The following is a 142,694-nucleotide window of genomic DNA, read 5'->3' as shown; positions in this document are numbered from 1 at the left end:
TTGAGTAGATACTTTGGCCTTTGGCTCAGGGTGTGATCCCGATCCAGGGATCGAGTCCCGCATCGGGCTCCCGGCAGGGAGCCTGCTTCTCCCTCTGCCTGTGTCTCTGCCTCTCTCTCTCTGTGTCTCTCATGAATAAATAAATAAAATCTTCTTAAAAAGTTTTCTCTGTTCTGGACATTTTGTGTGAATTACACGGGTAATGTGTGGTCTTTGGTGACTGGCTTCTTTCACTCAGCCTGAAGCTTTTAAAGTCCATCCTTGTGGTGGCAGGTGTCACTGCTTTAGTCCTTTGTATGGCTCAGTCATATTCCATCAAGTGAATAGACCGCATTTGTGCGTCTCTTCATCGACTAATGGACGTTTGGATTGCTTCTCCCTCATTTACTTTAACATCACTTATTATTTGTGGCTTACTGAAACCCACACTTACAGTCACAGCAGCTGATGAGGCCACTTCATCCTGTGTTTTGGCAGTGGATTAAAACATAAAAGTGAGCTTAAAGTCATCACTCAACAGTCTACCTGGTGAGAGCTAGAATTCTAGATCCCTTTAAAATCATCCAAATTCAAGGTACCCTTTGCAGTTTGATGTCATCTCCAAACAAGACTCATTATTAGTAATAAAATGAACAGAAGGGGTCCAAGGACAATGGTTTGAAACAATGTTTTCCCAAAACAAGTTCCCTGGATAGCTAATTCCGTGAGATGTTAATAGATTTCATGAGAAAGGGGTTCACTCACCAAGAAGCCATGGAGCACTTCAGACCCTTAGTCTGTTTCCATCCAGGTATCCAACATGCTGTGTTTCTGAGACACTGGAGTCCTCCGGGTCCAAGGAGACTGGGACAGGGGAATGCGGCCAGTGCCTTGCCCTAGGTCAGGTTTAGAGACTGATCCCCAGTCTCCCTCTCCCAGGGGCACCCTTGCGGGAAAGTCTTGGGTAGATAGTAGCTTTCTGGAAAGAGGTTCCTCATCCCTTCTCTCTCTGCTTCTCGGGACACATCATCCATCATTCTGCAGGAGCCAGTGCCAGGGCCTGAGATGACTTCGGCCTGCTGAATACTAGAATCGGTTCCCACCCAAATTTCACATCGAAGAATTCTTGGCTAGTAGATGAAGGGCGGGTGTGTGTGTCTGTGCGAGTCGATTCTTCCGGCCCCTACAACACATTTGCCCACCTCACTTTTCTTTGCTTTGACAGAAAAGAAAATTCGCCCACGTATCAGAGAAGCCAAGCTGGCGATGGTATTCTCCAGGAGGTCTTTGTTTTATTTAAGGTTTAAATCAGAAGGGATCACGCAGGCTCTAAGACCCCCTGGCTGTCTTTAAAAAAATTTTTTTAAGTAAAAGATCAAAGATTCAGGACCTCAGGGGAAAAGGATCGGAGGGAAGAGAAATGGCAGAGCACGGAGAGAAATGTTGGGATGGCTTAGAAGGCAGGCCAGCTTAATACCTTCTTTTATTGTTATTGTGTTTTTTTCCCATTATAGACCTCAAATGTCTCCTCATCATTATCTCATAATTGCAACATTTGGAAAGTACATTGTAACAGTTTGTAAATTGCTTGCACATATCTTTTTTCCCCTCCTCCTCCTCCTCCTCCCCCCCCCCCCCAATCTCTCCACCTCTCTCTTTCTATCCCTCTGTCTCTTACTCTGCATTTAGATCCTGGCAATAACCTTTCAAAGGACATGAGAAACTTTTTACAGATGAGGAAGCTGAGCCTTGGCAAAAGAAACCGCTGTGGCCTCCAGCTAGAGGAGGGACAGAGCTGGGCTTTGCTGGTTTGTACACTGGTGTTTTCTCTCTGCGCCACCAAATCAGGTCTTTAGGACAGAATTCTAGAGCCTCTGGGCAGCGGGTAAGGGATCAGCTAGTTCTTGAGAAAAAGATACTCTGGGAAGGCCGAGAATCTCCCAGGTGTAGTTAATTCTTAACTAGATGCATCGTCCCAGCCTCATCCCAAACCAGGCCCCTAGAGACATGGATATGATTTGATTTTGTTGTCTCTGTATGTTTGCCTGACCTGCTTATCTCTCCTCTGCTTTAGAGTGGGCTTCTAAATGTGCGTATTCAAGGTGATTAGAAGACTTGGGGACACTCTCTGTCATTACTCAAGGCTTTAGAGAGGGTCTCGCTCCAGTTCGCGGGGCACCGATCCTTTGCACCATACATCACTGACTGCCAACAGGCCTGACCCGGCCCTCTACTCCCCTCGCCTGCGGCTGCCCCCGAAACAGGCTGCAGATCGGAGGGGCTGGAGACGGCTTTAATTTAAAGACGAGCCCCCCTTGCACTGCCAAAGGAAATGGCATGTCAGCCACGTCAAAAATAGATACTGTTGTGCAGATATATGGGCGGAGAGGTGGACGCCGCCTCTGCCATTCATTACCTGGATTGCCTTTAAACGTCAAAACAAATCCTTCTCCGGTCCTTCTCCAAAACTTAAATCATCAAGAGAGACAGGGTCGGCCTCTGCAGTTTGGAATGTTGGAAGAGAGGGGGTGGGTGACGGTGGGGCAGTGGTTGGTGAGGACTGCCTGTGCATCTGGGGGTCTGGGCATGCACACCCCCGGCAAAAGAAGTTCTCTGTTCGCTTCTGAAAAGGGGCAGATTGGAGTCTGCCGCTGCTGCCCTGAGATTGACTCCACAACTCCGGGTGAGTGCGTCTCGATGCATAAATAGAGATGTGGGATCTGTGTATAAAAGCAGCCACCCATGCTGTGTATTGAAACTAACAGCCGATGCAAGCAGGTATGGCAAGTAGAAGCACAGCACAAACGTAACAAAAATCAAACCAGTTTGCTCCAGTCAGTGCTGGTTTTGCATGAGGCATTGGATGTTCACCTCATTTGATACTAGAACGACCCCACGAGGTGGGTTCCCCAGCTACAGACAAGGAGGCTGAAGCTTGACAGGTCCAGGGACCCCCCTCAAGGATGCACAAGGCTCCTAAGCCAGCCAGCTTCACCTCCACTTTGGGTGGAGGTCCATAGATGGTAGCACATTAGGAGGGAGCTGCAATTAGCTTATATTAGCACAGATGCTTTAATTTTTTTAAGATTTTATCTATTTATTTATTTGATAGTGAAGGTGAGTGCATGCGAGAGAGCACAAGCAGGGAGGGGCAGAGGCAAAGGGAGAAGCAGGCTCCCCACGGAGCAGGGAGCTGATGTGGAGCTCGATCCAATCCGGGGACTCCAGGATCATGACCTGAGCCAAAGGCAGACGCTTAACCACTGAGCCACCCAGGCGTCCAGCACTGATGCTTTAAGGTCCAGGACTAAACAGATTGTAATAAGTAGTTTATGCCAATTGAAAAACCTCAGTGCGTGCATAGTTGGTTTGGAGGCCAGACCACGTGCCCTTGGGCACATCGTTAATCTGTTTGCTCCTCAGTTTTCTGATCTGTAAAATAAGGGTAATAACATTAGCTTCCTCATCGGGTGGTCCAGAGACTAAAAGAAGCTACTCCTCATCCAGCGCTTTAATCCTGTTGACCCTTGAACAACTCCAGTTTGAACAGTGCAGGTCCATTTATGCATGGATTTTTTTCCAGCAAATACATACAGTCCAGCGCCGTCGAAGTGTTTTATTTTCCTTGTGATTTTCTTTCTAATTTTTAAAAAAGGTTTTATTTATTCATTCATGAGAGACACAGAGAGAGAGACAGAGACACAGGCAGAGGGAGAAGCAGGCTCCATGCAGGGAGCCCGATGTGGGACTCGATCACAGGACTCCAGGATCACGCCCTGAGCCGAAGGCAGACGCTCAACCACTGAGCCACTCAGGTGCCCCTCTTTTCTATTTCTTTTTAAGATTTTATTTATTTATTCATGAGAGACACACAGAGAGAGGCAGAGACACAGGCGGAGGGAGAAGCGGGGGATCATGACCTGAGCCAAAGGCAGATGCTCAACCACTGAGCCACTCAGATGCCCCTCTTTATGAATTTCTTAATAAAATTTTCTTTTCTCTAGTTTACTTTGTTGTAAGAATACGGTACATTATGCGTATAAACACAGTATATGCTAATCAATTGTTTACAGTATCCGTAAGGCTTCAAGTCAACAGTAGGCTATTAGTAGTTAAGTTTTGGGAGGAATCGAAATTTGGGGGGGAATCAAAATTATGCACAAATTTTCCACTGCACAGGGTGGAGAGGAAGGTCCACACTCTTAAGGGTCAATTGTAGTTTCGGAGTATAACAAACGTTTAATAAATATTAGCTACTATTACTAAGCACATATGTATCCAACTTATTCCAGTTTTTATCCTTTTAACTAAAATCACTTTATGGTTTTCATGTTAAAGAATTTTAAACTGTTATGAATTTCCTGAGAATGTGGGAACATCAAATAGATACGTAAGTAGAGAATATGCTTTGTGGCATTCACCTATCTAAAGGAATTGCTGGGGCACCTGGGTGGCTCAGTCAGTTAAGCATCTGCCTTGGGCTCAGGTCATGATCCGGGGGTCCTGGGATCGAGTCCCCACATTGGGATCCCTCCTCAGCGGGTGTCTGCTTCTCCCTCTCCTTCTGTTGTGTTTGTACTCTCTTTCTCTCTTAAGTAAATAAATAATAATAAATCTTTCTTTTAAAAAAAGAAGCCAGGGATCCCTGGGTGGCGCAGCGGTTTAGCGCCTGCCTTTGGCTCAGGGCGCGATCCTGGAGACCCGGGATCGAATCCCACGTCGGGCTACCGGTGCATGGAGCCTGCTTCTCCCTCTGCCTGTGTCCCTGCCTCTCTCTCTCTCTCTGTGACTATAGTAAATAAAAAAAAAAAAAAAAGATTCCTCTAAAAATAAAAAAATAAAAAAAGAAGCCAATAGAAAACTCCACAATGTATGCTTCCATCCATATACAACATCTAGAGAAGGCAAATCCATAAGAGAAGAAAGCAAATTACTATTTGCCTGAGTCGAGGGCCAGAATGGGGAGGGGCTGTAAATGGGCTCAGTGTCCTAAAATTGGGTTGTAGTAAAGGCTGCCTGATTCTGCAAATTTCCTGAGATATTTTTTAACTATGGATTTAAAATGCAGAAATTTTACGGGTTATAAATTTTTAAAAAACTAATAAAAGCTCAACTACTGCCTGTTATGCCTTTGTGATTGGTACTTACATGTTCATAACAATTATATATGTTTATATATACTTATTCTATTAGATATTTTTAATTATTATTTAAGCATTATAACACATACACATGGTTGCTATTAAAAAAAAATCCCAGACGATGCAGAAATAAAAAGTAAAAAAGGGAAATGCATTTTTCTCTGTATTTTTTCTCCTTAACTACTTTACTCATAGGTTAGTGTATATACTTCCAGACTTTTTTTCTAGAAATATATGATATACATTATACATATACACAATATATGGTGTGTATGTGTGTATATAACATATATGTGTATACACACAGCTACACACATGCATATGTACATGAGTGAGAAAAGAGATTTTTATTTTTTATTTGTATATTTTTTTTTAAGATTTCACTTATTTAGGGATGCCTGGGTGGCTCAGCAGTTGAGCATCTGCCTTTGGCTCAGGGCGTGATCCCAGGATCTGGGATCAAGTCTCACACTGGGATCCCTGCAAAGTGCCTGCCTTTCCCTCTTTTTTCCTTAAAAAGAATATTTTATTTATTTATTCATGAGAGACACACACAGAGAAAGGCAGAGACACAGGCAGAGGGAAAAGCAGGCTCCTCGCAGGGAGCCTGCTTTGGGACTCCATCCCAGGACCCCAGGATCATGCCCTGAGCCGAAGGCAGATGCTCAACCACTGAGCCACCCAGGTGCCCCAAAAAAGAGATTTTTATTTCCGTAACTTTCACAGAAGGGTGCTCATTGGTATATATCTCTCTGCCACTGGAGGTCTGCTTTTATCCAAAAAAGCTATCTTGGCACAGATACTCTTGCCCATGAACCCACCACATGCCCTGTCTTGGATACCTGCCCTGTTTGGAGTCCGGTCTAGCTCCCTAAATCCACGCATTGCTCATTTCTCTGTTTCAAAGTTCAGGATGACCAGGATCTGCATATTTTGACATGGGACAGGCTTTCAGTCAACCCTGAAGGCACCAAGCTGGGTTCCTATAGAGCATGTCACCTGTGCTTCCCTAGCCTGTCAGACATTTGGGACCAGGGAGGGTTTTATAGGCAGCCTCTTAGCCAATGTTCCTCAACCTCAGCACTGTTGACATTTGGGGCTGGATAATTCTTTGTTGGGGAGTGGGGGGCTGTCCTGTGCATTACAGGGTACTTAGTAACATCCCTGGCCTCTATGCCCCAGATGCCAGTAGCACCCCCCTCACCACACACACACACACACACTCCCCCAACCCTCTGGTTAGTGACAACCAAAAATATCTCCAGACGTGGCTCAGTATTCCTGGGGGGGGGGGAGGATAAAATCACCCCCGTTTGAGATTTACTGTTCTGGAGAAATCATTCCTTGTTTGTGTTTTCCCATCCCTCATCCGGACGTTTTCAGGGAAGTTGTTCACATCACATGGTCAGTGGAATCTGGTTACCAGAGGGAAAAGTCCTCCTAAGGAAATATTTGTATTTTCACTCAGGACAAAGTCACTTCCTGTTGGCAGATCCATTAGTGGCCAGAGTGTATCATAAAGTGAGCATTTTTAAAAAAGATTTTATTTATTTATTTGACAGAGAGAGAGAGAGCGCGTGCGAACACAAGCAGGGTAACCTGCAGACAGTGAAAGAGGGAGAAGCAGACCCCTGCTAAGCAAGGAGTCCAACTCGGGGCTTGATCCCTGGACCCTGGGCTCAGGATCTGAGCTAACAGCAGACGTTTAACTGACTGAGCCACCCAGGCGCCTCTAAACTGTGTATTATAAAGACACCAAAGTGTCTTATAAAGAAAACCAATCTTTATAGTGTGATTACAAAGCATTATCTGTTTTTTGGTTTTAAAAATGGAACATTGCAACTATGTATGATTTATAGAGTGAACGTTTCTGGAATTCCCATCCCCTTAGAAAGCCCCCATTAACATCTAATCTGTAGACTTCCATGCACATGAGCACATGAGCACACATACGTGCAACCATATGCATCTCTATTTAAACAAGAGCTTACTATGCACATTCCTTTTTTTTTTTTCTTTTTTGTAAGTAAGCTCTATGCCCAGTGTGGGGCTTGGACTCATGACCCTGAGACTAAGTCACATGTTCCACCGACTGAGCCAGCCAGGCACCCCTAGTACACAGTCAGGGCATCTCGGCGTATCAGTCAGCTCTTGCCACAATAACAGTGCATAGCAAAACCACCCCACCACTCAGTGGCTTAAACAACCATCACCCATCCTCGGGTTCATGGGTCTGAGCGTCAGCTGCGACTCAGCGGAGGGAAGCAGGACTTCGGGCTCCAGGTGGAGTCCAGGTTTAGCTCCCCTGGACCATAGAGGCGTGTGATCTTCCCCGTGTCTCATCTCCTCCAGGAGCCCAGGCTGAAAGTGGCAACCTTGAACATGTTCCTCGCCAGGTGAGTTGCCAGCGTGCAAGGGAACCAGGGCAGTGTGCAAGCTCACGTCTGGCCCCCAGCCGCACCCCATCTCCTAGCATCCCAGGGCCAAGCCCAGTGTCGAGCCCGCCCTCCATCAACGCAGCACCCTATTCCCACATGGTTTCCTGGCCAATACAGCTACCCACGGAATCTCTCCTCAGAGACAAGTCACATGCGCCTGGGATCCTTATGCCTTAATTTCTTCTTTTTAACAAAGGGATAGTAACAGTATCTACCCTGCAGGGCAGTTGGGAGAAATATAGGAGGTGCCTAATCGCAGTCACCAGCTCACGGTGCAGACTCAAAAATTGTAGGGTTATAGTGATTTGAGAGTAATGTTTGGGCAGCCCGGGTGGCTCAGCGGTTTAGCGCCACCTTCAGCCCAGGGCGTAATCCTGGAGACCCGGGATCCAGTCCCACGTCGGGTTCCCTGCATGGAGCCTGCTTCTCCCTCTCTCTCTCTCTCTCTCTCTCTCTCATGAATAAATAAATAAAATTTAAAAAAGAGAGAGAGTAATGTTTAAAAAACAAAAACAAAAACAAAACTCTGGCCCAGGATTCCCAGAAGCAAGTGTTGTCATTAAGCAGCTTTGTTCTTAAAGATGGTCACATCGGCTTCCTTATCTGTAAAATAGACATAGCATTCTCCACCTTGCCTCTCTCCTGAAATAATTCAAGGCACTAAGTGTGATGCTGAAAACAAAGTTGTTTTGTCGCTACTCCACATGTGCATTGAATGAGTGTGTGTGTTGTTCTTCACTCGCAGGGTCGGACAAGTGAAATCCTAGCCAGAATGAGCTTCGTGAGCCGGGTGGCTTGATAATGAGGCATGCACAGTCTGGAAAGGGAGACACTCCTTTTGCCTTTTCTGTAAAAGTATTAGAGAAGCAAGGTGGGAAATAAAGACCCATAGTAAACTGTGCTGGCCACTTGTATCAACTCATTAACACGGATTCATTTATTTCATTCTCGAAAACGTGCCAAGGGTCAGACAGCCCCACCGTGCACACCAGGAAACCAAGGCACACACAGTTTATCAGAGAAGGAACACACCCTGTCAGCTGCTCCCTGAAACCACCTCTCACTTGAGATGGTCCATACCAGTTGGAGTCGAATCTGAGAAGCAGAACTGCTCTGAGGTGAGGGGTAAGGGGTTTGTTGATGAATAAGCGTTAGAAAAGGCTGGGAAACAGAAGATCCAGGAAGAATTCAGAAGGTTCTAGAAGGAATACCAATCAGACAATCTGAGAAACCACACACATCAAGCTGCCACAATGGGGGTGTCCAAAGGAAGCTGGAGGGGTGGCGTGGGGTGGAGATTATGGAAGGGAGAGAGCTCAGTGGGAAGCTTTGCTTCTGTGGGGCTGTAGTTTCTGAGAGTCCAGCTCCAAAATCCGCAGGGGAGAGACTGGGAAGCAGAGCTAAAAGCATAACAGAAGGAAGTGCTGATACCTCTGTGCGTGTCACCGCGTCTAACCAAGATGACTCTCCAAGAAAACAGGCTATGCTTCATTCTGTTCTTCTGATATGACCCGAATCCTGCCTTTAACCAATTATAATCTGGACCCAAACACTAAGGGGACTCTTGGAAACATAGCTCCACCTTACCCAGGTTGGTCCTCTCTAACCAATGCATCATCCAAATGTGAATCTGTCGATTCTGTAGGGAAAATGCACCCGGGAACCCCCGTGTGATGCTAAGCTTATGAAGAAGACATAAAACACCATTGTGTCTCTGGTCTGCAACCTTGCAGGAAAGGCAAGACACAGACACAGGAACCATTAAGAGACCTCCCCTAGATGCAGCACAACTGAGTGCATGCAGCCCTGCATGCAATATGAAGTGGAGGGACTTCCGATCTCTCCTAACTTTTATGATCTTTGACAAAGACAGAATAAAGTGAAAGTTGGTAGTTGGCGGACACAGGCCTTCCTACATGGGATAGACTGGGTTGCTTGCTCATTGTACCTCCCTTGACCACATCCACACGTTTGCCAAGTGACTTTGCAAGACTCCCCACTGGGGAAGAGGGAGTAGATTTCTCTGACCGGCAGGTATTAGTCTTGTCACGTGACTTGCTTCGGACATTGAAACGCTGCTAGTGGATGTAATATGGGTAGAAGCATAAATGCTTAACTTTAAAAAAAAAAGATTTATTTGCTTATTTTAGAGAGAGTGAGAGAGTGCAAGCAGGAGGAGGGTAGAGGGAGGGAGAGAATCCCAAGCAGAATCCACGTTGAGCATGGAGCCTGACATGGGGCTCAGTCCCACAGTCCTGAGATCACAACCCCAGCAGAAATCAAGAGTTGGATACTCAACAACTGAGTCACCCAGGCCCCCCATAAATACTTAGCTTTATGGGTCTTCCACTCACCACGTTAGGGACATGTTTTGAGTAATCACTGGTCTCTGAAGGATGAGAGAGATAATAAATCAGGCCTGAGCCCAACTTACAGCTTTCAGTGGACCCTACCCAGTTGAAACCAATTTGGATCACCAGAACTGTAGTCAACTCACAGATCCTTGAGCAAGAAATAAATGCTTTGTTTAAGCCATTGAGTCTTGGGAGGATTTGTTATGCAGCATTCTTATAATAGTAGCTCACAGAAAGCCTGCCACATAACTCAGAGATTAACTTGGAAAAACTTGAGGTCTACCACAATGTCATGATCTCCATGTAAGGGAATTCAGACACGGAATGTGATGGCTCAGTGTAGCACCTATAAATAGACGTGTGTGGATAACTACCATCCATTTGTTATGAGGATGATTGTGTGAGTTATAGGTAGGGGATTTAAAACAAATCACCCTGGGAGTCCTGGGTGGCTCGGTTGGTCAAGTGTCCGACTCTTAGTTTCAACTCAGGTCCTGATCTCAGCGTCATGAGATCGAGCCCCATGTCATGCTCGGTGCTCAGCAGAGAGTTTACTTGAGATTCTCTCTCTCTCTGTATCCCTCTCTCTCTGCCCCTCCTGCTCATGCTCTCTGTCTCTCTAAAATAAATAAACAAAACAAGTCACCCTGCTGTATAGAAGCTCCTTCTATGCAGGATGTACATATAAATGCCCCCTTCCCTCAAGATGTGATAACTCCTGGCCCAAAGCTTCTTCATGACTTTTGTTGTTAATTGAGTTATGTTTATCATCAAAAACTTGCAAATAAAATGAAACAATGAAAACAATTTAAACAATTTGACTGTACCACCCAGAGACAGCCTCTGTAATATGTAATATGTAATATGTAAGCATATTAGCTTACAGCTAAGTTCATGTGGTACAGTATATCCTATTTTATAACCCACCCGTCATCTTCTTGCACACTGAATATGTATATTCACTCGCTGTGATGGCTTTCTAAAATATTAAATGTCGTGACATAATCTAGTGGATTTTTTGTTGCCGAATGCCTGGGTTATTCCCAATTCCTTCTATCACAAATAACACTGCAATGAACATCTTGTACCTAAGTGTCACTTAACAGAGTTCTGACTGTTTCTTTAGGATGTTTCTGAGCCATGTTTTAAATATTCCCTGCTGGAGTGCCTGGCTGGCTCAGTCCATAGAGCAAGCAATTCTTGATCTTGGGGTCATGAGTTCAAGCCTCACATTGGGTGTGGAGAGTACTTAAAAACAAAATCTTTATATAAGTAAACAAATTTCCCTCCAGAGAGGTGGAGCAATTTGTATTCCTGTCCTTAATCTTTAGGAATTACTACCCAGGTTTTACAAAATTGAAGAATCTCAGAGTTGGTCCATATTTTCAGTAGCGGTAAAATCCATCCAAACCTAAAATCCATGGTTTGTTGATTCAAGAGCTATTTATTGAGTGCACGCTATGTGTCAGGTACTGTGGACATGGGTGTGAACAGAGCATGTAGGAATCTTCCTTCGGGGTGTGTAGAACCCACGAGAAAGCCAGCATTGACAGAGTGCCTCCCCTCGAGGCTGACTTGGACTCCGCTCACCAAAATCACAGAGCAGCCACTCTGTTCTCCCAAGAAGACCCACTTTCCTGTACTCGCAAAACTCTTGTTCTCCTCCCAGAAACCCCAGAAGAAAGGGAGTCAAGGAGATAGGTAAACTCTCAAGTGAAAAGGAACAGTCACCCCAACTCCCCACCCCTAGAGTGAAAGGGAAAGCCCTCAATAAAGTAGGAAAACCCTCCATAAAGATAAACATGGAGGTTTGCACCCCGCCCGCCCCGCAGAAGTCTCCTGGTGATGGAACTTCATGAGCCACAATGCGCTGCGCAGAGTCGGGGATGATGTCACCTGAACACTGGGATGTATTTATGGCTTCGTGCCCGCAGCTACCTTTCACTTCTTCTCTTTGGCTGCATACATCAAGAGGCCATCACAGTGCAGCCGGCGAGTGCTGGCTGAGTGGTTTACGGTCGTGCCTGAGCTGGGAGGTGTGTTTGCAGGCCTGCTTGGCAGATCCCTAGGTGTGAGCTTCTAAGATGCTGGGCCCTGGATCCCCAAACCAGGATCTCAAGGAGCCTGCTTTTGTCTCTTTCAGGATGTTTGCTTTCCCTTTGCTTCCAGCCGCTGTCCTCCACGTCAGCACAGCAACCTCCCCTCCTCCTGACACATCTTTTCTTTCTTGAGTAGTAGCCAAAGAAAGAAGCAAACCTCTTCATTGCCCCCCCTCCCCGGACCAAATTCAAAAGCTCCTCAGCTCACACGTCAACTATACTGACCTTTTGACTTTTGATTTGGAGGGAACTGAAGGTAAAGGAGGCATGAGTCTCTGGCAACTGAATTTGACCTCTTAGACAGTTTGGGGGCAGAGGGGAGGGGTCCTTGGGAGATGGCAGGGAGATGGCCGGGAGGGGCACAGCAGGGGGAGATCTCAGGGAGGAGTATGTCCTTTGGGAAGACTTGGTGCCTCCCACCCCAAGCTGCGGGAGGTCCCTCCTCCTCTGTGCTTACCTCTCTGTCAGAGCATCTGTCACACCGCAAAATGTCACACCATGAGGTGCTTGATGATGGGGACCTATGGGCCTGGCACGTAACAGCTACTCAGTAAATGTTTTTCAAAGAAGTGAATGCATGAATAAATGAGCACAGAGTTCTCTCTCTTAGCGTTGGAGTTACTTGAGCTTCTATTTAGTTTGGCTGTTTTGCCCATTCATTCATTCAACTAGGTTACAGTGTGGAGCATTCATTCAGTTACTCATTCAATAAAAATTCATTGAGTACCCACCATGCACCAGCCACTGGCTTTTGCTCCAGTGCCAAAATAGGAACAGCAGTTCACAATTTCATGATGTGAAAGTCAGGGGAAAAATGAACAATTTCCATTTTGCCATGAATACGTATACCGTGGGCGGAGAGAACCACGCTCAGTAGGATCGTGGGGAGAGGGGCTCTTGCTTCAGATGTTGAGGGGTTGCAGAGGGTTCTCCAGAAGAGAAGAAAAGATTGGGGCTTCTTGTAGTCTTGCTTTTGAGGAAATACTTCGAATCACCTGCCCGGCTCAATTGTCAACACACAGAACTCCTTGGCCACCAAAGAGATCACGTGGGACTCCTCATGATCATGTTTCTCAACTGGAATTGGTGCCATATGACAACCCAAAGGTTGGCAAGGATATAGAGCACTGGGACCACCTGGCCACTGTTTATGGCAGGATAAGATGGTATAATTGTGTTGGACAGCAAGTGAGCCATAGTCGGCTCCAAGATGCACAGACCTTTCAACCCAGCACCCCAACACCTGCTATGGTCTCCAGAGAAACTCTTGCGCACATGCACAGAAAGCCACGCACAAGGATAGTCACCGTGGCATCGTTCATGATATGAAAAACCTATAAACTACCAAGGTGTCCACCCACGGGAAAAATGAATGAATAAACTTAGGTGGCTTCTGTCAATGGGACGGTAACCCGCTAGAAATACACAGGTCAATGTGCATCAATCTCAAAAACGCGATGTTGTGCAAAATTTGCACAATGGTATGAATGGCATGACACTATTCATATCAACTTTTAAAGTGTGTGAAGCAATACCAGATGCTACATGATGTCATATATTGTGTAAGGATATATACATACATTAATGGTAAAAGCATAAAGACCTGCCCGTGAGTGATCACCTTCAAAATCAGGAAGCTGGTTCCCAGTGAGGAGGGTGGGGGCAGGATGCAGTGCAGGAGGATTACTTAGGAGACACAGTAACCTGCAAGTTTTTATTTCCTAAGCGGGGTGTGGAGGATATAGGTGTTGATAATGTTATTCTCTAGTCTTTTGTGTGCCTGAGATATTTCCAGAGGCAAATAAAAAATGCTACAGTCCCTTCCCACAACACACACACACACACACACACACACACACACAATGCCCTTTGCTTCTCATGAAACCCTGTGGCAGGAAGCACTATGTTCCTCTCTCAGCCTTTCCAATTCCCTCAGCAATTTTGGATCTGAGGCAAGAGGTTCCCCACATTTAGGCGAAATAACACGGCTGACGTTAAGTCCTCCTTATCTTTGTGTGGATCATCTCAGAATCATCACAGTGGCGCTCTCAGGTGGCCGAGATTACAGTTCTCATTTTACAGATGCAGCAACTGAGGCTTTGAGGGCGGGCAGCCTGCAGAAGTCACTCAGTTGTGGAGCCGGGGGCGGAGGGGGGCTTGAACTCATGACTCAGAGCTTCCCTGCCAGGGAGGCACAGAGTGTAGGGGCCAACAGGGTCGCCTCCGGAGCTGTACTCCACGGTTGAACTCCCAGCTCTATGGGCGTATACAAGATCCCCTCGCTGTGCCTCAGTTTATTCATCTGTAAAATGGGGCTACTTAGAGTAACTTGCTCATGAGGTTGTCATGAGGATTCAGACTTTCTAAGGAACTCAGAATGGTGCCTGGCACACAGTAAGTGCTACAAATGTGCCCATGACTCCTGTCTCTAATTATGTCTGAACACGAGACTTCTCAGACCTCTGGAAGGCAGACCCAGGCGACCTGCACTCCGAGCTATGATCAGGGCTGGGTGGTGGTCGAGGGGCTGGCTGCCCCGCTTTAGGGGATGAGGAGACACATTTCAAAGGGGCACAAATTTGGCCAGCACATGAGAAAGGCTTGGTGATGGATTGGTGGACCTGCACTCCCCCACCTCCTTTTGCTTTTCTGGGTTTCCCTCACCATCACTCACTGGCTCTATAAACAGATTTCCTGGTAATCGGTTCCCTTCCCTTTGATGTCTCCCCATCCATTCTCCGCCTAACTCTCGTCTGCTCCCCTTCCTCTCTGAAGAGGACCCTGCGATGACAACAGTCTCCAACCGGACTGGGTGGAGACACAGTGCAGAACGTGCTCTAGAAGGACGGTTCCTTTCAACCTAACACGGCTTTCTTGAACACCTACTGGGTGCTTTTGAAGAACTTTGCTGGAGAGGGAAGGCCAGGAGGGATAGAAGGAAAAAGTCTGCCCAGCTGAACTGGAAATTAGGTTTCGTCAGCGTGTATGTGGGAAGCTCTGTCGTCTTTCGGAGCCTGCTGTCCTTACCCGCACAATGGGAGTGATAGTAACGCTGACCCCACAGGCCTGTGGGAGAGCAAGTGACACTCTATATGCAAAGTAAAAAGCAGGTGCTCAGCTAATGGCAGTTTCGTGCTTCTGTTTTTGTTACTGGTGTGATGGAGCAAAAGGGACTTGAATGAAGTCCAGCTTCTTGTCTGGAAGATTCGGGGGATGTAGCGGCCATCTGTAGAGATGAAGAGCCTGGGAGAAATCCAGATTTGAAGAGAAGAAAACCAGTTCCGGTTTGAGGGAGCTGAGTGTGGACCACATGGAGATAGCCAGGAAGCATCTGGCAAGACAGGTCTGGAGTCTTGGGGCTCAGATCGTGGTACGGTCATAATTCCTGGGACCTCAACTCCCACCTTTTACAGTGACATGCGAACCTACTCAGGAGCTTGCAACCCTTGGGATTCACGGGGGGTGGTGGGGCAGCCTTCTCCCTAGCCTCCTACAACTGCATACACACAAATACACACACATCTCTGAGCCGGGTTCCAGGGCTATGTCGCTCAAAGGAAAGAAACTGGTTCAGTCAAGGCATTTGGGTGGCTCAGTGGTTGAGCGTCTGCCTTTGGCTCAGGTTGTGATCCTGGGGTCCTGGATCGAGTCCCCCATCAGGCTCCCCACAGGGAGCCTGCTTCTCCCTCTGCTTGTGTCTCTGCCTCTCTCTGTGTCTCTCAGGAATAAATAAATGAAATTAAAAAAAAGAAAAGATGGGCAGCCCGGGTGGCTCAGGGGTTTAATGCCGTGTTCAGCCCAGGGCCTGATCCTGGGGACCTGGGATCGAGTCCCACATCAGGCTCCCTGCATGGAGCCTGCTTCTCCCTCTGCCTGTGTCTCTGCCTCTTTCTCTCTCTCCTCTCTGCTGAGTTGCTCATAAATAAATAAAATCTTTAAAAAAAAAAAAAAAAAAGAAAAGAAACTGATTCAGAAAATGGTCCACTGTAATCCCCTCCTCACCGGGAAACAAAATCCAGTCCCATCCCCAGAGTAGAGAAGGAGCAGAGCTGGTGTTTCACAGAGAGTTTATTTTGAAGATCTTACTGAGCTGTGTATCTCACCCAGTGACACATGGCCAGCAGAGTAGGTGCATCTACACAGCGGTCAGGAAGTGTGAACTTCAGAAGAGGGGAGTGGTCTCTGCGTGAGGGCTAGTCCCTTAGCCCCCAGGGGTCGCCTCCACCCCTAAGAAGGGTGTGGCTGGAAGAGGGAGTGGACCAGGCCCCTCTCACCCAAGCCTACGGATGCAACCACACATCCGGATTTGTACATGCTGCCTCCACCGCCTCCACCGGCTAAAAGCCACCAGGAAGCTCAGAGCACAGAGTTTAGAGACACACCACCTAATGTCCATCTGCCTTCTGATTGCACGTGAAGCACCGTGCCTGCGTGGGGACCAGGGAGCAGAGCAACTGAAATAGTTGATCCGTCATCGTGGAGCATGGCTGGCCCGCTTTCTCTTTAATGCTCAACAGCACCCTCCAAAACATTTTTCTTCTCTTTCATTTCCTAGGACGACTTTATTAATTTCATAAAACTCTTGAGGGGTCATTAGAAAAATAATCTCTCTGGATGGAAAAAAATCAAAAGGAGACCCATTAGCAAAATGTTATCAGTCTAAGGATCTAAGAAACTACAAGTTGACACCCCCCCCCCCGCCCTGCTTCTCCTTCCATTTGGGGACACAACTTTCTCACCCCTTCTCCGTGCACCGCACATAGGAAAGCTTAAGTGAATAAATACAGAAGGTCTATATATATATATATATTGCTGCGGGTTCCCCAGTTGTGAGCAGGGAGAGACCGTTACCCATAACATGTGTACTTGGAAAATTCGCAAATGAGCATTGGTACTTTGATGCACTGTTTCAGAATTTATGGAGCGTCTGCTCCACACCAGGCAACATGGGTATTCACTGGTGTGCAAAAGAGCAAGCAGGGCTGACGGGGACCGCATTCCCTGCCGGTGTCCACTCACTTACGAGCGCCCTGCCTGTGAAGTGTGCACGTCGGTTTTTTATCTCAATTGATTCCTTGCCCCGGGTCGGCTGGTAGCTGCGGAGCCGCTGCACGTGGTGCACCGGTGTGCCCAAGCCCCCGGCCTTTGTGGGACTCCTTGCTCTTTTCTCCCCCTCCCCGCCCCACTCTTTGGAGATTTTATTTATTATCTGTGGGGAAGCGTATTGTTTGGAGATTCTGGTTTTTATTTCTCTGCTGGCTTTGACAGACACTCAGGGAAGGGGGTGGGCGGAGAAAGCATTTGGTTTTGTTTTATGATATGCCGGGGAGGCTCTGTGAAATTCTCCGGGGCCTTCGGGCCTGGACGTCGGGGCATGGGGAATGGCTGGGCCGAGTTGTGGTGGGAGCCGGGAGGACAAATCCCAGGAAGGGGGTTCGGGAGGGCAGTCCTCTGAGCGGAGCTGATGACTGGCAAGCAAGCGGGGTGAGCTCAGGCCGAGTCCCCGGGCGCCGCTCTGCAGCCCTGCCTCTGAGCCAGAGGCCGCCTGCCTGCCTTCGGTTCTGGCCGGACATGCCACCCATTTCCTCCGGACACTACTTCATCTTTCTGAGCCTCAGCTTCATCATCTGCAAAATGGGTGTGGCGCAACCAGCCGCGGTGGGGATTATCTCAAAGCCGCAACGTTGTGTCCCCATGGCAAGGACTGTCCTGGTTGCCTGTGGCTTGCCAGCCCCAGGGATCCCCTTGGTAACTCCCCTGTGAGGGAGGCACTTCATCTCTTCTCATGGATTAGCCGACTTTTATTAAACTACACTCTGACTCCTTGGCGGGAATCAAGTTCTTGTTATCATGAACCCAATATGTCCCAAATCGAAACCATTTCTCGGGACGCCTAGGTGGCTTGTGGTGGAGCGTCTGCCTTCAGCTCAGGTTGTGACCCCAGGGTCCAGAATCGAGTCCTGCATCAGGCTCCCTGCAGGGAGCCTGCTTCTCCCTCTGCCTGTGTCTCTGCCTCTCTCTCTCTGTGTCTCTCATGAATAAATAAATAACATCTTTAAAACAAACAAACAAACAAACAAACAAACAAACAAACAAACAAACACATTTCTCTTCTTCCTTGCTAGGCCCAAACCAGCGTCCTCAGAGTTTTCTAAAGGGTTTTGGAAATGCATCATGGATTCTAGCAGTCTCCAACCTCACTTGCACTTGAGAACCTACTGGGGAGTTTTTAAAAAACCCCAAAGACTCGCTGCCCAATCCAAAGGTATTGGCTGGGCTGACTTGCTATGGAGATCAAACAGTTCTATCTGGGAAAAGCTCCCCCCGGCCATGACTCATGGGCACAGCCAGGGTTGAGGACCAATGAGGTTCCCAGCTGCCCAGGGGAGGAACATACTCCTGACCTTGAGTTCCTCCCCGCCCTTGGGAGCCTCACTGAACTCACTCCCCAGACCTCTTCACTGTGGCCCCATCCTCCTCAACCTTGGCCCTAGAGTACGTGCTCACCACTTTTCACTTGGATTTCTGCATAAGCTTCTCTACTGCTTCAGGGCTTTCGGTGTATCCTTTCGTCAGCCTTCAATCCATCCACCACCCTAAACCCCCAAACATTCCTTCCAGAGCACAGGCCTGGTCACAGCACTTAATCCCCCCAGTGGTTTCCCATTAACCATGTGATCAAGCCAAACTGCCCAGCCTTCATTTAGAACCTCACCCTCAACCTCCTCTCCTGCCTGAACACCCACTGTTTGCACATGCTCTGCTTTCTAATGCTCTCTCTGTGCTCACCTAACTGGTAAACTCCTGCACATCCCCCAGAGCCCAAGCCCCCACCTGCCTCCCAGGCAATATGGATTGTTTCCTGGGCATTTGATGGCCTAAAGTGATACATGCTGTAAAGGTCTGTACAGTATGGTTTTTATTTATTTATCCATCCTCCCCATTTGCCTTGGGAATTCCTCAAATTCAAGGACTGGGTCTTATTCATTTGCATGCTTATCCATCACCCCTCAGAAGTATTTGTTGAGCAGAACAAGCTGTATCACTACCAGGTTTTACTCTGTGGCAGATTCTATTTTCCAAAGACTGCCACAACAATTTCTTCCTTCCTCTATCTTCTCTGGGGTGACCGTGCACTCACTGTCAGGAGACTGGTTTCCCTTCTCTTAAATTTAAGCAGGCTTGTGACTACTTCTGCCAATGAGACATGTGGGCAGAGATGATGCTCTGGGCCTTCCAAGGCTGGGATATAAAAGTTGATGCTGCCTCAACTCTGTGTCTGGGACACTTTTGCTTGGATCCCTGAGGCCACTATGTTGGGAGGAAGTCAGGCTACATGAGGAGGCCACGTGTAGGTGCTCTCTTGACAGCTACATCCAGCCTCCAAGTGGTCCCAATCCTGGCCCAGACATATGAGTAAAGAAGCTTCCAGAAGATCAAAACCCTAGCCATTGAGTCACCTCAAGCCATTTGAATCTTTCCAGCTCAGACTACAGTGTGGAGCAGCCATGAACCATCTTGATTCTATCCAATCTTAATGCTAGACTCTTGTAATCTGTGAACATAGTGAAAGAGTTGCTATTTAAAGCTATGAAATCTTGGGATGGTTTGTTTTGCACCAATAGTACCTGAAGGACTCTTTTTTTTTTTTTCCCTTTGTAAAATACACAGCCCTGCATCTAACCCCTATCATCCCCTTTCTTCCCATCCTCTCTCATTGTGATGTACCTGCACTGGCCTTAGTTTCATGTAATAATGGCCAACAATCTCCTAAAAAAGATGCTCAACATTGACAGTCATCGGGGAAATGCTATATGCACACTGAAACAGCTAAAAGTGAAGAGGATGATGATACCAAGTATTGACAAGGATGTGGAAAAACTGGAGTGCTCATATATTGCTGGTGGATATATGGAATGGTAGAGGCACCTTGCAAAGCAGCTTGGCAGCTTCTTATAAAGTTATACAGAGAGTTAGCATATGAGCCAGCAATTATACTCCTAAGTATTCAACCGAGAGAAATGAAAACATATGTCCACACAAAGACATGTGCAAAAATGTTTGTAGGAGTTGTATTCACAATAGCCAAAAACTGGAAACAGCTCATGTGTCCATCAACTGTGAGAGGGACACACACTGCAGTATATCTATGACATGGAATACTACTCAGCAATCAAAAGGAGCAGAGACCTATGGTACTTGCACAAAGCGGATGAATCTCAAGAGCACCACAAACTATCTCAAGACTGCATACTATACAATTCCACTCATATGACATTCTGGATAAAGCACAACCACAGGGCAGAAATGTCACCAGTGGTTGCCAGGCGGTGGGGTGGCGGGGGTGTTGGGGTGGCGGGCAGGGGGCGGAGGCCAGGACCAGAGAAGACTGCCTGTAATTAAGATCCAAAGGAACTCTTGGGTGTGAGGGAATGTTCCACACCTTGATTCTGGCAGTAGCTACACAGCTGTGCACATTTGTCAGAACTCGTGGAGCTGGCGATTATCAAGGGTGAATCTCAATGCATGTAAATTATAACTCCATAAAACTGTCTTTTTTTAAAAAAAAAATCGCTTCTCTGGAGAGGAGCTGTCTGGTCACGTTTTATGCAACAGACATCCTCATCCACTATAATTCTCTCTCACATGATTTTATTTTCTGCACAGTACTTAACAGTTTCTAAAATTATAGGTATATAAAACATAGGTATAGGTATATAGTGTTAGGCTATATTATATACTAATTATATATCTGTAAAAAGGGTACTCTACCAATTAAAGACACATAAAATAACATAGTACTATATAATATACTAACTATATATATAAAGCATACTCTACCAATAGGGAACTACACTAGATATATATAAGCAGCATGCAACTTAATGTTTCTAAAATTATATATAAATGCATATGTAAATATTATACATATATTCAATGTTTCTAAAATATGTATTTATATATTATTACATTAATAATAATTAATATTAATATTAAATATATTATATATATTTTGTATAAATTTTAAAATTTAGAAATATTAAGTACTGTGCAGAAAATCAAATTATGTGAGAGAATTGTATTGGTGGGGGAAGGATGTATATGTGTATATATTTTTTTGTGTAAAATATATAACTATACATAACTTTTTTTTTAAGATTTATTTATTTATTCATAAGAGACACAGAGAGAGAGAGAGAGAGAGAGGCAGAGACACAGACAGCGAGAAGCAGGCCCCAGGGAGCCCAATGTGGGACTCGATCCAGGGACTCCAGGATCAGGCCCTGGGCCAAAGGCAGGGCTAAACCACTGAGCCACCCGGGGATCCCTATACATAACATTTTAGAAATCATTATATACTATGTATGGTACAGAAAACTATATATATTAATATATGTATTATCTATCTATATATATATAAAAAATGTATTATTTCTTTATTTGCTTTCTATCCATCCCTTCCTCTAGAATGGCTACCTTCCCAAGATGGAGAGATTATACCCATTACGTTCACTGTTTTCTCCCTAGCTCTAGCACACTGAGTGCACATGATAGTTGCTCAAAATAAATATTTCTTGAATTAATCAACAGAAAAACAAAGGAGCCCGGGGGAAGAGATGCTGTAAGAAAACCCACTTTTGAATCATGAACTGAATTACTTCTGGCCTCAGCCACTTCTCAGCCAGAGCTCCCACTCCTTCAGAACAACCCGCAGCCCTTGCAGAAAGACCACATCGGGCCAATGGGGATTCTGGAGCAGCCTGGGGTCAGGGGACAAGAAGAGAGCTTTCCTGGGATGGCTCTGGTGGGAGAAGAAAGATCCCCCCCACCCCAGTGTGGCCACCCCCCTACCCACCCCTCCCCTGTGTGGCTGCGACATGTGTTCTGATCAGGTAATAAAAACTTGGTCAGGCGGCCTGCACTCTTTGGGTTTCATTTCATTTTATTTTATTATTAAAAACTAAACATGTGGAACACAGATAATTTGGTTCTGCATGAGGCTTCCTTTGGCTCCTGCATCTGAGGAATTTAACGAGGGGAGAAAACAGAGGGAAATATATACATAGCTATTTGGTATATTTGGGAAGGTTGAAAGCAAAGTTTCACTTCAAAGGATTATTAGGGTAACCTCTCTGAGCAAGTTATAATCAGTAATGCTGCCCGGATCGTCATATTGTGGGCTTTTTAAAGGATTCGGAGGCGGGTAGGGGACTGTAAGATTTTTGTTTTTGTTTTTTTTAATTACTTTTAAAAGGAAGAGTAGAGTGACGGGTAGAGCCAAACTTTTAAATATCCTTCTTGGAATGGTCAGAATTGAGTTTCAAACCTTAATGTGCTCCAAGGGACCATAACACAGGCTGGAAAATAATTATTTTTCGAATTCCAGAGCTCCTCTGCCCCCTCCCGGCACGGTCCCGGACTCAGTGGGTCCCCACACGGGGCACACTGTCCCATTGCACTGTTCTCGGCCCCTGTCTCTGTCCCCATTATGAAGGGGGCAGGTCCCCCATGGTAAACTCCTGGGGATCCTTCCAGGACCACTGCTCGCTGGCTGGTTTAAAGAGTTCAGCCCTCAGGAGTCAGAAAGAGTGGGACAAACTGTGGTTCAAGTTCAGCCGGGGTCCTCGGGTGTAGATGAGGCAGCGGTAGGAGCCCGGGCTCCGGGGGTTCATTTGTGTCCGCGTCTTTCACATGGTGTGATCTTGAGAGAGTCCGCCAACTTTTTTTAAAAGATTTTATTTATTTATTTGAGAGAGAGTGAGAGATCACAGAGGCAGAGGAAGAGTGAGAGGGAGAAGCAAACTCGCCACTGAGCAGAGAGCCCGATGCGGGGCTCGATCCCAGGACCCCAGGATCATGCCCTGAGTCAAAGGCAGATGCTTCACCGATAGAGCTACCCAGGTGCCCCTCTGCCAACATTTTTTGGGGGAGGTCACAGTTTATTCATTTTCACTATAGAAGAATATCCCTTTTTTGGTGAATTTATCACAATGTAAAAAGCTGTTCCGCGCTTGATGGCTATTTGGATTTTCCAGCAGCAGGGCTGTTAGCGACTGTATCACAATGGAGGTTCTCATACATTTTGGGGTCGTGGACATCTGGGGTGATCTGATGATGCTGAGCCCCTTACCCAGGTACACACACGCATACACAGAAGAAGAGACAGACACAGACACACACAGATACCGAGAGGCAGAAGTACACACCTACACAGCATCGCATTCGATGTGCAGACGAGTATTGCACCGACTGCGTATGATGTGCATGCTATTCGCCTGTGAGAGCGCGCAGGGACCACCTCAAGCACCCCACCTGCACCCCGATCTGGGTAGGCAGGCAGAGGCCTTCTCAGCAGGACTGCGCAAGCCCTCCAAAGGAGAAAACCAGAGAAGGGAAGGCAAGTTTCCCTCCAATTCTGCTCCTGAATGCTTTTGGTTTTTCCTCCTTGGTGCTGGGAAGGTTCCAGCCCCGGAGAGGCTGGAGGTCAGTTTCCCCGACATAGCCCCAAGCCCCACGGCACTCCTGCAAAGTCGGCTCCGCTCTGTGTGGATGTCTGTGTTTGCTCCGAGGGCGAGAGCGAGGCCGGAGCCAAAAACAACCCATAATTCTGCACACAGCAGATTGAGTTTCTTGCAGAATTTGCTCCCAGAGGAAACACCAGTGATGGCAGGAGCTGAGTGTGGCTGGGGCTCAGAGATCGGATAAGCTGTGTGTGTCCGAAAGTACCCACGGCAGGGCTTGCAGACAGTGAGGGGTCTGGGGACACTCACAGTGGGGTCCAGCTATGCCAGGGCCACGCTATGCTTGGCCCTAAACAAAGTGTCTCTGTGCTTGAGCGGGCTGTGTTCTGCCTCTTTTCTGACTATGCGCCTCTCCTAGGGGCAGGGGGTTTGCAGGACAGAGGCCACATCCTTCCATCGCTGGCTCTTAGCTCTGCAGGGTACCCAGAAACTGAGGCTTCTGCCCAAATAGGCCCCAGCCTGCAGCCAGACCCTGCTTGCTTCTAGTCCCTGAACCCATCATCACTGGAGGGCAAATCTCCCCACCCTTGTGCTCACCCCTTGGCCTCAGGGATGGCCAGCAGGTGGTTGTTTGCCAGAGGGGATGTGGACAGGGCTTGGGCCTGCAGGCTGGGATGTCCTGTATCACCGGATTCTGGGACAGAACTCTAAGAAACTAAGAGTTCTCGAGTCCACTTTGGCCTTTTAGGTTATTAGAGAGGTATGCTCATCGACTTATTGGATGATAGGACACATTTCATTGAGCACTTTGCCAGTTTGATTTACAACTCTGAAGGTCTCAGATGTACTATGGGGACCTCAATTTGTACCCTTGTGCTGGGGTTCTACAATGTTAGGGGAGGGGCCGCCAAGTGGGTTCTTTTTTCTCTCACCTGGGAGTTTCAGCTCAGAAACAGAGCTGGATATTTGGGGTTAAGAGGTAGAAGGCAAACACACATCCTACAGAGCAGCCCCCAGGGAACAAGTGGCCTTCCTGTTCCCACCCTATGGAACTTGCTTCCTGTAACCCTCCTAGGGAGAACTAACCCTCCCATCTCCAAAGACCTGGAAGGGACAGGGAAGGTGTCTGCCCAAGAGGCCCAATTCTAGCTCCAGCTTGGCCATTCTCTTAGGTCCGGGGCCCGAGAAGCAGAGCCTGAGACAAGGATTCATGGACATGTGTTTACTGAGGTGTGCTCTCTGGAGAAACTTACACAGGAAGGAGTGAAGCAGGATAGAGAGAGGAGGGGCTGAGAAAAGCTGCAAAGGTGGGTCTCAGGCAAAGATTTGTTTTGGTCTCCTCTACTAGAAGGCTCTGATATGTATAACATATCACAGAGTTGTCCTGCTTGGGGCAAGGACCACCTTGTCTCTATATTAGTCAGTCATTTGGAGGGGCTGCAAGCAAGGAGGTGGCTAAACCTCCTGGGGAGACAGCTCTTGGCCAAAAATAACTCACTGGAGAGAGGGGTATCTGGGCAAGGTGAGGGATCAACTTGCTGCTGTATGGGGATTATGGGGGATGGGTGCACCAGTCCAGGGAAGGGGACCTGGTGGGGGGGGGGCGCCAAAAGAGCATCCATCCCAATTGTGAACCCTCAGAGGGCCCTGGGGCAAGAAGTCTGTTAGAGTCCTCACCCCCTTGGCATCTCCCTAGATTAGGTCAGAACCTCTGTTAGAGCTTCTCATCAGTTTCCCCTATTTCCTTTGCAAACTTTCCAGCTTATAACTGTGTGCTTTAGTGTGGTTCATTTAACTTCTGTACTCATCCTACCCCCTCCCTTGATAATAAGTCCGAAAGAGCAGGAACCACTGCTAGGAAGTGCCTAGTAATGAGCAAGGAGGAGTTCATAGATATTTGTTGAGTGAATGAGTTTTCTCTTGTGAAAAATGGAGGTGGCGCTCATAGGAGCACTTCTTCCCAAGGAGCACCTCTGAGAAGCTTTACCCTTTCTCCACTGGACCTCGGCATCTCATTCTGGAAGAGTATGAGTGTCCAGGGACACTTCTTCCGGAAGTTATTCTGCTTTTAGGGGCTACCAGTCTGGTTTGGAGGCTGTAGGGGTACTGGCAAAGCTCTGCAATCTAATAGACAGGTAAGCAGATCTCAGCTTTGTCTTTGAGCTGATAACCTTGTATAAGTTCCTGACTTCCTTCAACCTCAGTTTCTTCATCTAAGTGGAGATAATAATACCTTGCAGGGCAGGGAGCCTGGGTGGCTCAGTCAGTTGAGCACCAGACTCTTAGTTTTGGCTCACGTCATGATCTCAGGGTCCTGAGATGGAGCCCCATGTCAAGCTCCACAATCAGCAGGGAGTCTGCTTGAGGATTTCTCTCTCTTCATTTGCCTCTGGCTCTCTCTCTTGAGAATAAATAAATCTTTTTAAAAATATCTTGTAGGGCCAATGTGTGGATTGATATAATTTTAAACCTAGTAAGGGCTCATTAAATAGTACCTCTGATTAGTTTTGTGTTAAGAATCTGAGCTCAGAAAGGAATGGCGTGGGAAAACCAGGAAAGTTGAGAATGTACCAGAACCCAAGCCTGGACTCCTGCGGCCTGCCCAGAAAGCCAAAGTCAGGGTAGAGGAGTCTGTCGATGGCTCCAAGCCTGGCCTCCTCTCCACTGGGAATGTGCACAGAGAACAACATTTCCAACAGGAGTACAGAGTAACAATCCAGTGACTTCAGGCACAGACTTGCCCTCTGTGTGATGCACGTGGCAAGGGTGACCTTGGAGAGGGTGGCCAATCTCTTGACATCAATCCATCATTCTTCCATAGCACTTTCTTGGCAGGTGTGCAGGTGTCCCACGTGTTTAGCAGTTTCTTTTCAGGTCGGAGCAGCCACACAGCTGCCAGAGAGCCACCAAGAGTGCCCAAAGCCCTCATGTACTCAGATCCCGGGAGCCCAGAAACCACTGAGTCTTGGTCAGCTCTCCCAGGTCCCAACTGGGCTCATTGGGGCGTCCTTGTATGAGGCAAGGACCCAGGAGCTGGATGGGCTGGCACCATATGGCAGCTCAGGGCCCCCCAGGATCACGCGGGGGCTGTGGGTGGTGCTGGGCTCACTAGCTATGCTTCTGCATTCCTCTGTGTGTCTCTCATTGTACCCCCCCCTTCATTAGCTTCTGGTTCACTATGGACTGTGTCTTTGTTTCCATGCACCTCTTTCTCTCTCTGGCTCTTTCCTTGCTGTTGGTCTCTCTTTGTTTATCCGTCCACATCTCTCCCTTGCACCCTCCAGCAGTCCTAAGCTGATAAACGTCTCAATGCCTGCCCGTGCAGCTGCCCCTCAGAGTCCTCTTCGCCTACCTTCCTTAGGAGCCCCCTGTCTCTGCACCCCGCTGGGGGACTGAAGGTTTTGGGGCCTAGAAGGAAAAGGCTAGGAGTCGCGGGAGCGCCAGGAGGTGGCCTCGCCCGGAAACAAGGGCTGGGGAAGACTTTCCAAGGCGCCTGGGAGTTCAGGCTCCGAGTGTGGGCTACACCCGAGCCCCCAGCTAGAAGCCGCGCTGGCCAGCTCCGGCTTTCTCCAGAACACCGCTGTGCGTTTTGTTCTGTTTTGTTTTTTAATTCCAAATAATACTTTTTAACAATTAGGTCGAGATCATTCCAGGCAAACAGAACCGGTCCAAAATTTCAGCTGGGGAGCTTGCAATTCCAATGCAAATGCCCCTGCAGAAAGGTTGCAAAAGCTTCCTCCCCGCCAATTGCGAATTGCGCAAAACCGGTTCCACCCGCCCTGCCCCCAAAGGAGAGCACACGTCGCACGCCCCTAGAAAGCACTGTCTGCAGGGAGAGGGTCCGCCGCGCTCATCAGATTTTCAAAGAGCTTCCAGGAGCCCACCGCCACCGCCGAAGGGTGAAAAGGTTAAGGAGCCTTCCAGAGGTGGCCCGCGCCGCGCGGGGGCTGCAGAGCAAACCTCCGCCTGCCCACCCCTCTTATTTCTAACTCTCCTCCCTCCGCTCCTCACCCCACCCCCTTTTTCCTTTTGCAACTTTTCTTTGACATTTCAAAGCCCCCTCTCCTGGTTTCGATTTGAAGCTCCCGGATAAAATCGATCAATTTCAAAAAGAGAGAGAGAGAGAGAGAGAGAGAGAGAGAGAGAGAGAGAGATGGATTCCGGGTTAGGAATTCCAGGCTGTCCCCCTTGGGCGAGGGCGGAGCCGGAGCCAGAGACGGTGGAAGCATAAAAACTTTGCTTCGGCACCTCATTTCCCTGCGGCTCCCCATCCCCGAATGGTGTCCATCCCCCATGCACACACCGCCCCCCCCCCCAAAATCAAAGCGATCAAAGAAGAAGGATGCAAGGGGTGGGCGAGCCGGCAGCGCGCACCCGGAGCGCGCGCCGAAGTGGGGGGTTGCGGGGGGACGAGCCCCGCCGGCCCGGCCGCAGGAAGCCCCCCAGATCTGTTTACTACCTGCCTCCGCGACCTCAGGTATTTGAGGAAGCCAGTCCGGCGACTTTGAAAGGCTGCGAGTGGCCAGAGTCGTAAACTGGAAGGCAGGAAGCGACTCTTGGAGCTGAGAGCTCAGGCCTGTTTTATTGATTAAGGAGAGGAGCCTACGCGGAGTCTGCAACCAAGATGGAAAGTTGGACTGTCCCACCCAGTCCTCCCCTCGCTCGCCTTCGGTCCAGGCAGCCTGGTGCCGTCACCCCGGCTCACCTCTGCCGGGAAGGGGGCACCGCGGGCAGGGAAGGTGGAAATTCGGGGCGGGGCAGGGTGGGGGTGACGCTCAGGGGCTGGGGGCCGGCGTTCATCTCACTCCCTTTGCTCTACTCTGCGGGCGGCAGGTGAGACAGGATCCCTGGCTGCAGATCCTTCCTCGGTTTTGAATGCTGACATTGGATTCGCAGTGGACTTCTTTTTGCTTTAATTTTGATCTTTTTAAAAATATATATATATATCTCATTAAAATAGTTTTTTGATGACTGTGGGTTTTTTTGGTTTTTTTTTTTTGGCCCCACCTTTTCTGTGTTACCTGAAGCCTGCTTGGCTCTAGTCCTCCCCCCAACGTCCTCACCCCCGTCCCAAGCCCCCACCCCGCCTGGCTGGCAGGGCAGCTGGAAGGATCTGGAAGGCCAGCTGAGTCTTTGTTAGGAACACATGAGGGGTTAGGGCACTGCAGAGAGGCTGAGGCCCTTGGGGGTTGAAGGCCAGCACCGGGAGGGGACATGAGAATTTCAGGGTGCAGAGCTTCTGTGGGGGGCCACTGTCCCCACCCAGTCACATGGAGGCAAGAGAGAAAGCTCATTTCCCTCCCTTTCAGATGTGGTAAGGTTCCCTGTGACATCTCTGGCTGTGAGTGAGAGCCAGGAGCCTCAACTACCCTACGACCACTAACGTTGACGACGACGACAAGGGGTCAGAGGCCTGGATTTTGTTGCTGGGAGCCCAGATCCAACTTCCTGTGTGGCCTGAGCTGGGTTGTGCTGTGCCCAGACTGTGGCCTCCTTGGGGGAATTTTTTTTTTTCTTTAATGGAAAAGACCAGCCAGATACATCCAGAACATGTTAAATAAAACAGTTTTCCAAAATGCTTCTTGGCACATGAGTACGTCTTTTTTTTTTTAAATCCCCAGAAAGCCTCTATTTTATTAAAAGGCTTATAATAATGGCTAGGATTTATGGAGTGTTCACCCCAGGTCAGACACTTTGCCAGCACTTTCAAAGCATTATCTCTTTTAATCCTCACAAGAGGATAGGGAGATAGGAACAATCTTTTTTTCTCCGTTTCATAAATGAAGAAATTGAGGATCAGAAAGGGGAAGTAATTTGTCTAGGGTCACACAGCAAGCCGAATAGTGGACTCCAGGGACCAGGTGAGTTTGCTTCCAAAGGCCTACTTCTGAAGCACTGCACGTTTGAGAAAATTTAGCTGCATCTGCATTTAAGGACATTTGAGGACAAAGGGAATCTGAATAGGTTCAGAGAGGTGCAGCCGTGGGCTCAAAGTCACACAGCCAAGGGAGGCTGCAGGAGCTGTCTCTGGATCTGCAGCTCTGGGCCATCTGTCTGCAGATTGGCCTTCAAAGCAGATTCTTCCCTGCCCTGCCCATGTCCCCCAGAATGAACTAAACCATGATCCAAAAACAGCTGCTTTTTAGCCAGTAACAACCCAGGCATGTACTCTGTGTACCAGAGCCGTTTCAATAAGCCACAGATCCTCAGGCTGACAGAGAAGGCTCTGGAAGTCCAGAGCCAGGGATGGGGGACAAAACAGACAAAAAAACATAAAAGGAGAAACTAGGAAAAATGTCCTGATTCTGCCTAAAATTCCAGGAAAAGAGGGACACAGTGATTAAAGGAATGGTTATAAGCAGAGTTCCACAGCAAGGAAACTCTGCCTGTTGGTGGCTCATTAGCAGCCATTCATATCTCTAGAGTATTTGTTGTTGAAGGGGAAGCAGCTGGCAAATTAAAAACACTTCCTGAGTGAAGCAACTCTGTGTCCCACAGAAGCTGGGACACATCTCATTTCGTGGGATGCCTCCAATGCAGAAGCCAGTGTGACTATAGACATTCAGCTTTTCCTAGAAACTGTGAAGGGAAGGCATTTTGGGGAAGGCCTGAGATCTGGGGGCTCTAATATTTGGTTCAAAGCACGAGATCATCTGAGATCAGATGGGCAGCTGGAAACGGATGCCCTATACAAATCTGAAACATTTTTCCCTGTTGCTAACGAGTGTAAAGACTTTGAGTCATAGCGTGTTCCCTCTTAAGCGCTTTAAACACATCTTCTTGTCTTCACTGGGTCCCTATCTGTGATAGATTGGTAGAGTCTTTCACCTGTGGAGGAACTGCAGCACAGCAGGATTAAGGTATTCCTTGGAGGTCACACAGCTAGTCAGTGGGAAAGCTCAGCTTCAAACCAAGTGTTTGTTGTACCCCAGACACCATGTTCTTAACCCAACCCAGGAACCTTTTGGCCGGGGACAAAGCTGACAGAGCACACCAAACACCTTGCCAGGCCATCCTGAGAGCCTTGGAGGTGAGAAACATCAAAGAAAGATGGACAGAGTTTTTGGAGCTGGCTCAGGTAGTTCTCTCCGCCCCCTTTTCTGGCCAGGAGGCAACAGAGGAGGCAGGTTCAGGAGCTGAACGTTGCTGTCCAGGACAATCTGGGTTGCTCTGAAGCCTGGCAGGTTAAGGGGATAAATGCTGACAGGTTGAGATCGACTCAGACACTGTCCCCCAAATCAGATGCCACATGAGATTTCTCAGTGACTAATAACATGGCCAGAAGAGGCATTATCATCCAGCAGGTTTGAGCCAGAACCTAACAGAGCAGCCACCATTTGCTGAGATCTGTGAGCCATGTCCCTCAAAGTGGGACACCTTGACAGGCTGAATCAAATTTTCTCTTCCCAGTTCACAGGGAAGAATTATCAGGCAACTCTGTACAGTTGTGCAGGTCCTGCACTGCACAAAGGGGATGCCATTCACAGCCCAGCCTTTCCGCATCTGTATTTATTACAGAAGGTTTCCAGCAGATGGCAGTGAAGTCTGGTTTTAATGAAATCAGTATATTACGACAAATTTCCAACAGGGAAGAAGTGAGGTGACTTGAGGAAGGTGTGCCTTTTTCTAATTTTGTAAAGGCACTGTATGAGCTAGAGTGGCGCTGGCTATGATTATCCCTCCCATTCACAGTTGGGCACATCGAGGCTCAGAGAAGTGGGTGGAGTCCTTGGCTCAGGGCCACGAGCTGGCTGGAGGGAAAGTCGACTTTGAAACCCAGGGCCAAAAAGAAATAAATAAATAAAATAAAAATAATAAAAATAAAAAAAAAAAGAAAAGAAACCCAGGGCCAATTGTAGTCTGGGTTTCCACCTACTGCGTTAAGGAGGCTGGTAAATCAGTGACCCAACAAGATGGGGAATTAGTTCCTGCCATGGTCAATTGGTCATATTCTGGAAAGGAATAGAGGCCTGGTCAAAGGGTAAACTACTTTGTGTCTATATGCCTGATACCAGATGCAGCACTAACTTCCAGCATAAGAGACCTCCCAAATTTTCGTGTAGAAAACTCGCTTGGGTGCTAGTTTGGGCTAAATTTCATGCCAACCATATTCTGCTTGTGCTGGGATTTGCTCGCATCTTGCATCACTGTGTCAGACTTGCAGGCCTGCCTTTCAGATGGGAAAATCTTTTCATCCCGCAGGGACACAGCTCATCTTCGTCACATAGCATCGTGATTAAGAGAATGGGCTCTGGGCAGCCAGGTGGCTCAGTGGTTTAGCGCCACCTTTGGCCCAGGTTGTGATCCTGGAGACCTGCGATCGAGTCCCACGTCGTCGGGCTCCCTGCATGGAGCCTGCTTCTCTCTCTGCCTCTCTCTCTCTTTCTTTCTCTCTCTCTCTCTCTCTCTCTCTCGCTCTATGTCTCTCATGAATAAATACAATCTTAAAAAAAAAAAGAGAGAGAGAGAATGGGCTCTGCAGTCACCCAGATGGGGGTTGGGCCTAACTTCTCCTGCATAAAGCTGTTGTACCTTGAGTGAATGCTTTACACCCTTGGAGCCTCCGTTTCCGCATCCGTGAAATGGGAGTACTAACAGTCCTTCACAGGGAAAGCAGGATAACGCAAGTGAGGTGCTCAGCACAATGTCCCACATGTAAATGTTGGCTGGCATTACTCTGAATCATGCCCACATTCTTCACTATCATCTGTGTGTTGCACGGACCCATCTCAGACCAGTCCCTATAGCCCCGCATACAAGTTTGCACCTTTGGGGCATTTTAACACTCTTTCCAAGTCACTGGGGCTTCCTGGAAGGGCCTCTTGTTTGGGGATATGCTGTCATTCCTTTTTTGTTTTGTTTCGTTTTGTTTTTCAGCTCTATTTCTCTTCCATCTACAGCTGGAGGTGGAGGAATTATTGTGGGGGGGGGGCACCAAGATGCTTTGTGCAGCTGTGGTTGCCTTGAATTCCTTATGGGGAAAGAAAATGAGGGGGCAGTGGAGGGAAGAAAGAGGGAAGGTGGAAGAGAGAGATGGTCAATCCAGAAACTTCCCTGAACGTCTAGATTTATTTTGCAAAAGAGGACTTTAATAATCCAAGCCCGGCAACCTCAGCTGAGAAAGTCGAGTGCCACCTCATTCGGCACCTCAGTGACATTTGGAATTTAGAAGCCTGTCCTTTCCAGCCTGATGATGTCACCAGATCCAGACGATGGAATTTCCACATACCCCCCACCCCCAGCCCCCCACCCAAATAACATTATGAAGGACGCTGGGGAACTCACAATTTTTAACATTTATTATATAATTGTTATGATTATTACCACTCTAATTTATTTCCCTACTTAAAAATGTTCTGGCAACTGTAATTCATTTTAGGCCAATCCTCACAAACCAGGAGACCCTGGGTTATTTACAGAGAGAGAGAGAGAGCATTTGGCCAGGTGCGCGAGTCTCAGATTTCCTCGAAATTGCTGCACAGCCTCACTCAATAGAGAAATAAGCAAAGAACAGTGTGTGTATTATATCAATATTATGATAATGTGCACGGAACGCAGATCATAAGTGATTAATTCATTCGTTTTCCAAGTTTATCCCCGGGGCTTTCCATCCCAGCTACCCCGTGAATGAACGCACGCACACGCATAATCCCATCTTCCTAGGGCTCCGTGGAAAAACACTTCGATGCAAACAAGGGTCGAGAAATTGGGTAGAGACAGCGGAAAAAGCAGCTTGTGCACTGTAGACTCAGTCTTGTCTCTCACCTGCATGGGGGGCAGGGTGAGAAAGAGGAGAGATGCAGGAGGCATGGAGCCAATAAAAATGGCCAAATCCATTATGTAGTATTTCACTGGTATTTTACTATGACGCACATGAAAAGCTCTTATGGGGGGGGGGGTTGCATCTGAAGTTAAATGGAGTATTTGGTCTGAAAAGCCTCTGAATAGACAAAGAAGTCGGACTCCGTCATGGACAGTTAAAATACCAGTAGGTGTGTATTTTTGTATGAATCGAGCGATTGAATGCTTCATGTTCAGTAAATGTGCTGCCCTGTTATAATGATGATAATGTTAAGGCGAGTGCACTGAGCATCCTCTGGGGGAGGATGTGGTTGGGTCTGGAGACTTCTGGTTGTCCTAGCTGGTTGGGGTGGAGGGACGCTACTGGTGTCTAGGGGGTGGGGAAGACCAGGGAGGCTGCTAAGCATCCTACAAGGCACCGGACAGCTCCCCACAGCAAGGAATTATCCAGCCAGGATGTCACTAGTGCCAAGGTGGGGAAACAGTTTCTTACGGGCTTTGCAGGCCTCAACTCATGTAATATTGGCAACAATTCTTCAGGCTAATGTATTATTGTGTACTCTGTTTAGGGATGGGGAAATGAGGTTTTTGGAGATTCAAAGGACTGTGCAAGGTCACCCAAGGACTTGGTAGAGCTGGGATGCGAACTCAGATCTCTGGGATGTGGAGCGTCCTTACCTCCGGCCATGGGACAGACCACCTCTCTGCAGACGGCCCTCACCACACCGAAGCACAGTGTGTTTACACATGTAGTATCTGCACCGAGCAAATTCTGGAAGGCTGTACACCAATCTATCAGTGCTTATCTCCAGGGTCAGACGAGAGGATGGGAGACCTGATTTTTTGCTTTATTCAGCCATGGTGTATCTGTATAAATCCTAAGATCAGAACAAAACCATGACTTTTAAAGATAATATGCATGAAGTCTGTGTAGCAATGTGGGAAAGAATTTAGGGTTTGGTAAATAAAAGAAACAGAATAACAAAGTGCATCTCCTGTGGCCTCTCTTGGCTTGGCGGGAACGCGAGCTGCCGGTGTAAGGCTGTCCACCTGGTGGAGGAGATGCTGGAGCTGGCACTGCCTCTCTGATGTGAGCAGGGAAGGAGTGCTTTTCCTCTCGGGTCCACACTATCTGTTAAATTGTTTTACTGTATTCTCATATGGAGTTTTTATTTTTTTTTTACACAAAATATGCTTACAATAATATTATAAAATGCCCGTGTCTTCATTTTAACACATTTAATTTCTTTTAATATAAAAGAATGTATACATTTCTGATGGGTCTTTGTAGCTTTTTATAGATTCTCAAAGAGCTGCAATGACCTCCCAAATAATTGTTGCAACCAGCATATATTCAGCACTTACTTTGTTCCATGAATTACGCTGAACGTTCATAGACATTATCTCACCTACCGTCTCAACAACAGGATGAGGGCCATACCATTTCTATCCTGTTTGACAGATAAGAGACAGAGCCTCAGAGAGGTTAAGTTATTTCTCGAAAGACCCATAGCAACAGTTAGAATTCGAACCCAGATCCTTCTGATTCTTAGAGCTTTAATCATGCACCTCATAAAAAGAGTTATAAGAAGCATGGGATTCAGTTATTCTTTAGAGCTCTTCCAATTGTGATATTATTCTTTTCAATAGGGTTTTAGGAACACATGGAATCGAACATGCTGTACCACACAAGTACTCTCGCACTGATGAGGTAGGGACCATCAGTGTGTGCTCATCAGAAAAAGATGCAAATCTTATCTCTTTCCTGCTGGAAACTGGCCAGGGAAACAATCTCAGGGAATCTCTAAGGTGCTTGCCTGGGAGTGGCGGGGGTAAGAGAGGAAGGCAGCTTCCATCAGGTTAGAATAAGGTGAAGAAAGAACTCAAAGAGTCAACAGCAGAGACAAGCAGTTGGAATGGTTATGGATATTTTAAAGCTGCTCTAAAAACACTAACGAAACACAAGGCAGGCTCAAAGTGTGGACCTGTCAGTCAAGGTCAGGATGGTAAATAGTGTGTTCTCCATTGGCGAGACTCCTAATTAACCACAAGCCACCATCTCCTAAATTTGGACTGTGTCTTCCATGGTGGCTCCTTGAAGGGTGAAGGAGGGTGTTAAATATGTCGGTGCGGTGAGAGTGGATAGTGGTGAAACCTTCAGTGGGTTATTACCTGGAAAACCATGACCAGCTCTGGTTATCCCAAGGCAAGGCAACCCTAAGGCAAGCAATAAGGCGACTGGATTTAGACATAGTGCCGGGATTAATACTTCACTCCCACATATTTGGCAGGCAGGGGGGGCACCAAAACAACTCAGTAATCAAGATAAATTAGTAGTTTAACGTCGTATTTTTAAAAACTCAAAATTAATGGAAAATAATCTATGACTTTCTATTTTATTTAAATTGCAAATAAAAGCAAGACCTGACAGGTCCAGGATTAAGGAGAGGAGAACTTAGGACAGGCCCAGACCCTGTTTTTATTTAAAATCATTGCTGAAGAATTTCAAAAGAAATCCCAGCAATTGTGCTATTTCATCCTCACATACTTCCGTGGGCAACTCCAAATAACATGGACATTTTTCTCAGATAACTTTGATGCTATTATCACATTAACAAATTTTGTTAAGATTTTATTTTTTTAAGTAATCACTACACCCACCGTGGGGCTCGTACTCACAACCCCGAGACCAAGATTCATGTGCTCTGCCGATTGTGCCAGCCAGGTGCTTCACGTTAATAAATTGAACAAAAATTCTTTGCTATCACCTAATACAAAGTTTAGAATCACATTTTCCTGATTATCTTAAAACAAAGTCTTTTGTAGTTGTTTTGTTCTGATGAGGGTCCAAACAAAGTGCACATTTTACACTTGGTTGATATAGTCCTTAGATATCTTTTCATCTACAGGACCCTCCACTCTTTTCATGGCATTGACTTGCTGCAGTAATAGTCATAGGCAAGGTCCCACATTCTGGATTTGTCTGTTTTTTTCTTTTTTTTCCTGTGTGTCATTTAGCTTCATTTATTTTTTCTATTGATTTCCTGCTTTACATTTCATTGATTATTTTTTTTTAAATTTTATTTATTTATTTATGATAGTCACAGAGAGAGAGAGAGAGAGGCAGAGACATAGGCAGGGGGAGAAGCTGGCTCCATGCACTGGGAGCCCGATGTGGGATTCGATCCCGGGTCTCCAGGATTGCGCCCTGGGCCAAAGGCAGGCGCCAAACCGCTGCGCCACCCAGGGATCCCCATTTCATTGATTATTGCTTTAAGTTCTATTGTTTCTTTTGTTCTAATGATTTGGGATTTATTTTCCTCTTCTTTTTCTAGTTTCCTAAGGTGGAAGCTTGGATTATGGATATCGTCTTTCTTCTGTTTAAGGCACGCATTCAACGCTACAAATTTCCCTCTGAGCCCTGCTTTTGCTGCATCATGCGCATTTTGATAAGTTGTGTGTCAATTTTCATTTAGTTGAAATATTTCTTAATTCCTCTGGAGACTTCTTTGACTCATGTATTATTTAGAAATGTTGTTTAATAGATTCTCAGATTAATCTATTAATGTGCTATCTAGAATGTTTTATTTAATCTCCAAGTGTTCGGGGATTTTTCCAGCTATCTTTCTATTATTAATTCCATTGTGGTGTAAGAGCATAGGTTGTATGGCTTCTATTCTTTCACATATGTGATAGTGTGTTTTATGGCCCAGAATGTAGTCTGTCCTGGTGAAGGCTCCATGTGAGCTTGAGAAGAACGTGTATTTCACTGTTATTGGATAAAGTAGTCTACGGATGTCAATTATATCCAGTTGGTTGGTGTTCCTGAGTTCAGGTATGTCCTTAAAGATTTTCTGCCTGCTGGATCTGATCAAGGGGTACTGAATTCTCCAACTATAGTAGTGGATTTGCAGTGCTATCATTATCTATCATTATTTGCTCTACATATTTTGAGTCTCTGTTGTTAGATGCATATGCATTGAGGATTGTTATGTCTTTTTGGAGAATTGACCCCTTTATCATTATGTAATGCCCCTGCGGTGTTATTTAATTTGTTCTCCAATCCCTTACATTTCTAGTGAATACCAGTGAGCTCTAGAGACTTGTACCGGACATTGCCTGGGCCCCATGCCTGTTCTCTTGCCCGTATCACATTAGTATGAGCTGGCAGTGCTGGCATTTCTGTGCTTGGAGGCTCTCTTTGCTACCAGAGTCCACTGACCAGAAGTGCTGGAGGTTCAAGGCCCCCACCTTCAAGAATAGCCTATAACCAATGACTTACAGGAACTGCTACGTAAACACTCCAGCTGCGCCATCCCTTTGGTGGGATGACTCTGAGGGAGCATAGCTTACACTGGCTTCCAGAGTTCCAGAGCTGAGGCAAGCTCTAACTGTCCACTGTGGTAACTTGCTTGGTAGCTCAGCCTTACTGGCTGCCTCGTCTTCCCTGCTTCACTTTTGTACTCCACTACCAGCACTTCCTGGGGATGCCTCCAAAATACGTTACATGCATTTGAATTCTCATCTTAGGGCAGCGTTAGGGGGAACCCAAACTAAAATGAGGCTTTCGTAGACTTAGATTCAACCTCTTCATTAGAATCCTTCACAGGCGCCTTATAATGTCTGGTTGTCCAACTTCTAGTTGAATGCTAAGATGGATCAGGGAATTCACATGATGATAGCCTGGTCCCTCCATTTCAAGTTTCCTTGTCAGCCTTTCATCTGATGATTTTATCCACAAGACAACATTGCCTGAACCCACATCACTTATTTTTAATGTTTTAGAGACAAGGAAAATGAGAAACTGACAATACCATTGGAGCCCCTGGGTCAAGCCATGCCCGGAACCATTGCTATTTCTGGACTTGCCAGTTTCATGAAATAATAAATTCCTTTTGGCTAAGTCAATTGGAGCTCAATTTCTGTCACTTGAAACTGCATACATCCTTGACCAATACAAAAATCACCAAATATTCCTGAGGGTACTACATTTCAAATGTGCTCATAAACCAATGTATCTACTATAGACACCAAACTTGCACAACCATCTTCCCTTGTTACTGTCTTCTGCCCTGAGATGTCTCCACCATTGCCACTGTGAAAGGGACTCCTGGAAAGGTGGCCACTGCCAACATAATCTTCTCTCCTCTTTCCCAAAGCCACACGGTGAAGGAGCAAAGGTGGAGAGGGTGGTCCCCACCATGCCATATTTGGTTACCTAGGCCCACAAGCAATGCTGCTTGATCCCAGAATAACTCACTTTCCTATGGTAACTCCTTCCATCATTCTACCCTCCCATCCCATTCCTTGCAAGCAACTTTCTTTTTTTTTTTAAGATTTTATTTATTTATTCATGAGAGACACAGAGAGAGCAGCAGAGACATAGGCAGAGAGAGCAGCAGGCTCCCTGCAGGGAACCCAATGTGAGACTCGATCCCAGGATCTTGGGATCACACCCTGAGCCAAAGGCAGACACTCAACCACTGAGCCACTCAGGTGTCCCTACAAGCAACTTCCAAACACATATGTCTCTTCTCAAAATCATGCTGTCCTACAGGACAATGTGACAGCTCAGGACAGACCCATCTCCTTCATAAAATGATTACATCTCTATTAGCACAGAGATCAGCAACCTCAAAAGTACAGCTCCAACCCAATCACATTTGACAATATGTATTTTCTCACCCATTTTGGTGATTTCCCTCAAAAGCCAAAGCTGAAGCACAATTTCCATTTCTAAAAATTGAAAACTTCTTATGACTTTTAAAATAATTTTCCCCATGGGCAATTTTCAAACTATTTAACAACAGATACAGCACGGACATCAATGAACCCAGATTCTGGTCACACAAAGATACAATAGAATTGGCATGTGCCAAGTGTGATATTCAGTTCTGGTTCTTCTGTCTTCCACCTCTGATTTTTTTTAATTCTAGGGTCCAGTTGCATGTAAGGTACCTGCTGTCATATGTGAAACACCCAAGACACTCTCAAATGATGACCCATTTTCCATTCCCCTAATAAGGCAGCCAGAGATTGGTGTCTCTGCCCCAGTACTTTCTACCTCTGTATGGTTGCCACTTCCACTTCATGAAAGCAACCGAGGACATTGCACACACAGGAAAGCTGTCACCAGTTCAGACTTAATGAGAGGTAAACACCTCCTAGCCTCGCTTCTCTGCTCCTCTGGCAGCTGAATGTATGTGAGCTTCTGTTTATTGAGAGAAGTTAAATGGAACATAGAGAAGAAGAGGAAACTTTGGTTTGGGTTTAAACTTCAATTTTCAAACTAGTTGGGAGCAGGTGTTGTGGCAGACCAACTTCAAAGGGAATGTTGCCCCTGAGGCAATGAAGAGCCAGGTATGTGGAGGGGAGGCATCTGGGGTCCTGATGTGCCATGGTGGACCCTAGAATCCTGGAAGCCCTGGGACAATGACAGAAATACATCATGCTCTGGCAAACCTTCTCATCAAGTGATCTCTGGGCTACTCCCTTCCTGAAGAGGTGCTGGACAGAGGTCCAGAGGACTCAAAAACCTGTCTGAACGGTGCCTTAGTGACAGTCACAGCTTTCGGAACCCAAGTGTCTACTCTGGAGCAGGCATCTGGCATAATTCATTCACATAGACTCATTCATTGACCCCCTCATGGCAATCCTACAAGGTAGACAAAACTATTCTCTTCACTTTCTAGGTGAATAAGCTGATGCTCAGCAAGAAGTGAAGTACCTGCCAAGGCCATGTAGCTGGGAAGAAGTAGAGCTCATGTCAAACTCCCTGTTGAGTTTGCCCAATCCCTGTATTCTCCTGCCTGCCAGCCTAAATCAGCTTCCCTACTCTAGGGATAAATTAGGAAGACTTCAGCACAAGTAACAAAGCCCAAACTGGTGCCAATAGTGAAGGCATTATTTTACCCAATGAGGAGTTCAAGGTAGAATGGGTTTCAGGGCTGGTTGATTCAGCAGTGCTCCAAAGCCTTTGGGGACTCAGATTCTTTCTTTTCTTGGTCACCCTCAGCGTGTAGACCTTGCCCCCCAACAACTGACTCTTTTGTGTTCCCAAGTTCTTTAGTTATTTAGATATGATGTGTCCAGAGGAAAAAATGGTGTTGGGGGTGGGGCATCTTTCTCTATAATCATTTCTTAGAAGCAAGGAAACTTCTCAAGAAGTTTCTCTTTTGTGGTTCCTTGACTGGGTTCAATGGGGTAATTCTCACTTGGGGCCTCTCATGACATTGCAGTCAGATGACCATTGGGGCTGCAGTCCTTTGAATGTCACCTGCCTTTAGTGCCCAAGATGGCTTCTCATCTAGAGCTTCAGCTGGGATTGGGGAAATGATGGAGGACAGCCAGGCAGCTCTCTCTCTCTCCACACAGCTTCTCCATGTGGTTCATTTGGGCTTCCCCACAGCATGGTGGTCTCCAGGCAATCAGAATTCATGCAGCAGCTGGCTTCCCCCAAAACAAGAGACGTAGTTGGAAGCTACAAGGCTGCTTATGACCTAGCCCCTGAAGTCACACAACAGCACTGTCACTGTATCCTCTGAGTCAAAATTAAGTCCCAGAGCCAGCCCAGATTCAACGGGAGGAGACAACACAAGGGCAAGAAATCAGACTGGGAGGTCTGGTTTATTGGTGGAGAGGCCATTTTGGAAACTAGCCGCCTTCCTCCCAGAAAACTTCTGTTTAATATGTCAATGACCAGAATTGTATCACAGATACCCTCTTTAACCAATCACTGGCAAGGACAATGGATTTAGTAGGATTGATCGTCACATTCAGGGATGTACCATGATAAGCAGTCAACATGATTGTATTTAGAAAAGTCAACAGGGCAGACTGACCCTTGCTTACCCCACATTTTTGTGAATTCATTGTGGTTGGTTCTCAAAACGATCCCTTCCCCCAAAGTCCAAATCCCTCCTTATATCCCCCAAAACAAACCAGAAAATCAAGAGCTGAAGGTTTATTCCACTTCTAGACCTTGCCAATCCCCCACCATAAAGCACATGAAGGTTTGGGCAAAGTTCCTGCAGATGTTTTGTTAAAATGTAACTTGTCCACTAAGTGGCATGGGCCAGTTTACTGTCAAGAACGATTTAATAATCTATTCAGCTTCTGGATGCCTCTGAAGCTCTCCTGTGTCTACAGTCACCTCTGTGTGAACCATACAACAGGTAAGTGAGAGGAGCAGAGAGGTAGCCTGGGGTACAGAATCAGAAGACCTATTATTAACCAGGTGACTAAGTGGCTCTATCAGCCTCAGATTCTTCACCTATAAATGATAATGATAATGGCAATAAAATGGAGTCATTGGAAACTTTGAATGAGATACTACCCAGAAAAAAATACACAATGATATGTAAGTGGACGCTACTCTTACGAGAGAAGACAGATAGTCTAATGGTCCGGGCGGGGGGTGGGGTGGGGGGAGTAGAATCAGAAGCCCAGATCCTCACTGTGTGTGTTCTTGGGGAAATGACACCATCTCGCTCATTCTCAATTTCCTTATCTGTAAAAGGAGGGGGTGGTGGTAATGCCTGCCTATCTGTCTCACAGAATGGGGAGGGGGGAGTTCAATTGAGATAAGAGATGTGAAAGAGATTTGCTCAAATGCTCCATTGATGGAAGTTGTTGCGGAAGAGGAAGTATAAGAGAGAAGCAGATTTGTTTTTAAAAGTGCACAGGATGGGGTCACCGTAGATGTCTTAGGCTGAGTCCCCAGGCACAGAGCCTGAGACAAGACTTTGAGGGCAGGGGTGCCTGAGTAGCTTAGTGGTTAAGCGTCTGCCTTTGGCTCAAGTCATGATCCTGGGGTCCCAGGATTGAGTCCCATGTCAGGCTCCGCACGGGGAGCCTGCTTCTCCCTCCCTATGTCTCTGTCTCTCTCTCCATGTCTCTCATGAATAAATAAATAAAATCTTTATAAAAAATAAAAAGACTTTGAGGGCAAGTAGTTGACTTGGGAGGTGATCCCAGGGAAAACTGCAAGGAGGTGAACAGAGAGTGGTGTGGAGGGGAGGAAGTCAGCACAGGTTATGGAATCAAGTGGGTTACTCCTATGGCCCCCGGGGATTTGTGGGATTCAGTGTAGACAATACTCTGCAGAGTAACCTACCCTGGAGGCAATTCCAGTTTGCCTCTGAGCAAGCAGAGTAGGCTCTAGTGCAAAAGAAGTTCTTCAGCCATGAATTTCAGGTGCTGGCACTTACAAGCTCAACCATCATGCTGAAAATGAACATGGGAACACATATGAGCAGTGCCTCAGTAACTAGATGACCACAGTTACCTCTTAGACCTAACCTACTGACAAGACAGGATAGAGAATGTAGCCATGGTCAGTTCCAAGGGTTGTCTACTGCCCAAGGGGTGTTATCCTATTTGATCCTCATAATAAACTGTGAAGTTACACAAGACAATGTGCAGAGACTGTTTTGCCCATGGTCTGCCATGGGGTAAGCATTTGAATGTAATTAGACGTTCTTCTTGGCATCATTATCACTCGAAAGGAAGGAGCTCTCACCACAAAAGGAACCCCAGAATCTCTACTTCTTGGTTGTGGAGGACCTTTGAGAGGCCTCATTCAACATCTGAGCTTCTTCATCCTTAAAAGGGGATCCCAGTTCCATCCACATTGAAGCGAATGGTGGGTATTCATCATTTCTAATGGCTGAGTAATATTCCTTTGTATATATACATGTACACACCACATCTTGATCCATTCATCTTTGAGTGAAGTAAGTAGTTGGAGAAGGACAATCATTACATGGTTCACTCATACGGGGAATATAAAAAATAGTGAAAGGATTAGGGGATGATAGAAAAATAGTGAAAGGATTAGGGGATGAGTGGGAAAAATCAGAGAGGGTGACAAAACATGAGAGACTCCTAACTCTGGGAAATGAACAAGGGGTAGTAGAAGGGGAGGCGGGCAGGGGGGTGGGGTGACTGGGTGACAGGCACTGAGGGGGGCACTTGACAGGATGAGCACTGGGTGATATACTATATGTTGGAAAATTGAACTCCAATAAAAAATATACATAAAAAAAGAAAGGGGATCCCAACTGCTTCTCCCCTCTCTCCCTTTTCTCACTGAGCAATCATCCTGAGTGCTGGGCATTTGGGGTTCCCAGGCAACCATAAGGACCCAGGGCAACCATAAACTTCAGAAGTGCATCTCCAACCTGGTACAGGGCCCCCCCCCCTCTCTTCTCAAATCTTGGCTTTCGTGCATCTGGAAGTCCTTCTCATCCCACCCAAATACCCATAAACCTTTTTTTATTAGTCTCTTCCCCTGTCTCTCCCCCGCCCCCAGTCATTTTACAGTGACGACTTCAGAGGTATTTAATACACATATAAAGGAATCTATTCCATTGAGAGTGAGGAAGGGAAAATCATTTTCTTCCTTCCTTTCTTTCCTTTTTTTTATATCTACAAAAGAACTCTCTCTATGTGCATTTCAGAAGCATCAGAAAATATGAACAAACAAAAGTGAAAAAAATGTAAAAGCATCAGCAGACCAAGGTACCCAGAGAAAGCCAACTCTACATGTCTTTTTAAACATAGTTTTATGCAAATTCACAGGTATTCTTTGACTATATATACTTTCCATTCTTTTTTGAGAGAGAGAACAAGCATGTGTGCTTGAGGGTGGGTAGGGGATGGGGTGGGAGCAGAGGGGGAGAGAATCTTAAGCAGGCTTCACTTCTTAAGGGGCTCAATCTCACTACCCTGAGATCATGACCTGAGCTGAAATCAAGTCTGACAACCAACTGAACCGCCCAGAAGCCCTATATTTTCAATGGGAAAACATTCACATAGTTCCCATTTCCATAGCTGCAAAAGAATAGAGAGTGAAAATTCGGCCTCTGACACCTGCAGCTCCATTCCCCAGCCCAGAGCAATTTTTCTTCACTTCCTTAAACTTTGTTTTCCTATTTTACACACATTCACACATACTAGACCCACCGTTATGAGTCTTTGCTTTTTCTTTAGCAACATATGTCACACAGTTCCCTTTTTTGTCCTTTTAATGGCTGTATAGTATTCCACCATAGGGGTTAAGCCACGATGTAACCAGATCCCTACAGTTGGCTATTTAAAATGCTTCCAAGTTTATGTTATCCTAAACAATGCTGCAGTGACTGCCTTGTCGATACATCCTTGCATAAATTTTTAAGTATATCTGGATGTGAAATTGCTGGGTCAGAGTTCACATGCATTTGTTACTTTGCTAGAACATTTAAATATTTTGAAGAAAAGACAAACTATTTTGTAACCTGTTTGTCTTCCATTCACAATACTTATGTGTGTGCGTGAGAGAGAGAGAGAGAGAGAGAGAGCGAGGGAGAGGGAGAGGGAGAGGGAAAGTGAGTGAATGAATGATTATCATTGTTCATTTAACCCATCTAACCCATTGTTCATTTAACCCATTTAACCCAGTTTGGGAATGGTTACCCTGCTTCCACCTTTACAGAATTAAAAGTCATCACAGAATTAAAACTGCTCTGTGGCAAGCGAGAAAGCCATTTTCATTCATGAGCCTCAATTTGAAATAATAGAACCATGACTCAGAATGCCACTGCAGCAGATATCGAGGAGACCAAAAAGGAGGAGAAAATTTCAGGTAGAAAACCTCCAGTTTCTGTTTTTGTTTATTTTGTTTTTGTTTTTGTTTTTGTTTATATTTAAGTTAAGAAAGTATAATAGTTGCTTTCTGGTTAATTTTTTTCTCCCATAAGGACTCCATGTTTTAACTCCTACCTTAATAATAAACTATTTATAAATTACATTCCTTGCTTTAAAAATAAACACCACTTCTCCAGAAATTGAGATAAATAAAACGTCATCTATTTATCAAATTGAACTCTTCATGCCTAATAACCCATGGCCTAGCTAAAGGAATTGTTATCTAACAGCCGGGTCAAAAGTGCAAGAGTCCAGACTTATTAATTCTAAGCCAAGCCAGGCCATTGATTAGGTCTGTTGAAGGAAGAGTGGGAGGGAGTGGCCTGCGGACACTTCAGTTTTCTGGGTCTTCTCCCCTCGAAGATGATACCATTGTCTCTAGCCTCGGCCTGTGTGTTTAACAATGTTTGTGTAGTGCTCAGATAAAAGGCGCAGGGTGAGACTTAAGTGGTTGTTAAAATTGTCAGCCCCAAAGTCATCAGAATTCCGATTGATAACCCACACTTACAGTGAGAGGAGACTTTGTTTTTTTTTTTTTTTTTTTTTTTTTAGGGAGGCTGATTTTCCCTTTTTAATGACTAGGAAAACACTCCAAGTCCACTTGCACTTTGGGACATTTTAATCGCCAGCATCCTAGATTTTATTAATTTATTGTTCTTGATTTATTATTATTATTATTATTATTATTATTATTATTATTATTATTACTTTTGCTCTAAGAACTGAGCCTCTGAGCTAGCAGAAGGGGCTCAGAGACAGCCTGAACTGGAAGGTCAAGATAGGTAGCATTCAGGAACATGGGGTCTCAGAGTGATGGATAATCATGGAAACTGAGGCCCTAGGAGGGGACTGCCTTGCCGGGGCTCAAGAGTTGGGGTCAGCTCTGGAATCAAGACCTGACTTCTTCATTCTTGGCCCATTTTTCTTTCCCTAAATGGTTCCTTGACTGCTCTGTGGAACTCTTGCTGGACCACTCTTGGGGGCCCCTTTAGCAGATGGACTAACCGAGGAAGAGATGACCCCACAAAAATTCAAGGCAAGCGTCCAGAATGCCCACTCTCTGTTCTACATCATCTCTGCTCCTCAGGAACCTTGGCATCTATTTCCATATTCTACTAGACCAAAAGCCGATCTAAGGTTTATAGCTGTCTAGCTACATAGGAGAATAGTTTGGGGCTATGGCTGGGAGGTGGCCTGAGTCCCACAACACATGCTGCAGGTTGTGAGAGTGATGAGGCGGGATGCGGTCCTGTCATCACTGCTTCTCTGCTCTGTGGCCACGGGACACGAATCACCCCAGGCCTCATCTATAAAATGGCGATAATGATGATGCTTCCCTTACCCAGCTGTGAGAACAAAATTAAACAATCCATGTCCAGTTAACTTATATGGGTTAAATAAAAAATGTTAAAAATCTATGCTTAGCACAGTGCTTGGCTCCCGAGAGGCCCTCACTAAATGATGCCCAGTTTTGCTATTGTTGCTATGGTTGTCATTGTGGATGAAAGGTGCATGCCTTTGGGAAAGTCACTTCACCTCCCCATTCCCCTCCTGCAACAGACCCCCCCCCCCAAAATGGGTCTACTACCTCCTTGAAGGGATTATTTCAGGAAGAAATGAGATAATACACCCACACTTCTCCACAGGGTGCCTGACACATAATAAATCTGAAATAAATGGTAAGTGTAATATTTACATAGGATATTTACCTGTAATAAACACAAAATAAGTGGTGGGAATAATATTGACTTTGTGTAACTTGTTTCTTTGCCTTATGCTTCACAATCTTCTAGAAGTGAGCCGCAGTGACACCTGCAGCAGCATTCTAATTGTGGGGAGCATAGGAGTGACCCGGGATGAGCGTTAAAATCACAGATGCTACAGATCAGAGATTTGGATCCATAAGTTTGGGATGGGACCCGGGAAATCACTGGTTGTGACCCATCCATCAAGTGATAGGGAAGCAGGTGATCCCAGACACGCCCTTGGAGCGATGTCGCAAGAAAGGTGTGACCAGCGGCACAAAGGCAAAGGATAGTAAGGAACTAAAGGATCAGGATGCGCCCACATCGAGTGGTGATGGGTCGGTGGCCGCCACCTTCCAGGAGCCGCGGGGGCCACACAGAACCCACGAGGCTGCCAGGCTGCCATTCTGGTTGCTGGGCCAATGGGCTCGGTTTCCAGCTGCGAAAATGTCCCCTTCGCCCTTCTCCCAGATGCAAGCATGCAAGTTTCTGCAGCCGGTGGTACCAACATCTTCTTCTGGGGGTTTCCTTTGAGGACTTCGGCCAGAGAGGGCAATAATTAACTTCCTTTAAAATGGCTCAGTGCCTAGAACCTCTGTCCCCTTTGTAATGGGACCTCTGCCCCCCCCACCCCATTGCCTGTAGGTTTCAGTGGCCCCACTGTCAAAGGTTTCAAAGACCATTTGGAATTACTTAGCCTTGGGGTCACTGGGCCTCTCTCCAGCCTCCTGAGATGTCCGACTTTGCTATTTTCCTGTTTCAGCTTCACTGGGTTTGTTCATTCATAATAGCAACCAAATGTCCCCCAGGCCTCCTTGCGACGAGCCTCTCGAGGTTAACTTGGGCCCCTCAGAATAACTTCTTCCTGCAAGCCCACCTAATAGACTTTGCCAGACTTTGCCCCTTTGCCAGTCCTTGCTGGGTCCTCTCAGCCAGCTCATCATCCAAGTACAACTCCCAGCAGAGAGCTCCCTCCTCCTCCCGCTGTGGCCCCACTCATGTGAGTGGAGTATAATTGGTTTAGGAACCCCCAGAATCCAGAACCTAGGCTGCTAGGGTGAAGAAAGCTCCAGGGAAGCCCTCACTTGCCCATCAGGTGCCCCTTAATTTTTTTTATAAGTGGAAGTTTGCACCTCTTGATCCCTTCACCGGTTTTGCCCACCCTGCGCTCCCCACCCCTCTGAGAGCCACTGATCTGTTCTCTGTATTTATGAGCTTTGTTTTGTTTTGTTCATTCATTTTGGTTTCAGATTCCACATGCAAGTAAAACCATACACACATCATCTTCTTAATGTGTATGTAATTTGCACCTGCAGATGCCCACACATACAGAAGGTGAAATCATAAAGATATGTACTACCTTAAATCTGTTTTTCTCAGGGATTCTGGGTGGCTCAGTGGTTGAGCATCTGCCTTCAGCTCAGGTCCTGATCCAGGGTCCTGGGATTGAGTCCCACATCACGTTCCCCACAGGGAGCCTACTTCCCTGCCTGTTTCTCTGCCTCTCTGTGTGTCTCTCATGAATAAATAAATAGAATATTTTTAAAAATCTATTTTTCTCACTTAAAATTGGATCTTTAGTGACTACATAGTATTCTATCTACAGAGAAAACATGATTTTTACCAATCTCCTATTTTGGCATATCTAAATTCTGAACTATTTTGGTTGTGACCCAGTTCACTGCTATGCACATGTTTACAGATAGTTGTCCACACTTCTGGTTATTTCTTTAGAAAACTTTGTAGAAGTGTAACAGCCATGCATGCAATTTTCACATAAACTGCAAGCTGCCCAAGCGCCTCCATTTAGGCTGTTTCAATTTACAGTCCCTCTAGTATTGTAAAAGAGACCCACTGTTTTAGTTGAGATCAGCTCCCCAAAGCCCCTGAATTGGAAGGCTCCCCAGAAACTTGGCATGCATTTCTCATTATGATTCTCCCTCCCAGAAAAAGGGAGGTCAGAGGAGAGAGGGAAAGAAGGAGTGAGAAAGGAGATGGCTGTAGGGGGAGGAGAGGATGACAGGTAGGTGAGGGCAGAAAGACAGGAAAGGAAGAGGAAGGATGGAAGGAAGGAGGGAGAGAAAGTCACACAGGAGGAGAGAGAGAGAGAGAGAGAGAGAAAGAGAGAGAGAGGCAGTGGGAAACACAAGAGGACCAAGAGGAAGGGGACATCACAATTTTGCTAGAGAGCTAGAAACCATGGGACAGGGGCACCTGGGTGGCTCAGTGGTTGAGCGTCTGCCTTTGGCTCAGGCCGTGATCCCAGGGTCCCAGGATCGAGTCCCACATCGGGCTCCCCACAGGGAGCCTGCTTCTCCCTCTGCCTGTGTCTCTGCCTCTCTGTGTCTCTCATGAATAAATAAAATCTTAAAAAAAAAAAAAAAGGAAAAGGAAAGCCTTGGGGCAGGTAGGCAAAAGCGGGGCTCATCACTACTCTAAACCAGGGACAAGATAGTGTGAGCCTAGCAATTCTACAGCAGGTGTTACCCTTCGCCCTGTGTTCTGGCCTCTCCAGCTTCTCGGAACAGATTCCCCAGCACTGGCCCTTCCGCCTGCCTGTCCCCCCAGTGGGACTGCCCGGAGGAGGGCACCTGGAGCTTCCAGGGTTTGTCAAGAAGACGCTCCGTGTTTACAGACCAAGTGAATGAGGACGTAAACACCATTTGGGAAGATAACTGCATGAGTGATTTGAGCCAAACCGGCAGACAAGGGGAATTTAGAAAAAGTAGGTGGTGACCACAGTGCAGCTGGTGGGGAGGAATGGAAGGAGCCCGCTGATGGCTTCAAGTTGCCTGCAGCCGGCAGGGGGGGTGGGGGTGTCACAGGGAAGGCCAGCCCCGAAATAGGAAATAGGCAAGCCTGTCCCCAGCTCCAGCCACCCGGAGCTCTGAGGGCGCTCAGCCCCCCGCCCTGAAAGCCTGCCCTCCACCCAAAGCAGAGAGCGGATGTGGCTCTGCCCTGTCTCCCAGAGACCATTTAAGGCCTTGAAAATCTCCTGCTCTGAAATGCAAGTCCAGTGACACCCCCGTGCCAAGAGCGGATGAGCATGTTTTGTTCCTGGGACATCTGCTATCTGCCACTGGAATGTCAGAGATGTCTGAGCCTTCCAGATCCTCACTCCTGCCTCTGCGCTTCCCCCTCCCGCCCTCCTTCTCCCTCCTGCCCTCCCTCCTGCCCTTTCTGTCCCCTGCAGCCTTAGTGACCCTGAGCGGAACTTGACCCCGCACTTTTCCCCAGGAAACCAGCCCCACCAGTGTCCTTTTCCGTTTGATTGTTTGTTTGTTTGTTTGGCACATTCTCCTTTTCTGCAAGGTGATTAGTGATTGAAAGCCGGGTACTTGAGGAACGCCTTGGCAAGTTAGCCAAATACTAAAAATGCCGAGTGAAGAGCAGTTTCTCCAGTGAGGTCCATTTGCAATTTAAAAGGATATAGAATATAAAAAGATATCCAAAACACAAACTTGGGGCCCGCAGAAGGGAACTGGGGGGTGGGGAGGTGGGGACCAGAGGCGTGTGGGTCAGGAGTCCTTGCACCTTGTACTCAGTTTTTTTGATCATGTGCATTTATTTTTTTAAAAATCTTTGATTAAATAATTAACTTGCTACTACTACTACTACTCTTATTATTATTAATATAAATGGCTGGTGGATCCAGTTCAAATCCTGCTGTATCTACTAGCTGTGAGGGTCTGGGTTCCTGACCTCAGTAGTTCTTGGCTGTGAAATGGGGCGATTGTATGGCCGGCCTGGTAAGAGTTGTGGCAAAGAACAGATGAACCAGCAGGGCGCTTGGGTGGCTCAGTGGGTTAAGCATCCACCTCAGCTTGTGTCCTGATTCTGGGGTCCTGGGGTGGAGCCTAAGCAAGGCTCAGCAGAGGAGTCAGCTTCTCCCTCTCCCGCTGCCCTTCCCCCACCCGCTCGTGTGTGTGTGTGTGTGTGTGTGTGTGTGTGTGTGTGTGTGTGTGTGTTCTCTCTCTCTCTCTCTCTCAAATAAATAATAAAAAAAAATCTTAAAAAAAAAAAAAAGAGGAGTTCGTGTGTAGAACCCTTAGCATCGAGCCCGGTACTTGTAGTCAATAAATGTCCACCATCACCATCACCATCATCATTATCCTCAGTGTTAGTGTCTGCGGCTGCTAATTCTGCCCCCAAAGAACCTGGTTGATTGTTTGTTTGTTTCCTGAAAGCCAGGAAGCCTCTGTGATATCACCCACTGGCTGCTCTTTGAAGTAGGGCTGCGTGCTCCACCCGGGAGGGAGAGAGCCATGTGTTAGGGTCCTGAAGCATATAGATCTTCCCCCGCAGATCATTAGGCTCACGTTTGTCACATTTATTTTAAGGAAACTGGTAGGCAGAGGGTGGGTGAGGTTAATTGCTCTGTGGATCCTGGGCGGCCCTGCTCTCCAGATGGGGGGAGGCTCAACAAAGCTTGGAGTGACCCCAGAGGCCTGGCCAGGGCCCCAGCCCCTAGGCCCAACCGAGCAGAAATAAGACCCAGCCTGGAAAGGGGTGGCCGGGATCTAAGCTTTCACCCCTGGGACACCGGGCGGGCAGGAAACCTGAATGGTTTGGTCGCACGCAGTTCTTACCAAGGCCTGGGAAAGCGCTAGGAGTCGGCTGGACTCCGGAGGAGCCGCGCTCCCAGGGCCAGGCAAGGGCCATTCGGTTTGGAATTCTTTTCCGGCCTGAATCATTTCAGAGGGTCGGGAAGAAAGGGCATGGAGCCTTTTGGGGTCTGACCGCTCGCCATTTAGAGGGCAGACGGCTCCCCAAGACAGACCAGTGATGGCATCTTTTCCCTTCCATTGCCAAGGTTCAGACTTCCCACTTTATAACACACCTACTGTGTGCCTGGCCATTGGGGGCTGCCCTTCCCATAGCCGTGGGGCCCTGGGACATCGCCTCTCCAAGCCTCCGTCTGCAAAACGAGGAAAATAACAGTTCGCACCTCACAGACCTTTTTTGAAGAATTAAAGCGCATAAGCACTCGATCCATGCTAGCCGCTCTATGATGAGGATGAGGATGAATTTTTCAGACTAAGTGAGGACCAAGATTAGTTTTCTCCCGAGAATCTCTTCGTATCTCTTAAGCCCTCCATTTTCCGAAAAAGAAAACAAAACGACCCATTAAGCAGTATGCCTCAGCCCTTCCAGAAAATAATCAGGAACACACAGCAGCCCCGGATAAATTGGTAGAAAACTCGTGGTGGATAGAGACGGGCAGCGTGTCTACTCAATGCTGATTTTCTGACCACCAAAATATTCCTTTTTCACGGACCTGCTGGAGTTCTGTGGATCAACAACTCTGGCCCGGGCACTCAGGCACTCATCGCCCCCACCCCGGCAAAGCTCCCCAGGCCCAGAGAAGGTGTGACTTCAGACATAATGGTAAGGATGGGGGGGCGGGGGCGGAATGCAGGCCTGTGTGTGAGGTGATTGTAACCAGAAACACCTCGGCAGGCATCTCGCTGCTGTCCTGAGCGCTGCTGGCAGGCAGCCGGGCCCAGAGCCGGGAGCCGGCCGGAGGTGCCCTGGCTCGCCGCTGACCGCCCTCCTGGGCCCGGCCGCCCGATAGCTTATCGGGCCCGCTCGGGGGGCGCCCAGTGCTACAACCGGAAACGCGGCTGGAGGCCAGTGGATGCTTGATGGAGCGCTTCACGCCAGGGTGCACGCAAGTGCGCGCTTAGGCTGCCAGGGCAGGCCTGCGTCCATCCCCGCGACCAGGTAAGGCATCATCAGGTGGGTGGGGAGCAACTGACGGTGCCTCCACCCTCAGGGCAGTGTTCCCTCCGGGCCTGGAAAAGGCTGGTATTTTATGAGAACCAGAGCGGGGGAGGGGCATGGAGGTGGAGGCAAAAGGCAGGAATGGCAGGGGTCAGTGCAACCTGGCAGCCAGAGGGCCTCAGGGTAGGGATGTCGTGGGGTGCAGGGGGAGGAGAGGAGGTACTAGGACAGAGGCCGTGCCCCCCAAGTTGTCAGTAAGGGTGCGCCCGGGAGCCGCGCCTGACTTCCTGGGCGCGCTGTCACTTTCCCACGGCTGGGCTTGACAGGCTCCAACCAGGAGCGGTGTGCGCTCTGTTCCACTGCGACGTTACCACGCATATGGGGGTACCTGCGTGTTGGGGTGCGAGGGCCCGTGGTAAGAGGCTGATTGCGTTGCATGAGGTGCATGAGAAGGTGACAGGGATTTGGAGTCTGAAGCCCTGATGCTCTCAGGTTTTTACTGTGCACTCTCTGGCTAGTAGCTTAACTTCTCTGGGCCTGTCCTTCTCATCTTGCAGGGACAGATTCTAATAGCTACTAAGTGGGTTGTTGGGGTTTAGTAAGGTGATAATTTGAAAGATCGTTTGAAAATAGAAAGAGGCTTATTTTGGGTGGTCTATGCTTAGAAAATTCTGGCACCGTCTAGAGTCAACTGAGCAGCACAGCTGCCTGGGATGTGCGTTCCCCTGGATGGGGACCCAGGTGGGATCAAACAGGTTGAACTATGGCCTGCTTCTGCCCTGAACAGGTGTCCCCAGTCCCGGGGAAAGATGTCTGGGGAGAATAGCACCCGAGTCAGTGAACTGCAGAGAGGCTTGCAGACGCCAGCCAAGTACGCCTTCAAGGCCTGTAACTCCAGCACCCACCCTAAACGAGCAGCGAGCTGCTGCTCAGGACTGGGTCCTGGGAGATTGCTGCCGATCCCGGCCCCCAGGAAGGCCTCTCCAGGGCCCGCCCTCACACTGATCCAGTGCGCTCCCAATGCCCTTCCAGTTCACTCGGGACAGCCGGGACCCGCAGGCAGACGCGCAGACAGACAGACGCCGCGGTGCCGGGCGGTCTCCGGCTGTGCCCGGGTCTGCGAATCAAAGGAGGGGAGTACTCCTGTCACCCTCTCCCCCTGCTCTGCTCGCCCTGGCAACACTGAACGGGGCTCTGACTGGTCAGCTTTCGGGGCTGAGCCCCCTCCTCAGGCACTGCTCAGCGTTTGTGCTGCATCTCTTCGCTTTAAGCAGGGGACCTTCACCTGTCCAGGGACCCCAGAAAATTATATGCAAAATCGACTACTGAAGTGCTTTTTTTCTTCTTTGGTGCAGAGAAAGGCCATCTTTTTATGAGCTTCTCCAAAGGTCTACATTCTACGGAAGGTTAAGAACCTCTCTTCCGCACCAGGACTTCAGGGTTTTTTTACCCTTCGTGCCAGGTGGAGCGTTCCAGATTGGGTGTTCTTCTCCTGCATTCACTCTCAGGGCAGTTGGCTGTGAGAGACAGCACAACATCAGTGCGTAGACATCTCAAAAATGTTCCTTCCAAAAGTTTAAAGGGAAACTGACTGTAGGAAAGGGCTGCCACTGCCATCAAGGTCAAGGCAGCTGGTTAGAGGCTAAAAGCCAAGCTCAGGCCCCCTGGCCCTTAATCTAACATGGGGTAAGAATCCCCAAGTATCATGAGTGCAAAATGGGGCCCAAATCGACCTCCAAAATGCCCTAGGTTACCAGGGTGGCCAATGGTCATTGTTACTCTTTAATGACACGTACTAAGCTGGTTTGAAATACAAAAACTTGCATAGAGCGAGTGGGAAGGTAAAAGGCCCTGCTTAGCTCTTTCCTTAATTAGTGGGCCGTTAACCTTTCGGATGACAAGGTATCCACAGAGAAGCTGATGAAAACTATGGATTTTCTCCAGAAAAATACACCAAACGTTCACAATTTCACAAAGAGCATCCAGTGCTCTGCAGACCTTTGACGGCCATCCGTGTCACTTAACTTCAACGGAAGGGAAGATCGCAGCTCCGGGCAGAGGCTAGTTTGGGGAACATCCTTGGGGACCGTGTCTCTCTCGAAGAGACTTGTCCCCAGGAGTGTGTGGGATGCCCATCCACACACAGGTGCGCACACACACACACACACAGTCGGTCAGCAGACCCACCCGGGCACACCTTGCACAGCCGGCCCCGCATCCACAGCCGAGCTGCGGGTAGCCAGGAGAAAAGTTCAAGTCGCCAGCCCAGGCTTAGCTGAAAAGGTCTTTAACACCCCAGCCCCTCCAGCCTCATTGTTTATCCATCTGAGCGACTCCCCTTCCCTGGCCCGCTCCCACCCCCACTTTTCTGAGGTCGACTATAAAAATAAACTATTTTTCCTTGTTAATAAATCTCCGCCCGGCGCCCTCTTTTAAAGAACTCCAAAAAAAAAAAAAAAAATAACTGCGCCCCGCGCGAGCGAGCAGAGAGATTAATCTCGAAGCAGGATTTATGTGGCGCGGGCATCCTCAAACAATTGGAGTCATAAAGTGAAATGAGATTCGGAGGCGGGTGGGGGAGGGGGAGGACCTCGAGAACCACAAACACATTTGTGTAGCTAAACAATGTGGAAACTCTTAAAGACCCTTTTTTTGCAGACATCTTGCAGCCACGGCGCTTCCCTGTCAGCCCGCGGGAAAGGGAGAGAGATATATTAACTGAAGACACAATCTAAAATTACTTAGGGGTTTTAAACATGCGGGCAATGGGGGCGGGGGCGCTGATAAACTGTTGTCCATATTTCCTTCTCTCGGTGTATTATTTCCAAGATATTTCACCCCGTCACAATGCCCCCTCCCTCCCCACCCCTTCTTTTCTCTCTCCATTCATTATGCTGACGAGCGCGCAGTGGCCGAAGCCAGGCGGGACTGGAGACCCGCGGGCGGGATCTCGGCTTGAGCCAAACGCGCCGGGCGCAATTGTGCCAGTGTGTAAAGATGCGGGTGGGGCGCACAGAGCCAAGGCACAGGGTCTTGGGTGGGTCACATCTGTCTATGGGTGACCTTTCTCGGGACCCTTTTCGTTGTAACCTGTGCCCACTCTAGATTCTTCCGGGCTTGAGGAATTCCAAGCAGTATTTTAATATGCAGCGTTGGGCAGGAAAGCAGAAAACCCCTTTCTTTTGCCTCCTGAGTTAGGGCATGCGGACACGGCGGCCCAAGACGTTAGGGGTCCAAGCCCTGATCCAGAAGTTTAGAGCCGCTTACAGCCTCCTTCGAGCGTCTGGGCTTAGTCTGGCTGGACTGCGCGGCTCCAGATACGCAGCTAGGGGAGAAGCAGATCCCCTGTGCGGTTGGGAGGACTTGTGTAGGGTTGTCTTAAAAGTCTGGAGAAATAGGGTGCGATGGGCTTGGTGCTCATCGTGCCCTAGATCCGGCCTCTAGAGCACAGGACTCACACACTCATGAAACCCCCGCATGAACCAGGTGGTCTGAGTTAGTGTATTTAAGCTCCTGGTTGCTCATCTGTAAAATGGGGATATAACAGCCTCTACCCCTAATAATTGTCAGGCGAGTAAGTGATCATAAAGCTCGATGAAAAGCATAGGTGGCCCATGAGTGTCAGATATTTTTGTGGTTTTCACTTATTATGACTGAGTCGTGAGAGCCTGGCAGGGGCCACAAGGCTGCTCTGTTACTCTGCAGAGGGGACGCAGGCCAGAGAGAGACATTCGGTGTCCCAGAGGGGATGATGATACAGTTAAGATCGGAAGCCTGATTTTTGGATTCATTCATTGATTCAAGAAATATTGCATTGTTTTCAGGCTCTGCTCTGGGCCCTGGGGACCCAGCCGTGGCCAGGAGGGTCCTCTCCCCCTCGCGCAGCCCGCCCATCGCTGGGGGAAACCCATGTTGAAAATAACCCTGCCTCCTTCCGTGCCAAAGTCTTGCCTCCGCAATTCGCAATTCGGTAACGCCTTTCTGGTCACAGCTGGGGTGCTGCAGGCAGAGCCCTGCCCCCAGGGGGCACACAAATGTGGAGGGCACTAAAAAAAAAAAAAAAAAAAAAGGCAACCTCAGAGGAGGACACAGCGGCCGCCGCTCAGCGCCAGCCTGTGACCAGCGGCGCAGCTTTGCCTGGGCCGCCGGCTGTGGCTGTCGCCCTTGCGGGGCGGGCGGCCAGCAAAACATTTCCAAACGTGTCTGGGCCTGATTCCGGAGTGTGAGGCAATCCCTCTGGCCCACGCTGCCGGCGGACCCTTTATTTAGGCGCGTTTCAGCCGGGCAGTGCTCGTCAGCGCCACTTATGTCATCTTTCTTGGGTCCGCGCGGGGAAATCTGCTGTGAGCGCACCCAGCGACCCTCCCCTCTGAGTGGCCCCCACTCTGGCTCCTCCGAGCTGAGCCGGGGATTTGCTCCAGGGGGCCTTAGCCGCCACCGCGAGGCGATCTCGGTGCCCGGCGGCGAGTGTGGCCCAGGGGGAAATTCCAGCCCGGACTGTGCATTTTGAAATAAAACGAAATACTCCACTAAACTTTTTACGGAGATCGCCACCTTGTTGCAGAGTCCCCCATCCGATGCCCCTGGCATTATACAGGCAGATTGCCAGTTAGGTTACATCGAATTGTCCAGAATTTCTTGGCTTTGCCAACCTGTCAGAGTCTGCTCTTCTGGGGACAACTGTCCAGATTACGTTAGCAAGACTGAAATGTCCCATCCTCTCAGCCTTGACTCTGAAGGATATACCGGCACTCAAAATTTCCAGATACTTCTGGTGGTTTGTTTTTTTTTTTTTTCCTTTGCCAAATTTCCCCCGGCTGGAGTCTGGGGTGGAGGAAGGAGAGAAGGGTCTGGTGATGAGGGTGGTGAGGAGGAAGGTCACCTTGGCTTCCTCTCAAAGGAGGCATCATCGAGCCACCTTCATGGCCTAGGGAAGAGCCTCAAATTTGGCACCAGGTTTCCCATGGAGCAGCACGCATCGCCCCCAACTCCCTGAGACTCACTCAGAAATAGAAAATTAAAGCGTTCCTTCTAATCTTGCAGACACTAGCCCTCTAAACTTTGCTCCAAATAGCCAGATAATTAAGTATCTATGGGAGAGAGGAAGCTAAACCCCCCACTTCTGGATCATTGTCTAATTTCTTCAGCCCCGTTTTTCCCAAGGAAGGTGTAGATCCACGTTTTATCTTGAAAGGCGAGCACAACACAACAAAACAAAAAGTCCAGTATTCGTGCCTTCAGTTTAAACAACTCCCTGCCCGCACTTAGCAGCGGTGCGCCCCCTCCAACCCCAGCGGAGGCGGGTTGGGGACAATTCGGTCTACTTTTTCAGCTTCGGAAACGTCTATCAGATCTCAGCCTCCAGCGGATACCGTTTTGCTGCCGAGGCGCCAATTTCTGACCCTTTCGTTTCCTGGAGGGCCCCTTCAGGGGAGAGGGTGTCTCTGGCATCTCGCACCTCTGGCAGAACCCAAGGATAGCAGCCCTTTCTACACTTACAGAGCCCAGTGAATTCGTCCGTGAAGTTCCCCAACAATTTGGGTATTTGGAAAGGAAACCCGGCTCAGGGCCAGGGGTCGAATCATCTAGGCGGGCTGGGGCTGGATTCCTTTCCTGGGTTTTTATTTCTCGGGTGTGGAGCTCTGCCTGGCAGCAGGAGGGTCTGAGAGGCAAGATGGAAAAGGTCCTCTCCCCTGGGAACTCCCAGAAGACCTTGATGGGTTATTATCCTCTGGTCCCGGGGACATTTTTGAGGACACAGTGACCCCTGGGCTTTCGGAACTGGAGGGAAGGGATGAAGCGTGTCCTGTGGTTGTGTTCCAGGGGGTGACCCTCCAGGGGGTGACCCTTCAGCCGCCCATAAAGATGAGGGAAGGTTAGGGTATGTGCAGGATCCATTCTCTGCTCTGTGGTCCCCAAGGAAGACTGTGGAACTGTAACCGAGTCACAGGCAAGGTCCATGACCACAATCATGGTTCCAGTGACTGGACTTAGGACTCCTGGACCTCCTTCCCCTTGGAGAGGAGATCCAGAGTTTTTATTGCCTTTAACCAATCCTCTCACTAAAGCCTGTTCTCCACCAGCAGTCTTCCACCTACCTTTGGACTCTGATTAAACTGGGATGCCACAGGGTGGGCTTGGGAATGCAGTTATCAAAATCAAAATCGTTTTGGAGTCCAAATGCCGGACCTGAAACTCTCCCCCCCTCATTTGCTGAGAGGCACGGGGCAAACTCTCCAACCTCTCTGAACCTCCTCCTCATCCATGAACCTTGATAACACTCCTTCCCTCGCAGGGTTGTTGGGAGAAGCAAGCCACGTGTGCCCCGAGTTCCCAGCCAGAGGGTTGCAGAGTGCAGGATGGCAGCCGCTCGGCTCAGCCACGCTGTGCCCCTACAATAAAATGCATCTATATTGCTGGTCTAGTCCAGAAACGGCAGCGTGCGGTGTGGGATATCTTCCTACCGAGCTGTGAGGGTGGACGTTTGCTTCTCACCCCCCTACTGCTAGTCTTCAGGCTCTGGGTTCCAATCCAAGCCCTGCCCCTTTCTCGCTGGGCAGCGCTGGGCAAAGGCTTTTCCTCTCTGTACCTGCAGTGCGCAGTGGGAGAAACGAGTCCTGCCTCCAGGCTCTTTGTGGGAATCAAATAAGCCAGTAGGTGCGCGGGGCACATGGTAGTGAGATTGAGAGATACAATATCACAGCACGTCGTAACAAACACATAAGCACAGCCTAACACAATATACACATCCTAATGGAAGGTAAACGCAGTATAATATCGGATATTACGATGTGTTATATTGTATTATAATTCTGGGCACACGTGTGCGCCCTGGGAGGGACCGCCTTCGCCAGGACATGCTTCGCCACTGCAGTGCCCGTGGGGGACACATGGGCTTGCTCTCCCACTTCTCCCCAGTGGTTGCCGACTGGGGTTTGCAGCGCGCGCGCCAGCCTTCCGTGCAGCGCGAGGACTTTCGCTTTCTCGCGGGGGCGCTGCCCTGGGCCGGCTGCACCCCGCCCGGGGAAAGGTTCCGGAGGCTCTCGGACGCTGGGGAAACCTCAGGCGGGTCTGGGCGCTCTGCGGCGGCAGCCGGTTATTGGAGACCCGCGGGAATTCGAAACCGCGCGGCGCGCTGCGGCGCAAACGCTGCTGGAGCGCACCGACGCCGCGGAGCAGCATTTGGGGGGAGGCCAAGAGAGGACCCGAAAACACCCACCCTCTCTGCTTCCCCGTGGGTGCCGGGACAGAGCCCGCGTGGGAAGCAAGGCGGCTTTTCTTTTACGCGCTGCTTCTCGGGACTTAGGCGGTCCCGGAGATGTGCAGCCTGGCCAACCACCGAGAAAGGATTTTTTTGGGGGAGCCCTTTCTTTGGCTCTGTTAAGGCATCACACTTCAGCACAGTTGTTTGCAGCGGTAGAATCATTGGCGCGAACACTAAATCACTTGCACACGGAACAATTTGCCCAAAGAATTATATGCGCGTAGAGGTACTAGCGCAACCCCATATCGTTGGCACGTCGGAATTACTTGCACATCAATAATCGTTTGCCCAGGCTTTTCGCACGTTCCGAGCCATGGATAATTTGCGTATAATTATCTGTGGACAGAATCTTCTTTGCGCACACAGTTATTTGCACGCGCCTCGGCGGGTATACACTTCATTACATACACGCGAATGAGGGCACGCGCGCGCCCTTGCACTTCTGCACAGCTTTGGCACGCACCCACACGCTCAGACCTGGGGTGGGCGTTAAGCGTAGCATGCGATTGAGATCTGTCGAATCGGGGAAGTCCCGGAGTTTAGAGGGGGGAAAACTCTCTCCGGTCCACGCTGGGTCTTTTTCATCGTTGTTCTTTTTTCCGGATAGAGGTCAGAAGCCAGATAATTTTCCCGCTAGGAGAGACAGAGGGACAAAGGCCAGCCCGCGGGTCACCAGTTTTGAATAGAGGTCCAGGAAGGGTTTAGGGTTCCGGGCAGCGCTCTGAGCGCAGAGCTCTGGCGTGGCCTCCCCTCCTCCCCTGGGCCCCAGAGCCAGGTGGGGCCGGGAGGGACCCACGGCCTGCGCTCGGAGCCCGGGAGTTGTGTTTATTTTCGAGTTATTCTTGGCCGCCGTCCACGCGATTATTTGGAGCAGCGCAGGGACGTTCGGGGAAAGCTGGGGCCTTGGGGGGTGGGGTGGGGCGGGTGGGGTGGGGTGGGGGTCCCTTCGCCAGGCCCCACGAGTTTTATGGCGTCGGAGCTCCGAGGGCGAAATTACAGGCGGAATCAAAATGTGTAAATTATAGGTTTGTGTTGTAAAGAGGCCTCGGCGCGCCCGCCGGAGAAAGGCGGTTGTGGGTTCCTAGCGGACCTGAGCCAGCGCCGCGCGCCCCTGCGCCCCGGGCGTCTGCGCGCTCCGTCCCCAGGTTCGGGCCCCGGGCGCCCGGGACGCAGGCCTGGGACTCCATCCCACACCGTGGGGCCTCGCCAGCCCGGACGAAGAGGACCCGCAACCGGGGCCGCTGGCGCCCCTGCCGCGATGGCCTTTGAGCTGCAGCTCCACGATGGGGTTTTGGCAAAAACGCCTTTCTGCGGCCAGCCGAGCGCGGAGCAGAAGCTCCTTTGAGAGTTCAGATGTCTGCGCCGCCACAAAAGCGGGTGGCAGCAGCCCGTTGGAAAGAACTGCACAAACAGCGCCGTTCAAAGCTCTCCTGGCTTCATTTTCCATCATTTGGCTCCTCGGGGTCTCTTACGCTTTCGCCCGTCTTATCTCTTCTTTCCCCCCCTTTCATCCCGTTTTCCCTTACCTTCGCTTCCTCTCCCCTCTCCCCTTCCCGCCAGCCTGCCTCCCGACCTTCCTTCCTTCCCTCCTGGATCCCCTCTTTCCCATTATATGCTCACTTTTCTTTCTTTTTTCCATCAGTTTTCCCTAGTTGCAGGCTTTCAGACCCACCCTCTCCCCGGACTTTCTGATGTCTTTTCCCTTTTCATACCATTTGGCATCTCTCCCCCTCCACCCTGTTTTCCTCACTCTCCTCTTCTGTCTCCCTCCTTGCTTCTTTCTATTCTAACTCTCAGCTTCTTCGCTTAGCATGTGCTGCTGTTGAACTTAAACATTCTTGATCATGGAAAAACCCAACTGCAGCAGGTCGCAGTGGCCTGGAGAAAATCAAAAAGGGGAGGAGGACATTTTAAGAACCATCCAGAAGTCTTGCATTTGGTTAGCACCAGCCCTTCCAGATCTGCTTGGGCTGGAGAGGAGAGGCTGAAAGATTATTAAGTTCCACAGTCATCGGGACTGACCATTGGGACGAGTGGCATATCCAGTTACCAGCCCGTGCACCCTGTGTTATTGCCCACATGGGCATACCAGGCTCTGTGCAGGTCTGCTGCCCATTTGATTCCCACCTTTGTTCTGAGAGCCCAGGGAGAAAGCCTCGCCAACTGTTAGCAAGAACTGTTAGCGAGAATTTCAAGAAGACAAACAAACCATCCACCATTAAAATCCTTCGAAGACCACCTAGCTCCCTTCCCAGAGGACAGATTTCTATTGCCCCCAACCCCCCCCCCCCAGCCTACACCTTCCCCTTCACAACAGCTGTTCATCCATTGTTATATTTATTAGGTAAATATAAATCCCATAAATACACCGGAATGAAAAGCGTCATGTTCCATAATTTGCTGTTCAGAGCCACCAACATTCATCTTCCAACCGTTTCACTTCTTTGGTTTGACAAAGAGGGTAGGAATTCCACACTCTTGCCCCCTTTCGTAAGTGATGAGAATATTAACATCTGACCATGCTGCCCCCATAAGTAGCCTCCACCCCATCTACCTTTCCAAAGCTTCCTTATTAATAAGAGGTCATTTCCTCCCCAGGCCTTAAACTCCGCCTGCAGGGCAGACCAGACAGGGAGAAAATGCTGACATCTCTGAGTAACACTGGGGTGATCATAGCCTCCTGCAGGGAGAGGCTGGCTGGGGAACCATGTTGGGCACTCGGTGCTTCTAGAGGCAGAAAAACAGGTGCTCCTGTGTGCAGATTTGGGGGGGCTGGCTTTAGGAAAGAAATACTGGTAGCACACAGTTCATTTCCCAGAGCATATGCTCTCTGTGTCTGGCTTTCTGGAATGACCCAAGCAGCTGGCTGATGAGCCCTATTTCTTTAAGTCATTATTGCCTAGCTTTCTTAAAGGTTAGAAACCAGTCAGATTGGTAAAGATGAACATCTTTGATTAATACACCACGCTGAGGGGTGTGGGGAATAGGCACTCTCAGAAGTCATGAGTAGGGAGAAGGTGGATGGTACAGCCAACATGGGGAAAGGAGATTTGGGATATCCATGAAAAATAGGAGAGCAGGACCCTTTGACTCAGAAATTCCACCTGCCCCCCCAGATATCAACCCTACAGACGTCATCCTTCATATGCAAAATAGCGGATGTATAAAGATATTCAATGCGGCACTGATTTGACAGCAAAAAAAAGTGATAGATTGGTTTTCATGAGGTTCTGATTAGATGAACTATGGTAAAAGGAATAGTAAAATATTATGCATGTGTAGAGAAGGCTGGGGGGTTTCTGTCAATACAGGTGAGAAGAGATCTCTGAGAAAGAAGTAAAAAAAATAATAAAAGTGAGGGGCAGAGCGGTTTGTTGCCATTTGTGAGAGGAAAGGCAATCCTTTGGGCTAACACATAGACGGGTACACAAGACACTGTCACCCTGCCTCCTTTCTTACTTCCAGAGTCTAACTGGATGGACGAGGGGAGAGAGAGAGTTCCTTTCACTGTACACTCTTTTTGTACTTTTGCAGTGGTTTTGCCTTTTGCATAGATCTTGCCTATGCCAGTAGTTTCTTTTTAAGATTTTTAAAAAGATTTTATTTATTTATTCTTGAGAAACAGAGAGAGAGAGATAGAGACACAAGCAGAGGGAGAAGCAGGCTCCATGCAGGGAGCCCAACGTGAGACTCGATCCCAGGTCTCCAGGATCATGCCTTGGGCCAAAGGCGATGCTAAACCGCTGAGCCACCTAGGCTGCCCAAGATCTTATTTTTAAGTAATCTCTACACCCCATGTAGGGCTCAAACTCACAACCCTGAGATCAAAAGTTGCAGCCAGGCACCCCAGAAGTAATTTTTAAATGAACTGATAAAATACTAGAAAATGGTTGTTGTCCTTGTGATTCTTTTTGTTTGTTTGAGATTTATTTAGTTAGAAAGGGAGAGAGAGAGAGAGAGAGCAAGCAGCAATTGAGAGGCAAAGGGAGAGAGAGAGAGAGAGAGAGAGAGAGAGAGAGAAAACAAGCTGACTTTGAGCTAAGTGCAAGACCAGATATGGGGCGTGATCTCAGGACTCTGAGATTATGACCTGAGCCGAAACCAAGAGTCAGATGCTTAACCAACTGAGCCACCCAGCCACCTTTTTCTTTCTTTCTTTCTTTCTTTCTTTCTTTCTTTCTTTCTTTCTTTCTTTCTTTCTTTCTTTCTTTCTTTCTTTCTTTCTTTCTTTCTTTCTTTCTTTCTTTCTTTCTTTTTTTTCTTAAGATTTTATTATTTATTTATGAGAATACACAGAGAGGAGACAGAGAGAGAGGCAGAGACACAGGCAGAGGGAGAAGCAGGCTCCATGCAGGGAGCCCAACGTGGGACTCGATCCGGGGTCTCCAGGGTCACGCCCTGGGATGAAGGCAGGCGCTAAACGGCTGAGCCACCCGGGCTGCCCCCTTTTTTTTTCTTTAAAGATTTATTTATCTCGTGGTTCTGTTCTTAACAGCATTCCACCCCTGTCCCCCCCTTCTCTGCTCCCCGGCTTCAGCATAGTAGTCACCATCTGATGAACACTCACTATGAGCAAAGGTTGGGGCAGGCCCTTTAAACACATCTCATTTCAGGGGTGTCTAGGTGGCTTAGTCGGTTAAGCTTCTGCCTTTGCCTCAGGTTCATGATCCTGGGGCCTGGGATCCAGCCCTATCTCAGAGATCCCTGCTCCTCTGCCCCTCCCCTTTGCTCATGCTCTCTCATTCTCTTTCTTAAATAAATAAGTAATTAAAAAAAAAAAACCCACCTCAGAACACCTGGGTGGCTCAGCCAGTTAAGCATCTGCCTTCAGCTCAGGTCATGATCCCAGGGTCCTGGGATCAAGCCCCACATTAGACTCCTTAATCAGTGGGGAGTCTGCTTCTCCCTCTCCCTCTGCCTGCTGCTCCCCAGATGCTTGTGCGTGCTCTCTCTCTCTAATAAATAAATAATCTTTAAAAACAAACAAATAAAAAACAGCCATCTCACTTCATCCCCATATCAGTTGTGCCAAAGAAGCATCCTTAGCCTCATTTTACAGGTGGTTAACCTGAGGCTCCAAAGGCCAACCTACTGCCCAGAGTCACACACTTAGCAGGATGCTCTCAAATCCAGATCATGTGTTTCTGAAGCCTGATAACTGCAGCTGAACTGATCCCTGTTTCAGCTTCCCCTTCATTTCCATGCCCCCCCACCATTCACAATCAATAAATGAAAATAAGATGCTTGCAGGAGGACAGCTAAGTCCAGACCAAAGCAAATCAACAGGTTCTACTGCAAATCCAGACAGTTGGCCAGAGCGCACACGGTGGCAGATGGCGCTGAGGTGACTCGACAGACACAGGAGTAAGTCAGGCACGCCCCTGAGCTGTTCACAGGAAACCCACCCGTGGACTGGGTGCTTCCAAAGGATTTGGTCCTGAGCCTGCCCTTCTCCCCTGCAGTTCCCATAAATCCTAGCAGGCCTCTGTTCCCGGAGCCAGCACTAAGCCCTGAAAGGTAATGGGGTGTGAGCATATGGCTTCGAAAATTGGTCGGTTAAGATCCGGATGTGGGGCTAGATTCCTGTGGGGCTCCCTTAAACATAGGAGCTGGGGACCGTTACCGAAATTCCTCTTATCTGAGGATTGGGCTTCTGCGTGTGATGCCTTCAGACTTCAAATGCATTCCTTCCCCACCAGAGCAACGCCCCAGGAAGATACCAGGAATCTGATTTTTTTGGCAGATGGGACTAACTCACAGCCAGGTCAGCGAAGAGCTCTTGCGAGCCTAAGATGTCCAATTCGCTGCACACCCAAGATGCTGGAATGTGTGTTAGTTTCACATCTGCTTGTATATTGTAACAACTAAATTTCAACTCTTTAAAAAGTTATATAAGGAGAGGCGCCTGGGTGGCTTGGTGGGTTGAGTACCCGACTCGGTTTTGGCTCAGGTCATGATCTCAGGGTCCTAAAATCGAGCCCTGTGTGGCGCTCAGTGCAGAGTCTGCTTGTCCCTCTTCCTCTGCTCCACCCCTTATTCTCCCTTTCTCTCTAATAAATAAATAAATTTTTAAAAAGTTATATAATGAAACTATGTCTCTTGTCACCCCTCCCCACACAGTCCAGTTTCCTTCTTCCCAGGCAGTTCCAGCCTGTGACCACTCTCTTGCCTATTTTCTGGATAGAATCTATGCACAATTAATTTCTTCTGATTCGAATGGTAACCTTTCATACTCAACCTGTAACCTAGGTGGCTAGGGGGTGAGATCCCAGATGTCTGGCTCCATATCTTGAGCTATGACTTTTTCTGCTCTGTGTCCTTGGGCAAGTTCCTGAACTTCTGGACTGTCTGGGTTTTCCCATCTTTAAAATAAGATTGATACTGGTACTTGACTTAAAGGTTTCCTTTGAGGATCAAATGTGACAAAACATGCCAGGCACCCAGGATTTTGCCTGGCACCAAGAAAACATGCAATTAATATTAGCTTTTAATGTTAGCTATCAATATAAAAGCAAATAATAAATAACCATGCTCTATTCACTCTGTGTTGCTGTCCCATTCTCCTTCACAGGGTTCCTTCCTGATGTAGGTCATGGGGTCTTAGCCTGTTGCTAGAAAAGTAACTGAGGAATGAAGTTTTTAAGGAAGAACCTTACAACCTACAACATTTGAAAAAGGAGAAAGATGCTAAAATTCTCTAATCCTGGCTTCCTCCCAATGGGGAGAAGTGGTGTACAAAGTAGAACTGGTATTTCTGTTATTACAGGGGTGCGTGTGTGTGTGTGATAACAGCCGTTGAAGCAAATGCCTGAACCCAGAATCTGGCCACTCTGAATGTGGGCAGACCTCAATAAGGAAGGAAGTTTGCATTAAACTTGAAAATGTTTGTGGTCATATTAAAAAGTAGGGTGGCATTTACAAATTTAAGGCTGCTGCACAAACTATAAAAGGTCTATTGACTTTTGAAATGAATTTTTCTGGCTAAAAATCTGTTCCCTTTTATAAGTGTGTTGGAGTATTGTTTATTTAAATTAATCCTATCTTTGCGTAAAGTATTGGTGTGGCCTCTGCATTCCTTCAAGAGAGCAGCTTGAAGGTTGGCAAAGGGGGGTGTGTTAGCGGTCCAGGGAATGGTTGAAGGTCTCTATACTTTATGGAGACAATCACGATCTCTGGCTTCTTCTCCGGAGATGTATTTTGAAAATGACTTCCTAGTTCTTTACAAAGATCATCGTACATTTAGACGGTAAATGATGTTTTTCTTTTTTGGTCATTAGCAAATATAATCCATCCTTCCTCCCTACCAGGAAAGAAGCCAAAAAAATAGGAGGATAGTGAGTGAAATCACAAATATGCTGAATGTGAGCTTCTCATAGTAACATAAACAGACTTTGTGGGCCTCTTCTTTATACTTGGAAAAAATTCTTTAAATACAGAAAAGTGCACTGATTATTATATCTAATGTCCATGTACTTAACACCCAGAAAGAAAACACAAATTAACCTGTGGTCATATCTGCCTCAAATCCTTTTTTAAATAACGGAAGTAAAATATTATAAAGCCAAAGTGGTTTTCCCTTTTCTTTTTTATTCATGAGAGACACACAGAGAGAGGCAGAGACATAGGCAGAGGGAGAAGCAGGCTCCTCTCAGGGAGCCTAATGGGGGACTCCCAGACCCAGGATCACATCCTGAGCCAAATGCAAATGCCTAACTGCTGAGCCACCCAGGTGCCCTGGTTTTCCCTTTTCTGATACCATTTTCCTCCTCGTATCTCCTCCCCTCCTTAAATCTAACCACTCTCGTAATTTTGGCAAAAATCTGCAGTTACATTTTTATACTTTTATAAGATATGCATTTCTCCCAAAGTGATATAAAAATTGAGTTTGTGTTTTTTTTTTAATTTGCATGAACCCCATACTGTGTATACAGTTCTACAATTTGCTTCCCTCCTCCACATCATATTCCTGACAATTGTATTTCATTAGTATTGATAAATAGATATAATATATAGTTGCAAATATCATAAATATATTTCACTCATCCTCATTGCTACACAGCAATTTATTATATAATGATAATTGTAGCTAAGGCATGCATAGCATTTTCCAGGTGCCATGTAGTTTATTTAAAGTATTTATTAAATGAATTTATTTAATGAGTTCTCAACCTATGAGAGAGCTGGTATTGCTACTTCATTATTTAGGTAAATAAACTGAGGCATACAGGAGTGCCTTGGCTAGCTCAGTGAGAAGAGCATGAGACTCTTGACCTCAGGGTTGTGAGTTGGAGCCCTACGTTGGATATAGAGATTACTTAAAAGATATTAAAACAGCAACAACAACAGCAAAAAAATAAAACAGCAACAACAACAACCTGGGGCATCTACGTGGTGCAGTTGGTTAAGTGATTCTTGGTTTTGGCTCAGGTCCTGATCTCAGTAGTGAGATCCAGCCAAGCATTTCAGACTCCCTGCTGAGCGCAGTCTGCTTAAGTTTCTCTCTCCCTCTCCCTCTGCCCCTCCTTGTCTCATGCTCTCTCTCTCTCTCTAACATGTATAAATAAATCTTAAAAAAGAAACCAACCCTGATGCATACAGAGTTAAGTAACCAGCCCAAGGTCATTTTCTCTGTTGGTGGATATCTTGAATGTTTCCTCCCCACCCCTCCATCATTATAGACAGTAATTTGCTTTATACCTGCATCTTAATATATGCCAGTTACTATTCTCTGTGCAAGAGTTTTTATCAAGTAGAAGTCCGAGAGAAGTAAATGCTGATACTTAGAGTGCATACACTGTAGGTTCTACTAAACATTTCCTTTTTAAAAAAAAAAGATTTTATTTACTTATTTATTCATGAAAGACACAGGCAGAGGGAGAAGCAGGCTCCTCACAGGGAGCCCAATGTGGAACTTGATCCTCGCACCCCGGGATCATGCCCTGAGCTGAAGACAGGCGCTCAACCGCTGAGCCACCCAGGCGTTTCATTTACTAAACATTTTCAATGTCATATTTGTATGTGTGATCTTGGGCAGCCTCCACCTTGCCGATCCTCAGTTTCTTCCTTTGTAAAATGGGGACATACAAGTTGGCTTGTAAGGGTTGAGGCGAAAAAAAAAAAGGGTTGAGGCAGACATTGAGAGGGATGTACATGGTTGTGGAGTGGTACTAGCAGTACTTGTAGCTGTTATAGTCACTAATAGGAATATTACTGTTGCATTATATTGTGGCCCTGTTGGCCAGACTCTAGTCAAGGATACATAGTCCAGAGATGCCTGGGTGGCTCAGCAGCTCAGCATCTTCCTTTGGCTCAGGTTGTGATCCCGGGGTCCTAGGATCAAGTCTCACATCAGGTTCCCCACAGGGAGCCTGCTTCTCCCTCTGCCTATGTCTCTGCCTCTCTCTCTCTGTTTCTCATGAATAAACAAATAAAATCTTAGTGAAAAAAAGAAGGATACGTAGTCCGAGGTTGAAAAGTAATTGTTAGGACACAACAGAAAAACTCTTAGTTGTTGTCTCATTTTATAAGATTGAAAATAAGTCACAGGAACTTCTATTAAATGCTTCTATCAAACTACACCAAACAACCTTGAGGGCAAAAGATGAAGCAGATACCTGAAATACAGAATTGGGCCATTCTGGGCCAGCTGGTGGTTGCTGTGGGACCTTAGGGAGACCACTCAAACTTTCTGGGTGTCTAGTTCTCCAGATCTGAAGGAAAAATAATTATACTTTCTCACCTGGCAAAGTAAGGCTGTTGTGAACAAATATAAACGGGCAAGTGTGTGTGTGTGTGTTGGGGGGGCGGCGAATGAATCCTTTTTGAATTATTCAAAAGATATGATGTATATTTAAAGATATTATTTTCTGAACCCTAGGTTTGGCTGGGCATCCAGAAGCCATTTTCCTGTTGCATATACATCTGAAACATTTCAGAAAATTGTATCTTAACTTTTGGAATTGGGTTTCCTTCGGAGATAAAGAAAACACGTTATATTAGCGCGTTACGGGATTTTTCTTGTTACTACGCCAACTTCCTATTCGTGAAAATATTAGGGCTTTGTTTTCCTACAGAAACAGGCAGTAGAAAGATGGGAGTGAGGGGCAAATACACAAATGTGACTCCATTAAACAGTTGTTTTGCAAACTATTGGTTGCTTGATGGAATTCAATGAGTTGTTTCCAAGACCTGTGGCTGACCGAATTCAGTATCTTTGTCTATCTGCCACCACTGCCAAGATGTTAACCACCCCCCCAACTCGTTGTGTTTAAGATTTCTTCAATCAGTTATCAGCTAAATTCAGCTTCTTTTTATGTCAAAAATAGCTCACTGGTAGCTTGAGTAAAGCCAACTGGCATCTCTTCAAACTGGTTTGTCTGAGTCTTGGAGCCACAGGAAATGCTCCGTCCTGCTCCTAGCTGAGACCTCATTGATGTCAGTTGGAATGGGGCCATTTTCACTGGCTAATAAAGCCACAGAATCCATGGTGAAGAACCGATGAAAGAAACTGGCTGCTGTGGGTTGCAGGGAAACAATACAACGTACCGTTTGGGGAAAGAGAGAAGGTCAGAAGGACACTGAACCAGGGATCCCAACCTGCTCTTCCAGCCAAGTCCTACTGGTATACTGGCTACCTTGCTCTTCCACAGGATGATGGTGTGTGGGAAATGGGGCTGGAAAGAGACAGAGGGTGAGTAAGGGAGAGAGAGAGAGATTGAAAGCAAGGAGGATGAGGGAATGGATGTGTCTTATTTGTGTAAATCAGCCAGGAGAAGAACGTAGAATGGGTGTCCCTCAAACACAAAAAAGAGCGTTGGTGCTCTCTGGCAGGGAAAGTTCTAGCACATCAATCGGTTATATGTGTGGTGATTGTGCTGCGTCGGGGAGCAAGTAGGACCTTGTCATTACTGGGTGTTGGGTATTAAATATGTTTTCAGGAGATGCGTTTTAGGAGGGTGTCAGGCTGACAAGGAGTGGCTGCGGCGGCTTTTGATGTGTTTGTACAAATGTGTATGTTACGGAAGTCACTCCTTCCCAGATTCAGTCGTGGTCAAACTCACTCCAGGATTTTTGCCATGCGCAAGCCCTGCCCATCCAATTTTCTTTTTTCCACCCACTGTTCTAAACCTGAGTATCCACTTAAACCTGAGTATCCACTTTGGGCTCGTCCTGAGCAATCGTGAGTTTGGTGGGTGAGTTGACTTTAGTTTATTTATGTATTTTTATTTAAATTCAATTGACCAATATATAGTACATCATTTGTTTCAGATGGAGCATTCAGTAATTCATCAGTTGTGTATAACCCCCAGTGCTCATCACATCACATGCCCTCCTTACTACCCATCACTCAATTTTCTCATCCTCCTACCCACATCCCCCTAGCAACCCTTAGTTTGTTTCTCAGGATTGAGTCTCTCATGGTTTGTCTTCCTTTCTGATTTCTTACATGAGTTTACTTTTTTAAAAAAAAGATTTTGTTTATTTACCCATGAGAGACGCAGAGAGAGAGAGAGAGAGGCAGAGACATAGGCAGAGGGAGAAGTAGGCTCCACACAGGGAGCCCCATGTGGGACTCAATCCCAGGCCTCCAGGACCATACCCTGGGCAGAAGGCAGGCGCCAAACCTCTGAGCCACCCAGGGATCCCCGAGTTTACTTTTTAATAACATTCAAATGAATGTATAAATATTAACCTTGTTTTCTAAAGTTCATCTTGTGGGATGCCTGGGTGGTTCAGTGGTTGAGTATCTGCTTTTGGCTCAGGGCATGATCCTGGGGTTCTGGGGTCGAGTCCCATGTCAGGCTCCCTGCAGGGAGCCTGCTTCTCCCTCTACCTGTGTCTCTGCTTCTCCCTCTGTGTCTCTTATGAATATATAAATAAAATCTTAAAAAAAAATAAAGTTCATCTTGTTACACCTGAGATCATTCCAAGAATGCCACAATTGGGTAGATATTTTAGGGTGATGCTGAAAAATCACAGGGTTTGACGTCAGCCAGATCAGATCACAACCCTGTCTCTCACACTGAACGGTTGTGTAACTTTGTTCGAGTTATTCAACCACTTTGAGCCTCAGTCTTCCCATCAGCAGAATAGAACTAATAGTGCCATCTTTGATGGGGCTTTTGGGAGAATGAAATGAGATGGGGACACGTTACGTGTTTGCACAGCGCCTGGTACATAATAAGCTCCTTAACAAGTCAGTAAAAGCCTGTCACCGGCTGAAATGTGTCCTTCAAAAATTCATATGCTGAATTTCTAACCCATGGTAGCTCAGGAGGTGACTGTATTTGGAGATCAGTCTTTTAAAGAGGTACTTAAGGTAAAATAAGGTTATTTCAGGTGGGCCCTAGTGTGTGATGCCTGGTGTCCTCATGGAAAAGGAGATTAGGACACAGATAGAAACACACACAGAGGGAAGACTACATGAAGAGAGGCCATCTGGAAGCCAAGGAGAGAGGACTCGGAAGAAACCAGCCCTGTCAACACCTTTACCTTGGACTTCCTGCCTCCGGAGAGGTGATAAAATAAATTTCTGTTGGTTAAGCCTACAGCTTGTGTGAGGTACATGGGCTCTGGCAGACAAGTTTCAAGCAGATAGAATATATATGCACAGGAGGCTCCAGTTTATAGTCCTGGTGATGAGCCATCTGCAGAAATGGATTTAGGCTCTCTTTAGATTCAAGACGATGACACAAACCACAAGAAATAGTAGTGGAAATTGCATTGAAGAAGTACTTTCTTGCTGCCTTCTTGGCAAGTTCTTAGAAATGTTGTCATCCAGGAATATGGCTATCACACTGGGAGGGCGACTAAGCGCCAGCGATTCTAAACCATTGTGATTTTTTACGTATAGATCCTTGGTGAAATGCAGTCATTTTTAATCAGGCTGAAATGTTCTAAAGAGCTTCTGGCCTGGATTCATGGTTCAAGATGCAGTTTGCGTTGTCAGATGTTTCTAATGGTCTCCTGGGCCTGAGAAATTAATGTTCATCTAAGAAAGTGTTTTCAGCTACTCTCTCTTGGCACATGCCACTAACCACCCCCACCTCACCACCACATGCCCTTCCAATCACCAGCTAGACTATTTATATGATTTAATGAATTCCAAAAACATTGACTAATTATTATCACATACCACTGTTAACACACTTCACTCTCCACAAGCTGTGAAGCGGTTGGCAAGGTAGGGCATGCAGTGTCATATACCATTCCTCCCCTAAGTGGATGTGTGATGGTTTGATCCCCATGGAAACAGTAGTCAATGAAGGAGGGTGAACTTGGCCCCTTCAGGCCAGAGTGAGATGGGAATTTGGATCGGTGGAAAAAAGAGGAGAGGCTATTTCAAGGAAGGAGGAGAGGTTGAAAAAAATCAGATGGCATCATAACAGTTCATGTGTCCATCCTTTTATTAGACCATGGTGAGATCAATAAGAGTAGGGACTGGGTCTCCCTTCTCATTACACATCTGTTGTGGAGCATGGTACCTGCAGCATAAGGGTCATATGATATAGGTAGTGATAATTGTCAGGATCCATGAAATTCTCTGCATACCTCAATTGACAGAAACACAACTCAAACTGGCTTAAGCAAAAACATTCAAAAGGAGAATGTTTTACTGGTTCATTAAATTGAGAAGTCTATCGGAGTGTTGGCTTCAGGCATATTTGGATCAAGGACTTCAATACTGTGTCAGTGCTCGAATAGTTTTCAGTATTTTTAACTACTTATTTGGACATGTGTATAGATCTCTATTTACCTCTCCCAATGGGTAGAATCTATCATTTACTTTGAAAATAAAGACTCGCATGGTCTTTTCCAGAATAGCATTTGAGAGAAAGCTAGGGATGATATAGTTGATGTTGAACCATGCAGGCCTCTTATTCATTTGTGGTTGAGCAGCATGACACTAGAATATGAGCTTCTTGAGGGCAGAGATGCTTATTGATTTGGGTCACTGCTGTAACCTCAGTTCCAAGAATAGTGCTAGGCAAACAGTAGACTGTTGGCCAATATTTAAATTACAGGCCCCTGCATGGTGGCCTTGGGGATTGTTTTAGAACAATGTGAGGTTAGGGGAACCTGGGTGGCACAGTCGGTTGAATGTCCAACTCTTGGTTTCGACTCAGGTCATGATCTCTGGGTCCCCCCATGTTGGGCTCTGTGCTCAGCACCAAGTCTGTCTGAGATTTTCTTTTCTTTATTTTTTAATTGAAGTTTGATTTGCCAACATATAGTATAACACCCAATGCTCATCCTGTCAAGTGCCCACCTCAGTGCCCGTCACCCAGTTGCCCCATTCCTCTGCTTGCCTCCCCTTCCACTCACTACCCTTTGTTCATTTCCCAGAGTTAGGAGTCTCTCATGTCCTGTCACCCTAAGTTTTCCCACTCATTTTCCCTCTGCCTGAGATTTTTCTCTCCTTCTTGCTCTGTCCTTCCTGTCCCCTCCCCTCACTCTCTCTCTTTCTAAAGTAAATAAATAAATCTAAAAAAATTTTTAGGGGCACCTGGGTGGCTCAGTGGTTGAACATCTGCCTCTGGCTCGGGTAATAATCCTGGGGTCCTGGGATTGAGTCCCACATCAGGCTTTCCAAGAGGAGCCTGCTTCTCCCTCTGCCTATGTCTCTACCTCTCTCCATGTCTCTTATGAATAAATAAATAAAATCTTAAAAAAAAGATTAAGTTTTTTTTTTTTAAAAAAAAGAATATTGTGGGGCTAGATCATCCAATGAATTCCAGGTATAGCTCAGATCTACATCTATTGAATGTCTATTGGTTGGTCCAGAGAAATGGATAGAAAAAATGTTCTCAGTCTTAGACACATAAGGCCATAACCAAATGCCAACATTTGAGCCAAAGTGGGGGCAGGGGGTTTTAAAGGAGAATAACAATGAACTAAGGTTTAGTAAATTCAGTCCCATGAACTCCTTGGTCTGATTCGCCACATAGGATTGCAATCATATCGCATTTCTAGCACTTGTGCCAGGCACTCCACAGCCTTACCTGTAACCCTTGCATTAGCCCTACAAATTGGGTGCTCACTGTTTCATCTTTTCAGATAAAGTCACCAAGGCTAGAAACAACCTCTTCAGTATTGGTCTTTTCCTATTAAAGGCCAGAACACATTGTTGTGGGTTAAGGGAAGCACGTTTTCACAGTTCTACACATGGACCGCAGAAAGGAAGAACGGTAATTTCACTACATCTGGTAGCCCTCTGTCAGTGGTGTGTTAAGTGTTATACATGAATATTTTATTTAATCCTCTTGGCAATCCCAGAAGGGTGGTATTAGTATGTCCATTTTGCAGAAGAGGAAACTGAGGCACAGGGAAGTTTGGTAACTTACCCACAGTCACCCAAGTCTATGTGTCTGTGCTCTGAACCATCCCACACAAATGCCCTTCCCAGGGGATCTGAGTACTGGGCTCTCTTGAAAACATGCTTTGGCACTGAGAATCCTTCTCCTACCCTTGCCATTCCCCAACAAGCGCTTGGCCCAAGCCCTTTTCACATCACACTAGAGCCTGCTAAATGCTTTGCCATCCTTCTTCCTCCAGGTCAATGAAATGAGACATTAGATAGTGCATGGAAGTGTTGCCATAATGGAGTCCAAACAAATGTCCACTGAATCCATGAGTGGCCACGTGAATGCACCCTCCCGGGCAATTGTCCAGGGTCCTAAGATGTGGAAATCTCGGATTGTGGCCGGTGTGAGTGACTACTGGCTCAACCCTCTGGCCCTCCAAGCAGATAGGAAGGACTCTCAGCCAGAATGTGGACAAAGAGCTGAAAGGCCCAATTTCAGGTTTCCCAACCCTTAAGCAAGCCACTTTGACTTTTGGGCCACTGTGAACTATCTTCATAATCCAGCAGGAGAACTGTAAATTAGTCCTGAGCAAGAGTGCCCCCTTACTGCTTACTAACATCTGGGGCAGGCAGGCAGCTGGGCATATTGCAACCTCTACTGTGCTTTCCTTTTAGGGGTATGGAAGGGGATATAAGGCTTTGATCTAAATAAACAGAGACTAATATTCTGGAGCAAAGAGGATATTGTCCTTGTGATCCATGCAGGCTGTACAAACATCTTCCTTCATTAAAATCTAAGTGCCTCCAAGTAAATTACTGATGCCTCATGGGAGATGAGTCAACATACAGTGACTCACTGTCTATTTATATAAATCGAGGCATGGCTACCTGTTGAGTGATGAGGATGAGGGTGGGTGGGTGATAGACTCAACCTGACAGCGTACCACTGCACTGTCATAAAACAGTGCCTAGATCTTCCCAGGTGTTTGAACCTACATCCTTGCTTTTGGGTTTTGAGCTGCTGAGGACATTTTACCATCTTAGGTTCTTTCACTGCCACTCTATAGACACTTCCTTTGGGGATGTAGCACAAACTGATGTCTCATCTGGAAGTTTCCTCTTTCTAAAGATATGTGTCCAATATTTCCCTGGAGACTTGAGTTGAGTGGTCTGAAGCAGAAGTTTTGGGGTTATCTGTCTTGCTCAGCAGGGATCAGCTCGAAGTACGTGTGCCATAGTGCATCTCTACTTAAGGCATTCTTCAAAATCCGTATTTAAGCAAGCAGCCAGGGAAAAATGGGGTCAGGGGAATCATTAAGAGTTACTGAGCACTCGGCAGGTTGCAAGTGGTGATACCTACCATTTAAGTGTATGTGGGTGACACATATTACAGAGAGTCATTTAACTATCTCCCTACTATGATAAAGCGAGTCCTGAAATTATTTTGATTTTAGACATGAAGAAGCCGAGGCTCAGAATCTGTTAATCTATCAGACCATGTGATCTGTAATTGTCAGTGTTCTGAACTTGAACTCAGGTCTATGGACTGTAAACCACACCAAATTGTCATCAGCGACATGCCAGGCACCTTCGTTTCTCCGAAGCCACTTCCCTAATTCTTTAAGCATCTTCCCTGCATCAAGCTCGTGTTACAGATGACAAAGGTGAAGCTCAGAAGGAGTAAGAAATTCATCCAGGGGCTCATGGTAAAAAGACGTGGATCCAGATCTAGAGCAGCAGCTCCCCTGTTGGTTTTCCAAAATGCCCGCCTCGTAGGCACTGCCCTCATGATGTCCCTCTGACTCACCATGGCTGTGGATTTTAGTTATCTGGACACTGGAAATGTTCCCGTGGGTCTGGGTGTGCACAGATGGTACCGGCCCCCTTGTTACACATGGAGTTGAGTCCCCTCCCAAATTCCTACATTCAACTCCTAACTCAGAATATAACCTTATTTGCAGAGAGGTCTTTATGGTGGTAATTAGGCTAAAAGAGGTCATTAGGGTGGGGCTTAATCCAGTACAACTGGTATCCATATAAAAAGGGGAAATTTGGACACAGAGATGCCATGAAGGGAGAACACCATTGCTGACACCTTGATTTCAAACAAGCTTCCAGAACTATGAAATGATAAATGTCTGTTGTTTGAGCCACTCAGTCTGCGGTACTTTGTTACAGGAGCCCCAGGAAACTAATCTAATCCTAAGGGAGACAGGGAGGATGACTCTGAGGATAAACTGAATCCAAACTCAACTGATGCTCATGGCTGGCAGGAACTCCTGCAGGGGCCACTGGGTGCCTTTGGTGACCAGGGGGAGTTCAGGGTGGCTCATTTCAAACTATTCTCCCTAGAGCAAGCCTTCAGACATGCCTGATTAGGGTCAGGATTCCATTTACTTGGAAAGACGGGCTTGCCTTGGTACTGGCACATCTGGGAGCATATGCCCTGGGATATGTTGACCGGCGTCTACGTGCACATGGAAAGCATCATAGAGACACTTGTAGATATCTGCTCATTTTTAGTTACTGGCTAAATGTCAGATACTGATCTAGCCTGATGATTGCACCAAATGAATCACCGTAGTTCACATTTATGGATTGCTTGCCTGGTACTTTTCATTGATTATCTCATTAAACTCTCGCCACAGTTCCATAAGGGAATACAATTATTATCCTCTTTTCACACATGAGAAAACAGAGTCCTAGAGAGACGCCAGAGCGCTGGTGCATTTGCGGGACAGGCTCTTCCCCCAGCAGATGATCAGCGACAGGGTTCCATCCTCCTAGATTTCTGGGGAATGTCCCCCAAGAACCTCTGATTGGATAGAATTTGGGCACGTGCTTATGGTTGAACCAATGGTGTGGTTGGGGGATGGAAAATGCTAATTGACCATCTGCAGGTAAGAAGAACCAAGAAGGGGCTAGTTCCAAGAGAAAACCTGGGCTCTGCGGCCAAGGGAGGAAGCAGGTGCTGTCCTCTGTGGCTTGACAACCTGTGTAGGGACAACCTGCGGCTGTTCTTCTCAGATGGAGTTTATGCAGCCTGCCTCACTAAACCCAGGTCTATGTGTTTTCCATGAACCAGGAAATTGGTGCTGTGTAGACCAGGCCTTACAGGAATGCTCCCTCACTCCTTATCCACACTAGTTTCCACGGTTTGAAGCTGGAAGCCCCAATCTATTTCTGATGCCTTAAATAACCAACCCTGGAAATCGAACCCAAGGCCTGAAATTGTGCAGCTGGGACCTTAAGACTCCTTTCCTTGGCAAAAAACGGGAAGGTAGGGATAGTCAGGGCTGGATTCAGATGGGGGCTGTGTATCAGTTGTCTACTGCCAAGGTGATGCCACATAGCAGGTAACCACCACAACGGCGGCTTCACCAGTCATGGTTTATTTTTGCTTATGTGACCGGGTTAGCTAGCGGGGTCAGCCAGGTGGGGCTTGCTCAGGTATTTGTGGTTGTGAACAGCAGACATGTAGGTGGCTTTCCCGGGCTGGGCTGGGTTGTCTTATTTCTCTGGGGCCTTGGCTGGGACAACTGGCTGATTCAGCTCAGTGTCTCATCCTCCAACAGGCTAGCCTGGCCTCTGGATGGAGATGGCAGATGGACAAGAGAGTAGAAACCCATGTGGTGTTGGGTGTATCTCTGTGCCATTGGCCACAGCAAGTTGCAGAGGCCGAGTCCAGAGTCAGGGTGGGTGGTGGCCATGCAAAGGTGTGAGTACAGGGTGGTGTGCTAAATTGGGGCATTCAATGCAATCAATCTGTTCCTCTAGTTTCCTGATAAGGGGACTCCCAGGAACTGAGACATTGTACCCCAGCTAGCAGAGAAATGGGATCATCTCACTCTCAGCCCCAGACCCTGGCCTCATGGACAGCCAGATGAGGACCATGAAGCCAGAGAGAGGGCTTGGCTCCATTCAGTCTTTCAGCCATCCCAGTGAATGTTTCTTCAGGTTCTGGATGCTGGGGGATGACCCTTCTGGTCATCTTCTGGGGGACCCGGGCCTGGAAGTCAATGGCTAGACAGCTTGGGTTCTTAGCAGAGATACAGGAGGTGCTGTAGTAGCAGTGGGAGGGGCCCCTACCCCGCAATACTGAAGTCACAGAAGGTCCGCTGCTCTCCCTCCCCACCCCTTCCCCTGGAACTGAGGCCAGGGCTCTCCAGGTCCTTCCTGCTTCATTCTCCTGCCCTTGCCCTGCTTCCTGTGCCCCAGAAACCTTGGTCAGAGGAGACCTGGCTCCTCCTTCCAGACGTTGGAAGCTGGCACTCCTGTCCTCCCTAGGGTCCAGGTGTACATGAGGCTACTGAGCCTGGTGCCTGACCTCCTCTTCCTCCCCTTCCAGTGCTGGGCTGCACCCCCAAGCGGCCTCCACTCCCTGTCTAGGGAGGTTCAGCATTCTTTAGGATTGTGCTTGTCTCAGCTTATGTGTTGTCGTGCCCCAAACATGTCTTTGTTATTCTAAGCCTGTTCCTGACGTTTAAATATATTGTTTCTTTGTCCCATATAATAACTACTGAGGCTGGTATTCTTATGAGACTCATTGTACAGATGGAGACACTGAGGCTGGGGGAGGCCAAGAGGCTTGCTCAGGTCACACTACTCAGGAGTGACAGGGAGGGACTCCAGCTTGTGACGATGCCCAGGAGCGGAAGGACCAATCATGAGGACTTTTTTTTTTTAAGATTTTATTTATTTATTCATGAGAAACAGAGAGAGAGGCAGAGACATAGGCAGAGGGAGAAGCAGGCTCCTGCAGGAAGCCCAGTGTGGGACTCAATCCCAGGACCCCAGGATCACATCCTGAGCCAAAGGCAGATGCTCAAATGCTGAGCCACCCAGGTGTCCCTCATAGGGGCTTCTTCTGGAGGCCTTTCCCCCCAGAGATCTCTGCTCTCTCCTCAATTCCTGGTCTCTGTTCCTCTTTGTACTATAACAGAAGACAGCCCTTCTCCAGGAGCCTAAGAGAGAAATGGAGGGATGGGTCTGGAAACATGAGTTTGAGAAAGCCCAGCAAATGCTCCTTTTAAGTGGACATCTTCTGCAGCTTCCTAACTCTGTCCCAGGAGGAACTTGGTCCTCTCCCTTCCTGACCCCAGGACCCCCACCCCCACCCCCACCCCCAGGGAAACAGGAGGTCAGGAGGTGGGCGACAGGCCAGTGAGATCAGCTAGAAACAATTCTTTCTTTTCTCCCAGTGACGAGTCCACACCCTGGCTACATAAATCCTTTCTTTTATTTTTATTATTATTATAGCCCAGGGTCTAGCATGGGCCATAAACGGATTTAAGAGGCTGCTAGAGTATAGAATTTAATATATTTGGCATCATTAAAGAGTGGCGCAGCAAACCCACTCGGAGAAGTCCGCACCCCTCCCCCAACACCACCCCTCCCCCTCCATCCCACAAATCCTCCCAGCAAAGGTTTCCTGTGGGGCAGCCCTTGCTGGAGGGAAGGGCGGTGGGGAAAAGAGCAGAGGCAAGGAGGCCGGGAGGGTGGAGAGGACACTGGGCAAATGACCAATTAGGGAGACTGGGGGGAGATGGGACAAAGCTTTCTAGATAAGCACAGTTTTTATCAGCCTATAAAAATACCACTTTCACTAATCTCCTGGCTCCTTCTCCAGGCTCCTGGGACCAGATAGAGGGGTGGACAAAAGGAAGGTCCACAGGACAAGAGAGGGGAGGTCCAGGGCTGGGGGGCACTTGGGGCAGGGAGAGAGGAACTGTTTCAGGGCTTCAAGGCTCAGAAAGCCAAAACTGTGCTACAGGTTTTATTTCTCCGTCCAAACGTATCACTGTTTAGACTTCTATCCTGTTTTATTGTCTGGAGCAGGTAGTCTTGTGCCCTTTATTGATTCCTGATATGTCCTCTGTCTTCACATCTTTGACTCTGAGTCCAGCTGTTTAAGAGCTTCATATACTTTGTTCAATAAGTATCTCTCTAGCATCGACTGTGTAAATGGGATGGGCGCCACACTCTCTGTCCTCAGCAGCTTAGAGTCTGAGGTGAAGACAGATAATAAACAAGCACATAACAAAAATGATTAGGAGGCATGTCCATGAGGAGAGCTGGGTGGGGAATGGGTGGGGGGAATGGAAAGTGCAAAGGCCCTGGGGTGGGAACAAAGGTGGGTGCAAATGAGAAACAGAGACCAAGATGGGTGGAATGTGGAGGCGGAAAGGAGGCCAGGAAATGAGGTGAGAAGGATGGGCAGGGGCCAGCTCACACAAGGCCTTAAATATGTGAGAAGGAGCTGGGATTTTATCCTAAGACTTTTGAGGTGCCATTTTGGAGGGCTGTAAGCAGGGACGGGATGGGATCTAATACCTCATTTTTGCTTAGGGGCAGGTAGCTCATGCTTAGGCTTGCACTAAGCCAGTGGGTGGAAGGGTGGTGGTGGCAGTGTGTGTGTGGAGGATGTCCTATAATCTCTCAGTGTGGGTTGCACTGGGGGCAGAAGATGGGGATCCCAGTCATAGCTCTGCTCCAAAATCCTGAGGAGCTTTGGCAATTCCTTTTTTTGATCTCAGTTTGCCCACATGTAAAATTAGAGCTGGATTAGTTAGCACTCAGAGCCCACTCTAGGGTCCCTCCCTCAGGTATTGGTCTGTGTCAAAGCCTCGGGCCCTCTGCCGGGGTTGGCAGGTGGCTGGGAAAGACATGGGCTGCAAGGTGAGGATTTACCTGGAGATGGGCTTCTCTCTTGGCTGCTGCAAAACCCGCACGTCCTTCTTCCCCTGAACTGGTCTTGTCCAACCTAGTGGACGGGGGTGGCTGTTGAATCAAGGAGTCTATCCAGAGGACCGTCCCCAGGCCTTGGAGAATGATCCCCGGTGGGGCCCACCCAAGTACTTCTCCTGGGCTGGAGGCAGCCCCTGAGTGCTCCTGTGTGCATGATCACAGCAGAGGAGATGTGAGTCTCCAGGCCGAGGGGGGAGGTGGGGTGGACTGTGGACATGGGGACTGAGTGTGAATCGTGAATGAGCTGGTGTAAATGCAGCTGTGCGCAAAAGTGTGTGCATCCCGGCACCCAGGCTGGTGTGCATGAGACTTGGGGGGGGGGGGGGAGGAAAGATTATAGTTGTGTGTGTGTGTGTGTGTGTGCGTGGTTTTCTGTGTGTGACTGTGGGCTGGTGTGACAGTTTGTCATCATATTCGTGGCTGAGTTAATGTCTCCATATGTGAGTGACCATGATTGTGTGTCTATACGTGTCTGACTCGCTGTCTCTGGGGTGTGGCCATGTCTTTGTGTGGCAACGAGTAGGAGACTGTGTGTGTGTGTGTGTGTGTGTGTGTGTGTGTGTGTGATTGAAACAGGAGTGTATTTGTGGATATTTGCCTGCATGAGGTTGCATGAAACTGAGGACAGGTGTGTCTGTGTGTGTGTGAGACAGACAGACAGACAGAACTGCGTACCTAGACATGCAGTGGCTGGCTGTGCATGGCTGTGTGAGCTTTAACTGACTCCCAAATGGCTGGGTCTGGGGCATCTGATCGCTTGACCTCTTGAAGACAGAGTGTCCTGCCAGCAGCATCGGGAGGGGCGGGCTCAGGGAAGCCAGCTTCCTCCCAGCACCAGGGGACAGAAGTGGCTGAGGCCAAAGGCTGCGTTCAGGGTGTTCAGGGCCGTGAGGGGCTGGTAGCAGGACTGGCTCAGCAGCCCAGGTAAGCGCTGTGCCCCCTCCCCAGCTCCAGAAGGACTGCTGCAAGCTACCCTGCCACCCCTTCAGTGGCATCAGTCTGCAGGGCTGCAAGGAGCAGACCTATCAGAGGGGGAGCCCACCGGGCCACCTGGACTTGGGGGACAGTGTCATAGGCTGCCTGAATCGAGGGAACCAACTTCCAAAAAGCAAATAGGGTTGGGATTCAGAGTCAACTCTGTCCCTCCGGGATTGGGGGAGGGCCCGGAGGTGTGCGCAGGGAGTGTGTGCACCAGTCGGGGTGGCACAGTGGCCCCGGGAGTGGGGTGTGCTTGCGCGTTACCACCTGGCCTCCTTGGCTCTGCCCGCGGGGGAGGTAAAAGCGCCCCGCCGACTGGCTGGCTGTGCATCGGGCACCTGACTTTTCCAACCTGCCCAGGGTGTGGGGCTTCCCCTGAGCACAGTGGGGACGGCTCCCTCCACTCCCAGGCACCTCTCACCCAGTTCCCAGGAAGTGACTGTGGAATCTGGTTCCAAAAATAGACTCTGGTGGCGCAGCCGCCTGTGGACAGCCCCCCTGGCCCCCTGGGGCAGGGGTGGGGGGTAGTTGGCAGAACTTCGACTGCCTTCCAGGGGGCCCAGGCCTGGGGGCTGCCACTCGGAGCTGTTGGTAAAAATAATAATCATAAAAGTGGTCAATAAAAACGGAGGGGAGCCGAGCGCTAGGTTATGAGCCCAGGACACCACTTGACCTGTGGCGATGTTTGGCTAGTGGCTGCCCTGCAGGCTCAGCGCACACGGAGCCTTTACACAACGACACCCAAACCCACACAGGCTTGTGCCACACACTTGGGATGGGTGCGTCGCAAATTCACAGGTGTTTTCGGGTAAGGAGGCACACAGAAAAAATATACATATAAGAGGAAGACATGACAACACATACACACACACACACATAAACACACATGCATACACACAATGGCAGAGAGACACAGTTTCTCCACAAGTGACTTCACGTCATACAGAGAGACCCAGGGATAATGTCATATTCAGCCAAACAGAAGGGGACCCATGGCCCAGGCCTCCAGGTGGAAAGTGGAACCTTCAGCTTTGTTACAAGAGGCGGAGCTGCGAAGGAGGCTGGGAGTGCAGGAGGGTCCAACCTTGTCTACACCCAGATTCAGGTGTCCTGGGGGCAGGTGCTCACTCCTGGGTCCTGGGTCCCCACCAAGACACACCAGGAGCCGGTATGTGGGGCCTCTGGGGAAGCTGTTGGGGGTGAGGAACTGGCGTTTGAGAGGTCTGCGAGGAACCCCAGAACAATCGAGCTTGGTGGTGTCTGCCAGCAACCTGAGGGAGAGGGGTGTGGGAGATATGGGAGATCTGGAACCGTGGCCACCTCACAGAGGACGCATCTGGCATTTCCCTGGAAGGCCAAGGGGTTGGCGGACCCCAGGCCGAGGGAACCACAGCGCGGTGGCTTCAGAGTGGGGACCCCTTGCACCTTCCTTTGGGTTGCTCCTCCCAAGCTCTGGATCTCAGAGTCCTCTTCTAAAGAAGTCCTTCCCTTCCTAACTAGTGGCAGGCAGCGCTGCGCCAGGGGCTGGCCTGGGAGGAGTACGCATAGGGCAAACAGGTGGCAAGAAAAGGGGTCCAGAAGCAGGAAAGCCAAAGGCCAGGCCTGGGGAGGCCTCAGGACCAACATAGGCCTCTAGATCCATGATCTGGAGCTCCTAGAAGGCTTGGGACCTTCCTGAGACCTGCCATTGGGACCTGGGGGCTACGGGATCCATGTACACCCTGAAGCTAATGGGTCTGGGGTGGCACAAAGATGGTAGGGCCACCCTGAGGGCTGAGCTGAGCGTCTGGGAGAGGGACACAGGGGACCTGCAGGCCAGGCAGCCACAGAGATTGCTGCCTCTGTGCCTCTGAGGGGGGCACCCTCTCAGCACACTGAGCCCACAGCCACCTGGGCACTCTTGCTCTCCAGCCACTCGGGATGTGGCCGGGGTTCCCTTCCACACCCTCCCTGAAGCTGCAGAGCCTGAGGAATGGCAAGGAGCTGGGTGCATGTCAGCAGAGGCTGTGTGACCCAGGCAAGTCTTCACCTTCTCTGAGCCTACTTATTTGTTTTTAAAAAAACAGTCAGGCGCATCTCATCCTTGCCTTCCCCCACATCCCACCCACCCCCATTTCCCTCCTGCCAGGTGGCAGCTTTCACTGGGGCTTGAGGCCCTGATGAATATGGGCCAAGGTCTGGGGACAGAACACTGAGGTTTCTAGAATACCAGCACCTCTGCGTCCCCTCTCCCATCCTGCTACAGTTCTCTTGAACCTGAGTCTGCAGGCTCACCCACACAGGCCTTCTTCTCCTTCCTGGGTGGGAGCGAGGAGAGGGGATGGAGACAGGACAGAGAGATCTGAGCCCTTGCTCCAATTGCTAAGCTTCCAGCAACTGCCTTAGTTTTACTGAATGTGCCTTTAGATGTTTAAAATGGGTCCGTTGTGCTTGCCTCAATTTAACAGACTCCTCCCGTCCCCTTTCCCTTCCCTGGCTTGGTAGAGAAGCCCTGTCCTTGCAAAAAAGTCACTCTGGTTGAGCGTCTGCCTTTGGCTTAGGTTGTGATCTGGGGGTCCTGGGATGGAGTCCTGCATCGGGCTCCCTGCATGGAGCCTGCTTCTCCCTCTGCCTGTGTCTCTGCCTCTCTCTCTGAGTCTCTTATAAATAAATAAATAAATAAATAAATAAATAAATAAATAAATAAATAAAATCTAAAAAAAAAGAGCCACTTCTGGCTTCTGGAATCAGATGGCCTGGGTTCAAATCCCACCAGAGGGTGCCTGTAGCCTCAGGAGCCACCTACCTCATGGAGCTATCAAGAGCTAAATGAGTGTCCGTAACTGTGTCACAACAGCTCCTGGCCTGCGGTAAATGTTAGCTATTATCACACCTCAAATGCTGGCAGATTTTTGAGCCTCGAATATCCACATTTCTCTCTTTGGGTTGTGGAGACTCAAGCAGGACTCTTCTGAAAATGTTAATGGAAAACGCTTAGGGGGGAAGATGATGGGGGCTGCTTCTGCTGGCTGCATGGGGCTCAAGCTGGAAAGAGGTGAACGGGACTACTACTGGCCACGTGGGAGTTTTGGGGGAATTAGACGCTGAGTTTTGTCTTCCCTGACCAGCCTGGAGATGGACGGTGTCCCCTGCAGAGAGTGAAACAAGAGGGGAGGACCCTAGAGGAGGAGCCATCCCAAACCCAAACCTGCAGCCAGAGAAGTCTCAGCCTGCACACAGGCCTGGATCCCTTCTCTCTGAGGCCCGTTTTCTCTCTGGCTCCCTCGATGGCTCCTAAGTTGGTCAGTGCCCTGGCTCTTTACCGGAGCTTGCTGCCTCCAAAATGGAAACAGAAAAGTCAGCCTGTATGGTGCACTGCCCACCTCCAGAAAAAAGAGGGGCAGTTCGCCCTACAGGTTCAAGAAGAAAGTAAGAGAACCCCAACATACTATTTTAATGCCGTTTATATTACATCCACAATGGAAAATGTTTTCTGTAAAAGGAGTATAATGTATTCTTTCTTTCAGTAAGGACTTGTAGACGTGAAAGCCACAATTTCTCCTTCCTGACTGTTCCATTTAGAAGTTAATCCAGGCAGGCAAAAGGGTTGTTTGAACCAATGCAGGGAGCCTTGAAAGCCAAGCCTATTGGGGTGAATAGTATGTGTGAAGAGACCCGGCTGGGATTTTGGAGTTCGGGCTTGGGTGAAAGCATCCCTCCCACTGCCTGAGCCTGGGCCTCTGAGGTCACCACTGGCGGGCAAATCCAAGTGGGGGCTTTTGCTCCAGATCTGAACCCATCCAGCAGAGACTAAATCTCGATTTTCTCCTCTGTTTCAAAGGTGGGGCGTTTGTCAGTCCCTGGTGCGTTGAACCCACACGGGAGGCTCTGGAAAGCCCAGAGCCACAGGAGGAAGAGCCTTGCAGGCCTCAGAAGGCGCTACTCACTATTCCAGGAAAGCTCGGTGGTCCTGGGGTGCCCCCTTGTTGAGAGCATTCAAGGGACTCCTGGGTTGCCATGGTGACCAGGAGCCTCCCCAACCCCCCACCGCGCAGAAATGGTCACCAGGAACTTTTCTTTGCCACTAGCCTGTCAGTTGCACCCCAAGACAAACCTCAGTTTCACCCCAGGGTTTTCCGGGTGTGTGTGTGCATGGCAGCTGGGCGTCTGGGGTCTCCGCTTCTGGACCCTTCTGTCGGGATCGCCTCCAAAGGCCAGAAACCCAGCTCTAGGAGGCCCAGAATGGGGGTGTGGTGTGGGGGTACTGGCTGCGGTGCTCAAGGCCCCGGGCTGAAAGGGAAGAAAAATTAGAGGTCTTGACCAAGCAATCGTTCTGGTGATGGATCCTTCTAGTTTGGGGTCTGGCCGCCCTCGTCATCTGCACCCCCACACGTGTCCCTTCACCTCCTCAAAGTCATTACTAGAGTTTTCACTCACAGCTGGGGGTGGGGAGGCCGCTCTGTCCTCCACCCCTACCTCCCCAGCACCCCTGCAGAGCTCCTCCGCAGCTGGGGCCTGTAGCCATGGTCCTGGCCAGTTTCTCCTCGGAAGACAGAAGCGAGGGATACGAGGCGTAGCCACCCAGATTAAACTGACAATTCCAGCGTCCGTAGAAGTGCTTTTTAGGTTCTCTTTGACCCAGGCATGTCCAAGTCCGAAAGCTTGGTCAGACCTTACAAATTTCCAAAATCACTGGCCGGGCTTATTTTGCCTATAAAGTTGTTACCTGAATCATCGACTTGACTAGGAGATGTCAAGCTGGACTTTCCTAAAGGGGGGTGGGGTGGGGAGTGCTCTCCCCTTTGTTTGCTTCGCTGCAAATAGACCGAGTTCTGACTCCCTGCAGCGCAGACAGGAACCATGTCCCTTCCCCCCTTAAAGAAAGCGCTTTATGAAACATTAGATGGAGTTCTCGCCGGTGTGGACGTCTTGCTCTGTGAGGCCCAGGCTGGCTGGAAGGAGGCCCACGGGCAGCCAGAACTGGAGTCGCGGTTTCGTCTCTGGTTTTGAATCCGGCCCTTTGAGCAAGCTTAACACGTGTGGATTTAATTTCCCTTTCTTTCTCGCTTTCTTTTCTCTCCCCCCACCCTCGTGAGGGAACAAGAAAAATAGTCTGCTGTGTCGACAGCGCGACACCGTTCCCTTTGCCAAAGAAAATTTGTCTTTCCAGAGCTCCCGAGAGCAGTGGGTTCCCAAATTTCCACTGCACCCTCCAGTTGAGGGAGGGAGTATCCAGACAGCCAGACCTGGAGGTATTAGCCTGAGTCTCTATCAAACTGGGCCAGAGCCCTGGGATTCAGTATTCTTTCCCCCACATCTTTTGGGGGCTGTGTGGACAGGCTGACTACACCGGAGCCCAGGTTCTGGGCTGCAGATATGGTTGGAGCTCTCAGGCTCATTGTGGACCACGGGGTAGGAGGTGGCTCCAGGTTCTCTCTCAGTTCAAGATCCTTATCCTCCTCCTCCTTGGAGGACTCTCTAAATTGGAGGGGCAAGAGCAGAGATGCTCCTTTGTATTCCTTACCACCTTCTCGGCTCTTTGGGAGCTTGCAAATCTCCAGCATTGAGATCTCAGCTGGGCCCCTAGAATGATGCTCCCACTTCCATTTCTCATTTTATTATCCTGATGGGGGGGAGGAAGGGATCTCACTCTCGCCAAATTTGGGGGAGCGGGGAGGAATATTTCCAAAGCACAGAACATCAGTGTGAACAAGCATAGCAGCAGTAGTAATTCTCAGTGAAAATACTAGAGGAGAATATTGGATATTAAAATAATGGCAATAGCTAGTATTCTTCCCACATGCTTCTTGTCCAAAGGGAAGCAACTAGGAATGGAATAAAACATTGGGAAGGGAGATACCATGGTCCTAGAAAAAAAAAAAAGAACAGAGCCAGATTTAACTAGGCAGGAGGGGAAGTGACCCCTGAGAAACTAGCGAATTTCTCTCCCTTGGTCTGGCTCCCTTTTGCAGAATGAGTTGGTCCAAGTTTCGTTGGTCATATCTATTGTTAAAATTCTTATTTCATTTTTCCAGGCCTCTCTGCCCTTCTCCCTACTGTGGCCTCCAGTAGACACCCGAGTCAGGCAGGGATGCGTTGGAAAAGACGCAGAAAAACGAGGGTGTCTTCTTCAGCCAGTTTTTTTTTTCGGGGGGGAGGAAAGAAATAAGGTGGTGTGCGACTCCACTTTCTTAAAAACAGAGGCAAGAATGAAGATCCACAGCGGTCTCCACTTAACTTTCGTCTAGTTTTGTTTCGGACTTTTAAGTGGAAACCTCTACCCTTCTACCCATGGTGAAATTAAAATCGGGGCCAGGTTTTTGCAAAACGAGGAAAATGCATTTCAGGGGCAAACCCAGCTGCCAGCAGGTCGAGGCAAGCGGGCGATGCCCCCGTAGCAGAAGGGGAAGCTGCCTGCCGCCGCCCCTCTCTTCGGAACTCGCTCCCCAATGACTGGGCGAGAGAATGAAGATGCTCGCCCCGGCTGAGGTCTTTAATTTACTCGGTCGGCGGTCGGGGCTCCGGAGCGGAGCGTCCGGGACGGCGGGTCGGCGGGTCGGCGGGTCGGGGCCGCGGCGGCTGCGGAATCCTCCGCGAGCCGAGCCGGTCGGGGGTGGGATGCGAGAGAAGGGAGCCCGGCGGAAAGGAGCTGAGCGGGCCCGGCCCGGCCCGGCCCGGCCCGGAGCCGCCTTCCCCGTCCCGCCGCGGGGCCCAGGCCTCGGTTTCCGGCCCACCTCGGCCCAGGGGCGCAGCGGGAACCCGTCTCGAGGCCTGGGGGCGAAGGATTTCGGCTTCCCTGGGCGCCTGGGAGCAAGCGCTGCACCGTACGGGCCTCGGAAGGGGAGAGCAGAATCGTGGATAACTTGGGAAACGAGGGAATTTGGGGGGCAGTCACTGCGGCCTGGCCGGGCCGGGGACGCGGGGCCCGCCCGCTGGGAGCAGCGGGGTGTGCGGCAGGGTGTGCAGCAGGGTGTGCGGCGGGGTGTGCGGCGGGGTGTGCAGCAGGGTGTGCGGCGGGGTGTGCAGCAGGGTGTGCAGCGGGGTGTGCGGCGGGGTGTGCGGCAGGGTGTGCGGCGGGGTGTGCGGCGGGGTGTGCAGCGGGGCGTGCAGCGGGGCGTGCGGCGGGGCCTGCGGCCGGGCTGGCCGGGGACGCCCGCGTCCTCTCCCCGCGGGCCTGACCTTCGCTCCCGGAGCTGCTCGGTCGCGGCGGCCCTGACTGCGCGCTGCCGCTCCAGTCCCAGAGGGCCGGGGCCTGCGGCCAGGCCGTGCTCCGAGAGCCCCGGGGGCGAGGGCCGGGCGGAACCCAGGCTGGAACCCCGCAGCGGCGGGCGAGGCCGAGGCCGAGGCCGAGGCCGAGGCCGACGTCCACCGCCCTCCTCCCCCGGGCGGGGAGCTTACCCTCGCGCGGGCCGGCGCTCGCTCGCTCGCTCCCGGGCAGGCCCGGCTCTTCCCTCCGCCGCGCCGCCGGGGGCGTCTACGCAGTACGTTTCGCAACTGCACCCAGCGCGTTTCCAGCTGCGCGCAAAAGCCCGAGAGCGCATCCGCCGCGGGGCGCTTTGAAGTCCGTGCCCACCGGGGAGACCAAAAATAATGCGAATCGTTATTGCCAAACAAAAAACAAAATTGAGCGTCTGCCCCGGTGCAGGCCCGGCCGCTGTGATTGCTCTCTGCAGAAACCCCCCTTCTATCCCCACCCCGCCACCCGCGGCACCCCGCCCCCGCCGGCACAGGCTGGGGACGAGTTGCATCCCCGGACCCGGCTAGAGCCGCTCTCGCAGGGTGGGCTTTCTCTCGGCGAGAACACTGCGGACGACTCTCTCCCTCTTGGCCTCCACGCCTCGGCCTCGTTTCCCCTGCGCGGTAACCTGGCCACCCCGTCCACGCAGGTCTGCGAGCCGGCGCTGAGTTACCGCGGCCCGAACGGGGCCGGCCCAGGGCGCCCCAGAGTCGTCGTTCTGAGAGCTCCTCTTTGGAAGACAAGGACCACAAAACAAAACAAAACAAAAAACAAAAAACAAAAAAAACAAAAAAAAAACCCCTTTTTAAATAATAAAGGGACTCTCGTGCCTCCTCCGAGGGACCTCGTTCCGCCCCCCCCCCCCCATCTGATTTCTTCCCGGGGCCTTGGGCCGAGGTGCGCTCCCACCTCCCTTGCCCACCCTCCCCTCCCCCTCCCCCTCCAAGAAAATCGATCTTGGCTCTATTTGTGCCTGATGTTCGCCACCCCCATTTCCCCGAAGAGCGCTGGGTTTGTTTATTTCTTTATTTATTCCCGCGGCCGAGGCGTCTGGAACTTGTGGCTGCGCAGCCCGGGACTGATGGGCGAAGACGGGGAGAAATGAACCTCCGCGCTGCCCCCCAGTCGAGCGTGACAGCGCGCGGGCCGGTTGCGTGACTCGTGACGTCTCCAAGTCCTATAGGTGCAGCGGCTGGTGAGATAGTCGGTATCGCCTGGTTGCCTCTTTATTTTATTGGGGTATGCCTGGTAATAAATAGTAATATTTAATTTGTCGAAGACCACAAACCAGCTTCGAGCTGGGAGGTACATACCACTCTTGACAGACGCTGGAAGAAGGCTCGGCCTAACGGGGGTCTTTTTTGGGGGGCCCTTTGCAAACTCTCCACTTGAACCCCCACTCCCCAGCAAGGCGCCACTGCCGGCTTCTGCGCTGGAAAGAAGAGGTGGGATTTTTGGAGGTGAGTGTCCCCCTGGACAGCTATGGTGGGGTGGTGGTGGTGGTGGATGGGTTTCGCTCAGCACTTCACCTGGCCTGGGCCCCCTGGCTTCCCGCCCCAACTGGGTCCGGCTGAACACCCCCTCCCAGAGATGCTGTTTTTCACAGTGGAAGTAAGAATGGACTCTCTTGCATTTCGCCTTGGACTGTCACCTGGCAAGAATAGATTCCCGTCCGAGGTTTCAAAATCCCAGTTTCGAGTGGTGGCCAGAACCAAGTGAATCTGGCCAGGCAGTTACTTGGGGGGAGTTCAGATTTGCCCTCCCGGGAGGGGCCTACAATTTATTTATGGGAATTTATTTTATCCGCAAATCTCTGAGAATTTAAAGGGATTGGAGAAGTGTTTCTGGATTTCCCCTTCCTTTTGCCAGAGGCGCAGAGATTCAAGCTCATCCTGAAGCGATGTTTGTTTCCAGTCTTTGGCCCGGGGTCACCTCCTTAGCGAGCCCAAAGTCCTGTGAGCTGACAGTCTGAAACGGTTGAGGGTGTTTTCACACAAATAAATAAACTGCTTCAGCGGCAAAAGGTTGTTTGCAAAGAACCTGGAGGGAGGAGTGAGAACTGGAGCAAATGCTGGGCTGGCTTTCTCCCCCTGGTCGCCCCACTTTTAGGGACGGACAGTCCACTTTGTAATTTTGCAGCGGATATGTTACATCCAGCTGGCCTCTGATCTCCAGCGTGTTTCTCCTCTCTGCATCCCTCTTCCCAGGCCCGCAGGCCCACGTCTCTAGTCAGAGCCCCAGAAAGGAATAAGGTGAGGGGGTACGGGAGACAAGGGTGGGAAACCATAGGAAACCCTGACATTTAGTCCCAGCTCGGATACTTGGTGCTCCAAACTGGGTCTGCTCAGGCTAAGACCTACTCACTGTGTTTACGCTTCTATTGACCTCTTCAACCCGCAAAATAATACATTTCAGAGAGGGGGAGGGCAGGGAGAGGGGCCGAGCCAGTCTCCCATGACTGTTTGATTATTTTAATAAAACTGGGTACTGCCTGGCGTACACCTCCCGCCAGGGAGGTCTGCTGGCCCTGGGGGTGGGAGCCCCCCAGCAGTTTCTTTCTTGGCATCTTTGATCTGAGCCCCCATCCCAATGCACCTTCACCCTGCCTTCACCCTGGAGTCGCTGGGAGTTGGGGTGGTGAGTGGGGAGGGGGAGAGATGTCAGGGCGGCCGTCGGCGGCCAGCCGGGCCAGGCGGGGTCACGCAGCACTGTCTTGAGGTCAGCGTCGGAGGGAGAACGTAGGCCAGGCTTCAGAGGAGGCGCGAGGCGTGTGTGTGTGTGTGTGTGTGTGTGTGTGTGTGTGTGCAGCGTAGTGTGTGCAGACTCCGTTCTCTGCACAGCCGTGTCACTGAGATTACTTCCCGGGCAGAAGCCGACCGGGTTTGCGATGATTTGTGCAGGATTTTTTGCAGCCTCTGAGCCGAGCTCAGAGAAGCAGAGATGGATGGAGGTTGGGAAGGGGGTGGAGAGGAGGGGTGAGCTCGAGGTCTGGGTTTGAGAGTAGTGCTGTGATTTGAGTGTTCGGGAAATCTAATGGAAAAGGTGGTTGGGGGAGGGAGCGAGAAGAGAAAGGGAGGGAGAGAGGGAGAAAGGGAGGGAGGGGGGCGGGTAAGAGGCAGAGGCAGGCTGTGTGCAGTGGGAGCTAGTTGGATAGGCAATTTCAGTACTTTGTAAGCATCAAGGCAGCCCAACGTCACTGAGCTCAGCTGAGTCGGCTTGTATTTCTGAGAGAGAGAGAGAGAGAGAGAGACTGACTCTCTTCCTCGGATTCCAGAACTTTAACCCTGAAAGCGGCGCCCAGAAAGGACCTTGACCATTCCCACAGCTCTCTCCTATCTCCCAACTTCCCCTCCTGAGGGGTGCAAGCAAGGAGCGGGCCCCGAGGTTATAACGTTCAGGGTGCTCGCTGCGGCGGCTGCTGCGTGCGTTCCTTGGAGCCCTTCTGGCGCCTGACAACTTGGAAGTCTTTAGGGAGAGCGGGAGAGCGAGCGAGCGAGCGAGCGCAGAGCGGAGGAGGTGTGTGTCGGAGGTGGGCAGTCGCCGCCGAGGCTCCAGCGGTGGGTGATCCTTTGTAGGCAGCGGTAGCGGCTAGTCTGGGCGAGGAGTCCCCGGCATAAACCCCGGAGCCACCATGCCCGCGCCCCCGCCTCGCCGCCGGCTTCCCTGCTAGGAGCCAGAAGGGATGTGGTGAATGCACCGGCTTCGCCCAGCGAGGTAACCGTCCCTGCAGATGGCCCGGGAGGCTCGGGAGGGAGCCCTCCGGCCCAGCCAGCTCCGGGAGGCGCGAACGGCGGGACTCCAGCCCGACCCCGGGCTGGCGGGGAGCTCCGGGCGCGTGGAGCCGGTCGGCCGGCCAGCCGGGGAGGCGCGCGGCCCCGGAGCGGCGTGGAGGGTTGCAGGACGCGCGGCCTGGTTCTGTCAAACCGCATCTAGCTCGCCCCCGCCAGCCCTGAGCTGCCGCCGACCCAACCCGGGCGCAGGATGGGCTTGTCCCCGTGGCCGGCGGCAGACTTGAGTGCACGTGGGGGCCGCCAGCCCCAGGTTCTTTTGTTGCAAGAAGGCTGCGAGGGCTCCCATCCCCGTGCCTCCCGAACCCCAAGGGTGTGGCGAGGGAGGCTGCTCCGGAGACGGGCCTCCGAAGCCGTCCTCCACCGCCCCACTCCGGGTCTCCAGCCACCGCAGACCTGGGGTTGGCGGAGTGGGGGATTCAGCCTTTTGCTTTAGCGGCTGCTAAGCTTTGGGGAGGCCCTCCTCGGCACCCTCCTTCCCAGTCTAACCCGGTTTCGAGGGAGCAAATCCTTACTTGGAAACGTGGAGGAGATTGGAAGGCGATCAGAGCAAGAGGCAGGCTCCTCCGGGCTTGAACAGTTCTGCAGCTGTTATTTTAAGTGTTCCAACCTCCTAAGCCCGCCACCCGGGCCATTCTACCCCTTGCGTCGGGCCCAGGAGGCCGATCCAACCATTGCAGCCCAGAATTTATCTGGAACCCTTGATATCCTCACGGACTGGAGCTTGGGCCTGCACTTCCAGCGAGCCAGGCCCGGCTACAGCTCCGAGAAACTTCCCTCGGCCTGGCTGGCTCGTCAAAATGTGCGTCCCGGGCTGGAGAGCCCAGAGAACGCCGGCCGGGCGGGCAGGGGCAGGGACAGAGCGCGGGCCGTGGGCGCCCAGGAGCGTGCCTCCCTCCGCACCGCCGCTTTCTTTCCTCGGCTGTTGGGCTACTTTTCGTTTTTTTTTACCGTTGCAAAAAGTTGAGGGAAAGCGGGAGGACTTTTACTGTTGAAGGACTTTTAATTTTAAGGCCTGCAACTGATAAAGGATGAACGTGAATTCTCCTCGGGACCTGGTCTCTCTCCATCTGTAACATCTTTCCCCTCCTATGTTTTTGGTTTTGCAAGAGGCGGGTTACTGCAGGCATTTTGCCCGCTGTGGAAAATATTCCTCTTGCGAGTTTTCGTACACAAAGCTGTGATGTCCTTCTGTGAATTTGACAGAGAAAAACAATTCTCGAAAGGACACTAGGTTTTTGTTTTGTTTTTGGTTCGTACCCAATGGCTTCCAAAAATACCCAGGCCTTATCTTTATTGGCTCTTCCAGAAGTCCAGACAAATTTGACGGGCAGCTGGCTTATCGTGGGGAGCCTGCGCAGGGGAGATGCGGGCCTCGCCTCCTCCTGGTCTGACCCGGGTCTTTCGCAAGAGGTTGTGCGTGGTCATAAAGTAGTAATGATGATAATAATAAGGGAACCTTCTGCAGCCTCCTTCAGCTGGGAACGGAGGTGCTGGGAGCTGGACACTGGGGACCCAGCTGCTCCCTCCTGTCACTAGAACCTTGTTTCCAACCTTCTTTTTCTCTCTCTCTGCTTCCTGTCCTCAGAGTAGGACCCTGCGCGGGCACAGGGCGCCGGGCACACCATGGCCGACGCAGACGAGGGCTTTGGCCTGGCCCACACACCCCTGGAACCTGACTCAAAGGATCTACCCTGCGACTCCAAGGCCGAGAGCTCGCTAGGAGCCCCCAGCAAGTCCCCGGCGTCTCCGCAGGCTGCCTTCACCCAGCAGGTAAGGAGAACTCTAGCCGGAGGCTCTTTGCAGGAACCAGAGGCCCTCCCGCAGGGGAGGGATGGGGGTGGGGTGGGTTGCCCCTTTCCCATAATTGTCTTCTTTCCTTTTAAATCCCACTAATTCCACCTTTCTCTGCCCCGTGTCCCCCAAATATCAGAATACTCCAATCCACTTCATTGTGATGATAATCTTTACGGCCAGAGGATTTTGGAAATACATTTAGGTTGTGAGAGAAGTCTTAATTATCTGGCTATTTGGGGCCAGCTAACAATAGCCCAGATCATTCCTTTGCTGCTGGCATAGGTGTAGACTCAGCCCCCAGCACCTCATTAAGGGCTGGGTCAGCGGCTGCTTCAGGCCGGCGTGAGCGATGGCTTGACCCCTCTTCAGATCTTCCGTAGCCTTCGCCTCCGCCCGCCTCCTCCGCGCCGCCGCCCAGACCAGGGAGTTGCACTATTTGTCTTGGGCCGGGCTCTGGAGGGCTGGCTCACCCTGGCCGGGTGGCGGGAGCAGCATGGCTTTGCTGAGAGGTTGCAGTAGGCTCTCCTGGGTGGAAGCTGGGCCCCGAGGAGAGAGTGAGGCCTCGGGTGTGCTCTCTCTACCCTATTCCCTGGGCGTTCTGGGTGCTCAAGGCGGCCCGTGTAGCCCTTGATGATTTAAATAGGGTGTCAGATGGTGCGGAGCAGGGTGACATGACTAGAAGAGATATTTGGATATAGCCAAAACCTTTCTTTGGGATTTCGATCAATGTCCTTCCTGAGAACTTCATCACCTGTCTCTTTGCCCTTCCCGTCTCAGGAAAACACATGTACGGTTGTAGAGAAGCAGAGGGCAGTGGGCACAGAGCTTGGGAAACGTAGATTTTTTTCCTACGGAAAAGCAAATCTGCTTATTAGTTGTGGATTATTGCAAAACGAAGATTTCTGTATGTATATTTTTTGCATCGGTTTTGTAAAATAATATTTAGTTGAAAGCGGAAACGTTGAAGTTTCGGCTGTGCCCTGAATCGAAACAGCTCGAAGTGAACGAAGTTGGATGTGAGGAGAACCTAGAAAATGTGTTAACATACGCATTTGAGAATTAATATTTTGGGCTGTGGGAACCTATTCTCATATAGAAACATTTTTAAATTGAGATTTTGTTCACGGATGTTTGTGTTTGCACCGCCATGGTGAAATGAAACACGCGTAGATATGGGATTTGCATGTCTGTGTGCTTGTGTGTGCCTATCTGGGCGTCTACAGAAGAATGTTCTGAGCAGGCTTTTTGAGATCTAGTGTTTTTGTGTTTGCTTTTTGCTTTTGTTTTTGGCTGCATCTTGGCTGAAAGGGATTGAGATTGGTCCCATTTTGGGGGTCTCAGCCTGTCCTCCCGTGGACATGCTAGAGCACTGAGATGTTTGGGGATTTTTCTCTGGCTTTGTGTTGGTGGCATTAGAAGACAGCAGTGCACCATGGGGGTTACACGGGGCAAGCACAGGGGTTCCTAGGCAGGGCTGCCCGTGTTCCAGAGTCCACACAGCTCTGCAGTGGGCTTGATACTATTCTCAGCTTTAGAGCACAGAGGCTCCGAAGGGAAGGAACCAGCTGTGTTTGGGGGGGAGTTTGGGGAGAGTTTGGGGAGAGTTTGGAGAGGGAAGTCCTATTGCTCCTGGGGTTCGTCTGTGTGACTTTTCTCTCCTTCCTCTAGGGAATGGAAGGGATCAAGGTGTTTCTCCACGAAAGAGAACTGTGGCTGAAGTTTCACGAAGTAGGCACGGAAATGATCATAACCAAGGCTGGGAGGTGAGCTGGCCACCTCTGCGGAGGGAGGGCCTGGGGAAATCATGGGGGAGAAGGAAAGGTGTCTCCGAGAGACAGAGAGGTGGAGAAGGCAGAGGGGCAGAGAGAGGCGAGAACAGTGTAGAGCAGAGAAAGGGAGCGAGCGCGCCAGAGAGGATGAATGTATTTTGTTTCACCCGATTTGGGTTAAAGGTGCCTGGAGAACTCCTCCAGTGACCTCCATTCCTGCTGGGAGAAACGCCTGCAAGATTCACCTCCGAAACGGGGCATTTCTCCCACTCTTACAGAAGGAAGAGTCGAGGGCTTGGGGGGCTGTGCTCAGCGGGTGGATTGGTAATGGGACAAAGTGGGACGAGGCGGAGAGAGAAGGGAACCAGAGAAGCTCGGAGTGGGCACAGGGATGAGACCCGCTTGCAGCCTTGACTCCTGGCCCCCACCCTCCTTCCCGCCCTGCCTGACCTTGGAGCGGGTCCTGTGTCCCACCCGATTGCCAAACTTTGAATCGTCGAATGTATTCGCTACCTCTTTCATTGTTTATAGAAAGCAGGCAAAGCCTTTGAAACTGAACCGGGGCTCGGCCGGGCTCTATATACAGACACCGATAAACACGGCAGTTTCGCCAAGACACTCACCCCAGAGTCCCTCCTAAAAGCTCGCAGTTGTGTGTGTGTGTGTGTGTGTGTGTGTGTGTGTGTGTGTTTTGCTGGAACCGCTAGCTAGCCGGCTGGGGGAGGCTGCGGGAGGGTCTTGCCGCTCTGTAGCTCAGCGTGCCAGCGCGTGTGCGTGCGTGCCCCGGCCTGGGCACATCCTCAGCACAGGCCTCCGGGTGCTGGGCTGGCCCTCCGCGGCCTCAAGGGCAGAAAGCCTGGAGTCAGCCCGGAGCAGGCGTGTGAAGCTGGCGAGGCCAGTAGGCCCAAGCCACCGAGTGTGTGAAGGGGGAGGGTGGAGCCACCTCCCCAGACGCCCCCCGGTTCTGCAGCCGAAGCCTCCCGCAATAAACTGACAACAGTGACATTTATTATTATTTGAAATTAAACAATGTCTGCTCCCCCGCTCGGCCTGAGTGAACTAGGAGGCGCGTTCTGTTTACACTGAAGGAACTAAGCTCTTCTTCCCATTCTGCCGAGGAAGGAAAGACCTGGCCCGGGCCCCCTCTCCCCCGAGCCTGAGCTGAGGGGATTTAACTATAAAAGGCCTGGGAAGCCTACCTCGCGCCTGCCTGCAGGCACACGCGCTGCGGCAGATAAACACCACAGGGCTTGGGCTCCGAGGCCTCCCTTCACTCACCCCTTCCCACCATCCCCCGGTGAGCCTGGGTCCCGCACGCAGCTCGTCCTTCCACCCCGGCCAGCCTCCCACTCGCTGGCTTTCCGGGGCGCACCCCACCCCGCCTCGGAAAGAGGGCTGGGAATTTGGAGCGCACCCCGTAAGCCCAGAGGGAGAGGTACAGGGCCCGCAGGTCTGCAGCACCCATCTGCCCATGACTATCCTGGTTCCAAAACCAAACCCGGATGGGTTTTGGGTTTCTTTGCTGAGGGCCAAAGTGTTTAGACTCTCCAAGGAAGAGTGCCAGGCACGTTGGAGAAGTTGGGGGGGGGGGTACGGCATTTAGGAATAAATTTTGGCTCAAGGCTCGCAGCAGAGGTTACCAGCTGTGTTTTTTTCTGGGGACCCCAGCCAGGACAAGAGGTATATGGGCACCCACAGATGTGCAGTCCCCGGGGCGCACCCAGCCCGCCGTCATCATGAGGCGGCAGCAATGCGTGCACTGAGCGAGTGGCTAGAGCACCTGCCTGGGCGCTGGAGGCCAGCTTCTCACCGAGTTGGGCTCCTTCTGCCCCTAAATAAAAAAGTAGGTCTCTGGCTCTGAAAAGAGCATTTACAAAGAGCAGAAATGGAGGTTCCGTTAGGGCCTTCTTCACCACTGTTTCTTTATGGAAGCTGCGACCTCCAGGTTTCTGTTTTCCTCCAGGTTACAAATAGTCACCAGCCTCCAGCTCACCTCTGGGCCTCTCCCCTCCCCAAAACTTCAAGGGAAACCTGGAATGGATCCTGGCAAAAGCGGAGCGGGGGCCACTTTTCTCTTGTACACTCCTCACTCGTGGAGGAGTTGCGTGTTCCATTAAGATGCGTGGATGCGCTCTTTATGACATTGGCATTAATTTTTTTCTCTCTTCCTCACCCCCTCACCCGTCCCTTTCTTGGTCTCCCTCCCCTTCTCTACCCAGACGGATGTTTCCCAGTTACAAAGTGAAGGTGACGGGCCTCAATCCCAAAACGAAATACATTCTCCTCATGGACATCGTCCCAGCCGATGACCACAGATACAAGTTCGCAGATAATAAATGGTAGGTAGGCACCAGTGTGGGCCGGTGGGGAGGGCAAGGGGGGAAGTGGAAGGCCAGACTCTCCTCCCCCCAGACAGAACCAAGAAACATTCTTTGAACTCCCCACCCTGCGGAGTGTTTTGCTGCTATCCTGGACCACCCCAGAGGAGGCAAGAGCAGCTGTTAGTTCCCATTTTATAGACAAGAAAACTGAGGCTCAGAGGATGTGAAGGGCCTGTAGCTGTTCCTGCACCCACGGGTTGTGGATATTTTAAAAAGGGTATTGTTTCCAAGCGCTGGAGGTATTTCTGGGGGCATAAAACCATTTACAGTTATTTTTTATGAGTTACCTGCTTTGAACGTGCCTTTTTATGAAATTGCAAAGTCAGGCCGTGGTATTTGAGTTAAACAAGCAAGCGAGGAGAGGTCCATTCCTTGGGTGGACTGCTCCTGTGGCTGCCAAGCGTGCAGAGAGGCTCGAAGAAGAAAGCACATTTGAAAGCCCTTAAGGACTTTTCTTAGACTTTTTGGTCCAGGCTTTCAGAACCCAAGAATTATTCCATGGGCAGCAAGAGGCTTCGAGGCCCTGCGGCTCCCCTGGTGCAGGGGGAGGGGTGGGGTGGAAGAAGAAAAAGCCGCTTAGTGGGGGACTTGTCTGGACACTGGCCGCAGGCCTTCTGAGCACCTGGGTTTGCAGATGCCCAGGCAAGGCCCCAGGATTCGGCCATTTCCAGATCATTCTTCTATTCAGCAGCCCTTGTCTGGCCCGGCACAGGACCCTGCCAGCACGACAGGGCGCTAAGTCTGGGCGGGTTTTGTCCCCCCTTGGTCAGGTCTGTGACGGGCAAAGCAGAGCCCGCTATGCCGGGCCGTCTCTATGTGCATCCGGACTCGCCGGCCACCGGGGCGCACTGGATGAGGCAGCTGGTTTCCTTCCAGAAACTCAAGCTCACCAACAACCATCTGGACCCTTTTGGGCACGTAAGTACCTGATACAGCCCACAAGGCCTCCTCCGGTACTCTCCATCTCTGACTGTCCTGAGTCCGTGGGTCTGGGTTGCTCTTGCCCTCTCTCTTCCCCCTTTGTCTGTTTCCCTGAGTTTCTCTCTCTTCTTGGCTCCTCTCACTCACGCTTGCTTCTCCTTTCCTTGCCTCATTCCACTGGCCTGGGTCTTTTCCTCTCTTGGCCTCCCTAATCCGCCGCTGTCCTGTGCAGTCTTCTCTGTGGTCCACCGTCCCATGCTCTGGGGCTGCCTTTCCTTCTGGGGGCAGCTGGAGAACCGGGGCCTGGGGAGACTGAAGCCTGGACCTCTGTCCCATCTGTGATTAGGTGTGGGGGGTTGTGTGTTTCAGATCTTCAGAAAATGTGGTCCTTCTAGCCCAGAGGCTGCCCAGAGGCTAGACCTCCATGGGAACCCTAGATAGCCTTCCCTGCTCACTTCCAAACCCTGCCTTGTTATTGAGATGTTCCAGCTGAGAGGGAGCCCCTAGGCCACCTGTTCCCTCTTTTACAGATGGGGAAGCCAACCTGCCAGAGGCCAACCCGGGCACCCCTTTTGAGCTGATCCTCTTGGGTTTATCTTTTTCCCCCCAACTTCCAGCTTCTCCCCCACCCTCACCATGCCCGGAACAGGCAAACCTGGACCAGAGTCCTAACCCTGGAGTCTGCATCGGCCCCCAGAGCAGCCTGGTGAACCACCGGAGTCTGCATGCAGGACACTGAGTGTGCTGCCCCTCGCCTTCCAAGCTCTTAGCAGGTTCTCCAGCTTTAAACAGTGTTTTCCTCAACAACAACAACAACAAAAAACAACAAATGAACAAAACACTGATTTGGAGGGAACTGTCTCCATATCTTTTCTCCGGCAATAACTAATCACCAGAAAAGAACACAGTCTCGAATTCAGTGTGTTCAGAATCCCTAGCTTGATGATTCCACCGGAAAGTGGGCTCTTTCGTCTTGGGGACCCTGGGCCCTCACAGCAGCCTAGAAAGGAGGACGCACAAATATGCAGCCTTTATAAATGGGAGTGCAGGGGAGGGGCGGGTCCTGCCCAAGGTCATGCAGCTTGAACCCGCAGGGTCTGCGCCGGGAGGGGACAGGGATGCGGGCAGTGGTGCGAGCTCGAACCGCTGGCCGAAGGGGAGGAGAGAAGGAAGGCCCAATTCCCTTCCCGCGCGCGGTGGCGGGGACGGAGCAGAGGGTGCAGTGGGGGCATTTCAGGGCAAAACGCCCGGCCCCCTCCCTCCGCGTTTGCCCGCAGGGCCGCCCCGGCCCTGCGTGGGCATCGGCTGGCCGGGGTGGCGCGCGGCCTGCGGGACCGGCTGAGCGCCGGGGACGCCGCGGACCGACGGGTTTCCCGCGGGGCTGGCCACTCCGGGAGGCGGGGGGACTCCGTGCAACCTCGCTTTCCCTGGGCGGTCCAGGCGGTGCCTTCCGGGGTCGCGCTGGGGCGGGAGCTCGGCCCCCGCAACCAGGCTCCGGCACCCTCGCGCGTGTCCAGGCTCCCGGGCCCCGCGGAAGAGAGAGGGGGTCCTGGGGGCGGCCCCGGGCCCCGCTCCTGGAGCCCAGAGCCGCCCTAATGAAATTAGGAGCCATTAGATCGCCCTCGCGCTGCTGTCTCCACACTGTCCCCGGCCGTCAAAGCAATTTGGCTAAGCCGGGACGATGGCCGCGCCGGCCGGGGGCTGCGGCGGCCCACGGGGCCCCGCTGCGTCTCTCTGTCGCCACGCCGCCCCCGCCGGCGTCGCTATCGGCCGGGGAGGAGGCCGGGCCAGCGGCGGCCGCAGATTAGGGCCGCGCGCGGCCGGGGTCGGGAGCCGCGGGGCCCGGGGTCGCCCCGCCCGCCGCCCCTCCCCCTCCCCCACCCCTCCCCATCCCCCTCCGCGCGGGCCTCGGGCCTCCGGCCTCGGGCTGGGCCCGGGGACCCTGCCCCGGGGCGGCGACGCAAGTCATCAGAGACCCCGGGACGCCTGGCCGCGCGCTCCAGGTGGCGGGTCCCAGGGAAGGGCAGGCCAGGGTGCGCCGTTGCGCGCGGCGATCGGCCCGTTCAGGGCAGGTATCGGGCGTCCTCATGGACGCTCGCGTTCGCAGCTCCCCAAACCGTCAAAAGCCAGGCATCCTCCAAACGGCAAAGCTGGCTTTTTTCTTTTCTTTTCTTTTTTTCTTTTTTAAAGCGGAGATGCTCGTCTCCTAGGACTAGTCCTGCTCCAGCAGTCTGGAGCCTCCTTCTGTAGTGGCCTACTAGTGGCGTTATAGGTGCGGCTACAGGAGGGGGACCCCATTTGTCCCCGGGAGCACCCCAAACATGGAGACAGCAGAAAGGAAGGAGAAAGAATGCATTCCCCCACCCCCCCCCGCAAAAAAGAAAAAAAAAAAACAGTTTGTCTGGGGCCAAGGCTGGAGATAATTCTGATGGTGGATCCAGAAATGTTGATAACGTTGTAGAAAGGGAACCTGGTGAGAAGTAGGTGGTGGGTGGGGGTCTCGCCATCCCTGGAGGCCCACTCCCTAGCCCATTACCTTCTTTATTTCAGGGACTCCACTTTGCACATTCTCCACACAAATGGCCGAGCCTGGGATTTTTTTATTCTGGTTCTGCAAACACTAGTCTTTTACTTTTCAGTCTCTTAAAGGGTTTCGTTTTGTTTTGTTTTGTTTTGTTTTTTGGGGGGGAGGGGGATGTTTGTTTATTTATTTGATTGTTCTCCCCTTTCATTCCAAAACTGAAGCTTACACTTCTCCCCAGGCACCAGTTCTTTGCTGCATATTTGCATACCTTCCTTTGGGGGGGGGGGGTGGAGGTGGGTGGGGAGTACACTATACAGGAGTTAATTTATTAAGCAAACTTTATTAAGAATTCTGATTTACTGCCGTGTGTGCTTTGGGTAGATTCCTGGAATATTAGCCTGGCTTTTTTGGTTGGAAATTGCCATTTTTGAAATGTTTCTTTTTAATGAAATCACTGGCCCCTTTTCAAAACAGGAGAGAAAAAAAATCAGACACCCCCACCCCCACCCCCACCCAAGAGTCTGTAGCAGGAGGTGAATTTTAGCGGTGGAGAGAGGAGAAATTTATCTGGAAACAAAGGGGTTTTGATTTTTCTTACAATCTCATTTTCTTTATTATTTTTAGATTATTCTAAATTCCATGCACAAATACCAGCCCAGATTACACATTGTGAAGGCGGATGAAAATAATGGATTTGGCTCAAAAAATACTGCGTTCTGCACCCACGTCTTTCCTGAGACAGCCTTTATCGCGGTGACTTCCTACCAGAACCACAAGGTAAGCCCCAGGCCCCGGGAACCAGCGTGCTGCGGCTGCCTGTTCGTGTGTTCGTTAGCAGGAGGGTGCAGGGGTCTTCTACTGAAACTTTTAATCTTTAAGGGCTTCTTCTTTCCCTCACAGCAGGTACCAGCTTCTACCCCAGGGGGCCAGGGCAGGGGCAAAGCCAGGGCCTGATGATTGCAGCTGTTTGTACTGTATTCACGGGTTTTGCAGGTCTCTCTGTCTCTCTCCTTGTCTCTCTGTCTCTGTCTCTCTCTCTCTGTCTCACACACACCAGTTAGAAACAAACTTGTCAAATTGTAGGTGACCACACATTCAAATATAACAAGAACACATCAACTCTCTCCACTCCTAAAGTGATCGCCAAGAAGAAAGGTCATTTTAATGCAGGGCTCCATGCTCTTAGGTGGGGACCTGGTGCCACCCTTCATGGAGCCCCTTTTTCGGGTGAGGGTGTCTCCTCCAGTCTGCCTTTTGGATGCATTTCAACGTGAACTGGGGCAGGTGGCAAAGTTGCCAGAAGCCTGGGGCTTGGATCTGCAAGATGCTTCTCTGATTGTCTCTGTGGTTGCCCATCCCGGACAACAGTGAAGCAGGGTGGGCATTGTTGAAAGACAAGAACAAAAACTGAACAACCTGTGCCACCTTGCCCAGGGGCTCCTGGGAATTAGACAATACCACAGCAAAACCACAGCTTTCGGAGGGGAGGGATGCTTTATTTTCCAGAAGGAGGTTGCAGTGTGGTGTAGACACAGGAGGGTATAGATTGAGTCTGTCAACATCAGACCCAACACTGTTCAAAATCCAGACCCCGATCTGGGCATTTCCAAGCTGGATGATGATCCTAGAACAGGGCACCCCGTAACTTTTATTTTTTCCTAGGAGAAAGGGCTCCTCTTCTCTTGACTTATCATGGTTCACTTCTGTTCTTTAGACACTCGAGTGCCCCTGTATTTGTTTTATCGGTGGAAGGGCAGGATTGAATGATTCCTAAAACAATATTTTACTTATCTATTCATAAGAGATTCAGAGAGAGAGGCAGAGACATCAGGCAGAGGGAGAAGTAGGCTCCCTGCAGGGAGCCCAATGCAGGACTCGATCCCAGGACCCCGGGATCATGACCTGGGCCAAAGGCAGATGCTCAACCACTGAGCCACCTAGGAGTCCCAAGATTGAGTGATTCTTAAGCCTACATGAAAAGATCTAGAGTCTGGAAAAACAAGATGCAGGGCAGGGGGCACTGTGGGGATGCAGGCTGCTAGCATTAAGGAGTGATACGGGTTGTTGAAGGCGAAAGTAGGGGGTTCCATATGGAGTCAATGAGGGCCGGTCACTGGGGCAGCATAAGGAGATGGGCATGGGGATGGTGACTCCCTTCCTCCTCCATAGCTTCCTATCCCCACCTGCAATATAAGGGTAGGCTGGCTGAAATTTACAGGGGCTGTGAAGCCAGGTGGGAGAGGCCAGGGCAGAGTGAGGGGTGTGTTTAGCACCCTAAAGCCTCCAGCCTATACTCTGGGTGTCAGATAACAGCCCCCCCCCCCCTCCAGTGAAGCCAGGTCAGTTACGAGATGGTAATCTCCAAATTCAGATTGTCAGCCATCTGGCCAAGCGGTGATGGAGGGTCGCTGCTAGGCCACAAGTCCTGTCTGGGGACCCAGGTCTGGAGAGAGCTTCCCTCCAGAAGAAAACTTGCTCTCCCCAAAATACAATTACTTTTTAAAGGGGAAGGAAGAATTTTCTGAGTTCCACTCCTGACTTGTCAAACCAACGAGAACAAAAACATGAAGGTCAAATACTCTGAAAATCGCAGAACTATTTCAGGCTAATTTGAGCCTGGCTGCTAGCAACCTGTTTCCTCTATGGCTATTATAAATCTATGTTTAACTTTGTGGTGACGGTCACAGGGGAAAAAAATTGGAAAAAATAGCAACAAGGACACTCAATCTCACCCCTCCCTCCCTCCTCTCTCCCTCTCGTGTATGTATACACACACACACACACACACACACACACACACTCCTCTATATATCTATATACACACATACACACTTAGACCTGACAGAGGGTCCAAAGATATACCAGATTTTCTTTTCTTTCTCTCTTTTCCACTAAGCAAGCCCAGGTTCACACAGAAAGGACAGGAAGTGGTAGACTCCTGATGTGAATGCTTGGGTCCTTAGGAGGAAATCCCTAAGGTCTGTGTAGTTATGATCTTAGGGTCCATCAGGCATGGCTAGATCGGGGTGGGGGGCATGTGTGCACCTCTCTCTCTTTCTCTCTTTGCTTTTGGAGGCATAACTGTCCTGCAATAAACTGCAATATTTGCAGTATACAATTTGATGAGTTTGACATATATACAGCTATGAAGCTGTCATTGCCACCGCTTGTGAGTATATCCTAAATTTATAATTTTATTTTTATTTATTTATTTATTTATTTATTCATTCATTCATTCATTCATTCATTCGAGACACAGAGGCAGAGACATAGGCAGAGGGAGAAGCAGGCTCCCTGGGAGAAGCCCAATGCAGGGCTAGATCCCAAGACCCTGGGATCATGATCCCAGCCAAAGGCAGATGTTCAACCACTGAACCACCCAGATGACTCTCCAATTTTCTTTAAAAGATGTCCTCCTCAATGAATATATTTTAATGATCCATGCACTTGAAGGAGCGTATGCTCAATGGGGTGTGCATGTGTGAGATTTGAGCACAGCCTAGGGGATTGTGTGTCTGAATGCTCATAGATCTAACAATGTATGTCTTCAAGTATGCATCTGGATAGATGTGTGTCTGATGACCACACAAAGGGTTCACAGATGGGAATTTGGGTTTAGTTTTTAGTGGATTGGCCATAAAGTGTTTTTTAGCCAGCCTGACCTCCAGAGGAGGGATTTCATAGGAGACAGCTTTCAGCCACTGTCACCCCATGTGATAAGTTTTGCCCACGTTTTAGTTGTAAAGTATCAAAGGCACCTATATTCTTGGTCAGGAGGTAGTGTAGAGCAGTACATTTCTTCCAGTCCAGTCTGAGGCCCCTGCAGGCATTCCCTGTATGGATATATAACGTGTGATTTCAATACTCAGGCCAAGTTGAGTGTGGTTTTTGGACTCTGTCTTCTTACATTATAGTCCCACCTGGGTGAGGTGTCGAGACTCTTGACTTCATGGCAGGAGCCACCTGTGCTTTCACTTGCCATTGCCTGAGGGTTCAGGTGGGACTCTGGAGGCAGGCTGCCTGGGTTCAGATTCGTTTGACTTGGGCAAGTTACCTGACTCGTTTTTCCTCATCTGTAAAATGGGGGTCATACAGGAATTGTTTGTGGTCCTCATCGTGAGGACCAAACGAGATAATCCTTGGAAAATGCGTAGTGCAGAGGGTGGGAAAAAGCACAGAGTATCAGCAATGATACCATTGACTGACTACTCAACTGATCGGTTTGTAACAACTCCATCCAAAACACAGGCCCTGGGAAGCTCTTTGCCTTCCCTATTTGAGAAATCAGAAGAACTGAGATTCTAGATAAGTTCTTAACCATGTTTGAAAAACAACTACAAATGTTAGTTTTTGTGGTTGAGTTAGTTCATTTCCCTGAACGTGCCATCAATTCAAGGACTGTTTGCCCTGAATTATTATGCTTTGGATAAATGAGCAAGGACAGAAAAGCAATCCATGTGATTAAATCACCAGGACAGTGTAGGACAATATGAGGCAGTTGTTTTCTGGCCCCATCCTCCAGAATGAACTTTCTTTGCTTGGATGCAGGTATACCAGGGGGAGGCAGGTGGGTGGCAGGGTTCACTTGCTAGGCTGGGGTCACACACCCGCACGCCCCTGGGCGCCTAATGACACTACGTATTTCCTCAGCCCAGCTGTGATCCCAAGCTGGATTTGGGATTTATTTCCCCAGATGGTTGACAGCTTGAAAAAGATATTTAAAAACTCGACTCTTCCGCAGCAGCGACGTTTGCTCTGTGAAACACGTTTTTGTAAGGCTTTCACTGAGGTTGTCAGCAGCGCCCAGAGCAATCCCTAGAAATATTTAGGTGTTAAAAAAAGGTCACGTGGGCATTTCATTTCTCTGCTCTTGCAACAATGGCTGTGTATGCGAGCATGTCTATCCCCTGATATTAACTTACTTTGCCATTAAAAGGCATTTCTTCTCCTGCTTAAATCATTGTGTAAGGAGTCTGTATTTATGAGGTATGAGCTTTCTGGTTGGGACCAGGAAATGAACCCCTAATAGAGAGACATAATTAAGATTTTTGGCCCTCATGAGGGTTTTTTTTTTTTTTTTCAAAAGCAAGAATTCACAACAATTATTCTCATTAATTTTTACAACCTCTGTCTCACTGGTTGGAGCTGGCATTTATATTTGTTTTAGTCCCCCCTCCCCCCTCCCCCGGATATCCGGTTTTATGCTGATTTTGGAGCGAGTGCATTTTCGTGAAGAGTGAAAGTGAGCTTCAGTGGAGCCTGTTAGTAGAACTCAGACATCCAACGTATCGGCCTGTGTGCCCGAGTGAGCTCACCAACATGCAGCATGTTAGGAAGGGAATTTCAGACACAAGGTTCTGGGGAGTAAGGCAGACATTTTCACCCGCAGCTGAGCTTGTTCTATGAATATTTCTCCAGTGTAATAATTCTTACATCCTCTAGACATCTATACTCCATGAAAAAGACATATGTAAGAGCAACGTACCTAAGTTGCCTATGCAGCAAACTGTGCTTGTCCTATGCAATCATATTTTTGGAAGCGCAAAAATGAGGGAATAGTGGACCTCTTTGCGGTGCAAGGGATGGTTTTGAGCGAAAGATTTTTTGCTAATAAAATACTCAAACCCACCCCCTGCCTTTTTTTTCCCCTCTCGTGATAATTGTCTGCCTTAAGCTCTTGGTGGAATGGTGACATCATGGACTAGGCATTAATGCAGCCCCCATACCGCACCCATGTTGCCTACAATACTCCTAGGGACTGGCTTCAGTGACTCTTGGGGCGGGGCACAGGGAGTGCAGCAAGGATTCCTCCACCCTTTTTTGAATGATCTGATTTTTACTTAACCTTTTGAGGATCCCTCCCCACCTCCCTTTAAAAAATCCCATGCTATATGGTCACTTGGGTTGCATTTTATTATGATGAAGCTCAAGTGGGAAAGAATGCTCCACTAGGTGATGGGCTATTGGACACAAAACAGAAGTGGATTCGGAGTGCGTATTTTATTTAATTTTTTAAAGATTTTTTTCGTTTATTTATTTGACAGAAAGAGAGAGTGTGTGCACAAGTAGGCAGAGTGGCAAGTAGAGGGAGATGAAGAGGGAGAAGCAGGATCTCCGTTGAGCAGGGAGCCCAATGACCTGAGCCAAAGGCAGATGCTTAACCAGCTAAGCCACCCAGGCGCCTTGGGAGTGCACATTTTAAAGACTGATTCCCTAAGAGATTTTTTACAGACTTTTCTACTCATTCTGAAGGGTCAATCAAAATCAGAAAGTTGTAGGAATGGGTAGAGTTTTAAAAAAAGGAAGGAGGGAATGTGTATACACATAAATACCCCATCTATTTAAAAAGTTTTAAAATAGGTCTTTTTTTTTTTTTATAGCTGTTCTAGGTTCACAGCAAAGTTAAGCGGCAAGTATAGAGAGTTCCCATTGACCCCCCCTACCCCCTCCGCCTGCCTCAAAAGCTCCCCCACCATCAACATCCTCCACCGGAGTGGGACATTTATTACGATCGATGAACCTACACGGACACGTCGTTATCACCCAGAATCTACATTAGGGATCTGGACAAATGTATGAGGGTTTGGACAAATATATGAGGACTTCTATCTACCATTAAGTTATCATACAGAGTAGTTTTATTTTAAGTGCTCTGTGCTCTGCCCATTCATCCCTCCCTCCCCACACCACCTCTGGCAACCACTGATCCTTTTTTATGGTCTCTATAGTTTTGCCTTTTCCAAAATGTCATGCAGTTGGAATTCTATAACATATTTTTTAAATGTTAATTTTATGTATATTTTTTACTGCAAGTGCACACACACATATACACGTATATAATATAGCAATTTCACGTTCGTTATAGAGTTTTGGAGTTAGAAGGAAACCTTACGAGGCCATCTCTTCTGGAAAACAGAACACACCAGAATGCCTGCCTCCAAAGGGATGGATTATGGGTGCATTTACTAGTTACTACTCCTGGTTTCTCAAAGAAACGTACTCAGTTTCTCAAAGTCTGTAACTCTACTACGGTGGATAGCTGAGGTGGTTGTGTGGGTACTTGCATATGATGGGATCACAGAGAGAAAATTGTTCTTGTTTTGATTATCTTTCTATTCATTTATCAGGGAGAGGGTTCAGTACCAGTTTGTGTTAAATCCATCTCTAAAAGTGTCTCCTTTCCTCTTGCAACAAAGTGAGGGCAGGCCTCAGGTTTAGAACTTTCTGCGGGTGCCAGTAGGGGGAATTTGATACAATGGTTTTTCTTTTATTGAATAGTTCATGATTTTTTTTAAAGATTTTTTTATTTATTCATGAAAGACACACAGAGAGAGGCAGAGACACAGGCAGAGGGAGAAGCAGGCTCCTCGCAGGGAGCCCAATGTGGTAGCTCATGATTCTAGTTTGAGGTAGAGAGAAGTGATATTATATATTTTTTGTAAACAAAAAGTGGTTAGGTTTAAATCAAAATACTGAGGCAGACCAGTGTACAGGGGCTATGTAGACATATAGATATGATACAATAACAATGGTGAAGGTGAAACCTGTGTGACTGAGCCTCACGAATGCTGCCTTGGTGGCTCTAAAGTGTCTGATATATAAAAATTCAATTCACACTCAGCTTTTAGGAAATACTTTTAGCAGACTCCATGTGGTTGTACTCTTTCACCTGGACCTGTACGCTCACACTTACAGAATACGTGTTGATGGTTTCCATGAAAGTTATGACCACAGGACCCAAGAACCTGTCCTATTGCTAAGTTTTGTACATTGCAACAAAAAATTTCCAAGAAGAGGGAAGTCTCTTCTATCTAGAAAATTGAAGGGCCTTGGGGCTGACGCACAGGTTATCATGTGTGCTACAATTCTCTGGGTGTTTATTTAGTCAAACACCATCTTCCACCTGTGTTAGCTAACTCTGTGATGCTGAAATGAATGAGGCATGGGGCATAGCAGAATTTTTTTATTTTTTAAAAATATTTTGTTTATTTATTCATGAGAGACACACAGAGAGAGGCAGAGACATAGACAGAGGGAGAAGCAGGCTCCATGCAGGGAGCCTGATGTGGGACTCGATCCCAGGACCCCAGGATCATGACCTGAGCCAAAGGCAGATGCTCAACGACTGAGCCACCTAGGCATCCCCATAGCAGAATTTTGAAAGCAATCAAATTTCTCCAAATGGCGGTTACCATGCTGCAGGATGAGTGGCACCATGTCAACATGCCCAACTTTCTGAGGGGGCGGGGGGGCACTGAGTGTAGGGGCCTAGAATGTGTTTGACATACAACATGCTAGGATTAGAAAACAAACAAGCCCAGCTGGAGTGATGCAGAGTATGACTCCAATTAACGGGCAAACCGAAACCAGGTTTTTTTCCCTTTTAAAAGTGGTCTGATCTAGGGCAGTTTTCAAAGCCTCCTCTCAAATGAAGTGGTGGGTCCCACTGCCGTGACTGGCTTAATTTGCTGCTTTTGGTTGCCAGAGGCTGCGTTTCCAGCCATCAAGTGAACACGGAGTCTCTCTTTCTCTCTTTCCTTCCTTCAGATCACCCAATTAAAGATTGAGAATAATCCCTTCGCCAAAGGATTCCGGGGCAGTGATGACATGGAGCTCCACAGAATGTCACGGATGCAAAGGTAAGAAGGTGGAGTGCTGGGCTCCCTTCTCTCCATGTACCCCCCACCTTCCACCTCACTTCCCCACCCCCCAGTAACCCAGAAGAGCCAGCAGCAGCCCAGTACCTCTGTCCTCTGGCCTACCTGCTCACAGAGGCCCAGACATGTTAGGCATCGAGAAAAAGGAGAGATAGCCACCTTTGGTCCCACCATCTGACAATCTCTACATGCTCACATATGGTTTACTCTTTGGGACAGCCCGGGGGTGGGGGGGATTGGGTCCTCCCAGGACCGGGAGGGAGGAGACGGCATGAGGGACCTTGGGAACTTGGCGTCCTCCATCTGCCCGGAGCAACAAAAGCTACAACTTTCTCTCCCCTTTCTTTGCCTTCTCTCTCCTTCTCATGAAATCAATCCTTTCTCTCTTTCTTCCCATAAGTCACAGCCGATGAATGATTTTCTTTTTGGCAACAGCTCTTGGTAAATGAAAGGGAAGTTAATGACTCGATTTCCTGGGGGTGAAATGCAGACAAATTTGACACCACGTGGTGGTCCGAGGCACTGGGGGATTGGAAGCTGGTGATAAAAATTGCTCGGTATTTTTACATATCCTGTGGTCGCAGTCGCTGATATGATGAATAGAAGGGGCTGTAGAAAATGTACATAGTGGGAATTTGGTCTGATTTGAAAGGATTGTACGAGCATTGCCAATTTTGTCAAACATTCTCTCTACCTCTTGATATGCTTCCAAAATAACTTACCATATGGCAAGAGAATTAGAAATACATCTTGATTCCTTTGACCAAGAAAGGGTCCCCCCAACCCCTGCTTCAGTGGGTTTAGTGTTTCAAAATAAAGTGAGGTCACGTAGGAAGCTTTTCCTTATCCTTTCTGGAAGACATAAGAAGAGGGAGTCAGGCCGATGGACAGACATACCATACCCGTTCAAAGAAAGATCAGGGATCTAAGGGAGGAACAGAGAAAGGCCACAGTGTCGTGGTTTTCACACTGGTTTGGAAATTCATGCCACGGAAATTGTTTTTATTTTATTTTATTTTATTTTATTTTATTTTATTTTATTTTTTAAGATTTTATTTATTTATTCATGAAAGACACACACACACACACACACACGCACAGAGGCAGAGACATAGGCAGAGGGAGAAGCAGGCTCCCCATGGGAGTCCGATGTGGGACTTGATCCCAGGACCCCGAGATCACGACCTGAGCCAAAGGCAGATGCTCAACCACTGAGCCACCCAGGTGCCCCTGGAGACTGTTTTTAGAAAGCGGGTTTCCCAGTCTAACTTTGCATGCGTTAGGAAAGAAATATACCGTTACCGTCAGGTGTGCACCCTCTACCCCACTCATATGCATTTCTGCATTTATAATCAGTTTACTTCATGACCACAGATGAGCAAGATGCTTTTTGTGGCTAAAAGAACCAAGTTCTTAAGTTATTTTTGTTAAAAAATAACAATTGGCTTTACGTGGCAGCATTTTTTAAATCGGAGCTGGATTGAGTCCACCATCAAGTGGAAAAGTTGACAACAGGTATCCTATAAAGCTTGTGTGTGGGGTGGGAGGTTGTCAACCTGTTTGTGGCCCTGGGTTCAGAATGCCAAGCTTGAATTGCCATGGTGATCGGGCTCTTGGGCTGCTCTGACTGCTGGTCATCACTGAGGGATTTTAGCCTCTGACAGAGTCTCACTTCCATCCTCCTGCTGGTGAGGGGTGGGCCACCCCATTGCAGCTTGCAAACCAAGGGTTTCCCCATCCCTTACGTCATCCCTCCTTCCCACAAGGTCAAGAGCAGATGGGATACAGGATTTAAGGTGTTGTAAATCGCCTCCTCTTGTGTAACTGGTCACCAGGTCCTGTTGTTTCTGCCTTCCTAAAATATGTCTGAATTCACCTCCTTTCTCCTACCAGGCTGTCTATTCCAGCTGCCACCATTGCTACCGGCCATGGCCTTCTAAATTATTTAGACCTTTCCAGGACATTCTCTAGGCAGCTGCCAAAGACATCTTTGTAAAACACAAATCAGATGAGGTTACTCACAGTGTAAGACGCACCCTCAGTATAAGGTCCAGACTCCCCCGGTGGGCCATGCCCTTCCCATCTGATCCAGCCACTCCCCCTGGCTTTGGAAGTGGATGGGATAAATGATAGACGTGGAGGAGAGACAGGTGGGGGAGTGCAGGTGTCTGAGATCTTAAATATCAGTGACCCCGGGGACTCTCCCTTGAAGTTATAAACATAGCCGGTTAGATATTTAGAAGGATGACTTTACTTTGGTCTGAACTGGCTGTCCAGATCATCTCCCCTGTTCATGCAGATTGGTTGGGGTTGTCTAGGTGTCCTCTTTGAGTAGGCACTTGCAGTAAAAGGCAGGAGAGGGTGGCAGGGGGCCAGTAGGCTCTCAGTAATTGGCCTATTGTGTCAAAACTCACAACCTAAGAACCACATGTCTTTGTGGCCACATTAGGAGTTGTGCTGGGGACTCAGAAGGCAGAACTAACCACTGGCCAGCCTGGGAGGGTGGACAGGGTCATCTGCCCAGTTTTGTGTACACGGCCCCTGAGGAGGAGACAGAGTGAGGCCTGTACAGTGGCTCCAACAGGAGGCTTGGGGACTCAGACAAACCCGGGCTCAATCCTTGCTCTGCATGTATCAGCGTGTCACCTCACGGAACCTCAGTCTTTTCATCTGTAAAATGGGCATAAATTATAGCCTCCACTTTCCAGGGTTCTTGTAAGAATTACGTGAGAAAATATCTATGAGGTGCCTGGTTCCTAGTCCATGCTTGATGCAACATATCAGATTTGGGGGAAGACTCCCCATTACTCCCAGTCTTGCCCTTGTTCAGCATTTATTCTGGGCTGTGGTCCCAGCTCCCAGTGACAAGTGGGGAAGATGGCTGTCCGGAGTCGGCCGTGATAACAGCCAGGCCGGAACGGCAGGCTCCCTGTTCATCTTGTAATCCTGTTTCCTGTCCCCCACACACCCGGTGACAGCTGGCCCGCGGGGGGGCGGGGGGAGGGAAGCCGGAGGAATGACATTTCCTTTAATTGCAACAGTTGGAAGAAGGGGAGAGGGCTGGACACTGACTCGAGGTTAGCCCATATAAATAACGTCTGGATGAGCTGGGCAAATGTCTGGGCACTCACCCTTCTATCTCTCCGTGCCTTGCTCTCTGTGTTCGGAAAATGCTGACAGTGTCTTAGTTATTTTCCAACATTCATTTATGGTCTCCAGTTACAGAAGCAAGAACCGCTTATTATAAAAATGAGCGAGCTGTGGAAAAAGCATAAAGAAGATACAAGTATTTTTAAAATCCTGTCTCTAGCTGACTGATTTAGAATATGTGCCAAGGTTATTCTGAAAGGTTAATCTGCGGTTTAAAAAAAAAAAACATGTTGCCCTAAACAACCAGTATTTCCCAAATGGCAGGACCTCTACTCTGGTGACAGATGGGATGATTTTAGAAGGTGTACAGACATGGGCACATCAGGCTGATTTTATAGATATTATTGCTTGGAATGAGGCTAAGTTCTAAAGAAGGAAGGAGGGAGGGGGTAGGGGAAGAGGGGAGAACGAGAACTAAGGCTGATTATTTAAGGGAAAATATTAATTTTTAAGAAGTTTTTATTTATTCATGAGAGACACACACAGAGAGGCAGAGACACAGGCAGAGGGAGAAGCAGGCTCCCTGTGAGCCCGATGCGGGACTTGATCCCTGGACTGGGATCACACCCTGAGCCGAAGGCAGACGCTCAACCGTTGAGCCATCCAGGTGTCCTGGGAAAATATTAAATAAGAGTAGAAGTGGTGTAAAGGTTTGGTGAGCTTGTCAAGGCGATCTACAGATGACAGAGATTTGGGAAATAACTCTGGGTGCTCATCCTAACAAGAAAGGTGTGGGAGCTTTCCTCTTCTTTGAAATAACCTATGTCTTGGTTTTCCATAGAGCATCGCTTTCTTTGAATTTATTTCAGCCTTTTTAAGATGTGTCCAGGAAAGTTGTGACCTTCCAAAGAGCCAAGGGTGCTGGGGCCCAAGGCCAGGGTCGTTGGGGGCGGGGAGTGGGGATGATGGGGGAGGTCAGATGGGGGAGGGAGGGCAGGAGAAGGTGGGAGGTGGACCTTGTGGGAAGAGTGGGATTTGCATGTGCTGGGGAAGAAAGGTTTTCTGGGTTGGATCAGGGTAGACATGGGCAGGGATTGACAAGTCTTGGGGTATGGAGTAGGGGTCTGAAGCTCTCTGAAAGCCCACTGGGGTGGCACAGGGACGTGGTGGTACCCGGGGGACAGCTGCTCCGAGAAGCATGGCATTCTAGAGACAGAAGGGAACTACAGGAGGCAGCGTCTCTTCCAGTTTTGTGGGAGGAGAAACTGAGGACTGTAGATTCATTTATTTCTCCAGTGTTTGACCTGTCAATTCGTTATTCACGTAACATGTATTAAGTGCTTGTGCTATGGCAGGTCTTGAGGATGCAGAGGTGAATCAGCACCCCGAGGAGCAGGGTCCACTGGTGGAAAGCTCCGGGGCTGGGCTCCCCAACACCACTGAGCCTCTACTTCCTCATCTATAAAATGGGGGATAATTCGAGACCCCGCCTCCAGGGTTGTTGTGTGGGAATGAGGTAATATGTGTGTCCCGATTACCATTGCTACAGAACAGGATTATTCCCAGGCTTCACTGGGCCTGGCTGTGCCTGGGCTGCAAGCTCTGCCATCCGCTCTGTGTCTGTGACTGTAAATCCAGGACAGCCAGAGTCCTAGAGACCGCTTATCCTGTGCCTCTATGGCCCGCTAAAGGGACCAGGGAGTGCAGGCAACCCAGTCCTTCAGAAGGTGCTCAGAGACCGTCAGGGCACCCTGAATCTCATCCAGGTGCAATCTACTCGCCCTTGCTCAGGGATGCTTATTCGGGTCCTACTGATGGTAAAAAGACCAGGCATTGCTTGTCACCACTGTCTGCAGGGTTAAGCAAGAGGTAACAGGGAAGCACTTTCATTTTGTCCATGATCTGTGGGTCAGGAATTTGGAAAGGGCTCCTCTGGGTCATTCTTGCCTGCAGCCAGGCGCTGGCTGGGGTGGCAGGTAGCTGATGGCACCAGGCTGGACTTCCCGGATGGCACACTGTCATAATCCTGCAGTCGATGCTGGCTTTTGGCTGGGACCTCAGCTAGGCTGTCCCCCTGGAGCATGTGCATGCGGCCTACCCAGCGTGGTGGGCTCAGGGGAGTCAGACTCCTTCCGTGGCTGCTGGCTGCCCCTGAGGAGAAATAGGAGGAAGACTGAGACTCTGTCCTGTCCCTTCTGCTGCGTTCTCTTGGTTGATTGGAACTCACTAAGGTGGGCCCTGATCCAAGACTCAAGGATCCCTCCTCTAGATGGAAGGAGAGTCAGAGAATGTGTTTCCATGTTTTGTTTTGTTTTTTTAAAGATTCTATTTATTTATTCGTGAGACACAGAGAGAGAGGAGGAGACACAGGCAGAGGGAGAAAGAAACAGGCTGATTATTTAAGGGAAAATAATCCCGGGATTGTGCCCTTAGCTGAAGGTAGATGCTCGGCCGCTGAGCCACTCAGGTGCCCCAAGTCCCAATGTTTTAATGCCACCCCAAGAGGCATGGCAGTGCTTGGCACAGCATCTGGCCCAGACTGATGCTGGCTTAACGTTAGGTGTTGAGACAGGGTCCGAGCCCTTGGGAAGCCAGCAGCCAGGTTGACATGCCCAAGGCCGCACAACTAGTCAGGGTGCAGAGGCCTGGCTGTGAGCTTGGTTTCTCCAGGTTGGAGAAAATCCCCCTTCCGCCCCACCAGGCTGTCACTTGTCCTCCTGCAACAATATGCAAACCCCAGAATAGGGGCAGGCAGGCAGCGGAAGAGGGGCAGAAGGCATGCTTTAGCTTGCACAGAGTGGCCATGAGCGAGGCCCGGTCGTCCTGGCATACACAGCATTTATGCAGCAGCACTGGGGCCTTGTCAACTCAGCCAGCCAGGACTGTGCTGGCTTCAGAGCCTGTCCTACCTCAGCCTTTTCCTGGGCTGCCCACACATTGTGGCGGGGAGTGGTCTCCAGAGCCAGGATACCTTAAACTTCTGCTTTGAGTGGCCTGGATTTTGAGCCCCCAACCAGACAGCAGGTAGGAAGGCCCAGGATGTTCCAGATTGACCGGCAAGGTGGTTTTTGTCTGTCCCAGGCCTCAGCCGTTTCCACCTGCTCACGTTGGAAACTGACCGTTCTCACCTGCCTCTGAGTTATTTTTACTCACCTCCATCTTCTTCCTCAAGGGCCAGGCTTCTTATTCAGGATCCCTTTGGAAAATCCAATGAAAGCCAGGGACCTCTGAAAGACTCATGATACAGAATTAGAAAAAAATTTCCAACAATTTTAAGGGATTCAGGAGTCTGGGGCCCCTAAAAGGTTAAAAGCCTTTCACTGGTACCTTCCTTCCTCCAGCCTTGGCTTCCTGATTTTAAATTAATGTTCAGCTCCTTAACCTCAAATGGTCACTTTCAAACGGTTTACCACTCTTGTATTCCCATACTTGTGGTTAAAGGTAATCGGAATGCCCGGTTAATGAGGAGTGATTTCCAAGACAACATTCTGGAGATGGCATTAACTTCCTGCTTCTTGCTGTACTTTTGGCTAGCCACACGGCTTCCCCTGGAGAAGTGTGAATTTATCGAAAACAAGAGGGAGTTGTGTTTGGGAAGCCAAGCCAGCCTAAGTTGTGAAATTGAGGTTTGTCCCAAGGGGTCCCATGTAGGCTCATGGTTGTCCATTGAGGATGCTCAGAACAGCTCCTTCCGACCTTTCCCCGTTCATCTGCAGCACTGTCCTCACCCTCTCCTCCTCCACCCCCTGCCCCAGCATACCTGCTCTTTAGGGTCAGGGTCTGTGGACAAATTACTCATTCACATTTAAGCCGTGTTTCTCAGACTTTTGGCAGGCATCAAAATTACTTGATGGAGCTTGTTAAGAAAAGCAGATTTCTGGGTTTTATCCTCAGAGGTTCTGAATCGGTGCTCTGGGGAGGGTTCAGAAACTGCCCTTTGACAGGTTTTCTGATGGAGAGGTCCCCTGCTTGCACCTGGGTAATCCCTTGGCTCTGCAGAACGAGGAAGGGCATTCAGGTAAATGTGTGAAACAGATCTGGAAATAGATCCCATGTGCCGGACTATTTTATAAAAAATAACTCTTTGCTCTAAGTGCTCAACTTTGGCTGAACATGAGAAGTACCTGCAGTGCTCCCCCAATGTTTTATTATGAAAAATGCAAGAAAACATAAAAAATATGGGAGAATTGTACAGTAAGTACCCCATACCCACTTACTTCTTATGTTCTGCAGTTAATATTTTGCTATATATTTGTGCTATCATCCATCCATCCACCCACCAATCCAGCCATCCACCAGTCTATCCTTCCATCTGCTGACCCATTCATCCATTTGTCTGTCCATCCGCTGAGACATTCACCAATCTATCCATCCATCCATCTTATTTTTGTTTATGCATTTCATACTGAGTAGCAGACATAAGTACATTCTAGTCCTCTGTACTTCTGCATGCATGTCATTAAGATTCAATTTTTGCTCACTAATCTCTGTTTTGGATAAAATTACATAGAGTAAAATGCACAAATCTTAAGTGTACCATTCACTTTTTGACAAATGCACATTCCTATGAAACCCAAGCCCTGGTCATAATATAGAACACTCACTCCAGACATTTTCTTCATGCTCCACCCCAGTGAATTCCTGCCTCTACCTCCCCACCAGAAGCAATCAGTGTTTCAACTTTTTTCTTTTCTTTTTTTTTTTTCACTGTAAGTTAGTTTCATCTGTTACAGAATTTTGTGTAAATGGATTTTTACAGTGAGGACTCTTTTGTATAAAGCTTCTTTCTCCTGGGGAGTTTTTTTTTTTTAATTTTTTTTTTTATTTATTTATGATAGTCACAGAGAGAGAGAGAGAGGCAGAGACACAGGCAGAGGGAGAAGCAGGCTCCATGCACCGGGAGCCTGATGTGGGATTCGATCCCGGGTCTCCAGGATCGCGCCCTGGGCCAAAGGCAGGCACCAAACCGCTGCGCCACCCAGGGATCCCACTCTCTCCTGGGGAGTTTTAAAAACTCCTCAAGTCCAGGCTGAGCATCAGACTTTGGAGATGAGAGTGGGCTTAGGAGTCAGTATTTTTTTCTTTTCAAAGATTTTATTTTTTTATTTATTTGAGGGGTGGGGAGGAGCAGAGAAAGAGGGACAAACAGGCTTCCTGCTGAGCACAGAGTCTGACATGGGGCTTGATCCCATGGCCCTGAGATCATGACCTGAGCTCAAATCAAGAGTCGGGTGCTCAACTCACTGAGCTATTTGGGCTCCTCAGTATTTTTTTCCTTTGCTGAAATTTTTTTCTCTATTTAGTTGAAGTATAATTAACAGACAACGTTATATTAGTTTCAGGGGTACAGTATAATGATTCAACAATTCTATATGTTGCTCAGTGCCCATCAAAAATACTTGTACTCTTAATCCCTTAAACAGAAGTTTGGATGTTTTCTTTAATTCCCCAGATGAACGCACTATGCAGCCAAGCTTGAAACCCCTGTCTCTACTGGTCCCCACTCTAAGCCGCCCTATATCTCAACTACCTCATCTCAGTAATGTTCTCACATTAGAAGCTTGTTTCCCTGGGGACCCATTCCCTCAGAGGTATTTGTGTTTAGGGGGAGAGACAGGTTTTTATATTAGTAGCACACATGTCGTTGAGCATTCCTGCAGAAGTGGTGACTTTCTTATGACTTTGCCAACGTCATCATTTGAACCTAAGGTCATCAGGAGCTCCTTGACTTCCTTTTGCACGACCAAGGAGCCCCCAGGTGGTTCCCCCCAGAACCAAGCCTCAAGACAATCTCCTTCAGGATAGGAAGCCACTTGAGAAAAGTCTGGGCCCTTCCAGTCTTCTGGCTTCCAGAAAGACCCAGGCCCAACCTCAGAAAGTCCTCTCCACCTTTCCATCCTTCCTCCAAAATCATTAAACCAATCAAACAAATAAACTACTACAACAAAGACAGGGTTAAACTTGTTAAAATTGCTAGTTTGAGAAGCCAGAACCAAAATGTCAAGCTCTTGAGTTGAGCACAAGCTACCCGGCAGCACTCGTTGACGTCCTGTTGGCCTGAGTCACTCCGGAGTTTCGTTTGCACTGACCATTCCTGTCTGTAGCTTCACATTCTAGTCCCCTCTTTGGGGGCTCACAGCTAGGACATGTCACATGGGCCTCGTGATTACCATTCCGTGAGTGAAGAGGCTGAGAAAGAGGCTGACCTTGTCAGTGGTCCATGCAACCAGCCAGGACTTCCTCCGTGATTCTAGAGCTGCTCTGTGGTGTTGCTCAAAAGCTGTTTGGGAACCACAGGCCTCCTTTGAGTAGATGAAACGAGGATGGACCTCTCCCTAGAAAAATTGACAAGTTCTAAATATCTGATATTTGGGCGGGGTTCATAGGCCGTTCAGAGCCCTTGCAAGGTTAGAATTTCTTTTGCAGAATGTAATCACGTGTGACTCATAAGTTGGTATATATCGCACTGTGTGACCCAAATATATGCTAAACCTTTCCACACATCGTGTTATTTTACAATCCCAAGAGGCAGCAGGTCTTCTTAGTTCCATTTTATAGACAGAAGACTGAGGCTCAGAGAAAGAGGTAACCTAGCTGGCTCCACAGGGGCCAGGTTTGGGGCCAGGTACGGGAGCGAGGCACATCCATGCATCCTGACTGCAGAGCCCCTGCTCCACATGACCACCTTGATATTAAATTACCTAGAGTCTTAACAAGGGAGCCCCCAGTTCTCCAACCAGAGCTGCCATAAGCGGTGAGTGCTCGAGGCCGGAGAGGGAGGCACCTTTGAATTTCATGGGGCCTCTCAAGTCCTACGACCCTGGTGGGATCCGTGGTGGGGAAGGTGTGCGACCTGTCTGTGGGTCCTATTCTCACCCCGCCCTTCTCCAGCTTCCTGGCTGGTGTGAACTGAGTCCTGACAGTGCGATCGGAAAGCACTCAGCGGAAGTGAGAGACAGCCTTTAGGATCTGCCCTGAGCTCAGCCCTGCCCGGCTGAGCTGTCCCTGGGCCCCTGCGTGTCCCCCCGCAGGCTGGATCACAATAGTGGGGGGGGGGGGACGACGAGAAACCTGGTAAGTTGTGAGACCTCTGGCTGGATTGGGGTGCGTGGGGGGTGCTTTTTCTGAACTGTAATCGCAGATGAGCCTGCGAGCCTGAGGAAGGACTCACTCCAGGAGAACAGGGATCCTGGCATTGCCCCAGCGCCCGGCTCCGGGGGGGGGGGGGCGGGTGTTGGGGAGAAGGGCCGCCAGCGCTTGAGTGAGCAGCGCTGCGGTGGCGGGGTGGGTGGGGGGACACACAACCGCCGCCCCCCGCCCCCCGCAGCACCCCAGCGCCCCTGCCACCTGCTCCCGTGAAAAGACCAATTCAGTGGGCCGCAGTGGAAAACGTTCTCGGGGGCGTTCGTTAGCTGGCGGCGGGCTACGGATGCAGTTTGGCCGCGGGTTTCAGTGTTCCCTTGTAATGTTTTACAACCCAGACCCGGCGACAATGGCGTCATTCACTGCACTCGCTCACGTGGAACAGAACGTGAGGGGGCCCGAGCCGGGGAGGAGCTGGTGCGCGGGCTCCGACACCCGGGGCCAGCCGAGGTGCTGCGGCGGCGGGGGGGCGGGTGGCAGTTAGCATGGGCGAGGATGCGGCCACAGCTCGGTGACACCCGAGAGCGGCGGGGTCCGACTGTTTGGTATACTAAGGGTTGCCCGAGCAGGACTGACAGATTGACCGGTAGGACTCACGTGGCCCCGAGCAGGCCCTGCCTGACCGTTAGCAGCAGGATGCCTTGTGGAACAGGGCGCTGAGTTGCCCTGTTGCCCCGTGCACCCCGTGCACCCCGTAGTTCTCTATGATCAAGTAGAAGTTCATTGGCAAGAGCTTGGGAATAGCGCCGACCCGGCGCCCAGCTCAGCTTTGTCCTCTTCTTCACTGTGTGATCTGGGAGGAGTTGCTTAACCTCTCTGAGCCTCAGTTCCTTTACCTCTAATGCATATCTCATCACACCGACGGAGTGGGGTTGTCGCCTGGATCAAAGGAGGGAAGGCGTGTACGGTGACCAGTACACGGTGGCTGGAGCATTAAGAGGCCCCCCAGGAACAATGCTGATGAGGAGCTGGAGGTGTGAGACGAGGACGAGGCTGGAAAAAAAAACAGTATTTTGTTGCCGCCCTGCTTCCGGGACACACAGACTTTTCGACCTTTCCTTGTCTTCCCTTGTGCCCTGGGTTCTTCACCAATGTGCTCAGGCTGCTGGGGAAGAGAGCGGGGTCGTATTGCCACTGATTGCATTCCCCAGGCTGGTGCAGCCAGGAGCTGGGTGCAGACCCCCTCTTCCCTCTGCCTCTGCAGTCCCCTGCCCTCACCCGCTCCGATTTTGACACCTGTCAGCTGGACGTGGGGACATTGTATGGCAGGCCCCAAATTGAGGTGTTCCTGATGGACGGAGGGGAGGATGTTTGTAGCGCCTTGGAGAAAAACAAGCTGCGAGGGACGAGTGGTTATTGGGATGATATGGCTTTCCCACTTCTGTGAGTGTTAGTAATCAAAAGCAGGATTTGGCCTTTCCAGAGAGTAATTTTGCAATTTGGCAGCGCTAGAAGGGAGAGTTCCACGGAGTCCATTGATACATTCTCTTGTAAAATCCCTCAGCCAACATTTTTTGGGAGTTGTTTTCTTTAATTAAAAAAAAAAATAACCATCCCCATTAAGAATATAAAACTAAAAGAGATTTCCCCCTTCCTGTTGGAGCTCTGGCAGCTTGGTTCTTGAACTAGGCAGACCTAAATAGAATTGCCAGCGAGATTTGACGACTTTTATAATGTTTTATTATTATTATAATTTTCCTCCTCCACCTCCTTCTCCAAGTCCTCCTCCTCCTCCTCCTCCTCCTCCTTCTTCTTCTTCTTTTTTTTTTTTTTTCCATTACGTAGCTGGAGCCGCAAAGAGAGGACCGTAAAGCTAACTTCATTCCTTTCAGACTTCTGGCCCCAGGGGGAGATTCCAAGTGGTGTGGCTGCTCAGGATGGCTCCAGCTTTGGCTCAGAGGTGGCACATGCCACAGGAGGGCTCGGCCAGGGGACCCCTGGGTGTCGTGAGGGCTCCGTAGCCTCATGGAAACTTGGCAGATGCTCCGTGTCCCCTGCCTGGCTATGCTGACGTGCTTTCACATGACAAACAAAGTCAGGGGCCAGGGTGGAGATGGGGAGGAGGAGGGGTGGGAGAAGTAGGAGAGGAGGCTTCAGCCCTAAACCCCCTGCTCTCCTAAAAGTCTATTGTGTTCTAAAAATTGAAAGAGATCACCAGGAGCCTGTCTGGTAGTAGTTAAGAGACAGTGGGGTTAGAATTCTAGTTGTGTCTCTTTCTAGCTCTGTGGCCATAGGCAAGTGGCTTAACCTCCCAGGACCTTGTTCTCCTCATCTGTAAAGTGGGGACAAAACCAGTACCTACTTCATAGGGTCACAGAAAGGATGGAAAGGGCCAATGCAGCATCCTTCACACAGTGGTTGATGTACTGCTCTTTGTATGTGACCCGATTTCAGGTGTACTCACAATACATAGAATAGTTGGTTTATGACAAAAATCACAACCAAGTTGAAGGTTTACTGATAGTGTTTCTTCTAGGCAAGAATTCTTAGCCTGTTCAGTACCATGGGCCTCTCTGGTGGCCTGGTGACACTTAAGTGTCACACTTCTCAGGCTAACGTGAGTAAACACGTAATATCAGCTGCGTAGATGGCAAAAAGTAAACCAGTTCTACGGAAACGTAGTTATCAAAATATTTTTAAATGGCCGTGTGGCCTTACGTGCACTTTATAATGCCTCAAGTAACGGGATGTAGTAGCAGGTCTGACTGTAATTCTGAAGTTGCGATAAGCATAAATGGTATCTTGAGGCATGTACAGCAGCTGCAATGGAAATGAGATGATTTGATTTCTGCTGATGACAGTCGCTAGGGCTGCTAATACAACCATGGCTTGTTGCCTACATTTGTAACAGAAAGGAATGCTAAGTTTCAATTCAAGATTAGTGAAAATAAAGACGTCATTTTAAAAATCCAAATTTAGATCTTAAGTCCACCCCACCCCCCACCCCCAGGCCCCTGAGTGAAGGCCTCCCAATTTAAGGAGACAGGCTTTACGGAACTATTTCCTCCTGAGAAATTCTGTGGGCTGGAAGCATGAGTCATTTTGTAAAGGCATAACAGTACTTTCTCCCAAGTGCCAGGTATTTTCTAGGGCATATTGTGGGATCTTTTCAACAGTCTCGTGAGGCTCAGAGAGATTAAGTGCCTCATCCAAGGCCACACAGCATTAGATGGCAGATCTTTTAGAGAACACGTATCTTCCTGAATCTGACACCTTCATTCTTTCCACTACACCCAGATTCTTAAATATCAAAGTAGTAATTAAGAGTCCAGTGGGTTATTCAGGTTTAGGAAGATATCAGGGGGCTTGGGGCAGAATGCTATGGTCTCACCATTCCATCTCTGTGCTTTGCTCATTTCATAGATGGGGAAACGAAGGCTCAGCTAGGCTACGTGCCTTATCTAAGCTCACAGAGTTAGCAAGGACATTGGGCTGGGTGTGCTACAGGCCTGGGGGAGGTGGTGGAGGACTCATTCTGGGGGTTTTACGAAGACTGCACATTTCCTGAGAAGTAGCAGCTTTCCTACATTTTACAGATAACAGGATCAGATCCAAATCCTGTTCTACCCCTCCTGACCCCCACCCCCCCACCTGCAAGTAGTCTTCTTGGGAGAGGTACAGGGCAGCTTTGAATGTCTTCATCTTCGTCTCTGTTTTGCTTTTCATCCAAGCAGGGCTTCTGCTTTGGCTTTCCGACGTGCACAAAATAGCAAGTGTCCTAAAAGGTTTTCCATATCCCCACCTCCTGAGGGAAGTAAGTTAGATGATGTTCAGTGTGTCCTAGTACCTCTAGTCACCTTGCATGGCTTTTTGCATCCATGTGCGTTCAGTCTCCTCATTCTTTTTGAAGCCTGTGTAGTATTTCCTTCTGAGCTCTGTCAGAATTTACTGAGCCATTATCGAGGGCATTTACACTGTTCCTTGTTTTTTTCCCAGGCACAGACAGTGCTGCAGAGAAATGCCTCCTGCTTAGGTCTTTGCACGCTGATCTGAAAAACTTCTCAGGAAAGTTATTAGTAATCAGATTGCCAGATCTACATGATTGTACATTTTTAAGAAAACAGATGCTATCTGGTTGCCTTCCAGAATGGAGGTGCTGGATCACCCCTCCACCAGCCTGCACACTGTGACTCTCCTGTCCACAATGTCCTCTCCTCACCCCAAATGTTGGCAGTTTCCCCTGCATGGATGCACACATGTTCTGGGTCGGACCATTCTCTTCTCACACGTGTGTGCAGAAACTTCTCTCAATTCTCCCTTTTATCTTAGTGCCACCCCTCCTCCCTGCTCCTCTGCAGACTCTCACTCTGACCTTCCTCATCCATCTGGCTTCCTGTGGAGCTTCTGGTGCTGCTGAGCACACCTCCTTCCTCCTTCCTTCCCAGGAGAGGTTTCCACACTCTTGGGAGGAAGAGCATAGGAATACCTGGTAGGAGAGCTGAAGGGGCGCATCCCAAGAGTGTGAGAAACCAGATTTGGGGCACTTGGGGATGATGCTATTCATAGGATGTCAGTGGATTTTATTCTTCTTGGTTCACTGTGTGACAGTGGAGGCTCCAAAGAGCACACAGTCTGTAAGTGTTGGAGATGGGACCCGAATCTGTGTCTGCCTAATCTTAGATCCCATGCTCCATTCTCTGTTTCCATTGTCCTGACTCTTCTTTCTCCCTTCCTTTTTCTCTTTCCCTCTCTTTCTGTCTCCTACTCCCTCAAAACAATGACAGTAATGATGATGGTTGACATTTGTTGAGCACTCGCTATGTTCAGGCTTTCACACATATTAATTTCGTTTCTTCTCTCAGCAACCGTTTGAACTGGGGATTTTTACTAGCCCTGTTTCACAGATGGGAAAACCAAGGCACAGAGGAGAAGTTAAATATTATGTCAGCGATGACAAGTACAGCAGCTCAAAAGGAAATTCGAAGGCACAGGAAGCACACTACCCAGATTAGGGTAACCAAGAATCATACCTGACAATCCTAGGTGGTCAGCCATTTCTTTACTAATAAAGTCAATAGTCAGCCCTGTTTTAAATATGGAAACCCAGAAGTTAAGTCTAAGTAATCATGTAGCTCTTCTAGCTTTTAAATTAGGGGATTCAAAGACATATACATTAGGTTGAAATATTTCAAAATGCCATGTGAAGAGGGGTTCCTCACTGGGGATGCTCATTTAACTTTCCGCATACATATAGAACTATTCATAAACCTACTTGCCTAAAGTATAAGGCATGAAAAGTTAGTGCCTGAATATATATGTCTGTGGCATTTGATGCACTTGGGTATAATTGAATCACTGTGCTCATCAAAGATTCCTTTGTTTCTTATTCTGTGACATGTCTCTGGTGGATTTTCTGACCCTGTGGTTCAGCCAGTGGGGGAATCTATATCAGGGCACTGATCAATGTTATTTCCCATCTTCTCTCTTTCAGTAAAGAATATCCCGTGGTTCCCAGGAGCACAGTAAGACAAAAAGTAGCCTCCAATCACAGTCCTTTCAGCAGTGAGCCTCGAGCTCTCTCTGCCTCATCCAACTTGGGGTCCCAGTACCAGTGTGAGAATGGTGTGTCTGGCCCCTCCCAGGACCTTCTGCCCCCGCCCAACCCGTACCCACTGCCCCAGGAGCACGGTCAGATTTACCATTGCACCAAGAGGAAAGGTGAGTGTGATTACCCCTACCCAACTTGCCTTTCTGTTTTTCCTTCCTTTCCTTAGGGGAAAAATGTACACATAACTATATTTATTTATTTAAAAAATGTAAGCAATATAAAAATACACAGAGATTGTAAGAAATTCAAACCATATAAGTAAAACTGAAGGATCTCTCTTGACATGTCTCCTCCAGTTCTGGCTCCTTCCTTGGGGAAAACTTATTTGAATCATCCAGTCATATTTAATTCATTTGCACACATGCACATGTGCACATGCATGTGTACAGACACACCTAAAATGGTTTTGTTTTTGTTTTAAACAGTTGATATTATACTGTCTGTATCTTGCAACTTGCATTTCTTAAGCTCAAGAATACATTGTAGATGATCATTTCATGATGCTAGAGGTACTTCTTGCTTTTTAGCTAAGAGAAAATATGGCCTCAAAAGGATGGAATGGGGTTTATTCTTCCACTCCCACAAGTGGACATGGTGGCTGCTTCTAGCATTTCTGGTTGTATCACAAGTCATGCTGCCGGGAGCCTTCTTGTAGTTGGATGTGCTTTGATTTATGTGCTAGGGTTTCTCTTGGGTGGGTGGATTCTGACCTCTTCTTTCCTGTGCATTTTGTCTTTAAATTTAGCTTAAATCCTGGACACATCATTGGTTTTTTTTGTTTTGTCTTTTTTTTTTGCCAAATGAGAAATGGGTGACTTTTCCTAAGTCATCTGAATCTAGGACTGTAATACAAAGGAAGTTTCTGGTGGCACATTTTTTTAGCTAGAATCAAAGTGGGTGTGGTTGAGTTCAGCTTAATAGAGCAGTCGCTTGTGTGAGTGGCAGACAGGCATGGTGGGGACAGCGTGGGCGATAGGGCCAGAGTACACAGTCTCAACTCTGCCACCAGCTTCTTTGTGTGACCTCATCCAGGTGTCCTGGCCTCTCTGTGCCTTAGTTTCTCACTTTGTAAATGATGCTTGAGTTCCTGAGAGTACCTGATGCTCGGTTAGTGCCCAGCAAGTGTTAGCTTTGATTGTGTGAATGGCAGGTATAGCTCCAGGAAGGGTATCCATAGAGGAAGAGGAGGGAAAGGCTGCTTATCTGGGTGAAGTTTCAAGAAAGCAGATGTGGGGGGCAGGAACCATGTACAATGGAGATGAGTCCTACCTTTGCCATTTGAAAATTTTTATGATTAGGGGGAAGATACTTAACTGCTCTAAGCCTTATTTTTTTTCTAATCTGTAGATTTGGTCTCATGATGGGACCTGTCCATAGGGTTGGTGTGGAGATGTCAGGAAATTGTGCTTGTCAGGAAATATTGAGCACAGGGTTGACCCAATAAGTAGTCACTGGTTTGCTCCAGTAAGCCCAAATCTTAATCTTAAGAGTGGCCTGTCATACCTCATACTCAGTGGCCACCTCGATGCCTTTGGAAGTCCAAAAGCCAGTGTCTGGAACTTCATCATTGTCGTCATCGTCTTCTCCTTCTTTTTCTTCTTTTTAAAATTAACTCATTGACAAAAACTGGATGCTTTGGCAGCTTTCTCTGAGCTGAGGTTACTTGAGGAAAGGAGCACAGTTTGACTATTTGACATTTACCGATCTCGCGTTTCGAAGGAGAGAGTGTCGTTGGTTCAAGCCTGGGGCTGGGTAGCTGACCTGGGTGAGGCTGAGTTTCCAGACTTAACCTGAAGTCCATCCAAGCTCCTTGGATTTCGAAGGCCTGAACAATAATATTGCCCCAATAGGCCCCCTGGCCAGGCTCCCAGCATGTCCTCTGCCACCTGGGGTGGAGACCAGATGCCTGCAAATGTGTCTGCTTCTTTAGGCACAAGCATGGATTAAGGATGTCCCCTGGGGCACAGGTCCCTGCACAGGAATTCTGTTCCTATTGAAGGGAGCCCTTTCTAGGTTCTGGGCCACAGCCTTTTGATAACACTGTTAAGTAGGTGCTGTTATTTGCCCATTTTACAAACAGGGAAACTGAGGCTCAGACAGCATATGTGTGCTGGTGGTTCCCGGAGGCGGAATTTGAACCCATGCCTGGCCTGCAGGCTCTACTGAGCTCCAAGTCACACAGTGGACAGTCCCCGTTACTTTTGCTTATCAGCTGCAATCTCAAAATGCCATCTTTCACTAGAAATTGGTCTTCAGTCTGAGTCAAACCTACTGATGGAGAGCTCATCAGGTTTGAATTAGGGAGTTCTGTCGAATAAATTAATGCCAGGCCAAAAGAAGGGGAGGAAGAAGTTTAAAAGAATCAAGGTACTTTTAAGACTCAATATTTACTGCAGCATCCTTGTAAAGGCTTTTCTCCTGGAGGGTGGCATGGGAAGGCTTTAAACGCAAAGGGATGAACTCTTCTGATGACGTGAGCAGATGACCTGCGTGGGGCATTTGGCGGGATCCTCAGGTGAGCTCAGGGTCAATTTGAGGTGGCCACGGGGGAAGCTGAAGTTGGTGGGCTGTCTGCTGCAGGACATCACAGCAGTTGACGCTTTCTAGCACTGTGGCCACGGGCAAGCTGCCTGCTTCTCAGCCTCAACTCCCTAGTCTGCAAAGCGAGGATTACAGTACTACCTTCCCTGTAGGGTCGTAATGAGATGGAACGAGAGAGTCCATGCAACGCACCCAGAACAGGACCCAACACATCTAAGTGCTCAGTGCACCTTAGCTGGCTACTGCTGTGCACTTTGGAAGCTCACAGTCACCAGCAGGTCAGATGTTATTATATAGGATGATACAGCTGCTTTATTTAAATAGTGATCTGATGCTATGAAGGAGGTGGGCAATGTGCTGACGCATATGATGTGGGGGTATCTGGCAGGAATGGGGTTCAGGGGGATTTAAGCCCAGGTCTGAAGAGTAGGAGCTGGGTAGGAAAAGAGAGATGGGTGGGTATCCAGGCAGAGAAGAGGGTACGGGTGCAGCCACTCAGAAGGTGGAGAGCCAGCCCCCACTGGGGAGCAAACGCAGGGCCAGTATGGCTGGAGCACATTGAGGGGAAGTAGAGGCAGACGAGCTACAGAGAGAGGGAGGAGCCAGCACACTGCCAGCCCTTGGAAGCTATTTCCAGGACTTCAGTTTTTTTTTTTTTAAGATATTTATTTATGAGGAGGGGGGAGAGAGAAAGAGAGAGAGAGAGAGAGAGAGAGAAAGACAGCATATGTGTGCAAGCAGGAGGAGGAGCAGAGAGAGAGGGACAAGCAGACTCCCCATTGAGCGCACAGCCTGATGTAGGGCTTGATCCCAGGACCCTGAGACCGTGACCTGAGCCAAAGACCAAGAGTCAGACACTCAACTGACTGAGCCCCACCCAGGTACCCCAGGACTTTAGATTTTATCCTAATACCCCTGGGCAGCCATCGGAAGGGTTTCAACCTATGAGGGGTGTGACGAAGTTTCTGTTTGGAAGCAGACGCTCTGCTGTGATGGGGGAGTGGGAGAATGAGGACTGGCTCCAGAGCTCTGCTGAGAGGCTGTTGTAGGCTCTGAGGCCTGAGATGACAGTGCTTAGCCCAGGGGTGCGACCACAAGAGCTGCAGGTGTGGGTGCGATCAGGCCCCAGGGACCCACTGCAGATAACAAGGTGAAGAGTGACCCCCTCCACAGATTCAGAAATTGAGGCTTAAGGAATTTGAGTGACTTACCCGTGTCACCCGGCTAGTGAGTGGTCCTGCCTCAGGTTCACAGCATGGTCCCTGCAGCTCGGGGTGCACACTCCCTTCCCCTTTCCACAGACCTCTGCCCTCCTCACCTCCCTCCACCCCAAAAGGAGCTCCCGGGGGACAGGGAGCATTCCAGCCAGGCTCTGTCTGTCCTGCGTGCCTCCTAGACAAAAAAGCAATTCATCATCAGCCTCCATTGTAAGGTGATAAGGAATCAGCGAGGTTTCCTTCCAGTTTGGGATTCCCGTGAAGTGATAACTCCATGGGTGGCTTTCCCCCCTCCCCACCCCGCCCTGCTTTCCCCACTATCTGACTTCCCCTCATTGTCTGTCTCCTTTCCAACAAGCCCAGGAGGCAGGCCCAATGAAATGTCAAAGGGCCTGGCAGGCCAGAAGGCTCCTTGTGTTAGGACCCAGCTGTCTCCAAACTATCTCTCCCGATGGATAGAGCCAAAAGAGCCGGGAAGGTCTTTTATCAATGCCACTCAATCAAATCCAGGACCCCGGGGCCTGGGAGAGCCCTTGTCTGTCTTTCTTTCCTCCTCCCACCCTGATAACCAGCACCCCCCACCTTAAAAATGAGAGGCAACCCAAATAAAGATTTTAGCAAAGCCATACACTGCCTTGGCTGTTCGAAGGGAAGTCAGAGGTAGGAGGGGAGAAGGAAGGAGATACAGAAAAGGGGTTTGTGGGGTGTCCTTTTGTCAGTGCAGTGCGTTTTTAGAGCAATTTCACATCGTTTCCTTCACAAGATCCTCATCCCAGCCCCCTGAGCAGAGGAGGGAGGGTGCCCTCCATCTCCATTTTGCAGGGTGTAAGGGGGACTGGGAGGTTGGATTACCTTCCCAAGGTCATGTGGCTGATCTGGGATGCATTCGTGAGATAAATATTGCTTGAGCATTCACTTTGTACCTGACACTTTCCCAAGGATATGGGGTAAGGGGACAGCAAGGTGGCAAAGGTCCCTGCTCTCCTGAAACTTGTATTCTTCTCTAAGAGGCAGCTAATAAGCAAGTAGATAAATGCAATGATTTTTAGATGGTGGTTCAGTGAGGGTTGGACTGGGGTTTTTTGGTTACCCATTGAGAATCTTCCCACAATACCGATCCAGTCCTTCTCACTTTGAGCTAAGAGCTAACATTATGCAGGGAGACACACACACCATCTGTCTGCCAATCCGTCCATCCATGCATCCATCAGGTCAAGGTGATTTTCTGAACACAGTGGATTTTGCAAAAGCTGAAAGGCTAGGCTGTCAGAGCACCGTTTTGTGACTCAGAAAGCCTGAATTATAGTTCCACTTCTGACTTGCTGAAAGTCACTCAGCCAAGGAGTGGAGGTTCACCAGGATCTTTCATCCGAATGAACCCAATCAGCAAGAGAAACAACCTATTTGGGAAGACTGACGATACTTGCTTAATGGGATTAGCAATTTAAAAGCAGCCTTGTGAGTTTTTCTGCTCTGGAATCCACTTGGATACCTTCAAGCATTGGACAACATCCACAGAGCCATCTGTCCGATCTTCTGAGAGGGAAAACAGAGGAGACCTCTGTTACTTGGACAGATAAGATTTGGACACTTTATTACCCATCTCGGTTCCTGCAAGAACCTTTAAGTATTATCTCCATACATAGGCAAGAACTGAGATTGGAATATGGTGCCATGGTTTGCCCAAGGTCATGTAGCCAAGGAAAGTCAGAGATGTGACTGTGCTCTAAAACTTATGCTCTGGATTTATCATTAAAGCCACTTTATCAAGAATCAAAAGCCACTAAAAAAATGCAAGGGGCCGGAATATTTCACAGTGCTATGGGGTGATTGGTGCTGAGAATCAGGAAGAGCTTTCCTGTTGTTCAAGAGGCTTTAGTTGGGTTCAGGACAGGTGGGAGACAACTGGCCACTCTTACTACACAACTTTCTGAAACTGAGAACAGACCCATCTCATGGAAGACTTGATGTTTGACTACAGCCCATTCCCCAACTGTGGAAGGTAGACGTGACTTGGCTAGGAAAGAGGTCTTTGCTGTTGACCAGTTATCAGGCTCCCAATAGAGAAAGAAACCAAACCATTACCAAAACAAATACAGGGATTACATCCCACCCATTTATCACCACCAACCTGAAATTTGGATCCATGCTTTGGAATTTCTTTACAATGTGATGAGGTCCAAGAGGAATTTGAGAATGCTCGGGACCCGCTTTCATGAATAAGCCAGCTTTTTGCTTTTCTTAGGACTCTGCATCAGATCTTTGGGTTATTAAAGACTGGAATGTGTAATTTTACGATTTTCCAAAATGTGCTCCGGCCTTTTTCATATTATTCTTCCTTTTTTTTTTTTTTTCTGCTTGTAACAAATCTGGAAGGGGATCAGAAACTCGGGAATGGTTAGTTTGCCTTGTTTTTTTTCTCTTGCCAAGGGTACCCTGCAGCTGTACTTTTGATTATTGAAAAGGGGAACGCCCTGGTTAAATGGAAAACCCAAAGGTTATGATTCTAGCAACAATGGAAACATTCAGATTTATGGATCCGGGGGAGGAGGGTTGGAAGGAAGCATGGAGGCACGAGGGGACTGAGGGAGGAGGTGGGGAGGACAGGAAAAGTCCAGTGGAGCAATGTTTTCAAGACGCCAAAAACAAATGCCCAGTTGAAAGGTGAAAAAAAGTGGCCCCCAGCTCATCTGGATGTCTTCAAACATCTGGATGGTTGGCATGATGTAGACAAAGCACCTGGAAGAGAGACCACATTTTTTGCTTTTATTTTGGACAAATGGCTGGGCGTCCTATGGGGCCCAGATGTGTCCCAGAAAGAGTCTAGCTAAAAAAGACAGTGTGCTCAGTATGAGGTGGGTGCAGTCCCAAGCAGAGATGTGTTTTGGAGCGGCCAATTTTGTACCTACCCGTGGGGGTCACTCAGAATGTGATACTTCTGGAAGCGTCTGGTGGAACCCAAACCCAAGCTATCCTACTTGAGTTGGGGAGCTGCTTTAGAATCTTGTGCAAAACTGAAGACTCACCCTGTAGTGAATGAGTAACTTGGAGCCTTATATGCAAGGGTCACCTCCCATTCACCGAGTGTCAGCCTCCTGCCATCACTGCTGGGTGGGGGATGGGGAGGGCCCCCCACTTACTTGCACTGAGCAGGGCCATGGCTATTTATTGACCTCTCTATCCCCAGCACCTGACGCCTGTTAGGGGCTCCGGACACCTCTGTTGGATGGCTCGGTGAGTGACATTCGGTATGAGAAATCAAGAGAGCTGGAAGCAAGGTGTGGTTGGCAAAGTAAGACCTGGCTCTGATTCCCGCCTCTCTCCTTCCTAGTTCCGTGCCCTTGGGAAGGTGACTACCTCTGAGACAGGCGTGAGAGCAGGCACCTTGAGGACTTACGGTGAGACCAGGGAAAGGTCACTTAGTAGGTGCTCAATAAATAAGAACTTTGGTCTCCTCCCATGGTTTGGTTCTGTGTCCGGCCCCCAGGCCACTGACGAGGTGAAGTGCAGGAAGGCTCCAGTGTTTCCTTTTTCTTCACACTCCCCCCACCCCGATGACAGGCGTTCTTTTTTTTTATGTATATTTTTTTTATTGGAGTTCGATTTGCCAACATATAGTATAACGCCCGGTGCTTATCCCGTCAAGTGCCCCACATGTTGATTCAGAAGAGATTGGAAGACAAGGATGGCAAATTTCCGGGTTGGAAGATGAAATTGCAGCTAAGGGGGGAATCTGTGTGCAGGTTTACGTGCTGGTCAGAATTCTCAAGCATTGCTTCCCCAAAGGAAACACCTGGAGGTGTGTTAATCTAGACTAGGTCTGCCGAGAGACTAACTGGTGGTGTTACCCTTGCAGCAAGAGCTGCTCTTGATGACAGATAGCAGGAGATTTACGTGCTTGATTTATTGAATTCTTAGCTGCCAGGTGAGGTAAGTATTACTAACTCTGATTCAGACATGCTGAGAACGGGTCTCGGAGAGGGCAGATGCCCCGCTGCTGGCACACGCATGTGAAGTAGGAGAACCAGATTTTTTTAAAAAAAGATTTTATTTATTTATTCATGAGAGACACACAGAGAGAGGGGCAGAGACACAGGCAGAGGGAGAAGCAAGCTTCCTGCATGGAGCCCGATGTGGGGCTCGATCCCAGGACCCCAGGATCACAACCTGAGTTGAAGGCAGATGATCAACCACTGAGCCACCCAGGTGCCCCGAGAACCAGATTTAAACTCAGATACGTCTGCCCTTCTTAACCTGGGGTCTGGATTTTAGGGGCTCTTTGAGCTTCTCCAAAATGCGTGCAAACCTGTGTTAGGCACATGAAGTTTTCAAAACTTTGTGTTTTTGTGTGTTTTTCTAGGAGAGAGCCTAGCACTTTGGTTTGCTCACAAAGGAGGCAGTGACCCCAAAGTAGATATGGAAGACCCTCTTTCAGGGACAGAATTCTCTCCACTGCCCTAAGCTGGGGACCAACTGGTGTCTGGGGGAAGAGAAGGGACTTTTTTTCAGTAAGGAAACAGCGACCCATTAAGTGGTACCGACTCTACCAGATATTAACTGGGACTTGCTGACAGAGATTCAGGAAAGGATCCGGGGATTCGTCCGAGCTCCCATCCATCTGTGCACTTGTCCATCTGGCCTTCTGTCTATTGCACAGATATTTAGTGCATGATTTCTTGTGCCGTGGTCCTAAAGAGCAGAGACTTGTAATTAGATTACTTGAATTCTAATCTCCCTCCCCCCTGCTCCACTGTTATCAGCCATGTATGTAGGACCTCGAGTGAGTTTCTCAACCTCTTTGTGCTTCTGTTTTGTGATCTGCAAATGAGGATCATCGGAGCCCACCCCATAGGGCTGCTGTGCAGGCTGCATAGGGTACCTTCCGGAGAGTGCTTAGAACAGTACCGGACGGAGTAAATGCCATTTGTGTTTGTTCGTACTGTTATTGTGAGTGGTATTATTATTATTATTTTGGTTCCTAGGTATGTTCGGGATTCTGGAGAATATCGAGATGGGTAACACAGTGTTCCGTCTTCATGGAATGTACATGCCAGGGTGGAGGGAAGATAATAGTAATTGTTTTCTTTCTTTCTTGTTTTTTGAAGATTTTATTTATTTATTCATGAGAGACACAGAGAGAGGCAGAGAGGCAGAGACACAGGCAGAGGGAGAAGCAGGCTCCCTGCGGGGAACCCGATGTGGGACTCGATCCCAGGACTCCGGGATCACGCCCTGGGTGGAAGGCAGACGCTCAACCACTGAGCCACCCAGGTGCCCCTAGTAATTGTTTTCTGCTTATTGGGTGTGTTCCACTACCAAGGCCTGGACGAAGTGCTGAGTCTATAGGCTCCCATCTCTTTGTCCACACTTCCCTCTGTAGAACAGCATCCTATTACCCTTTCAGTGTTATAGATGAAACTGAGCCCAGAAAGGTCCAGGTCTTTGCTCTGAGTCTCCACCATTACCTCCCTGCCATTACATCTTCTGATCATAACGGAGGCCGGAGCTCAGAGTCTCCAGGACCTGGTTCTTCAGTCCTTGGGCAGTGTGTCCGCCCTTAGCGGAAGGGTGGCTGGTCCCGGCCTCACGGGTATCTCTCCTCCTGTCTTAGCAGATGAAGAGTGTTCCACTGCAGAGCATCCCTATAAGAAGCCCTACATGGAGACGTCGCCCAGCGAGGAGGACCCCTTCTACCGGGCCGGCTACCCCCAGCAGCAGGGCCTGGGCGCCTCCTACAGGACAGAGTCAGCCCAGCGGCAGGCCTGCATGTACGCCAGCTCAGCGCCGCCCAGCGAGCCGGTGCCCAGCCTGGAGGACATTAGCTGCAACACGTGGCCCAGCATGCCCTCCTACAGCAGCTGCACGGTCACCACGGTGCAGCCCATGGACAGGCTCCCCTACCAGCACTTCTCGGCTCACTTCACCTCGGGGCCCCTGGTGCCCCGGCTGGCCGGCATGGCCAACCACGGCTCCCCGCAGCTCGGAGAGGGAATGTTCCAGCACCAGAGCTCCGTGGCCCACCAGCCTGTGGTCAGGCAGTGTGGGCCTCAGACTGGCCTGCAGTCCCCCGGCAGCCTGCAGCCCTCGGAGTTCCTCTATTCTCACGGCGTGCCAAGGACCCTGTCCCCGCACCAGTACCACTCTGTGCACGGAGTGGCCATGGTGCCAGAGTGGAGCGAGAACAGCTAAAGCGAGGCCTGCTTCGTCACAGACGTGTGCCAGAGAGAGAGGAGAGAGAGAGAGAGAGTACGTGGGAGAAAGTGAAAGACAGTAGCAGAGAGAGCCCCATGGATGAGATACGGATGACATTTTTCATTACAGCCTGTTTTCACGTCTGCACTCGCGAGCCCCGGACGCTGATCTAATCAGTCGTTTGAAACCACGATTCAAAAAATGTGACTTTGTTGTGCCGTCTCAAAACTTAAAAAAACCAACCAAAAGAGATGAGCCCCCCCCCCACAACCCCTCCCTCCACAATGACCACTCTCATTGGCCAGCCATGTTCACTCACACCACCTCCAGATGTCCTCCGTGATTCCTCCTTTTGGTCTCCGGAAAACCTTGCCTTTATCGAGTGTTTTATCCTAATGGCGGAGTTGGAGCCTTCCCTGTCTTGGTGTTAATGTTGACATTGTTATATAATAAATAATAATATATTTTTTTCTTTCAATTTTCTTCATGGGACCCAGTCCCTTATTTTGGGGAGGTCTGAGGCAAGTGTGTTTAAAAATATGTACTTGTGAGTTTCCCCTCAAATATACCACCCCTGAAACCTAAATTTTGCCGCCCTGCCCTTGACTAAGAAATTACCTACCTCTGCCATGTGATGTTCCTGAAAAGGTTCCCTATGTCCCAGCTTTTGTCTGATTTTTTTCCTCCCTTGCCCATCATCACAGAGCCCAGTTCGGCCCTCTCCTTCCCAGTGGAGGCTAACTTTGCCCTGCATCTGGCCTCCTCTATCTTGGCCCTCCCATCTTCCCAGCTCTAGGTCTTTCCAGCCGTCTGTTGCTAAAACGTGGCCTATAGCTTCCCGACCGGAAAGCTTGCTTTGAAAAACTTAAAAAGCCCTGGTTTACATGCGGGCAGAACTGTGATAAGCAAGGAGCAAGCTCTGTGCTGACAAGCGTTGCAAAAAGGCCAAAATAAATATTCCTCCTGATAAAACACAAAGCCAGCCCCAAGCTTCCAAACCTCCACCACCGAGGACCCGACCCAGATGCAAAGCAAAGCCCACCGTTCCTAAAGAAGAGGCAAGACGTGCTCGCCGATTGGTTCTCTCCAAAGAAATCGCACCGACACCAGATGCTGACACAAAACTGTGGTTATTGAAAGCAGAAAACAGTATAAAAAAAATAAGCGTGTAAGTAAAACATTATTGCAGGGTTCTTCAGATGTAATATTTTACTGGTACTATTTATTTATAAATAGGAGTTCTAATTAAGTAATAACATGAAATGAATCCAGCATGGGAGCTGGCCAAGAGCTTTTAATTTTATTAATACTCAAAACCAAGTTTGCGGTTTTTTTTTTTTTCCTTTCGAATGTGCTTTGCTTTCTTGATTAAAAAAAATTTTTTTAAACTGACCCTAATAAAGAGAACAGGGTAATATGTGAGGCTAAGTATGTCCAAGTACGTGCGAGTGTGTGAGTATGTTTGTATGTGAGTGTCTTCATGCGATTATGTCTTTTTATGTTGCTAGGGGGTGGGGTGAGAAGTAAGTACTCGTTTCGTATATTTGTGTGCCAATTAATGCCTAATAAATACCATGTGCTTAAAAAGTATAAGGGACTTGAATACCAATTTTTTTTTTCCCTGTTCTTTCTGACAACTGAAGAGAGGGGAAATTAGGTGGAGGGCATAAGAAGCAGTTGTCTTGCAGGTACAATTTTAACCCCATCTTTCTTCTGCTCACCTCAGGGAGTATTTGGAATCCATACTTGAGTGTATATATTAAAGATTTTGTTTATTTTTTCATGAGAGACACACAGAGAGAGGCAGAGGGAAAAGCAGGCTCCATGCAAGGAGCCTGATGTGGGACTTGATCCTGGATCCCCAGGATGATACCCTGAGCCAAAGGCAGATCTGCTCAACCACTGAGCCCCCCACGTGCCCCTGGAACTGAGTATATTTATCCCCTGGCTTGAATCCCTGAAATGGAGTTATTTGCTTTAGTTGAATTGTGTCAGTGTTGAAAAAGAAAAATCATCCCACATCTCAATTGACCAAAAAATATCAGTCATACTCTCTATAACACCTAGTACTTGATTTTCTGAAGGATTTCTTCCTTTGAATTAATTCTAGAATCAGGTGTTTGGGAGGTCCCAGTGCAAGCAAACTTAGGGCCTTTTCGATGGATATTAATTTAAAACCCACAAATTTAAGATTTGTGAATTTGTCCTGTATCATACATATAGGGCAGAGCAGAGCACAGCAGCAGATTTGTGAGTAAATTCATGCTGCAATTTTTAAAAATTTATTCACGAGAGACACACAGAGAGGTAGAGACACAGGCAGAGAGAGAGAAGCAGGCTCCCTGTGGGGAGATCCCAGAACCCTGGGATCCCATCCTGAGCTGAAGGCAGATGCTCAACCACTGAGCCACCCAGGTGTCCCCATGCTGCAATTTAAAAAAAATTTTTTAATCTCAGTGCCTACACCTTTCAGGTGATCAAGAACCATCAGCTATATCACATCCCCTTGAAACAGAAACAACTGATTACAAATTACTCATTTAATCAGATCCCCCTGGAAGCTTTCCTAGGCAAACAACTCCCAAGAAGTGTGAACTAATTATAAGGAAATGACGGTTCAGCTTCTTGTAGGTACAGTGGAGAAAATAGGTCAATGTCATTTTTATTCCCACAGAGATGAATTAGTAAAATTTCACTGAATAAATTCCGACCGTACTCTGAATAGATATTTATTCTGATGGGTTAAAAAAATTGCATTTGAAAAAATTACCTTCCAAAACTAATTTACGAACTATACAAGGTACTCAGTCTTATTTTTTTTATGAGAACATCACAAGAATACTGAATTAGCACCCCTCAGGCGCGGCACTCAAACTGTTGCTGCTGCTGAAAATCACTAAAAACATGTTCATGGCAAGTTTCTTTTTCTTTTCTTTTCTTTTCTTTTCTTTTCTTTTCTTTTCTTTTCTTTTCTTTTTTTTTCTTTTCTTTTCTTTCTTTTTTTCTTTCTTTCTTTCTTTTTCTTTTTTCTTTTTCTTCCTATCTTCCTTTCTTTTTTCTTAAAGATCTTATTCATTCATTCATTCATTCATTCATTCATTCATGAGAGACACACAGAAGTAGAGACACAGAGGGAGAAGCTTTCTCCCTGTGGGGAGCCTGATGAGGACCAATTCCAGGACCCCAGGATCACGCCCTGAGCCAAAGGCAGATGCTCAACCACTGAGCCACCCAGGTGGCCCTTGGCAAGTTTCACAGATGCAAGAAGACCCATGAGGGCAGCATGCATGATATCATAAAGGGGTAAGACAAGGAGTCCTAACTTGATCTGGAAGAGGTGTCTTCTGAACTGAGCCCTGAATGCTGAGTAGGAATTAACCAGATGAAAAGTTGGGAGAGAAAGCACCTCGAGCAGAGGGAACAAACAGCTTGCACAAAGGTCCTGAGGCAGAAATGGTGCTGAAAGAATGAGCTATGGGTTCATGAATGGGTAGTAATATCCTACTCTGCGTTCATTCATTTCTTTCAAGAAGCATATGTTAAGGTCCCACCCTATGTGATAGACACCCTGACTTGTTGAGCACCTTCTAGTTGTTGTTCAGGCTCTTTTCGGGGTTAGTTCCCAAGACTGCAGAGGACTGTGCGGATCTGTGAGCTGGTAGGTTTCTTTGTACTTGAGAGAGGAATGTTACAGCCTCTCCTGGCTTCCAGGTGCAACACTGAGCACTCAAGTATGGGATTCAAAGTTATGAGAACACCAGAAGGATCACCAGAACTTTCAGAGACTGAGATCAGTAGTATCCTTGAGCTCAGAGAAGTTGGGAGCACCCCCAGCATCACACAGCTGATGTGTGGCAGGGCTCAGCCTGGAACCTCAGTTTGCCAAGCCTTAGCTTCCTTGCTCATTAAAAGGAGATAGTGTACTTGCTTCAGAAGACTGTTGTCCTTTGAAGTTTAAGTGAATGATATCTGTAGAAATGTTCCATAAAGTACCTACCACAGTACATGCTCCATAAATGCCTGAAGAGACACTTATCAATGAAACACAAGTTAAACCTAACTTTCCCGCATTGATTTAGCAACTGAATAGTCAAATAATCATGATACCAATAGCTAGTGAGAAAATAAATCTGCCGGCTGGAATCAAAGTAGATAAAACCTTCCAAGAGGAGAATCTGGCCAAGTACATCACAAGCCTTAAAATTGTGGTAATCCGTTAATCTGGTCATTCCACTTGGAGCAATTGATCCCAAGGAAATAATCAGGGATGTGCATCAGACTTATTTTCTGGAAAGTTCATCATGATTTTTAAAAACTGTACAAAACTGGAGACAGCCTTATAATCTAGTAATACGGTGCTGGTTAAATCAAGTGTACACCCATTAAATGGAATACCACATGGCTTATTAAAAAATACGCTTGTGAAGACAGTTTGAAAAGGATATTTCAGATACATTGTAACTAAAAGAAGCTGATTGCAAGTAGCCTGCACGGGCAGCTTCTTAATTTTATTAAATGCAACTGCATTCATCCCAGCTTACGGGGGAAAACCCCACTGTCAGTTGTAGAATAACAAATAACAGTATTGGGGCTGTGAGTGCTTACATTTTCTTTGTTTTTTGGGTATTTCTCAATTTTTTGCATGATGAAGATGAATTCTGTTTATAATTAGGAGTAGAATTAGTAAAATAAACTCTAGTTTGTGCTTTGGTCATTGTCAAATGGAGATTGGGAGGAAGGGGTGGCCCACGGGGTCTAGTTTGAGAACAAAGGGATGCAGCTCCAGGAAGCAGTAAGGAGTGCGGTTGGCCAGGCCGTGACAGAGCTGGGTACCAGTACCACTCAGCCGACCGCTAATCACCCAACATTCCACCTCAGCAACAAGGAGACACCCGGAGGCTTCTCTGTCCCCACTTTTTAGGATTGCCCCTTGCTGGTTAGGTTCTTGTCCTGGGCGGGGGCTCTGATTCTCTCGTTAACAAATGTAACACACACACATGTACATACAGTTGCACACATGCATACAGCACACACAGGCACACACACATACATACGTGCACCTACATACAACACACATATGCAAACACACAGACACACACAACGTATGCATATATGAATGCACAGAGACACACTCGTGCACACACACACACACACGACACACACACATACTTGTTGGCTCAGGTGGTTTT

The 142,694-nt window shown here is 48.9% G+C and overlaps 1 protein-coding gene and 2 long non-coding RNA genes across 14 annotated transcripts; 1 reads left to right on the top strand and 2 right to left on the bottom strand.

Moving 5' to 3' along the window:
* Positions 1-52,273: 52,273 nt before the first annotated feature.
* Positions 52,274-139,098, top strand: TBX5 (T-box transcription factor 5). 11 transcript variants are annotated; one of them, XM_072802637.1, is made up of 10 exons: positions 92,738-92,887; positions 93,513-93,651; positions 95,314-95,498; positions 97,191-97,285; positions 99,511-99,630; positions 100,443-100,590; positions 103,742-103,894; positions 111,665-111,756; positions 127,439-127,665; positions 136,925-139,098. In XM_072802637.1, the coding sequence occupies exons 3-10, from the start codon at positions 95,352-95,354 to the stop codon at positions 137,500-137,502; spliced, it is 1,560 nt and encodes a 519-aa protein (XP_072658738.1). In that variant the 5' UTR covers positions 92,738-92,887; positions 93,513-93,651; positions 95,314-95,351; the 3' UTR covers positions 137,503-139,098. The 11 variants fall into 11 exon arrangements, with proteins under 11 accessions (XP_072658742.1, XP_072658741.1, XP_072658745.1 ...); XM_072802641.1 differs by lacking the exons at positions 92,738-92,887; positions 93,513-93,651 and adding an exon at positions 52,274-52,428; XM_072802640.1 differs by lacking the exons at positions 92,738-92,887; positions 93,513-93,651 and adding an exon at positions 82,546-82,667.
* On the bottom strand, positions 90,950-94,716 carry LOC140619347 (uncharacterized). The gene is made up of 2 exons (XR_012019225.1): positions 94,241-94,716; positions 90,950-91,182 (listed from the first exon to the last, which is right to left on the bottom strand). It is a non-coding gene; the product is annotated as an uncharacterized lncRNA (long non-coding RNA).
* On the bottom strand, positions 116,807-122,364 carry LOC140619346 (uncharacterized). Of its 2 annotated transcripts, none has more exons than XR_012019224.1 (5): positions 122,212-122,364; positions 121,071-121,199; positions 118,625-118,857; positions 118,018-118,099; positions 116,807-117,015 (listed from the first exon to the last, which is right to left on the bottom strand). It is a non-coding gene; the product is annotated as an uncharacterized lncRNA (long non-coding RNA). The 2 variants fall into 2 exon arrangements; XR_012019223.1 differs by having other exon boundaries at positions 118,018-118,091.
* Positions 139,099-142,694: the final 3,596 nt, after the last annotated feature.

Source organism: Canis lupus, chromosome 27, assembly GCF_048164855.1.
Source record: "Canis lupus baileyi chromosome 27, mCanLup2.hap1, whole genome shotgun sequence".
Lineage (NCBI taxonomy): Eukaryota > Metazoa > Chordata > Mammalia > Carnivora > Canidae > Canis > Canis lupus.
The sequence above is the reverse complement of the archived record's forward strand: the minus strand, read 5'-3'. Positions and strand labels throughout refer to the sequence as shown.

Bases quoted from the DNA above. Each gene is read 5' to 3' on its own strand.
- TBX5 (XM_072802641.1), top strand. From the start codon at position 95,352: ATGGCCGACGCAGACGAGGGCTTTGGCCTGGCCCACACACCCCTGGAA. The intron at 95,499-97,190 runs GTAAGGAGAACT...TCCTTCCTCTAG, and splicing joins AGGCTGCCTTCACCCAGCAG to GGAATGGAAGGGATCAAGGT. The intron at 100,591-103,741 runs GTAAGTACCTGA...TATTATTTTTAG, and splicing joins ATCTGGACCCTTTTGGGCAC to ATTATTCTAAATTCCATGCA.